Consider the following 128,549-nt stretch of genomic DNA (forward strand, 5'->3'; position numbering starts at 1 on the left):
TTACTCGGACGTTGTAGAATAAAATGCGGGGGAAATTTTACAGCTAACAAAAGTCACTGATGAATGATTTTCTTTTTCCTAGAAACGCAAAAAGGCGTTCAAAGAGTCACGACTTTCTACTAACAAAAGAAACTCTATTGAGTCTATCACCTGCCGAAACCCGGGATTGAACCAGGGACCTTCAGATCTTCAGTCTGACGCTCTCCCAACTGAGCTATTTCGGCATGAGGCCTCAAAGAAGACGTGCACTTGTTTTAAACAAACATTGATTTTACGCACAAGAAAGCAGACAGGCTCGAGGAAACGCGCTGGGAGTGCCAGGACACACAGAGGACTTTAGGAACACGAAAATGCGCGACACTTGGAATAGGTGGCGCAGACCCGCACGAGTTGGCTCCGTCGTCGCGGATGAACGACGATCCGGGCACTCTGCCGCCGGTGACGCATCCTGATATCAATGTTGATATGTCAATAACATGTTTGTTTCGCCTGTACACCGCCGAGGAGCTGAAATGTTACCGCAGTTGGGAGGCGCATAACCAGATGTTGTGGCTCAGGGAACTGTTATACGAGGACATTTGCATATGTGCCGTATTTCCATATTTTGAGGTTTCATTTTGAGCTTGTGTTCTATTTTAGTCCGTGCCTGACTGTTGTGTGTGTGTGTGAGTTATATCTTTTTAAGGGAACGTTCTGAAAACTGTGTGGGTTGGCATCATTAAATATGTTCGGATAAAAGTCCTGTGTATTCCTCTACTCTTCCACGGCAATACAATGCAAATTAACAGTGGTTTAGACGATACGTTTCCCCTTTTTTACTGAGCGAAACATGCGGATCCACAGTTCCGCTTCGCTGACCACAGGCGCCTCCTCGCTTCCGGCGACTTCTGGCTTCGTTCTCCTTGATTTGTCATCACTTTTGCAAGTCGATAAAATCCCAAATGTTTTTTCACGGCCGGAATGATTCGTACAGCCCAAAACACGACAGTAATTCACCACATTTTCCCGGAAATGCTTCAGAATCGCCTTCAGTACCGTTCTGTGTTGAGCAGTGAGCGTCACCAACATGGCGGCTTCCGGGTTCGATGACGCGCCGTGAAGACCCTCACGTGTCTCCTCCTCCCACTCCAGCGTATCCGGTTGAATGAAAGTACAAAAAAATGGCGATTAAAAAATAAAAGTAAAAAATCACTCGGATGGTTTAAAAAAATCGAAAGAACACATTCATTGTAATATTTATATTTTAACTTCATGTGTAGGGTAGTTAATAACATGAAGCGATTATGCATTTTAAAGGCAATATGATTGACATGTGGATGTTGAACTAACATCGAGCCTTGACTGTGTTACATCTGTGTCTTTGTTCCGTATTCCAGGCTTCAAAGACTTTCATCGGAAGTTATGATGCGGCAGTTTAACTCCATCTACCGTTGAGATCGGGAAGAGACCCGTTGATCCGAGGCAGGCAAGAGACGCGATACGTGTGAATCGATGTTGCCTTTCAAAAGGGGACTGCAGCCGATGCCGAAACCCGGGATTGAACCAGGGACCTTCAGATCTTCAGTCTGACGCTCTCCCAACTGAGCTATTTCGGCGCATGCTCAGTGCCTTCAGGCGACACGTTCAGATGTGCAGGTCTGATAGACTCGTTCCGCGCCTCGACTCTCTGCGCTCATTGTAACATCAACCTGGGCAGCGAAAACCTCGACACATCCAGCGCGAGTTCATCACTGTCGACGCTGGCTTCGGCCGACTTCACCAGTCTTGGCTTGCTGTCTGGCAGAGTGTCCGGCAGAGGGCAGCAGAATCCTCGCTGTGAATGTCAGCGGGACAGGGTGCATTGTGGTGGGCGCACGCGGATGCAAACGAGTAGGTTTTGTTGTCTTTCGCCGACATTTTTATACGGTAGCTATTTGCCTGAGTCTCACTTCCACCTCCTCTGAGTACATCCATAACACCGACCATGTCACATGTATTTTAGTATGCAAGAAAATGAATTTCATTTTTTTCCTTCAGTTTTGTTTCCCCCTGTCTTTTCATTCTCCCTTTTATGAGTATTTCTAGTTCTTAAAAATAGATAGGAAGAAAACACCAATAATATTTTATCAATAAATGAACATGTTTTGTCCATAGTTGTTTTACAATTCCTGTTTGAACAAAATGCATAATGTTCCTATCCTGCCAATGTTTATTTTCTTCACCTGTTCTTTCGTTTAAAGTCTCAGAATATTGGTGGAGATTGACTTTGTCGTCTTCATGTTGGAAATGGACTTGCCAACTCCAGAGGGTCTCATTGTCAGACGGACTTTGCTCTGCGTAGTTGAAATTAAACACGGGGAATTGATCAGGTTAGGCGTCGTTGTCATGTGAAGGACTGCAGGCTTTTGTATGATCTCAGTTTGAGTCACCAGATGAAGGCTGAAGGACGAGCAGGAAACGTTGAATTCAGTGGCCAATCGGCTCCAGCGCCTCTTATTTTTTGCTGCAGATTATGACGACAGCACTGGTTTATACATAGACATTACACAATAAAAGCTCCAGCCAGCCAATCGTCCTCATGTTTGTTTTTCCCCCATGAAGTTCTGCTGTGCCGTCCCTTTATTAGTCATACTGTACCGGTGCCAGCTCTCCATCTCTCTGCTCTAATTCTCTCCTCCTGACCACCTCTCTTTATCAGCCACTCCATTTATTTCTCTCTCACGTTTCTCTTCCCCTGTTATCCTGCAAGGTGACTTTACTTTCTTCCCAGACGCTGCAGTTGTTCCTCTTTGCACTTGATGGCTGTGGTTTGGATAAAAGACGAGAGGGATGTGGATGAGCGCGATGAAGGGAAGGAGAAGTGGAGATGAACGGAGAGACAAGGGGGCTGAGATGAGATAATCAAAGATGGAGGAGCGAATTGGCTCAGCCAAAGCAAGAAACATGATCACGGATGCAAACCAGGTGAACGTTTTAGTCATAAGTAGCGAGTGGCTGACAAAGTTTTTGCTTGACAGCTCTGGTCATGGAGCACCATTCACTGACCGAACAGCAGAAAATTCAATGGAACCAACTCAAGCTTGTTTTATTTCATTCCAATTTTGAACTTTTTGTTTTTACTTTGGGGAAGTTGCCATCTTAGTAGTTTTACCTAGGGCGTGTATACAGGTGAAATAATGACCTTTATGTTCCTAATATTAAAAATAACAATCCAATGATGGTGGAAAATGACTCAGAGTTAGTGACAATAAACCCACACTCTTAGATCAAGCATCAACAGAGTTTGTGCTGTTTACATAGTTGGCTTTTTTTATTAAGATTCTTATTCTATACAGTAACACATATATAAAGCTATGCCAATGCTAATATTTCTCTATTCACAGGCTCATTAATGTACAGTACAGTATACACACATACACAAATAGGATTACACATAACATGAACTCATTTTTCACCATGGTTGTTTGTCTGTCCGGCAGATGTAGTGAGAATAAATAAACTATTACACAGAGTAGATAAAAACAGAACCAAACGTTAATATATACATCCCTGAAAAATGCACACAAACACACAAGAAATATCGGCTTCTGTCTGGCTCACAAAGAGTGTAAAAGGGAGGAGGGCGAGGGGAGACCGCCTGAAGCCAAAAAAGCTCTCCAGTTATTTGTGTCGTACAAAATGCAAAGTGTATTGTAAATACTTTGTGATCAAATCTGAACCTAGCACAACATTTAGATTACAACAGTGGGCTGCTTTGTTGGTATAAGTACAGCACAATTTCAAATGAGACATCAGGCCCTGAGGAGATCAAGAGACGCGTGTGGAGTGCAATACGTCCAGGACTTGATTCAGACATTCAACGTCCAGCAGTGGTTAGTCTGTCCTCCACGGTTCGGTGAGGTGTTGTATGTCTGTGTGTTATATCCTCACTAGTATTTCTGAGGTGTAAGGTACTCATGGACACGTTTAGTGAGTACTTCTTTACAAAACATTGCCCTTCTTACTTATGTTGAAATAGGTGATGTGATGCAGCCAATATTATTTTACATATAGATACAAGTGCGTCTCCTCAGTTTAGCCCCAACCACCTCCAGCTGTCGGTCAAAGTCTCCCCTCCTTCAGAGTGAAGTTCAAATAGAAAAAGCCACAATTCTGTGTTCACATTCTCTTTGCTCACATCCTCGGGTCATTGCTCGAAAGTTATTGCACATATTTATAGTAACTTCACACACACGCACATGCACACTTGCCTCTCCTCAATCGGAAAAAAGAAAACAACTCACCAGCCTACACTTGCACACTAAAAGAACAATGGCGCTTGTATGAAATGAAAGAGCTTTACTTTGCAGTTTCCTGGTTAGTTTCACTTTGAAATGCTGTAAACTTGTTCTTACACAAATATTGCGTTGAACGACACCACGAAGATGTGCGTGGGCTTTCTGTCTAATGCTTGTGTAGACGTACAGCGGGACGTTCAGCACCATAAGAAGATATTACTGAATGAATTAAGGCAGTAAATGAACACAGAAAGGAAAGAAACTATTCAAAGATTTCACACTGAGAACATCTGTGCAGGTAGGTATCGATGTGCTTTCACAGAAAAGGACAATATGCGGGCCAGCGGTGCCTGTATGTGTCGTCTGTGCACGTGGACATGCACACGCGGCGATAAAGTGCTGGGGCTGCAGTGTTTACATCTGTTGGCTGACCTTTGACCCCACGCTGGACCAAAGGTTACAGACAAGGCAACCCTGCTTCACTGTTGCTGCCCAAAGGAGTTTGTCGGGACCATATGTTCTGTGTATATATATATCTATATAGTCTGTCAGGAAGTGGAGAAATGAGGGTCTTTGCACGTAGAGCGGCGCCGATTAGAGAACTCTGCCGTCATCACGTCTGCCTGGACCGAGGTTATTGGATTTGTACTGACATTTGTAAAGTGAGTAGTTTCTCGCTATTCCTACACAGTTCAGCAGTTCAGTTCCCCACGATCCATCAATGGCAATTTAGCAAAATGCACACCACGCCCCGACTCATGCACACACTCACACGTGGAGCGAAGAGCGCCTCACTCCCGCACCGCCTCCGTGAGACATCGATCGGTGCCGTCGCTCGCCTCCACGCGCTGCTTGCGACTCTTCCGTTTGCCTCCCCCGTCCACCCAGGAGTTGTGAATTACCGTCCCCCCACTGGGAGCCGGGTCCACCTGCAAGAGAGACACCACCCGCTTCTTCACGCGCGTCTTGAGCGCTCGCCGCAATTTCTGTCTCGTGAAAGCGTAGAGGAGAGGATGGAAAATCGTGGTCCCGTAGGCCATTGCCAAAAAGCACAGGCGGATCCGCACGAGGCCGTCACTCGGACCCAAACAAAGAATCAGTACGTTGACGGCAGATAACGGGGCCCAGCATCCCATGAAAGTGGATATGATGATTAGTGACATTTTCAAGACGCGGCGCTGACGTTCTCTTCGGTCCCTGTGACGTCGCACTGCCCGCCTCAGGGCAATGATGGCAGAGACCGAGGCTTGGACGCCCATCGAGGAGGCCGGCAGGGGCGAGGTGGCATGGGTCGGGTTGGACGTGGAGGCTGGGGTTGGAGAAGCTGGAGTGGCTGGCGTGGTGGCAATTGGGGTGGTGGCCGCGGTGCTGACCGTCGTGACCGTCGCGCCACTGTCAGACATGGTCTGGGGCATAGGGGAGAGGGCTGGCGGGGATGTTGGGGTTGGAGTAGGCGAGGGCATCAGGGGAGGGTGGCCCAAGTTCTGGTTTTGGTTGGAGGGAGCTATGTCTGTTGGTAGGCTAAGGTCCTTTCGCTTCCACCGTTTGCAGCGTATCCGGCATGTGGAGTCCTTTGTGCGTGAGCCTCTCATCATGTGGGAGCCGATGCGGATATTGAGAGCCTGCAGGATCTTGGAGTAGGTGAAGAGCATGACGACTACAGCGATGAAGAAGCATGGCACTTGCAGCAACAAGTGGTAGTACATAGCCAGGCCTGTGTAATAGCCCTGACCTCCAACGCAGAGCAGAGTCCGGTTCTGCCACACTGGCGGAAGGTTGTGGGATTCAGATGAAGGGGCTGCAGAAGGTAAAAAAGTGGGGGGCGAAGAAGAAAAGTAGGCTGTCACTCCAGCGGTGACCTCAGAGTCACGATCCGGGCCCTCTGGGTCGTCTTCCCGACTCTCCTCAGAGGTCGATGAAAAGAAGTCGCCCTCCAGAAAGGGCAGAAAGAAGACGGCCAGGGACACGGCCCACACGGCTGCTAGGAGCAGCGCTGCGCGCCGAGGGGTCAGGAGGCGACTGGCTGGGCGCACCGAGATGTCGTACCTGTCCAAACTGATGACCAGAACGTTGACTGCAGTAGCCACACTGGTGAAGGTGACGCAGGCCTCGTGGAAGCAGCACAGCGTAGCCAGGCTGCCGAGTCCGCTCCCATGAGCTGGCAACAGGATCACAGCCACCGTCAGAGGCAGGCAGAGGACGCAGACTAATATGTCCAGCACGTGGAGGTTGACTGTGACCAAGTTGCTGACCGAGTCCACCAAATTGGACTGGGCGCAGTAGAGCACCAGCACGGTCAGGTTGCTGCTGAAACCCAGCACCAGTTCCAGGATCAGCACAGTGGTCAAAGAGATCTGGAATCCCAGAGGGTACGGGGTGCTCCAGCCCTCCTCCGTCCCGCCCCCGCCCCCTCCGTCTGGCAGGCTTACCCCCTGACCATCACTGGTCTCCAGGAGGTCACGATAGCCTTCGGTCTCCATTGACACCGCAGGGCGCCTTCACACATAGCCACAGAGGCAGCGATGATGCACCATGCTCTGCCTTCTCCTGACTTCTGGACGTACAACACCTTTCGCGACCAGGATCTCTGAGGAACCAAACAGACAGGAGAGACTGTTAGCACAGGTTTAAACTGAGGAGGAAGCAACAGCAGAAGGGTAAGACACTTCAGGGTTTCCTTCCGTCGACACAGTGAGGGCGGCTGGCAATAACCTGGATTCATGAGCTGAGATTCAACCCTTCGCTGACCCCTGATGTCTCACTGGGCCGTGGCAGATAACACTGCTCGACATCCACATGATTCAGGCTCAAGTTTTCACGTATGTTTGAGGGCATGGTTGACTGAGTACATCAGGGTGAGGGCAACACCACAGGGGCGGACACAAGACGGCGAATCGTTCATCTGATGAATTACCTGCAAACCCTGTGTTGAGCTTGTTCTTATTGTGCCAGGTGTGCGACGGCGAAATCACTCCAGGAGCTATTTCAATGATACCTGTCAACTCATACGTGTTCCATACGTTTTTTTTACTATTTCAAATCATGTACGCCGTATAACGACTTTTGTACGGGGGAAAAATAAATTAGAACCAAACAAAATTCACGCCAGACCGATATCGACTCGCCAATTTCAGATCCAAAACAGATCGTCCTGTCTCGCCGGTGACTGGCGACGGTCGGCGCATCGTACTAGCAAAGCCTGCGCTTTTATTTGTCTCGCTGCTTTCAGCTTTGACGATAGGAGTGTTGTGTGCGCATGCGCGTTGCACTGCGGCTCACATCCGTTGCTTTGAATTGCCTTGCAAGAGGAATGATTCAGAGAAAAGTCATAGACGTAAACATGGAAGAATCCCATTCTTCATGCTGCACATGGTTTCATGTAACGCAAGAGCTCTTATATATGTTATCTTTGTTATCATTTCCCAGTACTTTGTCTGTCTTGCTGTGATGTCAATAGTAATAACAAAATATTAAAATGTGTTTCTTTTCAATTGATAAGGCGAATTGCACCGCTTTATAAGTTACGGGCAGAGGTTACAGGTATGACCCAGACCAATGGGGGAAGAGACCAAGTCTTGGTCCAAACTGTCTGTCAGTCATACAGACACACATATACATGACTTACTGGAAAAAGAAACGAGCAGCTTGTTCTGTATTCAGTTTGGTTTCAGTGTTGGTCTTGGTTGTAAAAAAGACTGGAAGTGTCGATATCTGTTGTGTGGTGAGATGTTTCTGACTGTGATCATTGGTGCTGCGCATGCAATGCTATGTTCCGTCCATGAAATAGCGAGACAGATACAGGTTTGGAAGTGATGTCTGAGGAGGCGGACACAGATATACACTGTCTTCCCCGTCGTCCCCTGCTGTAAAAACAATTAATTCCTCCACCGTCCCAGCAAATCCAATATAAAAATGAAGCGCTCTCGTTCAGCGCCCTGACAGCAGACGACATCAGTGGGCTGCTGGACGGACCGTGTGGTGAATGTCAACATGCACCCAACTGAGGGTGGCAGCAGTAAATAGTTCTCACTGGGAGACCTAATGAAGACGAATGGATCAATGATCCGCAGACAGTGGCACATAAACAATGCTATCAGAAACAGACCCGCTTCCCCGAGGCCCGTCCTCTCTTGTCTTCTTTGCTTCGTCCCTCTCATTGCAGCTCTTTCAGGTTCCGTGCATCCGGTTCGTGCTGCTTTGTCTGCTCCACTGAAACGTGTTAAAAACACGGCGGCAATGCTGTCAGCCACGCTGCACGTTCTCACCTTATCGTCCGCAGTTCCAGCCTTGGGTTTTTCATAAAGACCTCAGGCGTAACAGGACTCTTTGTGGAGCTGTGGTCTGCGGTCTTAATCCACTAATGGGTTTCATGGGGCTGGAGGTATAGCTGCAGCATTGATTTAAAGCATCATCTCCCTGCCAATCTGAGTAGCCCGCGGCAAGACCGCCAAGCCTCCTCATCATCACCCGCCGTCTCATTCTCAGCTCTCAGTATCGAACGAGAGCCGGGAAATGAATCAACACTCGCAAAGTAAAATGTCAAAATATTCAAAACATTTCCTCACAAATGGCAGAGAAAGTGTTTCATGTTTCAGTCCATAAAATATTGATTTTAAGCGGAATAGCTTCTCTTTTGTTTGTTTTTTGGTGATGTATTAGCAATATGAAGATTTAATCTTGACTCATGATCTGGGAACAAACCACAGTCAGTCAGTGTGAACTTTTGAAGTGTTAGAAAGTGCTTCAACGAAGGCGCTCAGTCTGTAGCCGGATAAACATTATGCAGCGTGTATGAATAAGTGACACGATTTGCCTGAGACACTTGTGTTGTTTCGGACGCTCAGTATTGGCCTGTCTCCTGGCCAGAGAAGGTGTCTCCTGGCCAGAGATGGTGTCTCCTGGCCAGAGAAGGTGTCTCCTGGCCAGAGATGGTGTCTCCTGGCCAGAGATGGTGTCTCCTGGTCAGAGAAGGTGTCTCCTGGGCAGAGAAGGCGTCTCTTGACCAGAGAAGGTGTCTCCAGGTCAGAGATGGTATCTCCTGGTCAGAGAAGGTGTCTCCAGGTCAGAGAAGGTGTCTCCTGGTCAGAGAAGGTGTCTCCTGGCCAGAGATGGTGTCTCCTGGTCTGAGAAGGTGTCTCCTGGTCAGAGATGGTGTCTCCTGGCCAGAGATGGTGTCTCCTGGTCTGAGAAGGTGTCTCCTGGTCAGAGATGGTGTCTCCTGGTCAGAGAAGGTGTCTCTTGACCAGAGAAGGTGTCTCTTGACCAGAGAAGGTGTCTCCTGGCCAGAGAAGGTGTCTCTTGACCAGAGAAGGTGTCTCTTGACCAGAGAAGGTGTCTCCAGGTCAGAGATGGTATCTCCTGGTCAGAGAAGGTGTCTCCAGGTCAGAGAAGGTGTCTCCTGGTCAGAGAAGGTGTCTCCTGGCCAGAGAAGGTGTCTCCTGGCCAGAGAAGGTGTCTCCAGGTCAGAGAAGGTGTCTCCTGGTCTGAGATGGTGTCTCCTGGCCAGAGAAGGTGTCTCCAGGTCAGAGAAGGTGTCTCCTGGTCAGAGAAGGTGTCTCCTGGTCAGAGAAGGTGTCTCCTGGTCTGAGATGGTGTCTCCTGGCCAGAGAAGGTGTCTCCAGGTCAGAGAAGGTGTCTCCTGGCCAGAGAAGGTGTCTCCTGGTCAGAGAAGGTGTCTCCTGGTCTGAGATGGTGTCTCCTGGTCAGAGAAGGTGTCTCCTGGCCAGAGAAGGTGTCTCCTGGTCTGAGATGGTGTCTCCTGGCCAGAGATTCATTTAGTTTCAGTTTTTCTTATTGGCTATTGAAACACATATCAGAAATGCTTGAGGACGAATCGATCCAGTTTGTGCCTGATGACAGAGGCCATTAATGGCCACAAGACCATCACCACGCTGCAGCTCTTCCTTTCATCATCAACTTAATCATCTACACGCTCAAAGTGGAACCAAATGACACCTGTCAGGTTGAGACTTTCATCCCACTTGCCGGATGTTTCATGAAACGGTGCCGCCCTTTGTTGCAAAACAACAATCAGATCGGATGATGGAACAACTTTATGGATCCTGCCGCCAGAGATATTTTTGGTCTTGGCTTATTGATGACAGGCTGTCAGCCAGTTTTAGGGAAAAAAACAAGACAACAGGCTCCACAGCAGATGCTGTTTTTAGATCTCGGCTCTTTGTTTACATGTCCATTGGCCCTCTGAGCCATAGAAACATGACTGCTCCTCCTCAGCAGCAACATGCAGGATTCAAGGAAATGATCCTTCAGTTCGATGAACCTCTTTCATTGGTATTTCTTACAGTTTTTGTTGCCGTTATTCATTTGAAAATGATTCATTTTTCTACATAATATTGGCTCAGATCTCATGAATTTGCTTCCACTTTTTAAACTACTTTGGTGTTTTTATGATTCTTTTGTTTATGAGAAACATTTATCTTTATGCTGTCAAATAACATTTGTTATCACAGCACATTTGATATATTTATTTACTGTATTAAATTTACATTTCAAAATCTTTTTTCCACTAATGAAAGTATACGAAAATCAAGTTTAATGCTCATGTTTTCAATCATTTGTGGGACAGATGTAGGGAAGGTAGGGACACTAGACATGTCTCCAGGGAGCGCAGTATTATAGTCACATTTCTCAATAGAACAGTAATACGGTCACATGAAAATGTGTGTTTTCGTGAACTGAGGTGCAGTCCTGTCTGTGATTTACGCTCTGGCCATGCTTGAGTGACTTTGCTTCCTTCCACTGTCCAAAAAAGTGGACCATCGTCTTGGCGGGATGGACTACATATGTGCGTAGGACGGGACAGACTCAAGCCTCCTCTGAGCAGGACGCTCAAGTGTTCTGACACATGTAGCTCCAGACCGTCGGACCTGTCTGCAGAGCAGGTGGGGAATGTGGCAGAACCATTTCATGAGAAGTGTGCACCAGTTGGTTCAGAGCTTGTCCAGACTCACCAAGGTGAGGAGGCTCCAACTCAGGGAGTCACAAGCTTTCTCTGTATGTGTGATGTTTTTAGGCTTATTGACAGTAGAGAAGCAAGTCATGATTTTATTGATGCTTTGCTTGTGTCCTCAAATATAAAGTGGAAGAAAATGAATATGCGTGGTATCATAAATACTCCACGTGATACAGTTTTTTACATGTCTCCATCAGTTTTCTCATTTTGTTTGTGTGGTGTTTATCATTTTTACAAGTAAGAAACACTCTTTTCCAGTTATTATGGTCTCATGAATGTGTCCAGTGGAGTTCATGTACAAAGACTGGATTCATATTCAAAGCAACTGTTTATCTCTCAGGGGATGGTACAGTGATCAGAGGTCTCTTCCCCTGGCCTTTCCAGTCGGATCTGAGGGTGCCAAGTGGGTGAAGATGATAAAAGGTCCACGGGCTTCTGCTGTATGTGCCCCGGAGCCATGCTGACGTGAAGCCCAGCAGCCGCACGTCAATGTTCTCCACGTAGAGGAGGACTGTGATGAAGAGTGAGCTCACCTAATCGCCAAGGTCACTGGCTAAAGGATTGTTTAAATTTGCCCACTTGTATCTCATTCCCTCTGTCAAGGCCCTGAGTTAGAGGAGGTTAGCAACAGAAGCAGATTGCCTTCTGGCACGGGCTCTTTCTCATTACAGCACACTATCGTTCTCATAAATCTCCACTTACTCCGCTGGAGATAAATCACGCAGCTAGCTACTTGTTCTGGACTTGCTATGTTGCGTGCATTGTCTTTGTTTGTACTGTAAAATCAATGAACGTGTGAGGTAACAGAACGTTGTGCATTGAAGAAGCACTAGTTTAATGCTCAACCAAGGCAGTGTCGGATCGGGTTCCCCTCTTATGAACCTCTCTGAGGCGAGCTGGAAAGAGCTGCAATCACTTATCTAACTAACAAAGTGTGGCCCAGGGGCCTCAGGCTGCCCTGTGACTGTATTTGTGTGACCCTCCAAAATCAGTGTAAAAGTGATCACTGACCATTTCATTTTTATTATGAGTGTTTATTATGAGTTCTGAAATGTCTGAGACACATGTGGAATGTACTTTCAATGAAATACAAACCAGCTCTTGCTTTATTTTACCAGACAAAATTTCATAATCGCACCTTAGTTTCCTCATCATATCAAGGATTTTTCTTCGTGGTTGCTCGATGGCACCTCACTACAGTCACAGTGTATGACGTGGCCCCTCAGGAAATGCAGTTGCCCACCGCTGCTTTAGACGGTATTCATGAGAATGATATCTCTGAATTAGGACTGGGGCTTTAACACGATCATATTGATGAATTAAAATTCAATTCCAGCAGCTCCTCTAGTTTGAATCTTAGCAACGCGGCGCTTCGTCCTTCAACTATCCAAAGACCGGTTAACTGTCCTGTCACAGCCGGGACAGGCCCCTGCCGCCCCGTGACCCTGACACAGTGAGTGTCAGAATAATAAATATGCAGTGTAACATGGGCTGTCTGCCTGTCTGCGCATGACACTCAGTAGTGTTGAATTCCGACTGTGTTTTCTCTACAAGTTTTTGTCATGATTGTCAGCTCGAGCGGTGACAGACTGTAACTCATACAGGCGCCTTTTGCATTTTAATGCCTCTTAGTGGAGGAAGAAAAGAAACCCGACTCGCTCTTATTGATGGATCCTTTCATGTCAAACTGTTTAAATGTCAAAATGTTTGGACAAGAAAGAAGCTGTCTTTAATAGCCTGACACGACAGGCCGATGCTGGCGGAAGAGAGGGATCATGGCATTTAGAAATGGAGGAGAGAAGAGCGAAAGGAAAGACAAAAAAGAGTGATGGGATCGCAGTACTCTGACTCACGGCTCCCCTTGCCGTTCCCATGTCCGCAGCAAGACAATCAATCAAGACATGGTTTTTCTCACTCAGCCACCAACGGTAAAGACGAGCAGGCGCGAGGTGAGCAAATGCTTCTGCTGGCAGCGGCCCAGCAAACATCGCCGCCGCGTCACGTGCCAGCCAGGTGTGTTTCTCATCTGATCCGCCACAAATAAACATTGTCCTGAGCAGCACGCGTCACGCTGCCTTGCAGACATGAAGAAACAAGAAGCTCATGACGTGCACACACCCACGCAGCAGCCCACCACCGTCGCTCCTCCAGTCCATATGCTCTCTGCTAATGCTCAGGCTGGATGGATGTGCGAGGCCAACCATGCACAGGAAGCTTCGGAATCCAAGGAGAATACGGCTTGAACACAGGAGGAATCTTGTCACGAGAGAGTGATGGCTGATGTAAGCTGGAGTGCTGAGTCCTGTCTCACAGGAGGGGAATGTTTACTCCGCGCCTACAACTATTATCCATCTCTTTTTCGAGCAGCCCTCCTTCCCATCCGTCTCACACCGGAGCACACCAGCTCTAATCCACAACTCCATCATGTGATTAGGAATCAAAAGCTGCCAATGATGCAACGGCGAGTCAGCAACCTGCTCAAGAGCACCTCCTCTGAAACACCTTCTTAAAAGCATCTCATGGATCATGGCTGTGGAGCCAGACCGCAGCAGGTGACTCATCACATCTAGTAACATGTATCATCTGCTGTGACAGAAAGAAGACCACAGTCCCAAGACACAGCCATGTTCCCTCTAATTTTCCATGAGTCTGAGCAAACAACACAAACCCTCTGAGTGGTCACCTGGACCTCCGTGAGCCGCCTGTCTTTGTCGGCTGTGGTAGTTTAGAAGCATTTAAAAGAAATACATATTAAGAAATATTGACAATCTGCACACAGTGAGGAATGGAATATGTGTGGAATGTAAAAATGAAAAAGGTAGAAATGAAAGCCTTTCAGCTGTCTTTGAATTGTACAGATTCTTTACTGTAATATATTAACAATATATATATCAAGAATCTTCCAGTACAATAAATAAACTAACTCTAGTCACTGAAGTCACATGACACCACTGAGGGCGCTGGATCTCTAAGAACTTAGAGCAACTTTTACAAACATTTATCCTTTCTCAAACTGATTGATATGGCTTATGAATCTGTCTGTTGTGAGAGTGAATTTGTCCACTCGAGGCCACCGTATTCTGTGACCGCTCCTCTTGGAACAGTGAGTCCATGTGGATCAGGCTAAAATGAAGAAGGAACATGTTTCACGGACTACACTGTTAATTTCCTCACCTGACTAGCGTGTACTCTCTGTGTATTGTAGTCTGCACTGCCGCCATTCTCTCTCCTCTGCGTAACTCTGCCGCCCCATTTGGCTCGGTGCACGCGCACATTTGAACCAACCACAAGCGACTTGAAGAGAAATCAGCTCTGTAACATCAGCCAGCTCCAATAGTTCACTTCAAATAGCAGCTCTTCTAGTTGCTGCTCATTCCATTGTGCGTGTGTAGCAGTGTCGGCAGGGAAGGATACACACGGTCGAACAGCGCAGCGAGCGCTTCATTTTATTGTTCTAGTGTCACAATCTTTATGTCTCGACGGCAAGAAGCGCAGTGGTCTGGAAAATGCAGTAACTGATAATCAATTCAGGTGAGATTTTTGTTGTGCCCTGTAGACGTTTTTGTGCGCTGAGATCATATCAGAAGTTCGCAATTGCACCCGGAACATTGGTCCACAGGGTGTGAGACGTCTTCACTGGCTGACAGCCCACTCAATGGGTTTCATTTAGCTTCACAGCTGACTGAAGACACTGCTGTGTCCTATATGCGGCAGTGAGTCCTCGCACACACACACACCTGCTTTCACACCCGGCCATCGGTAAGAACCAATCAGGTGGCATCGCAATCACGGCTGTTCATGAGAGACGGACATGAGTCCTCAGAGAGAGTGATTGTGTTCAAGGGAAGCCGAAAACGATGGCGATCATCGCTCATTATTACGTTGAGACAATGGTGAGCCTTAGAGCGCCATGCTTATGGAGTTCCCTCCAGTTATTGGTAATCAGGCTCCATATTGATCATCTGCATCCCAGCGATGCTCCTGCTCCTCTCAACAAATCTGCCATTGTGGGACGTTTCCCTGGGAAGAATACGCCATTAGGAACCAGTCTTTTTCTGACGATTGAGAGCCTCTTCTCGGCGGCTTTTATTCATCACGCCATTTCAGGCCCCCTCCACTATGGTTTACTTTCCAAAGACCTTCCTTTGATAAGCTCATTGTCCTCTCCACTTCTAATGCCGTGCAGATGAGCATGTGGTTGTCTTTAACAGGTGGAAAGTTCTGGCAAAGCTTCCACGAAAAAAGCGTTCCTCAACCTTGTGAGGATAAGGGTGAGGAAATGAGAGCCTCTCTCCCTGCCGTTACATATGGAATAACCAAAGCAACGAGAATCTATGGACTCAACAAAAATGCCCACAAATATGTGAGCTAACCCACTGTTTCTCAAAATAAGAGAGAAGAAGAGCTACTGCAGTGGCAAAGCGGAAAATAACGGCTGACTAGGAAAAAGGAAAAGTGATGCGGGATAATGCTGTATTTCTAACAGTATTCAAGACTTGAGCGGCATGTTGTCAGATCACGTACAGTCACAGCGTTTGGGGTATAATTCAGGACCGGACAGAAGACGTGACTCACCAAAAAGGAAATGTGCTCAATCATTTTCTCATGCCAAAGATTCTGAAATATTTTGGTGCCACGAACCACACGTGACATAATGACAATATATGACCATGTCTTTCATGTCTTTAAGCTAATATAATATCCCTCCACTCAAATCAATTCCCATAATGCACTGCAACAGCTCAAGCTATTACAATAGCAATGCGAATGACGACGTTCTTCTTTCTTCTATGCAGGTGTGTTTCCAGGATCTTGCTCTGCTCTTCATGGCTGTATAAAGTTCTTACAGGTTTGTTGTTCTATAGTCACTGACACTAAGGGGCAGAGCTTGCGCTTCCCTCACACTCCCTCGTCCGGCCGTGCACCTCGATCCATGACCCGCCTGAAACCTAACACCAGAAGGAAAACCTTTTTTTCAATTCAACAAAACACCTAAACGCATCAACATGCGGCATTGAATGCTGCCTTTGTCGTCACTATAAGACACAAAAGTCCACTTTCCCAACGTCAGTATATGACGCCATGGGAGGGAGGACGTTACCGACCAACGATATTTCCCCAGACTCATCCTGTTTCTATCACTGTGCTCAGGCGTCCGGCTACACCAGGGCAGCAGTGACAATCTTTTACAAGAGGATCTGTGATTTTATATTGTCTGAACAGCAAGAATGAGTTTTGTGAAGTGTTTCCTTCCGTCCTGATGACATGGCGATAAGACACTTCCTAAACCGCTGCAGGATCCTGAATAGAGCAGTGGAACGTTCAAGGCGAAATTTCAAAAATGGGCTTCAGTTTTTTATTAGGATAGAGAATTGAGGTAGAGTAAAAGTTAAACGCTGTGTTGTAGAGCTCAGCCGTGGCACACTTGGATCCGACCAGCTTAAGAAACATGTGTGAACCAAAGGAGCCGATTGTGTTGTTAAAATCCAGCAGAGATGCGGCATGTTTGGACAGGTCCTGCGCATTAGGACTCATTTTGTGCTCGACTAACCAACGGCAGCCTCGGCAGATGGCAGCGAACAGACTGGAACATCTTGCACTGCGCGTTACAGTGAACATGTTCCTGCTCCCACGAGCGCCTTCAAACGGGAGGAGAGCAGAAGATAAGATCAGCAACATATTTGGGAGCAGGAGATTAAGAGCAGGCCAGTGAGAAGGAGTGAGGCGCGACAGAACAAGAAAGATCATCTCTACCTGCTGAAACAATTAGGCTGTTCACTCTCTGCAAGGCAATTAGAGCTCAATTCATGCCGTTTATCTTCTGCACAAATGACATCGCTGCCCGAGAAGACAGCATGGCTGCCGGCGACAGGCCTCCAGATACACTCTTTTAATGAAGGAAAAAAAAATCTAAAAAAAGGACTGGAAAAAAGAACAGCATGTTTTTATTGAGTTCATGACAAATACAACGGCGATGATACCGTGAGAAGTATTTGTCCAATTTATTGTTGGTGCTTCATCACGTCATCCGACAACTGGATGTCATAAGCTGCAGCAGCCAGTTGGGAGAGCGACAGACTGAAGATCTGACGCTGCTTTCAGCACAGGCAGCCTGTCTTTTCAGTCCTAGCTCGTCCTGGATTTAATAAAGACATTCGGTCGGTCATATCTCAGTTTGGAGTGCTAACCCTTCTCACAGGTTTCACAACAAATAAAATGCTAAGTGGGTTAAGAATGATTATTAACCCATCATTTTACAATTTGAAAAAAGAAAAGACAGTTTTTTTTATGATGCAATGTCATTGGAAAGACCCATAAAAACACATTGTTCCTGTCAATATTTGTAACAATGCTTATTCAACCATCATTTTTGGTGTATCAATATACAGCCTCCACACAAGACATTCTAAAACCAAGATGAGAATGTAAGCTATTCATGAAATGTGGTGAAATATGTGGAAAATATGTGTCAAATTGACAAATAAAATTATACAGAATATTTTAAAGTTATTTTCTTTTTCAAAAACGAAGGATTTTTTTTCCAAATCCAAGAGAAACAGGAAAAAAGAGATGGTTTGTGGCTCTTGTTCAGATTAGTCTAATATTATTACTCCTGGTACTCGATGTGCTGAAAATAAGCTGCGGTCGGGATTTGGATGAAATTTTCAGGAAATGTGTGTCGATATGTGAGAGCGTCCCAGGAAGGTTTGCCGAACGTCCAGTGATATTTTCACATTAGACAGGAATAGAAATATACACCAATAATAAATTGTGTGTCGATTTATTGGCTGAAACCCATCATTTTATTTTTCAACATCATTCTAGGGTCCAGTCTCCACATTATCATGAAGAAACAAACCTAATAATGGTCGTTTGGATGGTGCTCCAGTCACTGGAATAATCCATATCATGGGTGAAGAAGCCATGCAGAAGGAATGAAGGATAATATACTGGGTGCAGCCCAACACAGAAGGTCGGGGTCTATCCAGTAGCTGGCTTCACCACAGTACCTCGCTGCTTTATGCTGAGCGTCTGCAGCCCGACAGCATGGTGTGAGTCCAGCTTGAGGCCACACTCCACGCCACCAACCAATCTGACTCCAGAAAACCTTCACTCCGGACTGACACACTGGAGGAACGTGCTTGCACAGACTCGGAAAGCATTTGATGAGTGTCAAAAGAGAGAAAAGTAGCGCTGCTCAGAAAATCCCTTGCATCCGTCCATCACCATCTCACCATCATCACCATCTATCAGACGTGTCCAACCTGAAGTCCCCGGCTCTGCCGCTCCTGAAAATAAAATATGACAACGTCCTCCCGGCGCGCGGCTGACAGTTAATTTTCACCCATAAACGGCTTCAAAGCTCCTCTATAAATACACTGGGGTGGAAGCGCACATGACCCACATGCATAGAGGCAACGGCGAGACTGGAACCAGCTACTGCTGTCTCTCCCATGTGGTCCTGAGAGCGACACAATGGGCTTGCGAGGAAGCTAATGCCACTTGAAGCGATAGGACCACAGTTTGGGGAAGAGAACTGACACAATGGATGCTGCCTCTAATGTTCACCTAAAGACTTCAATGATCTTCTGTGATGATCTGTTTCCATTACGTGTGTGAGTGTTAAGCATAAAATGGGATAAGACTTTATGATCTCATAGTATAACCACTGTAATACAGTAAACTCTTACAACAAAGCGCAGAAAGCCATACATTTTGGTCTGAAAAACACCTCTTCGAAGCACATTCTCTCCAGAGCAGGTCTTCCATACATGCGGTGGAGCTTTATTTGGCTTAGTTGAAGATAAGGACGTCCTGCTGCTGGTTCTGAACACTCACAGCTTCACACAAAGCACCGCATCCACTGATGTCATGATGGAAAAATAGCCTGAACAATGAGAGATATTTTGTCGTCAAAGAACTTTGGCCGGGACACAAATGTCTATCTGGATATTAAACCGGGTGTATTGTGATGTCGTGTGGCGCCACCATCTTTAGAATCTGTGCAAAAAGGTGTGTTCTATTGAGGTTGTTTATTAAAAAGCAGACACCCAGTCTTCATGAAATCTGATAAGCAAAGATTTAATAACACGTATACGTCTGGTGACATTGAGACGATGCATGACAATAGAAAACGTGCGCAATACAAAGGAATGCTGTGTAAGACGGCATTTTTAGAATTGGATCGGAGCGTTAAAAGAAGAAGGGCTAAAGTCGTCGCAGCACTCTATAGAATTCCTGCTCTGAAAATAGAACGCGATTAATGGAGCAGAAGTTTTATAGCCCATTTGATCTTTGATCTACTGCATAGTTTCATAGAGATTTGAGTGAGACTATTTCTCACACTAGTCCGTTCCTTACTCTGGTCCCTGGGATTCAATTATCGTCTTGTCAATAAATTGCTTTACACAACACTCAATAAACAGCGACAATAACTGATTTAAATGTTTTGGGTTTTTTTTCTTCTGCTCAAATGTCTCTTTTTGTGTCATGATCATTTATTGTTATATATATTTTATATATATTATTGTAATGTTTACATTGTTCCTCAAATATTTATCTATTTCCACATGACATTGTTTTAGTATTAAAAACCATTTTTCATAGCAGTGTGTATCAGCACACTCTTGTTTGTAACATGCTCATAGGGAGTCAAACTGAATCAACAGGCTCTGGTCAGTAGGGGGCGCTGGGGCACTCACCCCACCTCATCATTTAGCTATTTTCACTTAAGATGAATCATCATCGATCACTGAGTAAGGGAGCGTTCAGAGCGCATTACAACACGTCAGCCACAACGTTTGGCGTCCTCTTCATTGCCTACTGCTTGTGGGGCAGTGCCCCTTCAGCCCAGTTGCTCAGCCAATCATGGCACCAGAAATCCATCCAACCACCACACCATGAGCTGTTGCCAGTGTGTGTTCAGTAACAGCTCTTCTTCCAACAGTTGCTATAATTGTGACTGACACATCTTCTTGAATATTTTCGCCCAGACAGAAGCTTCTTGTAGACACTGATCGATGAGTGTTGTTATGTTGTCCAGTAGCTGAGGTGGGAGTGTACTTATGAACGCCAAGACCTGGGCTTAACATCTGGGAGGAGCCACAAACTTTTATGGTTGTATTTCTAATTGATATCTGGAGCTATTGCAGTTCCAAACTCACATTAAGAGCGTCGGAGTAATGTGAGAATAAAGCCGTGGACTCGTGGCATTGAGACGTGAGGATGAGAAAGTGGCAGAGCCCCGATCCCCCAGAAGCTCTTTCTCACCTGCAGCCAGTGCTGCGACGCTGTTCCCAGTGTGTTTACAACTCCTCCTCACCCTGGTGGACGGAGCTAGTTGTGAAGCTTGTCTGCACAGGAGTGAGGAGGGAAAGTGGCGGCTTGAGAAGACAAATCCATTCCTTGTTATGTTCACGCATCATTACGGTGAGAGCGACGCTGTCATCTTTGTCCTCCAACACACATCCACAAAGCAAAACGAGGGCTTTCATCGCACCGGAGAGAAGCCATTAATAATGGTCTGCGAGGTGATTGGCTGTCACAATACGCAGCACAAGTCAACCATGCAAAATGCAAACTATCTATTAAGATGTAAATGGGACGTTTCAGTGACAGAAGATTTCACTAAAAATGCTAATTCCTTGTGGAGCGCGGGGCAAACGGGGCGGCGAAATGCATGAGTTGCTGAACTCCATTATTGAAACGATCAAAGGGGTTAGACTCGTGTGTCGCACCCATGTGACAGCAGCACATCAACAACTATAGTGCTGGAGCAAGACCGGAAGAATGGGCTATTTTGGGATGGAATGAATTGTTACAGGGGTTCTATTGAGGACAGCTGAATGTCCATCATTATTTGTGAGGGTGGCCAGCAGCCCTTCCTTCCTTCCCAACCCCAGTACAGCATCCCGCACACATATTCATATTATTGACACACGGGCTATTTGCTGTGAAAGAGAGTGATGGAAGCATAAAGATCAACAAAAGTATAAAGGGACAGTGTCAAACTTACCAGTTGCCGAGCGGGAATTCCCTTTACATCCTACTGCAGGTGTGGGTGCTCTATCTGCTGCGGTGGACACAGATCCACTCCGGCGCTCCTCAGGACAGCCGGCTGTCAGCCCAAAAACGTGACCAGAATAATTTCCCTCCGCTTTTTTTTTTTCATAAATATTACAGCAGTGGTGGGGGCGGCGTGGTGGTGGTGCTGGTGAGGGTGTGGGGGGGGTGCACCCTAAAGGGCTGCAGAGGCAGAGTCGGCAGTCGGATCACAGGTAGTTGTTTTCATCTTCTCCTTAAGACAGCTCCACTTGTCTGCGCCCATGCAGCAGACTTGTACTGCATCCCACACACGGACCGGACGCGCAGCCGCTCCATCCCAGCCGCCAATACGCTGATCTGCAGAGGGGGGGAGGGAGGAAGCTGGGAGAGGTGCCTTTTTTTTTTCCTTTTTTTTGTGTGTGTGGGAAGGGGAGGAGACTGGGATGCGGGAGTGAGGGTGGGGGACGGGGATGGGGAAGCTCTCACAAGGACGACCTGAGATTCCTCAAGGGTGAACGCTGCTCTGTTGAAATTCAAGCCGTTTTGACAATCGCCAGCTTCTGCTCCTCCAAATATTTGGAGCGCTCCTCAACCGATCACACTCTGAAAGACAGATTTATCTCCTCAGAACAGGTGAGGAAGAGAGGCTTTCCACTCCCAGGCTCTTGTGAGAGAATTCTGGAGTCGCTTGGGTGTTAGCTGCCTAAATCTGCCTCGTATTGCACTGGCCCCTAAATACAAGACAACAATCTCAACGCTCAGATCACCCCGCTCAGGTACTGACCACTGCACGCCAGGGAGAGCCCACAGGCTGACGCATTAGCAGTAAAGCGTGACGGTATCGTTTCACAGTGGCAGCGCCACAAAACGTTTCATAGGTGCAGGAAAGTGGGACACAAAAATCTCTGATCAGTTGGGCTGTGAATAGATAAACGTGTGTTTCATTTGGGATAAGTCACAATTTAACTCTGTGTTAGTGTGATTAAACACGATTAAAACTTTTAATCTACTCATTAATAGGATGAAAAGTATTCTCGACTGAAAATGTTGGAAATGAGGAGCAGTATTTTGAAGTCCAGGTAACATCACCGTCTCAGGATCAGATGGCTGTCAGTGCCCTGTGTGGACGTCATGACGGCTTTAATGGCAAAATCTATACTGTAGCTAAAAATAGAAGCAAATACAAACAGCTCAAATCATGCTCCTGTCTGGTCCTCCTCACCGCTCACAAGAAGTGACCACCAGCAACAGGCAACAAGCTGAGAGCATTACCGGCGACTCGGATCAAATGGTTTTTTTGCTGAGCTATGCATAAAGTTTCAGGATGTTGAGCTTGTCAGAGAGTTTCTCTACCTGTTACTCAACAAACGCAACAGCATGCACCTCAAGTGCAGATCCTCTGGATGCTGCCCTCTCCTGCTTCGTGAACATGCAGAGTCCGACCTCTTTCATCCTTGTCAAAAGACATGCTGGCTTTACCCTGTGACTAGCTACAGTGCTATAATGCTGCTTTCATCTACAGATTCGACTTGTGCACAGAGAATATGCAGTCAAATAGTGTTGTTGATGAACCTGCGCAAGCGTGTCCTTGAGAGGCTCAAGCTCCAGCACCAAGGACAGCTCTAAAGCCACATTGTTGAACAGCGCTCGTGTCACCAAAACAGCAACACAAATTAAAAACAAACAAATAGTACCACACTGTGCAGCATTTCCTCTAACTCCATGACATTGCACATGTGATCTCAGCCATCCTCACTGTTGCTGACGTCTCTGCTCAAATGCTTGAGCGCCACACGCACCTCTGACTGTCAAGGAGAGAACGCACCAGTGTCGGGCAATGATGCACACAAACTGTCCAGATCTTCAGAGTGTGCTGAATAACTCTGTTCAAAAGACTCACAAGTCAGGGAGACAGCTGGAAATGTTTTCATTTAGAAGTAATAACGCTTGCAAAAACACAAGTTTACACTTTCCTGGTTGCTTGGTTTGTTTCTGTGTTCGTGCAGACGGGTGAAGAGGGCCAGGGTTATTTTGCTTTCAATTCCAATTCATTATTAAATGATTTCACTGGTTTCCATGAGGCCATTGACAGTTGGTTTAGAAAAGAGAAAGACACTCGAGGCATGTACAGGCGAGTGCAAGTCCCTGACCATGAACCACAAATCAATAACGCTGGGAAAAGTGTGGTGTTGTTGAAGAGGAAGGTCACAAGGTCTAGCGACCCAACTGAACGTCTCCAGATGAAAGCACACACATCGGCTGCCTGGAGAGCAACTCAGCTGATAAAGTGTCAGACATTTCCTGGGTCACTTGAGGTCAAAGAGGTCGCACATTTGATCCCTAATACCTCAAAGACTGACTGTCTTCCTCGAGCAAGTCTGACGCCAAAGTTGCCCCAGGAGCCCTCGTGGCAGCTTTGAATTTAATCTCCCCACTCCAGGATTAACACTTTGCCCCTCTTTTTCATTCTTTTCTATTTTCATGTTTACATCTTTAATTCACAGAATTATGTGACATGAAAAGAGAAGCCCACAGAGGCAACAATAAATGAACTGCCATTTGCATATAGAGTGTCATTTAATCCTTGTTTTCTTTTGAGTTCCTGAGGTTTGAAACCATATTTCAGCTGGCACCATCATCCCAAGGCAAAGAGCAGCCTCCTCGCCGCCCGTCCCTGTGTCATGATGAGCGGCGAGCGCGGCTGAAGGTCACCCATGATAAAACCTCTGACCTTGCTCAGAAATATGAGGGCATGTATGTCGCTGCTGTTGGTGCAGCTTGTTGTTTTAGCAGCGGCTGTAAATGACTTGTCCCAGAGAGATAAACGGTGGGCAGGGAGATTCAGATAAAAGGTGTGAAGAGAGCTTGTGATGCTGATGTCAGCTGCTCGGTCTTCAAAACCCCCGCTGCTTTAAATCTGGACTTTTCCAAAAATAATGTGGTAGCGAGGCAACAAAAGGCTCCACGTGATTATTTCCACCGTCTTCAGTGGGAGCGTGGCAGGCTTCCGTGTGCAGAAAGATATGCACCGTACATTCGCTGTCATGACTGATCAGGGAGCTGCTGCAGCTTGGTGTAAACCTTGTCTTGGAGACTGACTGGAGTCCATGACATTTGAGTTTGATGCTGCTTGTGTTTTTCACTTGCCCTGCTGTTGAATGGAGCAGATCCTTCTCCCCAAAACAAGATGAATTCTGCTCATAACACTTGCTTTTTTTGTTCGGTGAAAAACCAGACGCATGTCTCTGCAGTCAACAGGGATGCCCTGGACAAGAGCATCACAGGGCACGTGCTGGACAGGCAGGCAACTTCTGACAGCATGAATACATGATCAGTTGCATCAAAACGAGAATGGAACCCATGACCTCCGAGAGGTCAGACTGCAGCACAAACCACTAAACCCCAAATAAGTGATGTAATGCAGCATGTTATTGTTTTGTAAACAACTGGCTTGATGGTCTGTTCTGATGCTCTTGGTCTATTTTTTCTGTCTTTGATTTCCTTCCTTTATATTTGTGTTATATTTATATCCTACCTACATGTATCATTGATCATGATCATTGTCACACATGCTTATATATTCACCAAGTCATTGATGTCAAATTTTTGATTGTCATCTCAAAAATGTGTAATTTCTCCTAAGAGAGTGAGCAAAAATGTGCATTAGCCGACAGTCACCTGACGTGTATCTTTATAAATGAAACTCTTCACCTGACACTCGAGGTTGCAGCCGGCCCGACTCCTCAGTACACAGTATCACATAACAGCACCAGAGGCTTGAGCATGTGAAATGGAGTGTTGATCGTCCGGTTCTTTGTTCTCTATGAGGACCTCGGTGAGTGCAGGGGACATGAAAAAAAAAAAAGAAGACAGAAATAGCTGCCATAATCTTTAAGATAGAAGTAAGTGTGAGCCTCATGGAAGGGCACTTATCTTTATAGTGCTCCATCAAGAGCATCCTTCTCACTGAGGTGACTGCTTTTAGATATCATTATTTTCTCTATTGATTTCAACAGTGACCTGTTTTGACGGGGTTTTAAGAGTTTCATTTCTTAGACCTCTACAATAAGAATATTCAATCGTACTTCTATCATTATTATCTACTTCTTCTTTCCACTTCTTTTGTTCATTATTGCACAATGTACCAAAGCACTTGAAAGCAATAAAGCTGATGCGGAATCTGTATACATACATATACATATACATATATACTACACTATAATTAGTGGTGGAACTTTAATGAGTTATTTACAATTCATTAATTACAACCTTATTACAATTAATTAATTACAATAACAAAAATATTTACTTGAACAGTTTTCTCTCCAGTCAACAGGGACCCTTTGTCAGTGCAGGAGTTCCTGCTCCACTGATGCAGCTAGGATGAGAACAACAACAACAAACATGGAGGAATCCTCCCTGAACCAAAGCAAACAAAAGCATCTGTTTGCTTTGGTTCAGGGAGGTTTTTCACTACACAATGTCCAGGGTTTCCACCATTCTGAATGGACTTGAGATTCTTATCACATTGAAATTCTTACACAAATATTTTCAAGACATTAAAAGAGCTTTAGTTGTTATTGTGCTGTTGTCAAACTGATGCAAAATAAACAATATTTTCTATCTGTCTGTCTGTCTGTCTGTCTGTCTGTCTGTCTGTCTGTCTGTCTGTCTGTCTGTCTGTCTGTCTATCTATCTATCTATCTATCTATCTATCTATCTATCTATCTATCTATCTATCTATCTATCTATCTATCTATCTATCTATCTATCCATCTATCTATCTATCTATCATTTTCATTTTGTATGGAACAGTCCAGAGGAACACTGAACCTTTAAGACCACATCAGTCCACATGAAAGTGAAGTGGAGCGGGTGCTAACTGTTTGTTATAGAGCTTTCCCGACACGCTTCCTATGAGTCTCCACCTCCGCACTTCCTCGGTGCAACATATTCCACTCACATTTGCAGCACTCTGTTAATGAGCAGCCGACGCACTAACGAAAATACGTCCCACTCCCCTCGCCATTTGTGTGAAGATCTTGTGAAAACTGTCACTTGGATTGGGAACTCCAGCCAGCAATTAGGAGCAGCTGCCGACACCCACATCCCGTATGTCTGCACACGTTTGACAACATCAAGTCCATGCAGATGGAATAAAGATGAACCCGACAGATGCTTGCGCTTGGTTCGCCTATAGCTGAGATGGCTTCAATAGTAAGATGGAGGAAGTAAAAACCATGAAATGCAGAGATGAAATCATTGAGTTGTGTTGCTGTGTCGTACGCTAACCTGACCTGGATACGCGCTCCAACTCAACCTGCTCATAGCGAAGGTCAGGTGGAAGCCAGGATGGCCGGTAAATTGCCGTACCTGCCGTCTCACCTCCAGGGAGCCACTCTCATTTGAACAAGCGTACGTGAGGGGATCCAGCATCCAGCCACCAAACACCCCTGGCTCAACAAAATGAGATACTGTAGCAGTGGGAGCCGCTGTCTGGGATGCAACTACACCACTTCATCTTCATCCTGCTCTCAGGGAACAGGAGTCGTGGTCCTAACCTTCGGTTTCCCTCGGAGCAACAACAAGAGCCGGCAACCCACTGCAGCGGTTTGTAGAGATATTAAAATGCAGCACGTCCCCGGGGGGATTCCAAACTCCCTTTAATAAAACTGAATTTACCGGATGCAGGTTTTAAATGTCATGAAAAAAAAAAAACGCCAAGACGTCCAGCCACTGATTCGAAACCGACTTCTCCAATGCACAAAAAGGTTACAGCCAGAAATGGACAAGAGTGTGTTGCCAAAGATGGTGCATCATGGTGGTGTTCCTACAGGCGCGAAAGCATCTCTGCAAACAGTCTCTTGTCCTCGCTACACGCTGATCAATCCATCTGACGCCTAACACTTGGAGACAGATACTGTGTTCTCCTGCCTGTGTAGGTGGCTGATGGTGTCAGACAGCATCGCCAGTCCTGGGTCTGAGCCCCCACACTGACCCACCCCTGGAACAAAACCAGCAAGAGCAGATATATGTCCTTGGTCCTCAGTTTTTGGTTAGAAACATGACGTTAAACGCCGCTGAGCGAAAGTTTCTCCACTGCCTCCGTTGTTGTGATTTCACGATATAAACACTACATTCAAATACAATGCGTGTGACAGCTGCTCTTCAATTGAATGTAACAATTATTTAAAAAAAATGTTATTTTCTCATCTTTTATTGCCCAAAGGAGGTTATTTTAATGGCACATGCCACCAACTCTTCAAGCCTCGATAAATTCCAGGAGATTTTTCCACAAAAAAATCAAATTGGGTCTCTGTTGATCCGGTTCATGCACACTAGAAACCATTATGTAAATTCTGGAGCACTCCTCCCTCACCCCAGCTACAGTACAGGGTTGTCCTCCACCATGGACCCCACTTGCTCATAAAAGCTTCTGACACCCACCGCTGAAGCAAGGGAAGCAGCTGAATCTCACCCATCAAAACAGCAATTTCAATCGCACCACATCAAGTTTACCAAACGTGAAACACTCTGTTTACATAGGAGACTAGTCAACCTGTTGGTCAATAAAAACAAAGCTTTCTGACATGCCATCCTGGCGAGTGAAAGCATGTGATGTCAAGGTGATAGACCGCGTAAATGGATGCTGAAGTCTCCATATTTGTAAGTACTTGGACAAGGACGAACACTGTTCCGTCTGAATTTGCTGAAGTGACACTTCATCTTGCTGACACGCTTGATTCAAACATGCCACAGCATGATAAAGTGTTTGTGCTTTGAAGTTTATGCAAAAGCTAGTTGCTAGTTGTTCCACACATTGGTGGAATTTTTTTCACCAATCTCATTTTGTCTGCCATTATTTTCTCCTGCAAATGAGTGAAGGGAAGGGGATCATACGTCAGTCTTGGGGAAAAAAAACGAAAAAAATATGGTTGTGTTGCAAATGAACTGATACATTATCTAAAAACTAAACGAAAAAAGCCATCGTGCATACAACAAGATGATTCATGGGTGAGCTGCGGGGTTTGATGTTGCTAGTGTCAGATGCCAGTGTGTTCGGCAGGTGCCGGAGTCTTAAAACAAGTCACCTGTGCAGCTACGCCGCACTATGTATATGGACCTACGTAGATCAGCAGCGCTGTGTGAGACACAATCCCACGACCTTTAAGTGCAGCAGCAACAAAGTGTGTCGACATTCTTATCAGTGACCTTATTATATTCACCGGCGGAAAGACGTCTGCTCGCATGTCACGTATGAAAATGTCAGCACGTGGCACCGGCAACCAGCTGATGCAGCTAGTCAAATCTGAGAATGATGGTCGGCCAAGCTGCAGCCGCTGTTAGCGAAGAGCGCCCTGATCCACAGGGCGACAGCAGGTTGTGTAGGAGAGGAGGGCAATCCTTAAAAATGGACTCCCTCAGGCTGATATGGGCCGTGAGATGACGTGGGAAGAAGGCGATGGCAGAGCCAGGAGCACGGGCAGGCACTGTGGGTGAGGGTGAGCGTGAAAGACAAGCAGTAACAGGAGCTGAATAAGATGAGGGCTAAAAACACAGCCAGAGAGAACTGCCAGCGACGGGTCTCCAGCCGGCAACTGTCCACTCTCGCTGCTTAACCTTTGCGGGTGTTAAGAGCGGAGACGCTCCGGGGTGTTTTTGTGTAGGATTGTATTTGTGCAGCGGGCGATCGACTGCTCCACATTAGCCGAACGGCGAGGGGCCTCTGGACTAGTCTGGCGGCTTCCACGTTGACATTAGCGGATGTGGTGGCAGCTGTAATGCAGCGTGCCGACTGTGAGTCGACAGGGTGCTGTTTTTCAAACACGTCTAATGGTCTGTGAAATTACTTTTATCTCTTCTCTCTGTACGGCTGCCAAACAATGACAGCGGCACTGGAGAGCCGTGGCAAGAACTTGGAACGCACTGGATATTACCTATAATTCAATATTTAGGGTTGCTGTGATCTCCTCACTTGTGTAGAAGGGTGTGAGGATGACAGGCTTTTTTTCCTAGCATTCAAGAGCACGTCACACATAACTGACTCTTTGCTCCCTGGTTGCACCTGTAGCAGAGCTGAGTACGAGGTCCAAGAATAATTTGCCAAGTTCGGCGGCTTGTGCCGATTGTGCTGAAGGTTCACTGTAATTCTTTTGAGTATTTGAGCTGCTGAGATGAAGTTCGTATCGTGGAAAAGTAATATATGATGAATTGATATCAAAACACAAGCAACTTTTCATGCCTGGCAGCAGTTCACTGGGACTCTTTGTAATACCCAGCCTCACCCACTAAGAGAGAAAATAGATGTTGTTCCTCCATAAGCCTCAGCGGTTCATAAGCCACGGGTGCAGCGGTGCTGTCTGCACCGTAGTAAGGTCAGCGGTGCACCCGGCTTAAAAATGCATTCACATTAAAGCGCGTGACCAAGTTCCGACACCACAGCAGCAGCTGCGTCTTGTCTTTGGTCCTGCAGGAGATCGTCTCTGTGCCTGGAACAGTGCAACTTGAGCACAGTAACTTGCAGTAAAATGAGCTGAATTTCCTTTTTACTCCTTTATGAAATTTATCAGTTAACAAATAGTAGTTGATGGATTTATTTAAGTAGAACTTTGCTCCGATCACGGTGATGAGGACGATGAAGGCAGCACACTCTAAATCAGACCCTATCGATGGGCTGTTTTGGTTCTGGATAAGATGAGATGAGGAGGTCGGTGTGCGCTTATCTGCACCACTTCACCTGCGTGCTCCGGCAGCTAGGTTCAATCAGAAGCTTTCTAGTGGGACTGAACCACAAAGGGACTGTGTGACGGACGGATGAGGAGATGAGCACTGACCTGTCACTTCTGTGAGGTCGGGCTCCCGCTCTGAGCCTGGTTCCTCACGTTGCTGGTCCTGCCGTGCTGCCGCGCGGTGACAACATGATTTTATAAATCTCCCTGCTCTGTCCCGCTGGACTTCAAACTAATATCAGCATTTCCTTTTCTGCAGTGAAGCCTCAGGGTCCAGTTTGGTTGTGAGCGATGATATTACAGCTGGTCATGAATAAAGGAGGCTGTGAAGCCCAGTGATCTGACGCGCTCTCTCCCCCCCGCGCTCAGCAGAATCTGCCGGCATCTTTTGATGCACTGCGCGATTCTTGAGCTCATCTTTGCTTGTGTGTTTTTTGTGGCAGTTTTCATGGAGACATCGATAGCCAATCACTTAGTGTTGGCTACGTGAGGTCAGTGGCTTGGTGGAGCCGGGAAGGCGTTGAGGAAATGATCCCTTGGGTTTCAGTGGCTGTGATTAGATTGTCTGCTTGATCAGGTCGGCTTCACAGACGCTGGAGGACTCAGGTCGCCTGCCGTGTCTGGCATGATCTAGGCTTGGTGTCGACGGTATTTCATCCGTCTCTGGTGCAGAAAGAACAGAGGATGCCGAGGTCCACACAAGACAAGAATCCAGCGCTCATTTATTGAAACCTCACATGAAGAAACCACACATCAAGATAAACGTCGTCCAGCCTCAGTTCGAGGGTTAAAACAACAAAATAGCTGGGTTATTATAGTTGGGTTTAGTTGGGTTCAGAGTCAAGTTTGGCTTTAGCCATTTGTTTTAGATGGTTAGGAGGAGAGGCTGAGGAAAGCATGATGTTAATGTGCGTCCATGACGGTCCTGGCTAAGATAGGAAGACAAACAAGTGTGTGGAATTTAAGACACGTCATCCAAATTATGCTGAGAACAACACGGCGAAGGAGAGGTGTCAGAGCAGAGATGATCACTCCCTTAGTCAGCAGTGTAGCGCTGTTGTCTGCAGCTCACACACCACGTCCTCATTTATCACTCGCTTGTTACTATATGTGATCATGAGCTTCGTTTTTTGTGCTTCACCAACCTGTAAAGAAGCATGAAGAAGAGGTGTGAGGTTCATTACTCGCCAGTGTGAAATCATTGAGAAGATCAAGGAGGCGCGTCCACTGTGTGAGCAGGCTAGTGTTCAGTGAGAGCAAAATAAAACCATCGGATAGTCAAGACAGTTGGAAACAGTCCATAGGAAGACCCTATCACTATTTGCTCTTTCTGCAGGTTCTCAACATAATATAAATAATGCAATAGAAATAAATACAATAAAAATGCAAAAAAAAAAAAAAAACGAATTTATTAAAAGCAAAGGGAGCTGAGATGATTAGAGTTTGAATTTTGTTGAAAAAGGTGCAACACACTGCTAATTCTTACCCGTCCAAATGGGCTGATGAAGACTAATAATGGTAAATAAAATGTAAAAGTTCCACAAATGTAATCTGATAGCCTAGCATTGTTTGGAATTATTCTCTTTCCCTCTCTATTATTCACTTTGTTATTTATTTGTACATGGTTGTTTCTGGATAATTGTGAGTTCTTGTCGACAAAGAGCAAAACTCAAAGCGACAGTTCCCACTGAGGCCGTGGTCACTTACTCAGAATGGGCTCGCCGAGCCCCTGGTGATGATCTTTAAATAGCTTCGGCAACGGCTTTTCTTCCTTTGCATCACTTTTCATTTCCAATGCCGACAGGGAACGGACCAGTTTAACAACTCCCATGACATGACAGTATTCCCTTCTAAATACATGCATAAATAATTCTCCAGTTATGTTCAGTAGACATGGATCTTGTCTCTGAGAGTTTTAAAATGTTTCAATTTCAAACAGTGAGCAACACTACTTCTAACTTCTAAGTTGCAGTGCATGGTGTCAGAGAAATCTGTGCCGAAGGTCTGGTTTGGTTTGGTTAGCTGCGCTACATCTTGACAAAAACAGATTTTTATAGTTGAGTGAAATATGTGGAAGCCCTCTCTGGAGAGCAAAGGGTTAAACGGTGGTCTCTAGACACGGTGTTTGAACAGCTGACTGAGCGAATGACAGGAGTGACTGATGGCACACTGACAGAAATATTCATCTTAACAATAGTTAGTTTACAATCATCAATAAAAGGAATTATATTATAGTTTTACAATGCTGGTTTGAAAGGGAAGAAGCCTGAGCACTGATAATGTTCCTGTGCCAATGTCAGTTTTCATTCTGAGTTTGACAACCAAATCATTTGTTTTGCTGTTCGTGCCAGATCTTAATCCTAATTTCATGAAAGTACCTCAATCTCACTCATGTAGAAACAAGTTACCCACTCAAGCTGAATTCAAAATGGCGACGTGGTTGGTGTGATTCAGCCTCATCGTTGCCAAAACAAGTTGAAATGACAGGCCATATGCTTTAGCATAAGTCCTTTGAACGTCTGTCTTCATTTTGGGGATTATGATTCACAGGAGCTCCGGCAGGCAGCATCCTATCACGTCGCCATCAGCACTCTTTTCCAGCGAGCCGCAGCTTCCTCCTCAGCTGCACAATCACAGATAGCAGATTTGCGTGGCATGAGGACAGTGGGAAGTGGATCACTTGAGGGAAGGTTGGGGAAGTAAAGGCGACGGCAGACAGACGGGCAGAGAGCGATGGGGAGTCGGACAAACAGAAAAGAAGAAGTCCTGCGTTTGTTTTCCTGGGTGAGAGGATGCTGAAGGACAGCAGGCAAAGATGAGGACTGGCGTATTCTCATTTGAATTCTTGTGACTGAGGCATCCCAAGAGAGACCGTTCATGATGCTGAGGCGTCGTGAGACCCAGGTGGTCCGTGCTCATCATGGCAGTGATTAAGGAAATATGCTAATAGCTGACTCATCTGCAGGAGCAAGTGTTTTGTCTCCTACATAAGACAAGTGCTGCTCTCAGGGAGATGGAGATGGATCCACGAGGGTCTTGAAACCCGAGTCCAGTCAGGTGCGCGGCGGCTCTGTGATCCCAGCTCTTCTTCAGTGAGAGCAGCGGAGCGGAGAGGCTCACCTGAATGTTCGGATCAATCGGCTGGAGTGCTGAGACGGGCACAACTCCTGCTGTAGTGGGTGACCCAACTTCAGAAGAGACGCACCAAACAGATGATATCACGGCGGCTCAGCCAATCTGCCGGGGACAGCAGCACAACCATTTACAGTAAATCCCTTCTACCTCACCTGACACGCACACGCACTCACACGCCGCAAATGAAAGCATCCCACACACCCCACATATCATTATTGATGAGCGGCATCTGTGGGTGAGATGGATAGAAGTAAGCGAGCGGCATCATATGTTAATGTTGCTGAGAGGGGAAAAGTGAAGTCGAGCATGTTTCATTGCTATAGCAACAGCGTTTCTACATGTGCAGGAGAAGTGGGAGGCGGAATGAAAGAGGGACGCACATGACAGAGAGAGGCAGAGAGACTTGCTTTTCCTCTCGGCCTTAGTCAACACCTGCCAGCCAAAGACCCGACAGGGAAATGAACAATTGTCTGCTCCTATTGTGCTCAAGACACCATCTCCATCTGGAACGCTCAAGTGCGACCCAAAGCCATTTCAGAAACAGACACAGAAATACATGGCTCCATTCGCCACCAAGTGTTGAATTTGAACACCACGATCAGCTTCAGTGACAGGACAGTGACGCTGACATGATGGTTTCACTTGAGTCTCTGAAAACACTTCTATCGTCCGCACTTCAAACATCTCACTATCAGTTGAAAGGGGAGGAACCACTTCTTACCTTGCAGTTATTGTGGTTTTCTTCTGGGCTGTTACGTCCTTGCTAGGGGAAGCAGAAAGTAACAAGGCAGACAGTTTAATTAAGTTATTTAATAAATTAAGTTGTTTAATAAAGATAACAAAACATGAGTGTTTAGCACACCTTCACCTTCACCTTCGTCTGCCTCTTATCCGGGGTCGGGTCGCGGAGGCAGCATTCAGAGCAAGGAAACCCAAACTTCCTGATCCACTCAAACCTCCTCCAGCTCCTCCCGGGGGATCCCGAGGTGTTCCCAGGCCAGAGTGGAGACATCATCTCTCCAGCCAGTCCTGGGTCTTCCCCGGGGTCTCCTCCTGGTAGGACATGCCCGGAACACCTCCCCAGGGAGGCATCCAGGGAGCATCCGGATCAGATGCCCGAGCCACCTCAGCTGGTTCCTCTCCATGTGGAGGAGCAGCGGCTCCACCCCGAGCTCCTCCCGGATGACCCAACTCTGTCTCTAAGGGTGTGCCCAGCCACCCTGCGGAGGAAACTCATCTCAGCCACTTGTATCCGCGATCTCATCCTGTCGCGTTTAGCACAGTTGAACGAAACAAAGGCTAGTGATCAGAATATCAGTAACAAAGTTGTAAACAACTAAGCAGAAATAACAGTGATCAACAAACACGAACAACGGAATCAAAAGTATCTCTTGAAGTAAAGAGCAAGCTGTAACCACAAAGAAGCTGGAGACTGATGCCTCCTGAAACTGAGGGGGTGAGGGGGTGTTCACATGGGACTGGGCCGAGGTCATCACAATGCTGGTTTACTGGAGGCCTAATCCCTGCACCTGAGCCCCCGACCCAAACCATCTGTGGCAGTTTTAAATACTGCAAAACCTGTGGCTGTTTTGGCTCATTTTGCTGCCACTGGCTTTAAAAGAGGGGCATCAATTACCGCTGACGGAGGAGGCAGACCACCAAACTTTGGAAGTTCAGGCTCCACTGAATCAGGGCGTGGTTACCTCTGACCAGTCAGGTATGATGCTATACGAGTCTGTATATCGAGTCCTACTCCATTGTCACCCTCTTTTAACGCTGAGTTTGAGGGAATGAAAAAACATGAAAGTAATATTCCCTGTTGGTGTCTCTCTGAGGCCATGGTGGATTTATAAACTGGTGGAACTGATCACCAGAGTCAGCTCTGGCTCGGCCAGTCGGCTGTGGATATGAAATATTCGCTCCGATTCCTGGATGGAATCAGGCTCCTCCACTCTACTCTCCAGTCTTCGGCTGCTTCTCGGAGATGATTTGGATTCAGGGCAACACCTTTCAGTTTCATTCAAAGCCCTGCGATTCTCAGCCATATTAAATTCAGGGATAAACTTAGACGGCCGCGGTTGCGCTGAGATCGGTGGAGTTACATCAGCGCCGACGCAGATCAGGGCAAAAGTCCTGCACTTAGCTCAAATGAAATGACTTTGGGTTACACACATTAAGCAAGGACTGTGAAGGACAACCTTGAGTGGCAGAAGAAGCGGCGTGTGCCTGAGAGAGGAAGCCCTCAGAAGCCCCCGGAGGTAGCAGAGTGAATATCAAATTAGTTATGGCTATTACAGCGCTCCTTGTTGCATATGAAAGTACATTCACACACACACACACACACACACACACGAGGAGGCAGCGGAGCTCACACCCACAGCTCTATCCTCGAACGTCCTCTGACAGACTTAAGATGCGGCGCAGACTTGGTTAAGGCTGTCTGGTTACGGCTGCTGAAATCAGTGACGGCTGCTATATTTAGGCTTTTGAGAAACGCGGTCCAAATTCACCATATCCTGATGTGACTCGAACAAGAGAATCCAAAAGTCAACGCTGCTTTAGCTGCCAACGCTGGACCAGGTCAGGTGAAGAGTGAAGTCAGACTTTATTCTCGGCCAAACACATTCAGCAAAAGCAATAATGACCCAGAAAAGTGAAAATGAAATCTGGCTCAGTTATGACGTCGGTGACCTACATTACTTCAACAAGTCTCTCGTGGTCACTTTTGATAAGAAAATGATCAGCCGTTTCACTTCTTCTCATCATCACCATCATCGTCTGTCATTTTGCTATGTGGCTGCAGCACATGGATTTCAATGGAATTGTCTATTCTTATTTCCCATACTTCAGTCCATCTTCTTCTTTTTCTCAATTGCTTTTTGGTTTCCACCAATAGAGAGCCTCAACTGCATAGCAGCAGATTCTGGATGAAGGTTTCTATAGAATCAGTCGAGACTCATGGACGGACAGACATATGGGTGCAAGGCCGATTTGAGGCCCATATGTCTGCACGTTTGCACTCAGGCTGCCAATACAGAGCAAACAGAGCGGAGCCACCAGGAACCGTGGGAGACAGTGTTGCTGTTTCCACCTGGTATGTAGCTCGAATGAGACACGAAGAAGTGATAACATAAAGAAGTGATAACTTCATCCTTCAGTCCTTCCACAAGTCTTGTGTCTTCGTGTCTGTCTTTTGAACAAGAGGCACACTATCAATACATCTTCTCCATGTTGCTCGTTTGACTGTGGGCTCCAGAGGGATCTGTTAAGGTAGAGAGTGTATGGAAGTGTGATAAGGAGGCGTACGTTTTGGTTGGTAAAATGAGGGTAAGCAGGCCTTTGCATCCCCTGTGTGGTGGCTTCAGAGCTGCCAGCTGTGTTGAGGAGAGGACTCCAGACCCCGAGCTGACTGGAGGCAGATCAGTTGAGACGGGCCGTGGACCTAATCTGAAGAGTCCAGGAGGGGAGGAGCAATGTGGACTATGGCCAGAGGTTAGACGGGAAAAAGATCTGGTGGGTGACGGTGGAGCCAAGAAACAGTGTCTCACTGCTTTCCCTGTCGTGATGATGACCCGTGTCCAACAAGCAGAAAATCCACATTAATCAAATCTGCTTATTAAATTGAAACATCTTGATCAGTCTCCCTCCCCCTCTCTTTCTCCCCCTCACACACACACACATCTTTGTGGGGTTATTGACATGACCCTTTCCTCTGAACCAAACTTAGACCTAGTTATAATGACCTTGTTGTTTTGACATATATATATATATATTTTACATATATATACATGAATATTGAAGGGACAACAGTCCCTGCAGACCAGAGAAGTCACTATAGAACTGTTGAGTAACATTCTGTTTATTGCAAAATTTCCCCTCACATGACAGACAGACAAGCTTTAAACATTTGTATCAAATATTTAGCACCTTTTTTTTTCCTGCAGGTAAACAACAGAACTGGACAGTATTTAACAAAACAAAAGTATTGTACACCATGTTGACTCAACGGTTTCTTATGGGGTCAACAAAAGCAGTGGGTTTTACTGACACTCTTTGGTTCTCAAATAATTACAGTTTAATTCAACAGGAACTCACATGCAGGGTCGGATTAGACGGCAACGATTTAAAATACTGATATCAGTGTCACTTCTGAAAATATAAAAAAATAAAGTGAACATTTTAAAATATGATTCCTTTTGTCTTATCATCTGTTTTTTTTTCAGCTATATTTTCTTTGTTTCGACTGAAGCTCAGCTAAGTTACGTATCTAACAACGCTTCACTTTTTTTGTACTTATTAAAAATGATACTATATCCATAAATATTGATCAAACCTTTGCCACCAGTATGATACAGACGCTAGTCTAAGCACATCTTAGTTTTGTTATTTTACAATGGCTTATGGCACAAAGACAAATGAAAGCACAGATGGACCTTCCAAGATATTAAAGTGAAACATCAACATTGGTGCGTCTTCCCCTCAATGCAAATATTGTAGTCACAAACTAAGAAAAGCGTTTTGTTTTTCCATCCATTTCATAGAGCATGTTTAAGATCAGGTGGTGGGCGCAGCTGCTGAAGTAAAGAAGCCTGGACCTCTCCTCAGAGAGTTCCCAGGTCAACTGTGAGACATCACCTCTCCATCGTCTCTGCCTCCTACCAGTTGCCATGACGACCTCACTCTCTTCACATCATCTGGAAGAGAGACTCCAACCAGAGTAGAATACCCAGTTCAGCCACTTGCATCTGTGATCTTGAGTTACCAGCCAAGTCTGTGACCTCAGGAGATCAATGGTCACAACGTCCCCCATCAACTCAGCTCTCTCTTCACCACCTGATCTATCAAGCATCCTCCCTCCATCCCTTGACACCAGACCCAGGTCTTGAACTTAGAGGAGCTACTAAAGTAGTCGTAGGTATTAGGTATTTTTACGCCATATCAATGTAAATTCTATTGTTGGGAGTATTGCTGCCTTGTATCATGTACTTCAATGGCTAATTCCAATCGGCGTGTCAACACTCTGGTCTCTTGTCACGTCCACATTATTTGCATCAGGAACTCAGTGTCGCTGCCACACATAGATTCAAATGTTGTCCTACAAAGCTTCTTCTGTAATTATGGTGTAAATACTCCATGGATTTTAGCAGGCCGGTGTGTGTGTGTGTGTGTGTGTGTGTGTGTGTGTGTGAGAAGATGGAACGGTTTAGTTCAAAGAACAACATAAATAAACAAAATCAAAGACAACGCCACTTGAAACAGAGACGACACAAGAGGCTGAGTTTCAGTCTTGATCACAAGGTTGTCTTTGTCGATGTAGCACCTGAAACAAAACAAACACGAGATTCATACCATGAAGACGCTGGTTCCTGGTGTTGTTTACCTTCTGCCTTGCCCAGGCAGACTTCCTCACAGGCCTCCAGTTGCGGGAAGCGGTTGTCATTTCCTTCGCAGCCACTGTAGATGAAAGGCCGACAAGCGCGAGCCTGACTGTTGAAGTACCACTGCAGCGTGTAGCGCCCACAGCTGCCCTCCTCCATGGGCAGCAGGCAGACTTCTGCAGAGTTTAATGGGAGAGCTTGACAACACCGTCATTATGAGCAGGAATCAAGCTGAGGCTGACAGGTGAGCACAGAAGCGCAGGGAACTCAGCAGGCCTTAGGTGGGATCTGATCTGTGAGCAGAAGACCCAGACTGACTTCAGTTCAGATGAAAAGCACATTCACGATAACGTGCTCCAGCCGTCAGGTGAGGACGACTGTGGGAGTATTTTGAAGGCAGACTCACACCTGACTATAACTATGTCCTACATTCACTGCCAACCACCGTATCTTCAGTCTGCATGCCTCACACTACTATTCCTGCTCCAAATCTGCTGCGGTTTGACAAGCGCGGGCTGTTAGCTTCACACCAAGGAGCGCTGCAAACCTGAGGACATACCAGAAGTGATTACATGTTCGTGCTTTTGGCTGGCGCTAGTTCGTGACTCCATGTTTGTGTCAGGAACAGTGTTGAGCCGGCGAGAGAGCGCCGCTTCAATGATGCACTTCCGAACGTGTTGTAAAGTGAAAGTCATACATTTACTGTACGATTCATTACAACAAAAAGAAGTGTGAAAATTTAATTTAATTTAATTTAGACAGTTAAATAAAACAGTTTTCTCTCCAGTCAACAGGGAACCTTTGTCAGTGCAGGAGTTCCTGCTCCACTGATCCCACTGATGCAGCAGACACGTGGCAGCTAGGATGAGAACAACAACAACAAACATGGAGGAATCCTCCCTGAACCAAAGCAAACAAAAGCTTTGGTTCAGGGAGGTTTTTCACTCCACAATGTCCAGGGTTTCCACCACTCTGAATGGACTTGAGATTCTGATACAAATATTCCCAAGACACGAAAAGAGCTTCAGTTGAACTCAGGTGATATAAAGACTTGAATATAGCCACCATGGTGATTTATTGTGCTGTTGTCAGACTGATGCAGAATCAACAATATTCTGTTGTTGAAATGTCTGTATGGCTCCATCATTTGGTTCAGTCATATACCAAATTCATGTGGCTTCTTGTGTCAAATATTCTTATACCATTAAACTGCCATAAATTTAGATTAATTCATCACAAATTCTCTAATTAATTAGATTCATTTTTTAGTCGATTCCCACCCCTAATTATATATACAAACTGTATTGTGTTGTTATTATTATATGACTCTAATACAGCAGAGATGGAGGAGACAGAGTGACCACGTTATGAGCAGATCTCACTGGACACGTATCCATGTTCGGATCTCACACAAATTGAAGGAGTGAGAAAGCAGAAGAGAAGCAGCCAGCGCTGAAGACGTGTGAAAAGAGCACACCTTTTTGTTTACCTTCCAAGGCGATGCTTCTTTTCGACCGTATTGATTTGCCTGCTTTTTTAAGTGAAACTGTTTTCTGACCACCGACTTGTGCTGCTGTCAGTATTTCACCTCCGGTGGATCGATCCGGTTTAATACCGTCTCTTTTCTTTGGAACGTCACCAACAGTTTCACCTGTCAAAGCACACGCACACAGAGACAAGTGACCAGCTGGGATCACAGGGGCATCAACACAGGCAGGTGTGATTAAAAGGGTGAAGCTCAGAAATCCAAACTAGGGTGAAGGTGAGTTCACTAGCAGTTGAGACTACCACCTGAGCCGAGACAAACTCTGACTTTTCATTGCGGAACATTGTAATAGGTTCAGCGAGGCTAACAATTTGACCTGACAGTTGCCATCCCTGTTTTCATGTGTTAAACTCAAACAACCCAGCATCAGATAAATCCATGTCTATGACACGTTTTACTCCCCAAGCACTTCACTTAGACAAATAATTACAGGCAGTTGGGAAGAATTCTTGACGGAGAGGTGAGTGGGCTCTGTAAGGAACAATTTTGTGTCTTAAATGAGGCTTTCATCTTATTTTGGAGATGAACTCCCTGTATATTTAAAGGTCTCATATTATGCAAACCGTGTTCAAGTGTGCAGGTTGTTATTGTGAAGCCTCACTATGCTTCTGGCGAGATAAAAACTGTCTGGAGCGAGATATTGATATCATAGATATCAGGACAGCAGCCTGCAGGTAGTGGCCTCCAACATCATTGGCCAGAACCTTTGAATCGTCCCACCAAATTCAGCAGTAGACTGTAGTGGACTTTTGAATATTCACTGAGTTAAAGTGCAGTTCTTTGAGCGCCCTCTAGCCACAGCCATAAAGTGTGACTGTACTTAAATCAAAAAACAATCGACTCTTCAACCAGCGACATTTGTGTCATTTAAAGGGGCAAAGAGTGTGAGGACTTTGGCTGCAGTGAGTAGGAAATGCGGGACTTTTACATGGACTTGAGAATGTTCTGAGAGAAGAAGACGCACCTCTTGTAAAGAACATTACTCTACGAATACAGAAAGCGGTTTGTGTGCAATAACCAGGTGAAAGAACACCTTGTATCAGTTAAATTTAGAAGCCACATCGCTTCAGTGATTGCGAGCCTGCGTCATCACAGACCTCTGCTGAGACGCAGCAGAAGAAAACGCAGCTGGAGATCAATTAAATAACCAACATCCAACTCATTTCACCGCAGTACTAGGAGCCAGCACGACCTTCGATCACACTGACGGTGATAATCCAGCGTCTATGAGAGTCATGGGACAGGACTGGCTCTCTGCTGCCTGCCACCCAGAACAGCTACAGTTGGAAATAGAAGACTAGATAATTTGTTTGTGATTTCTGTATTTTTGTTAAATGTCAGAAAAGTTATCTAGATATTATTCTGTAAAAACAAACTAATATCTGACGGCGTAAACAAGCACTGCTTCGTACCTGAAATGGTAGCAGATTCAATCGTTTTTGCTGGCAGTCATTGCATGCGCTAGCTGTGTTAGCGTCAACCTAGCAAAAAGTTCTCGGAATCTGAAACTGATTGGCAGCATCTTTCTGAACCCATTTGTGATGCCCTCAACATACATCATCTAGACAGTGGGCTGTTGCTGCCAAGGCTATAAAGCACTGCAGGAAACCCTGAGAGGAAATGGTGCATGAAACAGTTCAGCTATCCTGTCGCACCATGAGCTATGAGCAGATGGAGAACTCTGGCTGGCTCTGGAGCGACTAGGAAAGTTCTTGCTAGTCTCATTTTTTGTGTTGTCGCCAGCGCTCTGCAGCTGCTACATGTGGAACCTCTCAGTCACGTTTCCCCAAAGAGGTGTGGGAGGACTTTGCCAATTGTCGCCTAGATTGGCAAAGATGTGTTCAGTTGGTGCCGCGTACCAAAACTTTTAGTCAAATTCAAAGTCACACCTGAAAACGTGAAACAAGGTAAATACACACGAGTCCCTGTCAAATTGCATTCGTTCACTAAAAAATGTTCCCACAACTAACAGCTCATTTGAAAGCCACATCACCGACGGCGATCCAGTTAACCCCCAGAACATGTTGGGCTTCCTATTTATTCCAGAATGTGTACCATTATTACTGTTATTATTTTATATGTTCCTTCAATCGGGAAAGAGTCTGCGATTGTTGTCATAGTGTGAGAAACGATTGATCCCAGTACCATCACTCTGGTTGGCAGAGGGAGTGAAGTACAGCAGCTCTTCCAGAGGTTCGTCGTAGGACTCAATGGAGTAGATGTGCTCATAGTCGGGGTCATTGGTGTTCATCACCACGCGCAGTTCGCGACCTGAAAGAGGAAGTGACATCACGGACGTCTGTGTTCATACCCAGTTGCTTCAAATGGAACAGTACAAACTCATTTCTAGGCGCTTCTTCAAGTGATTTACGTGGTAACATGACTCACACGTCCTCAGTGATGAGGAACAGTATCGGTGGAGGCCTCTGTTTTCTACGAGAGAAAACCACCCAGTGTGCAAAGGTCTCCAGCCCTTCATCTGTTCTTCTGAGGCAGACCAACAAGCAGAACGGCAGACAGACACACTCACCCGCCTCCTCCCTCAGGTCCAGTTGTGGCTTTGGTACAAGCTGAGCCCTTCCTATGGGTGGGCCTGAACCTGCGAGAGCCAGACAGGAGGAGGAGGAGGGGGGGACACCGAGGAAGCAAAGAGTCAGCAGCTAGAGTAACACTGGAGGAGGGGCTTGTGGGTTAAGTGGATTAAAAACATTCCGATGGTAAACTGGAAAACCAACAACCCAGAGGAACCATTCCACCACGGCCACACCAGATAAGAGGATTCGCCACCCGTTTGCAAGACTGGTCAACAATTTGATCAACACCAACACATCCCCAAAGAGTTGATGTGAACATGTTCAGCTCACAGATGGATGTGGGTGCAGGCAGATTGTTTTGGTGTGATTCCTGGAACTAGTTGAATCTGTTGACCGGCAGCAGAATCTCACAAAAACGGATGGCAATCCTTCCATGCCACGAGAGAAAGAAGGTGGTTGGATGTCTGAAGTGAATGTTACCAAGCCAACATTCTTCAGTGAGCGTGCACCACAAGTCCATGCCTCACAGTTGCTGTCATGACTCACTGACGAGTGAGTAAAGTAATGACTGAGAATCTTCCACACAGAATGTGAAGCAGGTCTTCCTGAGATTAGAATATTAGAAGTGGATGAAATGATATTGTGATACAATATGGGCTGATAAGAAATCAACCAAATAAAAAGTTCAACCTGATGTACCTGTTAAGTACCAAACATCTGGAACAGTGTGAGCTGGAGATCGTCTCTTTCTGTCATGTTTCTGGTGCTTTGGTTTAGTAGATTATTATTTTTATTTTTTATTTTTTTTGCACCAAACTCAGGTGATGAAATAATACATCACACATTTAGTTCCTTAATTCACAACAGAAATGGACAAGCGCCAGCTTTGTCATATGGACTGGAAACTCAGTATTTAGATTCAAGAGCAATAACGAGTGCAACAAAAAATCAATATAAAACTATTAAAACTAATATAACAACATTCTACTGATGAGTACAGGAGGAAATTATATGAACTGATCTTCACTGCGCTCCATCTATGAGATGAACTGTAGATGAATTGTGTCAGAAGCAACGTAATATAAGAAAGAAATGATTGTTATGCAAACAGCCAACGTAATTCCTATATGGGTTATGCATTCAACATGGCTGTGTGAGGAGTTCTGTCCAGCACCATGTCTTAAGAAACACACCTGGAAAGAACGTCTTCCTTGGTGTCTGCGTTTTGTGCTTACTCACTTTACAGCGAACCATCCTTCTGAGGTCACTAGGGCAAGCGTTATGAGTGTATTCACAAAAATACAAGCTAATTCATGACAAGCTGTGTGACTGATACAACTATATTGACGTCACTGAAGAGAAGAGAACTCATTTTAGCTTATCTTTTAATTGCAACACTAATATTGCTGTCTTTTTCTGTGCATTTCTGCCACTCAAATAAGTAGAGCTTGATTCTGATCCAATAGCATTTTATGTCTAAAACTGTCAAATGAAGTGATACTCAAAGTTATATTTAGAATATTTAATCCAATTGCAACAATGGATCAGGGGTGGCCACACTGCTCCTCCAAGCCAGCACACATTGCTTGACCTACCAGGTGTCTGAAGACTGTAGTCAGTTGTTTGGTTGGAACCAAAAATCTGCACCACCCCGACCACTTGAAGAGCAGTGAGGACACTCCTGTGATAGACGCTTGGTGCTCTTAACTAGGGGTCATAATCTCAGGGCGTTCACATGATCGACATGAGGCAGACTTCTCTTACGACCGGGGCTGCATCCATGGCATCAGATCTGCCATGACTCATGCTAGTTCACAGGCAGTCTGTCAAACCACGTCTCTTCCGCTGCAGCTGAACGGTTCACTCACCTCCACATGCTGCAGATCAGACAGATGGACCAGGCGGAAGCAGGGAAGGAGACAAAAATGAAGGTCAGTTCTATCACAGGAGCTCTTCACAAAAGTCTGCGTTGGAAGAGATAAAAGAGGCGACCCACCGCAGTGCTGATTCATCTCCGTGCGAACGTATTCTCTGATCTCCTCCTCCTGAATTTGGAATGAAGACATGATGCAGCGAGCACTTTTGTAAACACCCAGTGTAACTGGTGTCTCCACACTGAGACCTGGGGTCATTCATCAGCACTGACCGTCATGCCTGGCTCTCCTCTGTCTCCTTTGGCTCCATCTGGACCCAATTCTCCCTGGGAGATGAAAAGGTATTATGACACCCACCAGCAGCAGAGATGCTCGCAGCACATTAATAAGACAGAGCGATGAAGTGAGTCAAAAGAAGTTTAGGAGAGCAAAAGTTCCATCAGCGCCAATGTTCATCAAATACCAAATACACACAGAGACATATGCAAAAATATCCACTTGTTAAATTGAACTTGAGGCTTAATAGCAGTAGCTGATGAGCCTGCTGGTGCCTGCACATGGTTCCCTGGAGATTTAGATATTCTTGGCGGTGAAAGTAATTGGAGCGAGTATGTAGCAAAGAGAAAAGTTTTTTTTTTAGAATTTAAAGTCGTCTCTGGAGAATGTTTGGCAAGGAAAAATGTGTCACTCACCTGTTCTCCTCGCTCTCCTGGGATTCCTGGGACGCCACGTGGGCCGATCACCGCTGGCCCGATTGGGCCTCTCTCTCCCTGGACGATAAAGCAGTTATAGTTCAGCCAGCAGACACAGCTCAAGTGAAACTTTCAGTGTGCTTAATGTGACATGGTTAGTCTTCAATAAAGTGCTTCCACTCTGTAAGAACTTTTTGCATCTAGGAATAATTTTGCGGATAAAAAGGTTCTGGTAGATATTCACAGTTGGAACCAGGAACTACGGAGAAGGGTCTTTTCAGTAGTCGCTATATGCACCACCGTCTCACCAACACAGAGTGGTAGCTAACAGCGTAAGCGGAGAGTCTGCAGGACCTTGGTTCATGACCGAGATTGAGCCACACATCCATCCTGGAAAGCTGACTTTTGCATCCTATACTGACGACAAAGGCAGCCTTTAGTGTTGTAAGTTGACGCATTGGGTTTGAAACGCACGTTCCGCCTACAGTGGCAGTGCGACACGTAAAGAAAGGACGGAAGTTGAGTTTAGGTAAACCATTCGCTCCATTCAATCTATGTGTAACAATGTTTAAAGCCCGTCAAACGGCCGTGCTGAAAGTAACAAAGGAGGTGAGCCACATAAGGGGTTGTACATACGATTCAGTGGAGAGAGCTTCCGTACGTCCCCCTGTCCACCCTGCCCGGCCCCTTGCGCTCCACGGCATGTGATCCTCAGCCCTGCCTGACACGCTACATCTCCTTCTTCTCATGTGCACAATGCTCTTGCGCCCCCTGTCCCCCCGCATGACATGTGATCCACACACCAGCCTGAAACGCTACACAGGTAGGAAAAATCTTTTTAATCAATTGAAATGCCTACTGGATGCGTCAACATGCAACACAGAAGTTTGGTCGTCAGTAAAGGACACAAAGGTCAGCTTTCCCAATGTTGATTCTTTTGTTGTTTAAATTCATCCCTCAGTTCATGCGAGTAAATCTGTCCTATCTTTTCCAGCAGCAGCTCAAGCACAATATTTGGCGAAACACGTTCAATGTTTTAGAAGAATTAATGATGAAAAGTGATGCGGATTTGGAGCATTTCATAAATGTAAACATACAACATATTAGAAAGGGGAATACAAATAAACACCCAAATACAACGCCAAGTAAAACTAGGGAAGCGTCCCTCTGCAACGCAAGAATACAGTCACAGTGACTAAGAGGGTTGCCAGAACTTTGTGTCAATTAAGCAGATGATACATAAGGTTGGGGGGGGGCGAGCCACCAGAGGACCATAAACAGCTGTTTGTTCCACATTTCACCTTCTGGTGGAATTGTCGTGTTTTCCAGAGGCACTGGGGTGCCAACCGAGTTTTTGTTTTTTTCTGAGCTCAGCATCTGCTCCGAGTGACTCCGTGATTAGTTTATTCCAAAAACCCTGGTTCTTTGATCAGACGGCTCTCTGACCTCAGGTGACAACCGGGAGGTAGAGATATGTGAAGTAAATGTATTCATGTTTGGTATGAAAGTCTTGTTGCTAATTCAGATGGATGCCAAGTCTGGTGCACCAAGTTAGATGTCAAACGTGTCAGAGCAGGCGCATGGGTCGAGCTTCACACCTGGCATCCACATTAGCAACACGGAGGAAGCAATACACATTCAGAATGTTCGCTTTGTTGTAAAGAGAAAATGGGACTGGAATAATTTTCCGTATAAAAAGAACACAGGTAAACAGTCTGACCTCTCTATCGAGGTTTTTTCATACCTTGAATGTACTGGTGCCAAATGAAAGGCATGAAGCAGCGCAGGAGCAATGTGAATGAATATCGGTCACAATACTCTGTACCACACCGCAGTACTCAAATGATCTCTCCAAGGATTTCATTGAAATGAAACCAGTAACTATTCTTTGTTGATCAGCCATATGACTAAAGGTGAGTCACATATATCACATGGTAAGCTGTATTTTCCAGAGATGGAGACCCCTATCAGTGACTTGGGACTGGAAAGACACAAGACTCGTGAAAAATGTTCCACAACATTAGCACTAGCATGTGTGAACGGGACATCAAGCACGTTACATTCATTGTGACAAACAGAAAGTGAATTAGCAGTTGTTTGCTTGCTCACCACGAAGTGCTCACCCAACAATCCTCCTGCTACATCAGAGACATGACAATGTAATTGCATTCCATGCTAAAAGTGACAGCTAGTACAATGTTATGTCATCATCAAAACTAGCTCTATTCAGGAAGTGCTTCTCCATTTCCCCCCTGTAGTTCTTCTGAAATGCTGCACACGTACATGTGCCGTTAGGACTGGAACATTATGTCGTTGACGTTTGATAAATAAAGCAATAGAATAGATCATATTGAAAGTAGGACTCTAGACTCCAGAGTTGACAGCACCCCTCTGTCAGCACTTGTGAATAAGCACATACAGCACAAAGGCCCAATATAGACTCATGTGTCACTGAGCGGAAGAATGAATCACCTTCTGTCCCTGGAGCCCCTCTGGGCCTTTAGCGCCAATTGGTCCCTGAGGGCCTGTGAGTCCAGGCGGTCCGTCCGCTCCCCGTGGCCCTGGTGGACCCGGTAACCCAGACTGGCCCTACATAAGCACCAGACATCTATCACATGCTGAATATTTGGCATTATACAACCAATCAAGAGACAATGTGCATTTGCATGTTGATAAGGTCACAAACGTACCCGTTCACCTTTCTCTCCCTGAGCTCCCTTTGGTCCTGCGATGCCGTCCAAGCCACGCTCTCCCTGCACATACAAAAACGGACAGCTAATTTAAATCTTATCTTCAATACTGGACATTCAACAAGACTGGCTCACCTTTGGGCCCATCAGACCCTCCTTTCCAGGACTCCCTATCACTCCAGGTGGCCCGTTTTCTCCCTGAAGAACGTCGTGATCATGAGCAGAATCAACCATTTACGGGACAAAAAAACCTCCATTCAAAACCTTCCATACCTGTTCCCCTTTCCGCCCTGGAAGTCCGGAGCGTCCATTGGTGCCAGCATCACCCTGTCCAATTCATTTTCAAGCATCAACTCAGGTGTGTCGATGACATACCACAGAGTCACTCACTCTTCCCCCTGAACATTAACCACTGCTGAGGCTGCTATAATCTCATCTGGCCTTACCTTTTCTCCTCTAGGTCCATCGCTTCCACATGCTCCCTTGGGTCCTCGGTCACCCTGGAATCATACATTTTTCATGGCAAGTGTCACGTGAAATAGTGTGTCAATCACCGAGGAACAGGATGCACCAAAGCAGAGCTAAATGACACTGTCAGGCAGAATGAACTCATCTTCCTCCACAAACCCGCAGTGATAGGGAAAACTGTAATCTGGCAGCAACAATTTCATCACCAACTTTTCAAGACATATTTTGTCTGCCAGCAGAATTTTGGGGAGGACAGAATATTCGCTTGTTTCACTGGTGAATTACTACTATTCAGAGATTTGAACAATATATTCATGTCATGTGCGTGTTCAGTGCTTTCATTTTGTTGTTCCTCGGCTGTTGTTTTCCTGTTTCCTGCTTGTCACCCCTCCTCCAGCTTTGTAGGCACACAGCTGGGACCAATTCCACAATCAAGCCTTCCTGATTTCTACACCTTTGTTCCAGACTGTTGTGCCAGATGGTTGCTTCGCGTCTTCGGGTAAAGTTCTCCCTCCCGCATAGTAGGGATGGGCGATCATTTATTGTACATGATATACCGCCAAACACAATCTCCACGATGCCAATTCTGCATCTCATGATAAATTTGATAAGCACGCGTCTCACTCGTTGCATTAGACTTGCACACATGAACATGACAAAGACCGCAACCAGTTGCGCAGCGTTTGACAGCTGACACCAATGTGTGCCTTGGTTCACATCAACACATGCAGGTCTCCCGCTGTTGTGGTGCCGCGGCAAGACACCGTGGTGAAAATAGTTCGATATTAGACGGAGCTCCGCTCCGGTATTGGCGTCCTCTTCCGCGTCCCCATTAGGGTTCACTGATCGCGGACACACTCTCTCAGGCAGTGCTAATGCTACGACCCTTCATCTTCAATAAGGCAATGAAAAACAACCATTTTAGGAGAGAGAATTGTGAAAATGTTTTTCATCACACAAGACAAAGGACTGACAGTTTGTATCATGATTTGGAGAATAGAATATGACCAAATGTATATATGTATGTATTCACATGATTTCCAATATTTCTTCAGGAACATCTAGGAACTGTGTCCAGACTGCTCCATAGTTCAAGTCAACTGTTCAGAGACATGAGATACAGCAGACAGACGGCTCCATTTAACCCCTAAATAAAGCCGGCAGACAGGAGCAGGTTCTACCAGAGACGTGAAACATTGAGTTTCTCATCTCTGCACTGAGTTCACTGTTCTATTGAGACATCAACAAACCATGATGTTGGAGACAAACTCCACTCCTGAGTTCCATCATGAAACAGTTTCAAGAGAGACTGTAGTGTCCGACACATGGAGAAGTAACATGGATTTATCGTGAGAAATCATTTTGCGAGTGCGTTTTTGTTCTCCCCGTTTTTAGTCTTGACTTTGATACACCTATTTTCGGTATTTTTTTCCAGTCCCTGCGTGTTTGTCTTCTTGCTCCGGGTTTTGGTGACGACGTCTTTGATTATTGTTTGTGTTTGAGTTTGTGTTTGTTGTTCATTAAATTATTGTTGGTCCGCGTTTCCTGTAGACCATGACAACAACTTCAACACTTGGGACTGGTCCCCTGAGCCACCACGACAGATCAGACATATGGACAGTAAAATGAACCGCACTTAATAATAACAATAATAGATAAACGCATAGAAAAGCCTGAAATGGTTTTTCATATTTTGATCGAGATCTGACATTTCCTGAATAAATCTGCACTCGAACGTCCCCACCGTGGAACTAATAAAGTCCATCCAAACTAGTCAACATGCTCAAATATCAAAAGAAAGAAGCTGTAGGGGAAAGCCGTGCAGCAACGTCATCGGGCGAAGAGGAACCAAACCGTTCCCCTCCACGCCACACCACCTCTGACTGTCGCAGTACCAGTGTGACACTGATCACCAGTGTGATCAGTGTCAATCACTGATCTCACACTGATCAGTGTGAGATCAGTGATTGTGATTTAATTACAGTCCTAATCAATGACGATTATACAGCTGGTAATTACCAGGCTCAACATGCGAGTCTGTGCGTCAATCATGGGAAAAAGTGCTTGTTTTGTTTGATGTGTTAACATGACCTTGAGCTGATCCATTCATTATCAAGTTTTAAGAATTAGCCCTCAACTATTTCAGAAAAGTTTGGTGACAAGAGTCCCATACGCTGAGTCCCCCCACCGCCCCCCACAAACCGACACACACACACGCGCACACACACGCGGCTGAAAATACCTTGATGCCTCTCATTCCCACGACGCCGATCTCGCCCTTATCCCCTTTGTGCCCTGGCAGCCCTTCTCTTCCTGCTAAACCCTGGAGAGAAAAAACTGAATTATTCATGTCGTGTCGGTGAGATAGTCTGTCAATACTGAAGACACAGACCGATTCACCGGGAACGCCAGGCTGACCTGCTTCTCCCTGCAGGATTATGTTAATGAGAGGGAGAAATTATGACTCGCACCCTTCTCTGATTGGGTTACCTTCAAAGCAAAATGACTCATTAGAATTATTGTTGGAAACAGCTGCTTGCCTTCTGTCCTCCAGGGCCGCGGGCACCAGGGAATCCAGTGGAGCCATTTTCACCTGGCTCCCCTCTCAGACCCTGACAAACCATTGTGAGGGCTTATTTGGACTTGAAAGATTGATTTATTTCACTTTCAAAAAATGCTGGCTACCTGCTCTCCTGGTGGGCCCTCTTGACCTTTCACCCCCTTTTCTCCCTGAATACCTTTTGGACCCCGATCACCCTGAGAGAAACAGACAATAATGAGCCAGAAGAACTTAAATGGTCATGAGGCTTGGGGAAGATTCCTGCATTTACTGACCTGTTCTCCTTTGTTGCCCTTTTCTCCAGGAGGTCCTCCCACCAAAACTGTATCCCCCTGCGAGGACAGTTACAACCAGAGGGTTACGGTGAACCATGTTCTGTCTCCACTGACACTACAGCTGCCTGCTGACCATTTTCAGCTGTTGAGCAGTCAGTCGACCTTAACCTTTTCAGATTCTGACAACACATGGGCCTGACCTCAAAGTAGTTCTTATTAAGAATGGTTCATCAACTATTTGCCTCAAAAAGTTTACTTTCTGGGTTGACTTTTACTGAGCTGAATTGGACAGCTGAAGTTTCTCAATCAATTTCAAGCGACTCCATGTCTAAAGACACTTTCAATGTGAAAGCTTTTGGGCTTCATCCCCTTCAGTTAAGCTTGTTTTGTGTACTATCTCACTGATCACTATTCTTACAGGTTCTGAAGCAACTGGACCTTTAAAAACTTCTCACCATCTTCAGTGAAAGTCTTATGGTGGGGTGACTGAATGTGTACAATGACACCAGAAAGATATTGTTTGGAAAATCCCAGATGCTGTCAGCTTGACAGAAAATATTGGAAGTAATGAAACACAACTGTTGCGTTTCCCACCTTAAGGCTGAACAGGCAGTTTGAGTTGAGAATAGAATTTTACACCTCACTGCAGGTTATTAAAATCTACATAATTGAAAAGAATGAAAGGCTATTTCAGTCAAACGGTCGTCCTATTCTGAAAGCACCACATTCTTTGCGGCTTTTTTTCCTCATTATTTCTGTTCATTTAAGTCGTGAAATCGCAAAAAGAAGAAGGCTTGAAGTGGACTGTGTTCTGGTATTAAAATGCACCTTGTCTCCTTTGTCCCCTTGCAGCCCGGCGTCTCCCTGTTGAGGTAAATAATGAGAGTAAAGCATTCTTATTCATGGACGTCAACCTAATTTGCCACATTGCTGCAGAAGAATGATCAAAAGGTGCAGCATGATGACACACAACCGTGAGAGACTGGCCATTAGTATTCACCTTTTCTCCTCGCGTCCCGCGAGCACCTGGAGGGCCCTGACAGACACACATGGACATGTCAACACAGACACACAATTTTGCAGGGTTCCACAATTCAAGAGGGAAAGCTTCGCATTGAATGTCCATTACAGAGAATATTATGTGACAACTTTGGTTTTTCCTAGCGTCTCTGCATCCATTAGCATTAGCATTATTTGGATAAAAAATGCTGTTTATGATCTTACTGTCGGCCCTCTTTCCCCATCCAGGCCGGGACGACCCTCCTCACCCTGAAGATAAAAACATGTTTAATATGAGCAGATGTCAAACTCCAGCAAACAAGGCAAAATGAATCAACTGCAAGTGGAATTATTGAAAAGATTCAGTCTTCAAATGGTGGCGTTTCAGTGCTTTTCTTTAATAATTAAATTAATGATATGACTATATACAATTCTACTGTATGATGATTATACAAATTGCATTATTTAAATAATAAATTAGAAATGTAAGTCATTAATTTATTAAAAACAGCACAAATAGAGTCAGGTGGTCTCACCCTGATGCCTGGCTCTCCTCTCTCTCCTCGGGCACCAGGGACGCCAACACCAACTTCACCCTGCACTCAGAAATGAATTAGAAAATTCATTTCCAAAAAAAACACAAACCACAAATTCAATAAGACAAATCCAAGTCAGCCACCTTGTCGCCTCTGATCCCATTCACACCGGGGGAGCCCTGGAAAACATCATGCAAGATGTCAAATGCAAGCTGGAATCAAGTCATATTCTTCAGTCGCTGACAGCGCCACATTTCATGAATTTACACACACATTTCTATCTTTTTCACTTACAATTGGACCCTGTGGACCTGGAGGACCGGGAGGTCCCGGAGTGCCTATTTGCCCTGCAAAGCCCGGTGGACCCTAAACTCAAAAATACTGACATTTTATCTTTGTTTCATTGTTCGTTCAAGAACATTACAGCTGTATTTCCGACCTTCTGTCCTATAAGTCCAGGTGGTCCTGGTTGCCCATTTTCACCTCTTATTCCCGGAGGGCCAATGGTACCTGGTTTTCCTTGAGGTCCTGGAGGACCAGATGGTCCAGGAAGACCTGGATCTCCCTGGAATCAAGTTCAATTAAATTGAAATGTTGGTGCATAGTTTCACAATGCTTGAAGTTAAGCAGCATAACTGACCTTCAGACCCGCAGGTCCCTCCCGACCTGGAGGTCCAGCTATTCCAATGCCTTTATCCCCCTGCAGGACAGCTTTTGTCAAGGCTTTGTCACACTCCAGTGTTGAATTTGATATTGTATCAGAGACAATACATGTTCAGAAAAAATGACAGAGTTCACCTTATCACCTTTGGGCCCGGCAGGTCCCTGCTCCCCCTGAGGAAGAAAAAAAAATCATCAATTCATTTCACACATAAGATGACCGCAGCTGGTTTGTAGGTGGAAACATCATAATGCATGTACGAGTATTAAACTAATACCATATGGAGGTGATATCTTAACCAATATTAATATGGAACTGATGAAGAGTGATCATGTGAATTGCAAAAAACACTTCCACTGCATTTCATTCCTGCCACAGAGGGTGCAGCTGACATCAAGTCACACACTCACGCAGGTGAGAGCGTGGTGAGGACTTTGTCCTGCTGATAGAGTTGGAACTGGAGGCCTTAAAAGAGGGTGGTGATTGAAATCACTATTCGTCCTCTGTTGGTTACCAGCAAGGAAACAGGTGCAGCCATTATTGCCTTGTACGGAAAGGGCTTCACAGGCACCAGGATTACATCAAAATCAGCCGAATCGTCAAGAACTTCAAGGAGAGCGGTTCAATTGCTGTTAAGAAGGCTTCAAGAACGTCCAGCAAACGCTGGGACCGTCCCCTAAAGTTGATTGAGCTGAGGGATCCAGGCACCACCAGTGCAGGACTTGCTGTGAAAAGGCAGCAGGCAGGTGTGAGAGCAACTACACACACGGTGAGGAAGACTTCTGGGGAAAGGATTGGTGTCAAGAAGGGCAGCAATGGAGCCACTTGTCTCCAGGAAAAACATTAGGGACAGACTCGTATTCTGAAGAAAAGTACAGGGATTGGACTGCTGAGGTTGGGGCTTCTGGAAAAAGCATCCTGAGGGCATGAATGTGTGGGGGAGCTTTTCAGCCAAGGGACTGGGCACTCTCACAATTTTGCTAAAGAACACAGCTACAAAAAAAGAATGGTACCAAAACATCCTCGGAGAGCAACTTCTCCTCACCATCCAAGAACAGTTCAGTGACAAACGATGCCTCTTCCAATATGATGGTATGAGTCCATGGGCAGGAAACATATTCCACTGAGAACTGGTGGTCAATCCTCAAGAGGCGGGTAAACCAACCAAAACCCACAAATTCTGACAAACACCGGGCATTGGTCATGATGGGGTCAGGATGTAGTCCTGAAGTCAACTGACAGCATGCCAGGGCCAGTTGCAGAGGTCTTGAAAAAGAAGGGTCAACATTGCAAATGCTGACTCTTGGCATATAAAGTGTGTTTGGAGATGCAGTCGCTTGAAATTGACTGAGAAACTTCAGCTCTCCAATTCAGCTCAGTAAAAATCAACTGCAATTGTCAACAAAAGCCTTAGATGCCCATGAAATGAATACAGTTCAGTATATTATAGTAACATGTGACAAACACTGAAGCACAGACCTTAGTAAAAATGAGTGTAATTCTCTACTATTTCGGCCGTGACTGAAGTCCAGACAAACATTACAGGCCTCAGTTACTCACGCTCTCTCCTGGCCGGCCGTCTTGACCAGGTGCGCCCTGATGATGACAGTTAAACAGGGTTACTATCAGCAGGGCGACCAGTCAAACCTGCAGTTCCATCTCACTCACACGCTCTCCTTTTCCGCCTGAAGCACCTTTATCTCCCCTGGAGCCCTGAATAACAGCATTTTTTTTTCTTCAAAGAACATTTTAAAGGCACATTTTGTTCATCTTTCAGATAATATTAGGTGCAGCTTACCTTCTCTCCAGGAAGCCCTTGTTCTCCTGCTGTGCCTGGCAGAGTTGGACCTGGAAGTCCCTGTGAGCATCAATAATGGAGAGATAAAAAAAATCAATAGTACACAATAATAGTTCAGTGAACACATGAAGTATATGCACCGTACATAAATACATCTTTGGTCAAAATGGTTATGAAATGAATGTCAACGTCAACTTAACAGCGATTTAAAGAAAAAGCACTGTCAGCATAAAATGCTGTATAAATTTTTGAAAATGATCAGCAAGAGTCTACAGAGGAAACACAGTGGTAATATAGAGTCACCCTCTACGGCACTGAACCTGTTCACCTTTGACTCACAGATACAAAGTTCTCAACGACTCTCTAATGACTGACATTCATTTTCCATTTGAAAAAGAAAAAAGAAATTGCTAAAAGGCCAAATTGCTTTTACAGAACAGTAATCTACAGTCAAAACTGTTACTGTCCCTGGAAGGTTTAAGTGAAGACTTAAGTGTGTGATTCAACTGCCAAGACGGAAGCAACGCTGTGTGAGTGCTTGACTCACCTTTTCTCCTCTGGGTCCAGGTGGTCCAGCTACAGACTGCAGAGGATAAAAATAGGAGAAAATAACAACTTATTATCGCCAGTCCAGAGTGTATGGCTTTCATTTAAAACCCTCTGCAAGGACAGGTGAAGAGCACACGGGGGGGAAACTGCGAGGCATTTCTATACCGTCCAGCCAGTCGACTGGAGAATTAGAGTCTTCAGACTACACTCGACAAGGCAGATTTCTGCAATATTTTTGTCTCCTAGAATACAGGTTTTGGATTGATTTAGACTATAGCAACGAAGGTGTCGCCTCACAACAGCGAGAGCAGGAGAGATGGAATTATTTTTAGTAAAGCAACACGTGTATGACCATAAGCACCGAATGCTTTACTGTTTACACGTATCAACAACAGCTAGTGTTCAGAAGACGCACTGGCAGTGCTGGGTTATTTGTCTGGCCCAACCACAGCACGTCACCGGGGCTAACTCTGAATATTAAACAGCAGCAAATAATCCTTTGTTGTTGTTGTTTTTTGTGCAGAGTTGAACTCCTCGTCACCCAACGCTAACGCTTGGCTTTGTACTTGCTGGCGAGAATACATTTTCATAAAGTCATCACGCATGCTCTCAGAGATGAAACAGATGGGAACTTTTCTGCCTTCATTGCTGTGTGCCTTTGTTTCGCTGGAACTTCTGGAATATGCTTGAAATATTGACCTGAGCAGTGACCATTATCGAGCATCGAGATTCGTCTGGTTGCCACACACTTGAATGCTTTCAGAATGCTTTTTAAAAGTCACAAACAAGAGACATAGAAGCCGAGGGACTATCTAAAACCTCTGTCCGCTGGATCAAAGAAGGTAAAAGTGTAGATGTTGCGGGCACAAATCCTAATGGGCTCCAAGTTAAGAAGACCAGCAAAAACAGGGGAGCTTTTCTCCATGGTGTAGCTGCATGACATCAGCTCCGCTCAAAGCACAGACCATCTCCAGGCCATATCTATAATTATATATGAGACTGTAACCAGGAGCAACTGGTGGAAAGTGAGCGTCAGTGGCCCAATTATTTTCAGCGGTGGCACTTCTCAAGTCCAATCACAGATGAAGGGGGAGAAGTTCATAAAACCTATGGAGCCGTTAAACCCAGAGAAAACTAACTCCAACGTGAACAGATTACAATGACAGATGGATGAAAACAGGGGTGAATGTCCCTTCCATGATCTGTTAACTGATTCATTGTTCCCTCATGAATTACAATTATGACAAATACACAATGTACTCAGCTTTAGGGTTTCGTCAACTGAAACCCAAAAGCTGTGGCCAATAAATAAAGATTTAACAGGATTTCAGAGGCTTTTTTTTCCAAGTAATGGTTGGCTCAGTTGCTATTTTTAGCTTCAGCAGAAGCCTCTGTCTCTTGGGGATCCCCCTCTATTATTCTTCAGGAAAACTCCAGGGCTCTTTGCAACAGATAATGGACTTGTGAAAATAGTTTCATCATTGCAAAAAGCGATTCAATAGTGCAGTTTCAGACATGCTAAAACACATTTGATCCCGTCGGCAAGTGGCAAATCAATTCAACTCAATTAAATAAAATGTATGTGTTTGAATAAAATAAAGCAGCATTTATAAAAGACCGAAAAGCCTAAGAATGAGAGGGTTTTTCTTCTTCTGAAAAGACACCACCTGTAAACTAGAAATACGCATAAATGTTGCAATAATGTTCAGACATTAGACATTCAGACATTATTAGTTTATATATATATATATATTTTTTTTAATGGCTTATTTATTATGTGTTATATTTATACACATAACATTTTTATTTTAACCTATAGAACAATGCACAAAACCGGAGAGAGAAATGCATGGCTCTGTAGGTGAATCAATAAGGCATAAAGAGCAGCCCAGAGACCTTGGGTCCATGTTGTCTCCTACCCCCCATTGATAAATGAATTATGTGCAGCTGTAAAGTACAGCAGTCTGACCGCAGCCCCCAGAGGAAGACCACCTAGTGTTATCCATCAGATGAAAACACAGCAGGGGAAGGAGGGGAAATATTTTTATATTCCTGCAAGACCAAACATCTGTAATGCTTTTAGCGGACAAAATACAAGCCTGCATGAGCAAAGTTGTTAGTTTTAGCCTTTTAGTCTTGGGTGTAACACAAACTCACCTTCCCCGGAGGACCGCTGTCTCCCTGTTCACCCTTTAAACCCAGCTGGCCTGGAGGTCCAACAATACCCTGCACAACAAATGATGTTGATTTGCTGTAAAGAGAAATGCAGTAAAGAACAGCCATGTTCTGCTTCTGATAACGCACCTGCTTCCCTGGTAATCCAGGTGTTCCTTCTTTGCCGGGAATCCCATCTCTGCCAGGCACCCCAGGTTTACCTGCTTCACCCTAAAGAGGCGCATTACAGTGAGCTGCAGAACGTCTTTTGAATATATTATGCAATAAAGTGCTAATATTGAGCCATATCTGAATTGCATGGCTAAAAGCCAGAGAACCAATCAGATTTCAATATGATAGAATTGCAGATTTACAGTAATTTCTGGACTATAGAGCGCATTGGAATAATATCTGCACCCACCAAATTTAAGATGGAAAACAGCTCTTGTTCATCCATAAGCAGCAGCGGCCTATAAGCCGCGGGTGCAGCAGTGCTGTCTGCACTTTGGAAAGCTGAGTGGTGCACACGGCTTAAAAATGCATCTCTGAACTAGTTTTGAAAAGGAATGAAACAACCTGGACAATGTTCTGAACTTGAAAGTTCCGACACCACAGTCGGTCTCAGATGCCGCTTCTCATCTCCGGTTCTCTACAAGATTGGTTCTGCACAGCACATTTGAGATTGATGTGTCGAGGCGCAATATTTTAGCTATACATAGCTGCGTTGTTGCAGGGTATGATTTGAAGAGAAAATTGAGGAGCTCCTTTGTGTGTTGCCAATTATGGAAAGGATGTTGTCTAAGTGACTTGTGGTGTCACTTACCACTTGCCCTGGAAGTCCTGGAGGTCCCTGTGGACCCTGCAGAAATTAAAAAAGGACCATGTCCACTCAACCATAAAAGGCCAGCTGATCTTTATTTGATGAAAAACAGCCAAAAAAGACTCACTACTGCCCCCGGGGGACCTGGTGGTCCGGGTAAACCGGTGCTTCCTTGGGCACCAGGAAGACCCTGAGAGGAGACAATGGTAGTTCACTCTTGTGAATGTCAATGAATGTATGAAAAGTACAGAAAATAGCATTGTTTACCTGAATACCAATCCCTGGCTCTCCTTGATTCCCCTGTAAACAAATGCTTATGTCAGACTCTTACATGAGCACAGTCAACTTTCAATGACTTTTTAAACGCTGACCTTCACCCCTGCTGGACCAGGAAGACCAGTGGGACCCATGGGACCCTGGTTAGCACATGCATTGTGAAGGAAATGATTAAAGGAGTCAGTTTTGCTGTGAAGGCATCCAGCCTGGTTTAAATAGTTGCCATCGGTCACTTGGGCAACACAATTGTTCGAAAATATTTACAGCAATTGTAAGAATCTTAAGTTTCATTTTAGTTCTAAAGATGAGCACAAATCATCTGTAGATCAACATACAAATACAGCCGATTTCATTTATAAACATCTGAAAGTCAGACTCACAGTTGGCCCTCTGGTGCCAGGATCGCCAGTATTTCCCTGTAGAACAGAGCAGCACATACCTCAGCATCTTAAACGGCACCTGTGCTGCTGCCCCTCAGAGGTCACGAACAATGGTTTACATAATAGCAGCGAGGGGGAAAGAATACTTCCATATGTGTTGACGAGTGTAAATAGAGGCATTAAGAAAGAGGATCAAAGTGGTTCAACCACGCTGAAACGCATTACCAAGAGCAGAGAGTCAGGTCATTCGACAAACGTAACATGTGAATTCAAAAACATAAACTGAGGAGCTGCAGTGTTTCAAGCACAGCAGTCCTCATTCAAACAGAACAAATATAACCTGATTTTATCATTTGTAAATTATAATTTTCTAATACTTCAAGAGAGTATAAATCTAACTTGTATTTGAAGATATAACTTAACATTTTGGTGTCCAAATCTGTGCTTACTGGGCAATGATTTTGTTCAAGGCTCACTGCTCCATGGCTGCAGTTGATGACATTGGAATGACTCATGATGAAATGCAGGTGGAGCAAGACAAACACAGAGAGAGAACAAAACCAACAAGCATAGAGCTCTGAAAGGTATCAGTGATTTATGAGAGAAAACAGACTGTGATGCTGCTGCATGCGTCAGTGGAAGCAAGTAGATTTGGAACCTTTCCGATCAATCCCCATCATGCACTGAGTAAAGTGAATTTCCATCAGAGTTGGCTCCCTTTTATCATACTGTTTACATGAATGAGTGAATACTTGAGTTTGACCAAAGCTTTTTACCAGAAAGAAAACAGAATTGTGACGCAAATGAATCGTTTTTGCCCTAGAGGTGCATGTGTGCTCCCAGACGATCAACTCTTCCTGTCTCCTGTGTGGATTACAACCTATTTGTGGCCCAGCTTTGATCATCACTCTCCCTTCCCCAGTTGTATCTGACTACACAAAACCAATCCAACAGATTCAAAGCAGAAACCCTACCGGTCTGCCGAGCACTCCGGGGAACCCAGGCTGGCCCTAGAGAGGATCAGAAATGACACAATAGTTGAGGATAAAACAAAGAATATATCACACAGGGAAGGAAACTCATAGTGTGGGGGCAAAAACATGTCCCCTATCTTGGTGTGCGTTTGCACAGCGCTTTTCACATGACACAAAGCTCTTTGCAGGAACCACTGTTCCTTCATAGGACATGTTAGCAACATCTGGAGCCACAGCTGCCCTGGGCCAGACGGGTGCCAATGGCCACTCAGACCCTTCACAAGATGGCCGGTCTGACAGGTGCAAGACCGGTGCAAGTGCAGTTGTCGCAAAATACACTGCATTAATAGGCAGGTTTATGGCCCACACTCTGCTGACTTACTGGCACCAACCGATGTTTGCTGGCATTATATTGAGCCCTGTATATGCTTGTTAATGTACCAGATTAGGAGGCTCCAGTGTGAGGTGTGAAAGGTTCATACGTTGGACCGTCAATGGAAGGGGGATGGAAGTGTATGCTGCCACGGAAATCTAGGCTATAGTTTAGTTTCATTTCTCATGTTCATGTAATATGATTGAATCATTTTTGATCAGTGATCACAGACATGAAAAATGAATTTCGTACAAACATTTCACGCTGGCAGGTAGGAACTAAAGTTGAAACAATGTAATGACAGATGCATTTGTTATAACACCCCCAAATGAGATAAAACTGCTCTCAATACAGTCATTGACCCATTCCTGTGAAACCTGTATCGTCATGTATAAAGTGAACAATAAAGCCTTTATTTTCAGTCAGGTTTGTCTGGTTAAATGTACAGGCGAGACTGACCTGCTTCCCGTCTGGTCCTTGTTTGCCAGGCTCCCCAGATACTCCCTGCCACATAAGGACACATCAAGTGTTTAATGTCACTTTATAGCAATGAGCTGAGAGTAGTCAGTGATGTCATTATTTCAGTCATATAGAACCAACCGGTGACCCATCACGTCCTTTCTCTCCAGCTTCTCCCCGCTCTCCTTTGGGACCTCGAGGTCCAGTGAAGCCCTGGAACACAAGCAGCAAAAGTAATACGATGCCACGTGAGTGGAACATTCGATGAATACTAATATTGTACCTGGTCTCCTTTAGAGCCCGCTGGTCCAGGAAAACCTGCTTCACCCTTTTGTCCTGAAAGTCCAGGTGGACCTCTGACACCGGGTGTCACCGTCAGGTCCCGTTCAATACACTCACCCTAAAGAGTGTTAAAATAAACTGTGAGATCTGTGTCTTCTTTTCCTTGTAGGTGAATGGCAAAAATAACCTCACCTTTTCACCGGGTGAACCAGCTGATCCCTTAGGTCCTGGTTTACCCTTTCATTCAAAAGTAAAGTTTACAAACTCGCAGACGCATGACATCAAACAAATACAAGAACACAGAGTCATTCTCTACATTATGAATAAGCAGTTTGAATAAACCAAGTGTTAAGTCTGGTATTCACTCACATCTTGTCCCCTGTCTCCCTTTTCTCCTCTCTCACCCTTGAACACAAAACCAAAAAGCAGATTTAGTGTCACAAATATTGTTTTACGTATTATTCCTCTAAGTTCCTCCATACCTGTTCTCCTGGGTTCCCTGCCTCGCCGGTTTCCCCTGGTCTTCCAGGTACGCCAGGTCTTCCAGCTTTTCCTGGACCTCCAGGAGGCCCAGGTGGTCCCTCAGATCCCTGCTCCACAGTAGCTCTTCCCGGAGGCCCCGGTGTTCCTGCAGAACCTTTATCTCCTTGGTCCCCCTTCGCGCCTTTCTCCCCTGCAGGACCACGGGCACCCTGGCACACAGGAACAGAAGATTCAGCTGCAGCACTGTAGAGTCAGTGTGAACACAGTTCTACTCACATCTTGACCAGGGATTCCATTGAACCCAGGTTCTCCTTTGCTTCCCTTAGGGAACAATCCTGATGGGAAGCTCCCACCTTTCCCGAAGTCTTGCCCAGGCTTAGGTTCTCTTAGTGGATCCTTCACATCAGTTAAAAGGAAAAAAAGAGACATGGCATTAGCCAAAGCTCTGACACATTGTAGTAGTCTTCATTAAGACCAAACGTATTGCAGCGCAACCTTCTTAGCTGAGACCTCCTACCTTTGGTTGGTCGATATTGAATTTTTCTATTGCCCGCCTTATATCCTGGCGAGAGACAAAAAAGAGAAAGGAATTATTGGAGCAGCAAGTCACACCTGCGGCAACTGATGTGGTGTTTTACTTCTTGAGACACTGGTGGGCACGGCTTGCCATTGCTCCCTGGCTCTCCCTGAAGATAGACAGGCGTCACTCAACACATCAACAATCGCTTTAAACCAAACCAGGACTGACTTACCGTGTCGCCCTTGAGTCCCGGCGAACCTCTTTCTCCCTGTTAAAGAAAGGAAAGTGGGTGGAAAAAGGGCAGATTATCTGTGAAATAAACACGCAAAAGCATGACTTACATTTGGTCCTCTTGGTCCAGGAACCCCTGGATTACCCTGCAGGGCAGAAGAAGGGCAAAGATAAAAATATCAATCGACAAGATTGTGGCAGAGGCGGACAAAGATAAACATCGGCATTGTGGCAGCTACGATTTATGCAGATCACATAGGCCCGCAGGCGCTGGAACACAAGAGGGAAATCACAACTCTCACGCTCTTAGAATTTCCACATTTCAATATGCACAGCACAGCAGCTACTTCAATTGTAGAGGGAAAAAGTCTTAAGAACTCTGCATGTATGTCGAATTTATTTTAATTCACATTCTTCAGGTAAGTCTTTAAACGGCTGTTGGTAAATACACAAACCCTAAATGAAAAATGATCTGACCACAGCGCTCAGTGGATCTTAATGGTTTCAACTCTATCACACATACGCAGCACCTGTAAAGCCTGATGACAAGTTTGTTTTCATTGTATCTGGGGGAACAGTGTCATATACTGCTATTTCAGAACTACTGTAGTTTTGATCACAATGTTCTGGCTCACTCATTCATGACAACCCAACGCCCAATAGTCATTTTGGAACATATAAATCTGAACATTAATTTATCCAATAAGCATGGCAAAAACATTTGAACTGATCAAACAGAAGTTGGCTTGATCAGAGTCACAAACCATCGTTCTCTAATGCATTTCTATACCTGCATTGACCGGTGAAAAGCAGCTGACTTCACAGGTTCATTTAACATTTAAGCATCATTTTGACCAATCAAAATCCTCTAAACTTACAGGAATTCCTGGTGTACCTGGTGGACCTGGAATTGGTGGCAGTTCAACTCCTTTCACATACACAACCTGAAAGAATAGAGGGTGTCCACATAAGTTTTCACGGCAGTAAGAAAACCGCCCGTATTTGTTATCACACCTGGCCAGGTGGACCGATGTTGCCAGGTACTCCCGGCTGACCTGGAGGACCAGTCGGCCCTCGCGGCCCATCAACACCCTGGTCTCCCTTTTGACCCTCACGGCCCTGGAAAAGAAAAAGAGAGAAGAAAAAAAATGAAAAGGCGAAAGCATCCTGGTTTTGGCAGCACTCACCCCCTCCTTCAGAGTGAACTATCAAATCAAAGCAGGTGGCCGCTCTAGCCTTCCACTGATGTTGGCTAGATAATTAATTTGAATTTGCACATGAAAACAGAACTCTGACATTTGGCACCCCTCTGGATTCCTCTCAGAAGAACCCGGCTCTTAAAGGATAAGCTTGATGATTAGAGTTGGCGATAAATATAGCGTCGCCCTCACTCCATTCAGAGAGAGTGTGACGGCAAAGTCAATGTCAGTGCAGCCCACGCTGACAAACAAGCCTTCGTGGAGCAGCAATAAAGAAAGTCATACAATGAACACACAGTGTACTGAATATAGAGCAGAAAATAAAAATGACTTGGACACCTGGTGAAAAACTTACATCTTTTCCAGGGGGTCCACCCTCTCCTCTGTCACCCTGTAGATAAGAGACACTTTCAAGACACAACAACAGCTCATACTGTATTTCACCTAACACGATAAACGTTCCATGTCTGGCTGCTTAACTTAACATTTTAGGTGGCAGACTTTTTTCCAGGAAGTATTCTCCTTTGATATCACTATTTCACTAGGCTGTAGCTTGAAAACACATTAAGGTTTACTGTAGAACAGAAGGTTCTTCAGTGAGTTTGAGATGGAAGTAAAATATAATGTCACCAGTCGGCGGACCTAGTGAATTACATAACTTTTATACATGGGGAAACTCTTGCCCACCTCTCAGCCAGTGATGGTTGGCTGGGCATCACTGTCATTTACAACGGTACCATGAACGCCACTGCTGTCTCCACTGTTATTCACACTGCATTTTTCCCAGTTTTCTACTGCTATTTCCGTATTTTTACCGTACCTAGAAATGGTGAAGCACCAGTGTGTGCTGCCTGTGGACTCAGTCTCACTATACGCGTACCTTCTGTCTGACTGTATGATCTTCAGCTCTGAATATTCCACATCAGAAGAGAGTCACTCTGCACTCTGTTAGGCTTAAAGCCTCTCGCCTCCTTGACCAGGAGCAGTTTTCAAACTGTATTTAAAGTTAGACAGAACAGAAATGTTGCTCATATTGAAGTTACACGTATCTGCCATCTGGATGTGTAAAGTAGTAAATACATCAAGCGCTGTATGTGCAGCCTGGCTTGTTAAAATGCCTCCAATTTGCGATGACGGTATCTAAAGGGTTAAAATTTAAAAGTAGTTGAAATCACAAAAAAGTTTGAATTTTACTGAAGTGCTTGCCACAACTTTAAGCTTTAAGTTGTAAAAATCTTTTCAATTCTGGTCACCACAGTGAGTAACTGGGTGAAAAAAGAGAATGACCAGGATTCTAAGTGCATATTATTCTACCTAACTTGGGTCGATCACAATTGGTGATCTGACGATACATCAAACCAGAGCAGATATAGGTTGGTGTGCGTGAGTATTTTCTGTTTTTACGATACTGATTAAAATCCCTGTTCCACACCAATTTCCACCAGTTAATGAAATGCTGTCTGAGTCTTCCTCCTCTCCTATTTCTATTCACGTCATCTCCAAAGATGCCTTAGCCTGACTTCTGTGATCTATAATGCATACACCAGCTACATTTCACAGCCCATTGAAAATCAATTCATGGGCCATCGCCACACAACAGACCACTGGGTGGGATTGTTAATGGTCGCTGATGACAAACCTTCCTCCCATCTTCCCCTGGCACACCTTCCTCCCCCTGCAAACATGGCAACATATTCAGCACTGGTTGAACATTAACACAAAAATGAATTGTTTCCTCAAAAATACGCACCATTTTACCAGGTGTTCCGGGTTTACCATCTTCACCTGCTCTGCCCTTTATGAAAACAAAAAGAAAATATATCATTTTTGCTTGTTGTTGTCTCTTTTTTATATATACTGGAGTGTACTCACAGGCGTCCCTGCGGCACCGGGTGGTCCAATGGCACCAGGTGGACCCTGCGGTCCTCTTAATCCTGCCAGACCCTGGATGAGTAGCACATGTCAATATGATTACCGAAATTAAAAATAACAATTAAAATTGAAAGAAAATCTGGAGTATGGTTGGCAGTGTCACTGAGCAAAGGCATCCCTGTTGAAAAATAAAGCCAGTCATATTTCTCCAGTCAGATTTTTTTTTCAATTCAGCTAATCTAGCAATGGCATTGAGCCCGACTGAGCACACAAGTATGTGTCTGCACCAAACTCTCTATGGTTTGAAAGGTTCACATTAGAAAGTGTGCATAAGAACTGGCCAGTGAAAATGCTTTGTGTCGCAACAGCTGAAATCTTGTTCTCCCTGGCCACGCCCACTCTGCTGTGCTAGGTCTAGAGGAAACAATCCGTCCGTCTCCGCTGCTGTCAAACAGTAGCGTCTCACCGCTCTCTTAAACGTCCACACTCGGAAGTTGAAATCACTTGCAGCCAAAGCCTCATTTCCGCGTGAGTCTAAACCAGCTGGTGTGCATCATCCTGTCTGCACGCTTGGTTGTTTAGAGATTTAAAAAAAATAGGCGCAGCTCTTTCTTTGACGAACCGGAGAATCGTGGCATTACTGGAGCGTCTCGGGAATGAAAGTGAACTTATAACCATGAGCGAGGGAAGGACACTGCGGTGCTGATGATGGGGTCTGACTCTCAAAACAAAAAAGACCACTTTTGGCTAAATTACTGAGTGTTTGTTTGTCTCTGTTTGTCTCTCACTCACACTTCCACTTCCGATCTGCGTATCAGAGATGCGTTGCGCATGCACACACACTAGATTAGACCTGGGCAAAAACTATCAACCTTTTTCTATCGTTTTTTAATCCTGTTTCCGTTTTCGCCAGTAATTTTTGTTTTTGTTGTCATTTTAAGATTTTCCTCAAAATATGAAATATTTTTGAAATAAATTTCCTTTTCATATTCGATGTTTGGTCCATACTTTTATTACGATTTCTAAAATGCATGTAAAATGATTTTTTTATCGGGTTTGTGGCACATTTACACTTTACACGCTTCCATTGGACCATTTATGGTTCATTTCCTCCATGTTACGTACTCTTTGATTGATTTTTTTATTTTTTTCCATCACGTTTCGTAGTCATCGCCACCGTTCTTTTGGCATGATGGCCCCACACAGCAGTTACAGTTTATAATGTGGCTGCTTAGGAAAATGTAACTGCCCACCTCGGCGCTAGATCATAACAATGCAAAACGTTGAGCAAACTAGCTTGAATCAACATCTCTGATGTGCAGCAAAGCAGAAACATCTCGGCCTCACACGGGGTGGGCAGAATCATCACGACGGGGGGACTTACTGCATCATGGAGAGGAGCACTTCAACATTTGGAACACATGAATGAGTCAGTAAAGTTGGATTTGGTTGTTAGTTGTTAGTAATAACTATTTCCTCTCATTGCTATGACCCTGTTATGGCAAGAGAGGACTGGCTGATAGCAGCAATAGAGACACTCTTAAGGACAATGAAGTCGCAATCCAACTCACATCTCTTCCTGGATCTCCTTGTTTCCCAGGATCCCCCTTAAAGAAAAATTCACAAAGTAACAAACATATTCATGGAGTTCCAGAGACCTGTTTTTCATGAGGTACCCTGAGGCCTGCTGCTCCTGGAGGCCCTGGTTTTCCATCCGTGCCAGGGCGCCCGTCTACTCCAGGAATGCCTCTGTCTCCCTGAACAGTTTCAGTTTTAATAATATTAAAGCAGCATGAAGATTAGTGAAAAAAGTTCATTATTTACTCCACATGAACATGATCACTTGTCAAGTTTACACTGAGGTACTGGGAATTCAGGCCTCTTGGCCATACATTGTGGTTAGGCAGGGACACTGATAACAAAATTACATTTTAGTATGTATTAAGCAGATCTACAGTTCATGTTGTGCCGGCCACGTTTTTGTCGAAAATACACTGAGGTCATGCCCATGAAATATCAGGGAAAAGAGGCGCCACATAATGGTCAGCTGTTCATAGTAACAGACTGACCTAATGCAGGCCAGGTGAACTCAGAAATAGGGTTCTGCCAAGGTCAGGTTTGACAAATTTAAATACTTTCCTCCAAATATCAAATTTGGATTCTGGCACCTTTTACATGCTTCAGTGTCTCATGTTTATGAGTCTGTTGTGCTTTGGTTTTGCCAGATTTTATATTTGGAATGCACTTTGAAAATGTGCCAAAACAAATCCACATAATCCATAACGACTTTTTCCAATCCACTCTCATCATACAAGCTATGAAAATGTAACTTTTATTCCACCTCAAAAAAGCACAGTTGAGTGTAATAAGATCGCAACATTCAACGAGGACGTGAATAAACTTTCAGACTACATGAGCTGTTTTCTACCTGTGAGTCATAATTCATGAGTTTTTTCTTGTTTGAACATGGATTTGTCATGTAGTGTTATTCAAACCTTCTCTCCAGGGGATCCTCTCTCTCCACTGTCACCCTATAAAAGCCAGTAAATCTGATGTAAGAATGCCACAGTGAGGATTGAAACATTCATGGTCACAATTAAGCAAACTTCAGCTCAGAAGCGAGGACAGGAAAGAAACGTACTCTTGCGCCTGGCGGCCCACGCTGTCCCTCTGGACCCTGCATAGACACAGCAGAGGAAGAACAAGAAGTCTCAGAGGTATTTCAGTCACGCAGCCCAACAGGGAAGTGGGGTCATGGCGCACAATGATGCATACATGATGCCCTAGCTGATGCTCATGGAAGGATTTTTACGCAGCATGAAACTCACTCGTGAGCCAGGGGTGCCAGGAGTCCCTGCGTCGCCTTTCAGACCTCTGCTGCCAATTGCTCCTGGGTCGCCTGCATCACCCTGGGCACAAAATGGGGTCACAGAGTTGCTTTTTTTTCATCCATTTTTAAGCTTCATTTCTGAACAATCTTGATCGTTTGGATTGCACAAACCTTATCTCCTCTATCTCCTTTCAATTGCCCTTGTGCGTCAGTCTAAGGATTGAAAACAGACGACACGGCGATCGTGTTTCATGCAGACCATTTCTTTATTTTCCATTGGCTCACCACTTTTCCAGGTGGTCCGGAGGGCCCTTGGGGACCCTTAAAACAGACAGATGGGACTATTAACTCTAAAGATGGGACTACTAAACACTAAAACTAAATAATTTAGACCGGCAACCTGAACAACAAACCTGCTCTCCTGGCTCTCCTCTCGGTCCGGCGGGTCCAGGGTTGCCCTGTGATAACGCATAGATCAATAAACATGCGAGCCTCGATCATGTTGCTTCTGCCAAGGGCCCAGAGGGAGCATGCAGAAATATATCGGAAATCTGTCAACACAATGCCTCACGTTTCTGCCATGCTCTCCTGGATCTCCCAGGTCTCCTTTCTCTCCCGCTCGTCCCGGTTGACCTGGAAGTCCCTATGGAAAATATGAAGTGAAATCTTTCACCATTAACTTTGTTAATCACTCATGGAAGTGCATGGTGTCCTACCCTGTGTCCTCTTTCACCTTGCTTCCCTGGAGTTCCTGGCTCCCCCTTAGAGAAAGGCAGTTGTCAGATTGCCCACTTTCACATCAAATATTAAAGACATTGCTATTTTTTATTTCATCTGCTGTCTGCTTTAAAGGGTGAATGTCTATAAGAGTACAGCTAACAGAACTTGCTGTGCACACTACAACTTAATCATGACCAGAGAGTGAAGCCCCCTCAGGGGGGGTTTTCGTGCGTTTTAGGAATGATGATCAGTAAAATAGCTACTTTCAGTTCTCAGATTCAAAAATAATCTCAGCATTTCTATTACTGAAATGTAAAAATCAGACCTTTATTTTCTTAAAACTTCCACTGTTATTTTATTTCTACGTATATTTCTTGCTGCGTTATGAGCAGAACTTCAGGTATCAGGTTTAAATGCTCCTCGTGGCTTTGGTCAGGCTGAGCTGCCCAGTCATGGAAGAGAAATGGTCAGCAGCCTGCTCTGTGTGGTTAATAAATCATGAGCAGGTGGTAGGAGATTCAGGCGAGTGCGCCACGTTTTATAAATATATCATTCTATTTGCTTGCACTTGAACGCTCCCTTTGGTTCATCGTCTACCAACAAGCTAATGGAAAACGTAAACAGGGTAAACTGTGCAGTTAAAACCTCAAATTACAATTGTTCAACCGTTCCAGTTACAAAACATGAAACAAGTCGTCAAACTCACAGGGGCACCGTCATCACCTTTCTCCCCGCTTTCTCCCTGTAACAATGAGACCTCAGGTGAAAAGGACACATCATATAAAAGCAATAGGCAGAAAATCGAAAGCATTTTTTAATAATAATAATTTAAAATGATGTTAATTTTACCTCCGATGTTGTCCTAATAGTCGGGTGCATGTCAGAGAGAATAAAAAAGGCTTTTTGGTTTTTTTTGCTGGTGAAATCTGTCTTTTGACATAATAACGTGAAGTTATAAACCAATGACATTTTCAGGAAACGCCGGGACAGGGGATGGATAATAAACATAGAAAATATAGTCTCATAAAACTGCACAATGAAGCAATAAAAACTAATTCCTCGTGGCTGCGGTGCCAAAATCAATTGTTGTCATTCACTATGGAGTGTTGAGTGTTGCTGTGTACAATCCCATTGGAGACCAACAGCCAATCCAGATTGACCTTTAAATAACCTGTAGTACATTCCTAGTTTTGATGTGGCAGCTAGTATGTACAGCAATACATACTATACTTTTTAAATGTTTCATTGGTCTCAAATTAATTCCATTAATTACTTATGATGTACTTCCAATACAATCTTGATCAGAGCTTTTACTACGACGGTTTAATTTCCCTACTTAAAGTAACTAACAGAGAAACATAGCCTAGAATATTTTAGTACAAGTAGTACAATACTTAATGAAATAAATGAATGGTTGGCCATGTATCAGAATATCATTGGACCTGTTTCCCAGGCAGACCCATCTTCCCAGGCAGCCCAGGCCGACCATCCTCCCCTCTCTCGCCCGACTCTCCGGTGTCTCCCTGTGAAATTTCATTAGTAAGAAATCTGCGCAAGTAATTGAATGAAGCACGTCTCTGGCTTGCACCTCACCTTTGTGCCAGGCTTTCCACTGATACCTGGAGCCCCCTTCATAAGAGGAACATTACGGAAAAATGTAATTTCATGGAATTACCACTTCCTACATGATCATGGTTATTAGAGAATTTCACCTCAAACCTTTACTTACTCTGTCACCTGGATCCCCTTTAGGTCCCGGTGAACCAGACCCTCCGAATGCTGGTGAACCCTGTCATGATTCCATCAGCATGTCACTGTGAGTCCCCTCAGTTAAACAATGAAATTGCTTTAGTAGCATCTGTTACTTCTGTCTGGTCAGCTGTCACTCACTTTCTCTCCTCTTATTCCTGGCTCCCCCTTCTGACCACGTGGGCCTTCAAGTCCAGGCCGGCCCGCGTCACCCTGGTAGGAGCAGCACGCAGGAGGAAAGCCATCAGAGTGAAAGATGGTTCTGTCACTGTGCAGTGGCAATAACTGATCGCTTACCTGCTCCCCTTTCTTCCCTGGAAAGCCTGGGGCCTGTAGTTTTGAAATAACAGGGCAAAGGTAAAGACTGTTATGGATGTTAGGCACATTTTTAAAAGAAACATGAATGGATGAATTTCAAGCAAAAGACATGACTTATGTGCCTTTTTCTTTTTTCATCTGATAACTCACACTTCTGCCTGGTTCCCCTCGATCACCTTCATTCCCCTGAAAAAGACAGCTCATCATATCATGTCAGCACTAACTTGGAAACGGTGAATCCCATTAAGAGATGATACAGTATGTGATGGAATGCTGCCATTGACCCGCTGCTGCAGAGGCGATCGATCATAGGGAAACCTCTCACCTTCTCCCCAGGTGCCCCGCTGGCTCCTGGCAAACCCTGGTGAAAACCGAGAGACTCATTGAGGAGGAGATCAAACGGAAACATGTCAGTGTGTTGGAAAGTCAATTACTCTGGAGCCAGGTGATCCAGGTGGTCCAGGTTTCCCAGTTTCCCCCTGGAGAAAAATAAATTATTTCCAATTTGGAATGAAGTCACTATTGAAGACGCAAATTTGCTTTTGTTTGTTCCTCTCACCCTTTCTCCTCTTTCACCAGCTGGTCCTTGAGATCCCTGGCAGCAGGCAAAGCCACGTGGAATGAAAAAGGATAGCAGTGAATTGAACCAAGCGAATTGAACTTCAGCTGGAATTGTCCACCGAGTCAGCGCACTGACTGCTGATTTGGAATGGCGTGCACAAAGTGCACAATAATTTGTGTGTACTACTTGTCAACATAACACTGTCCTGAGTCTGTCACATGGCTGCGCGCCATGAAATAATTATTATCAGTCAAACTCATTGGGTGTTTAGATCATCAAAATGGACCTGTTAAATTTGATGAATTCAATACAGAAAACAAGAAAAGAAAAACAATTTAGTCACTAGGAAATTTTCTGTGCACAACATGATAAAATACAATGTCATCATTTGGTACATTGTGCAATAATAATTGTGAGTAGAAGTCAAACTGCAAAATGAACGAAGTGCTTCCAGTAAAGCAGGGATTGTGGGGGATACAGGAAGATAACTTCAATATTATTCAGGGCATCATATCCAGTGAATTGCCACATTTGGTTGATGATGCTCTGTTAAGGTGCTGTAGCTGTTAGTCCTGCAGCCTTGCAACAAGAAAGTCGTATGTTCGACTCCAGCTTGAGGCAACACTGTTCTCAGCATCCTCATCGTGTGGAGGCGGGAAGCTGTGCCTGTTCGTGTTTTCTGTGGGCACTCCAGTTTCCTCCCACGATCCAAAGGCACATTGCCTGCACTTCGCCTGCCTCTTCCCCAAGTAGCTGGGATGAGCACCTGCCCTTCGCAACTCCACGGGGAACAAGTGAGCGATTTGTGACGATTTTATCAATGTGTATGACTGCAACATCTGTTCCCACTTATCTGGATATACCCATGTACTTCCACCCAGGGATGGGAATGCAAGTCTGTAAATGACTAGAGACTCGACCTTTGTTTTGTTTTGTATGTCTGCTGTCATGATTGGCTTTTATTTTGGTTTCTGTAATTCCCGTTTTGTGTTCGGTGTCCCGTCTGTCTCAAGTCTCTCCCAGAAAGTTGTCATGTTATGTTGTTCATCATCATCCTCATGTTATATTGAGCAGGTCATAACATGGGACTCACGGTGTCTCCCTGGGATCCTGGCTCTCCTGACTGTCCTCGGTCACCCTGTTGCAAAGAAAATGAATGAATGAATAATGATCCTTCTCCAAATCTTCCTGTCTTTCCTTGAGCTTACCTTGGTACCAGGCTGTCCTGGAGGCCCACGGGCACCCTGGAATCATGACCACACCACTTTACACTCCAGGCCTTCAATACATTTCACATGTACATCCTGCTAATAATTCTTATAAAAGTCCACCTACCTTTTGCCTTACAGTGTGGGTCACTTATTATTCTAAATACAGGTCAAGTCTTCAAGATGTGCTGAGAGAAATCACTATCTATGGTAAGTGTGTCTGTGCTGATGTTAGATTTAAAGCTGTACAAATACATGTTTATATTGAAATGGAATTTGTTCATGCCATGGATTTAAATAACAATTCAAATATGTAGAAAATGAGTCCCAGCAAGTGCAATTTCTGAGACAAAAGCTTGAGTTCACATGGTCTTCATTTGAATGAAATGACTCTTTGCTAAGACAGGCCAAACCGAAAGCCTCCCTACAACCTCTCTATTAAAAGTCGGTGGAGTTGTCTTTGTGTGAACTTGTGTGTCAGACCTACCCTGTCGCCAGGTTCTCCCTGGCTCCCTGGTGGCCCAGGAGGTCCATCAGCACCTTCTCCCTGGAAAAAAAACAGACATGAAATACACACAAGATGTTTGACAATTTATTTGCATTACTCTTTCTCCTTTGGCTCCCGGAGATCCTGGCGACCCATCGCGACCTTGAGCGCCGGGTGGTCCTGGAAGCCCCTGATAGAAGAGTGTAATTAATTCATGCAAAGCAGCAGCCCTCCAATGGCCACAGATCCCATCCTTTAGCTTGAGTGTCAGCAGAATGTCAGTGATTGACTGAGCTTACTGGGGAGCCCCTCTCGCCCTTAGCTGCTACCCCGGTGCCAAATCCTGGAGGTCCCTGTCAGCGAAAAAGGATAAGAGCCGCACATCATTATGCATGAGTCTTTCTCTGGACATTTCAGCAGCAAGAGGACACTCGGGTGGTGGTGGGACTCACCCGCTCTCCCTGGCTGCCCTTGTCTCCCTGCAACAAGAGGAGGTGAGACAGGTTTAGTGCCAGTTTACCTGACACACAAACATGCATATTTGTGTAGCATTGTTAATCCCACAAGTCAAAGGAGAAGACAGGCAGCGATTTCAGTTTTTGTAGCTTATGAACTGAAATTTATTCTAAAGTGTCTGTTGACACCTAGTGGTAGATATGCAGGTTGACACATTCAGCCCGTTGAACTTTATCCCAACGGCTGCTTTGTTGATATTTATGAATAAAATATTGAACGACATTTAGAAAGTAACTTTTTAAATATGTATATCTTTCCAGATAGAATGGCAATTGTTATTCTGTTGATGTTTTGAGCATTTAATGAAGCAGGGGGAAATGAATGGAATGTTCATTTTGCAGGAAGTAAAGTTTCTGTAAAGTGACAATATCAGACGTGAGGGAGTCACTAATGTTGGGCTTGAAGGCACTTTTTGCCCAGCAGCCAAATGTGAATTTTGAGTGCAATTAGTCTACAGAGAATTGACCAGAGTTTCAGATAAACAACAATAACACAATAGACAAAGTACCACAACTTGCAAGGAAGAAGAAAGCGCTACACAATTGCAAATGACAAAAAACAGTGCAGATGGGTTCATCAGCTTCACCAGTTGCTGTTTGAGACAAAGGCTCTCTGCGTGACGTCATCGGTGGTTTACACAGGTTCAGTTTTAACTCTGACAGCTTCAGCTAGTCTGCAGAAGCCCGTGTTGAGGGCGACTGGAGCCAAACTTCATCTGAGCGGGCCCATTGGTCGACCCAGAATATTGGCATGGTCACCTTTCATCTACCCACCTCCACAGTTCTCAGCCAGTTCATCCATACTATAGGTATTTGGTTTCACTGCTCCCTCAGTGGCGCAGTAGCGGAGCACATCACACTTCAGTTACTGACCTTGCATCCAACACATTAGACGCTAATGAAGCCTGAACTGAATTTGTGAGTGGGTTTGACACTATTTTTATGCTCTTCCAAAGCAGCAAGACATTCAGTACAGTACATTAATGTGATATTGCAGAACCACTTCAGTGACTAAACGGATTGGGCACCTTAATAGAAAGTCCTGGTGTCCCTGGGATACCTGGACGGCCATCAGAACCAGGAAGACCGGCGAGTCCTTGGCTGCCTTTTGCTCCATCGCTTCCGGGCCGACCGGGATTTCCCTTCACATACAGTCAAGTCACAGATAAGAAAGAATCTGGAATGATGAGGAAATAAATAACCTTCAACAGAAAGGTGCGTTCCCTCTCACCGGTATGCCTGCAAATCCTGGTTCACCCTTCCTCCCTGGAAGACCTCCTCCCATTACAGAGGAACCTGGCTCGCCCTGATCAGAGAAAGAAGATGGTCAGACCCATTTTGTTTTGACCAATGCCAAATATTTCCTCTCACGCACTCGCTCTCCTTTGTCACCCTTCAGTCCTGGCGCCCCTGAAACACCCGATTCCCCCTGGAAGAATCGTGAAGTCACTGTTTAAGTTCCAACCTTGTAATGTGACCTTGAGGACCATAAAGAAGCTCACTAACTGGGTCTCCTCTGATGCCCGGCACACCCTGTGATCCCTGCAAAACGGCATTGGTTTACACACTCCAAATCTCCATGAATAAAATGATCTTCATCGTTCCAATACTCACCGGAACGCCTGTACCTCCAGGAGACCCTGGCCGCCCCGGCAACCCAGGATTCCCATCAATGCCGGGAAAGCCCTTCAGTGGGTTTTTAGTTATAGGTCCATTCAAACAGCAAAGTGTTCAAACAGCAAAAATCTTTTTTTTTTTAATACTCACCCGTTCTCCCTTTGAACCCTTGACTGCCTGTGAAGGGTCGATAGGGATCGATAAGCCTGGAGGACCGGGACGTCCTTCAGGACCTCTTGGGCCCTCCCTTCCTGGTAAACCATCCCGACCCTGCAACAAACAAAATGAGTCAGTCGGTCTTATTAGAACATGATTCCAGGTTTATATTTATATATAATTTTTTCAAATTCACATTCTGGAATGCCAGACTATTAAGTCGAGAGGACGACGATCGAATGACTTAAGGTTCTCAGTCAGTAGACAAGTCTGTAGACAAGATGGGAAGGGACGACCCTTTAGCAAACGTCTACGCCCACAGACCTGTACTGAGTATCACTTGCACTGTTGTGTATTTATCTAATCCATCTAGAAGAACTCTCTCTGTCCTCATCTTGCCATTTCCCCCTTCTGTTTTTCTTCCGTTTTATAGTGAAGTCTTGAAAATCCGACAAGTAAAAACTGACTCACAGGCTCTCCCTTGTGTCCAGGCAACCCGTCCCTGCCTCGTTCGCCCTAAAAAAAAATCAATATAAAGACAATGAACACTAACACATTTAAACCATGTGCACAGTTTTTTTTTTTAATCATACCGGGACACCACGTTCTCCTCTCTCCCCCTGCAAAGAGAAAAGTCAGGAACAACAACAATTATTGAATTGAAGCAAGTAGACAGGACGGGTCTCAGTGACTCACCTGAGGACACTGAACAGTGCACTGTCCTGGTCCACCTGGACCGACCTACAGCAAAACACACGCTTATTTACTTCCCCTGCGAATCATGTCTCCCAGAGAGACATGCAATACCAATACAATGTAAACACAAGAATGACATATGTGCATATTTTGATTTAGAACTTCATGTGACCACTGAAATTGAATCTTACCACTGATGATCTGCCAATGCCACAAAGCAAGCCTGCCAGGTCAGAGTGCAGTGAGTCCAGCTGTGCGGCATCACGGATGAACAGAATGTTCTGTGGATTGTTGTCGGTCACAGCTTTTCGAAGCTCTTCAGTATCTGCCTGCTCTATGCCGACGGCCAATACTGTCACACCTGGTCCAAACACATGCATTGCAGATATATGGAATGTATAATAAGTGACTATTTTAAGATCTCCAGGCTCAGATTCGATCCTACCGGTTGCTTTGAGAATCCTCGCGGCTTCTGTGAGATTGTCAGCAGATCGTCTGTCTGCAATGATGACCACAACACCAGGGACCCCCAGCCTCCGTCCAGCTGAGTTCAGAAGGTACTGCCGGGCGAATGTTACCGCCTCGCCTGTGGAGGCAGAGAATTGTTTACACTTCAGCGAGGAACACCAATGACAGGAATACAATTAACTCAACCAGTCCACCTATGTTGTTGCCAGGGATCTCATCAAAGGGTGGCACCAGGACCTCTTGAAGCAACGCCTCATATATGTCATGTCGATTCAGCTGGAACCATACTTTGGGTCTGTAACCATACACCACAGCTCCCATCTTTAAAAAAAAATGAGAAGGACACATCTTATGAATGACAACTGAACATTGTCATATTTATTTTGGTTTTTTTTTTTTTTTTTCACTGAGCGTCTTTCGGCCATGGTAAAATTGTTTCATGTTTCATCCGGGAGTTCCAGTGGTATCCAAACTGTTTTTAGCCACATTCATTCAGCCATCATGTCTGACATATATTGAACCACGTTAAAAGCAAATACATTTTTGGGGCATAAAATGTGTGGAAAACAGTTTTATTTCAATATATCTAGGCCATCATTTACCTAGAGTTATTTAAACAAACTTAACTTTAACCAAAAAAAAGAGTAGATTAAAACGATTGGCCAATACAAAAATGTAAAATCAATTAATGGGCAAAACAGCAAAATGATGACTGTATTTTGCCATCGTGCAATGAGTTCTATCGAACAGCAGGTGGCAGTAATAGCGCTATTATCGCACACGCACTGAGACCCAGAAGAAGAGACAGCACCTCCCCTGTAGTTCATTCAGGTGAGAAGAAAACATTCTAAACGTGGTGCTCATTTTGTCACCATAGTCGCATAAAAGTTGGTTTGTTTGTTAAAGTGTATAATTAGGTCAAGTTTTCCGGCTTGTACTCGTTCTTTAACCGGAGCCAGTACAAATGAATGGGCAACTGATAACGCCCATACTTCAAGTGAAGCTGCAGAACAATGACTATTTTGTTTACGAATGAACAAGTAGAGACAGAACATGAGCACAGAGCCCTAAATCTGCCCTATTTTTTTAACTTTGTGATGCTGCTGGCCAGTGTTAGGTGTACCTGTGAGCCGGTGGCTTGAATAGACTCAAAAGATCCGGCTGCACTTGTGAGTAGAGCTTGTAGCGGCTGTGCAAGGTTGTATCGATCCGTTGATGCCGGCACCAGGAACACCACGTCAAGTCGACCACCCACACACACTATGGAACAGAGAAAACCCAAGAGTCAAATCGGGCCATAGTTTTTAGGGGAACAGGTGTTACCTGTGCGCTCATAGACACTGTCTTCAGTTCCTGGTCCATTTTCAAAGACTGTTTGGACTGTAAATTGGTAACGGCGGCCAAGGCGAAGTCCGCTGACCAGATATGAGCTGGATGACGGTGGGAGCGTATATGTAATCCCACCACCTGGGTCTAAGAGACATACATTCATGCACATGAATTAGCAGAAGAATAAATATGGTCAGTATGAAAATTCATCTGGTTTTACCTGTCACATCTCTCCAGTGTACGATGTATCCTGAGGCGCCAGGTGTTGGGGTCCAGACCAGACGAACAGAGTTTTCACTCATGTCATAGACCTTTAACGTCCTTGTGGAGGGGGTGGTAACAGCCGCTGAAAGAGGTTGGTTCCAAGAATAAAAACAGTATCTGACGCCACATGAAGCACATCACTTCATTGGTTTCAGGATGGATTATCACAAAATGCGTTTTTATATCCAAAACCTCCAATCGCCCTGAATTAACTTACGTGTGGACACTCTGACTGACACTGGTGCTCCTTGGCGGTTCTGAACGATGGCTGTGACCTTCACCTCATATTGAGCTCCAGGGTCAAGGCCGTCTAAATCCACTGCCGTTACATCTCTTCCCACCAGCCGTGTCCTTTCAACACCACCTGGATCAGAGGAAATGCTTTGTAAAGCGCATAGGTTGAGCATGAACTAATGAAGAACAGTGTTCATGCAAAGGTGACTGAAACATGTTTTTACAGGTCAATACTGTAGTTGTAAGTATTTACATATATAACAGGCCAGTGCAAGGAGCTGCAGGCAGTCTAATATCTGAACCCTGACACAGAGGCCATGGTCTCTTAGTTCATTCTGTGTTGCGTCATCATACGTCAACATGCCTACACCAGACCCACCGTCAGTTCTCCTCCAAGTCACACGATAAGCTGTTGCTCCCTGCACGCCAATCCACGTGACCCGGACCGCCTCTCCTCTGGATTCTTGGATTTGCAATGACGTCACTGTGTCAACACCACCTCCGTCTGATTCTACGGAGTAACCAAAGTAGTCACCAATCGATGTAGACAGGAGCTATCGAATGATCGTGATACCTGTTCTGATCTTCAGAGTGGCAGGGCTTCCCTCTCGTGAGCCAATCAGAGAAGACACGTAAAGGTTGTAAGCGGAATCTGCCTGAAGTCCATCGATGGTATAAGAAGACACATCAGCAGGAACGTTCCGAACCGTTTCCACACCTAGGAGAATCACACTGTGAACATATTATATGCGCGCAAATAAGGAAGCCTTTACATTCCATAGCACAAGCTGCTGACCGTCATCGCTGCGCCAGATAATCTTATAGCCAGTTGCCCTTGAAGAGGCCGTCCAGGCGATGCGCACTCTTTGGGATGTTGTGTCAACAACACGGAGGCCTGACACCGATGCACCGTGGGGGTTAGTCCGGGAGGACAGTGTTGCGGCCTCCCCAGTGCGTTGGTCAATCACCGCTGCCACCCCAATAACCAGTTCCTCATCTGGTTGCAAGCCATCAATGGTGTAGTAAACGGTCTCCGCCCCCAAAAGTCTGGACTGCTCTGCATCTGCCACGCAAATTGAACGATTAGAAATGAAGGGTTCTCCTCTCGGAAATGGTTTCAGAGCTCCGGGTACTCACTAGTGCCTTGTCTCCATATCACCTTGTAGCCTGTCGCTCCAGGTACTCTGGCCCAGGCTATTCGAAGCCTCCGACTGTTTACGTTTATAACTCGGAGGTTTGTCACTTTACCAACAGTTTGCTCTGAAATTAAAGGTCAACATTTTGGTCTCAGATATGAGGAACTTCACTGTTACACAACAAATAAGGTTATACTGCATATCTTTTTGTACCGATTTTCAGATGCTGTCCACGTATATGTATACGAGTCGTGCTGCGAGAGCACGTTTACCTGGTGTGATGTAGACAGTGACTGGGTCTCCCTCGCTGTTTCCCACCCGTGCAGTAACACTCACAGCGTAGGACACGCCTGCGATCAAGTCTCTCAGATCAAAGGTGGTCTGGTTACCAGAAGTCACCTGTACCTGCTCCGGGCCAGCTGGAGTCCATCAAAATCAAACACAACAGTTTTATTTACGTGCCGAATTTGACTTCATTATATTTGTACTGTATTGTATTTTTTTTAATAAACTGAAATAGTCCTAGTAACATTTTGCTATTGAATTGCGTATATATACGGTATATCACTGTTACCAAGGATGTACACTACCCATTATGCTAATACAGGTGGTGAATAAAGGTGAGGGTACAGAGACACTTCCAGTGGGTGAGGGGTTGAAGTTTGCTTTGTGATGAACATGAAGCTTTGATAATGATGACTGTAACTGATGTGTTCCAAATCTGCACGCTAAATGCACAGTCTTAGTGAGCATCTGTGTTGTGGAGCTGCACACATGTCGTGTCGTCATGCCAGGATTAGGTCGGATGAAAACATAATACCAAGCGTCGTTTCTTCTTCGTCTCCTCTTTTTCACTCCCAGATATGTATTTTATTGCCCTTTTAATTTTGCTGCAGAATGACATTTAACTTACTCAACGCATTATTTTGGGGACAGTGAGTTCAGTTAAGCTGGAGAAACTTAGGCGGTAACAAAACGAGTGAGGGTTTTAGTGAGAGACACAAGCTCTTTCATGAGCAGCAACCCCTACTTTTTTTTATGTACGTGTACTGCAATGCAATATCTACACAATGCTTTGCTTTTAATAACCAAACCAGCGAGCAAGAAGTGGGAAAGAGGCCATACCTTCCCTGTTCAGGATAGTGATGCGGTACTGTGTTGCACCTGCGACCCCGGTCCAACCCAGTCTGACGGTGCTGCCCAACGTCTCCACTACTCTCAGGTTTGAGACGCTCCCGATGGGTTGGGATTCTGAAACACGATATGACATTAAATGTCCCTGACGTCAACACATTCAGAGGAACGCGTTTCAAAAAGAACGTTTGAAAGTATGCGGCGCTCATAAATCAATCCGAAGTTAACAGTGCCCCCTGGCTGCGTGGCTGACCTTTCGGAATGGTGGAAACTGGTGTCGCTTCCTCGCGACCTTCGTATAAGGTGTACAGCGTGATGTCGTACAGTGTCCCTGGCTTGAGACCCGTTAGCTCGTGGTTGCTCGTGTTTGTCGGGAAGGAAAGAGCCTGCACCGGTCCTCCTGCAGACACAACAGCGGTCCGGTTACACGGTGTTTGAGCTCCTTGAATTCCGTCCACTTGTATTGTCCCGGCACAATTGATGCAAGTGAACATTGTCTAAAATCAATTGCAATGCAACATTTGGGCATAAATCCAACTTCTGACCGTCTGCTTGTCTCCATTCCAAACGGTAGCCTTGCGAGGACCTGATGATATTCCAAGTGAGGCGCACAGTCGTGGGCGTTGTACCAACTTCTCTGAGGACCTGCTGCTCCTGGCGCTCTGTGGAGGGCAGTGGCACCAAGTCAGGCTTTCAAATCATTCATTCACCTTAGAAATCTAATCTAAAATCAACTGTCTTCACATCCCTGAGTGGGAAACAAACTGACATGGAGAACTCAAAGGCAAATTTAGGAGTTTTTCTCGGGGAAAAAACACTTTCCCCCTCATCGTCCTGTATAAAGTTCATTTTTATTCAAAAGTCATTAAGTGAACTCAAATCTGCATTTTAGAATCTTAGAATAATAATGGCTTCTTTTAAACTGCCATGGAATTAAACCTTGAAACAAGATTTTGGGACTCAACTGACAGGTACTTTCATGTGTTTCATTTGTCATATAAATATGATTATGTTTAAGTCAAAATATTTCTCAAAACTGTATCATGTAACCCAGAGGTGGGCAGCTAAATTTCCTAAAGGGCCACTTTATAAACTGTGACTGTGACTGTTCCAAGGGGGCCGTCACGCCAAAAGAAAGGCGGTGATGACGACGAAGCGTGACAGAAAAATATCTTAAGTAACATGGACAAAATGAACCATTAAATATTCTATGGAAGCAAGGTTATTAAGAAGTGTAAAAATGTTATGAAACTTATAAAAAAAATGTTTTACATGCAACTTATTTGAGTACTAAAACTATGGACATCTAAGATAAAATGAAAATTTATTTCAAAATATATTTTTAATTTTCTCCCATCGAATTCTGTGGAAAATACAAATTGATAAATGAAAAGAAGAAAAAAAAGTAATGTCTTGTATTTACTGTTGAACCAGTAATGGCTAAAACGGAAACAGAATTTAAAAAATGACAGAAAAATTACAACTTATCAGTTGTATATTTTTTTGGTCTGACCTCATGAGGGCCACAAAAACAAAGGCAAAGGGCCGCATATGGCCCCCATGCCGCACTTTCCCTAGGTCTGGTGTAACCTAAGTTTCTGTTTAGTTATTTAGCAAATAGTCTGAGTTGTAAAAATTCATTCTCTTGTCAAAACTTCATGACCTCATTTGACTGACAGGCGACCTGTGACTCATTCAGCACTATTTTTCCAACCTCTGATGCAGTGACAGCTCACGTAAGTCAGAATTCCAACTTTGTGTGAAGAGCCACAGAAGACGGCACCCAAAACATCTTGTTTTGTTACATTCATTGGTTGTTAAGTTGATGATTGTCACATTTAGACAGTCCCAAATAGTTCTTTGTTAATGTGCCCGGTCCCGTGGCAAGTATGAAAAGGTCGGCCTTGAGGTAAAACAGCTGCTTCACAGTAGGTCAACCTTTATTTACTCAATAAATCAATCCCTCATGGATTTTTCTGTAAGAATGCCTTGGCGTGCATTGAAGTTCTGTTTCCAACAGGAAAGCAAACATTTCAAGCAGCCCATTTTGGCCTGTGTTTGGAGAGTGCTTCCACATTTCGGAACTGTAGACGCAGAGAATTAACAACTGTGTTCCGACCAACCTAGCTTGAACCTCTTGGTGACGACGGGGCCCTCTATGTTGCCTTCATATAGTGGTATGACTGTGAGGAGGTACTCTGTGTTTGACTTCAGTGCCGATAAGAAGTAATACTCCTGGTCCCCAGGGACTTCTGCTGTGTCCACATCTTGACCTAGGAGAGACAAAAAGCAACCATCACAAAGAGAAACCCCGTGGAGGTGTCTTCATCACAGACCTTGAAACGGTCCCCAGACAAGACGATATGCCTGAGCCCCACTGACGCCTCTCCATCGCACGCCAACTCTGCCCTCTGACTCGCTTTCCACTGATAACTGCTGTATGGCCTCCAGGCGCACTGACACATGCAGGAACATGAGCAAAGACACATGTAGACATCAGAAAAATAAATTACTGCTTATTCTTAAATGGCGCCTTCCGTTGACCACCAGGACGTGTGTCATCTTTCCACACTTAGAGAATAAGCCATCACAGTCATTAAAAGGGCCTGAAGGACACTCACATGTCCGGGCGTTCAGGACGGATGAGGAGGCGGAGTCTGTGGAGGCCAAGTTTCCCAGATACAGAGGGTAAAGGCTGATGACATACTCTGTGTCAGGCTCAAGCGATTCCATGGTGAATGATGTGGAGTCAGCAGCCAAAGACTGCTCCAGCAGCAGGGACGCTGGCTGACCTGAAGGTCCAGATTGGATAAACAAAACAGCAGTCAGGTCCGTTCCTTTCATCACGTCAATTGTTGTCCAAGTTGACAAATAACACAGTGCTTTTTTAGCTCTGAGTGGATTTCAGTAGACTGCCTTTATTCTGGAGGAATTTGGGCGAATCAAAAGTCATTTACAGGCTCTCATGTTTTTCCATGTCCATAGTTATTGTTGACAAGATGAAACATCCTTGTGTGAAAGAGCAACGTTCATGCATTTTGGAGACGTTTAAAAACAAGCCAACAGAAGGTGCGTCGTTTTATCCACAGGTTTCCAAACATCAGGAAGATGGAGTGCTTATGTGCAGAATTGTGTCAGATCGATGATGCACCTCCATAGCTCCAATTCTATCACAATGTGTGATTCCATCTTCCTCCAATGTCACTATAGTGAATGGCATGATTTTCACAAATAAACTGCTTTTTGAGTGAATGAAAATGTGAACTTTCTGTCGTCCACAGCAAGAACGAGGATAAACGGTGAGGGTGAGAAGATCTCTGCAGAAACACTGTTTCTTTTTTCTACTGTTTTGTCGGTTTCATTCAACTTGCTCTAATTGCTTTGGTGATGGATTTTTTGATCATTTGAACCTGTAACAGAGTCGTTACAAATTTTCGGAAATTCACCTGGATGATGAATCATACATTTTTGTTGCGCTTGTCCCATTTTTTCCCCGTAAGTTGTATCTAAACTTTAACTGATCAAAACTAGATAAATAGACATTTTAAAATCCTATTTTGATGTGAAACAGTGGTTACAGGCCTGTGACATGGACAGCTGAGCGAGCTCCCGCTAAATGCTTCTAGTCGTGTGTGTCCATAGATGGCACATTCAATTTTAATTTGTCCTAGAAATAGGACTATTTTTGAGTCAAAAATATTTCTCAAAAATGTATCATGTAACCAGAGGTAGGCAGTTAAATTTCCTAAAGGGCCACTTTGTAAACTGTGACTGTTCCAAGGGGGCCATCATGCCAAAAGAAAGACGGTGATGACGATGAAACGTGACAGAAAAATATCTTAAGCAACGTGGACGAAATGAACCATTAAATATTCTATGGAAGCAAGGATATTAATAAGTGTGAAAATGGTATGAAACCTATAAAAAATGTTTTACATGCAACTTATTTGAATATAAATCATGATAAAACTACTCACTTGTAGGTGTAAGATAAAAAGGCAATTTATTTCAGATTTAAATTTTCTTTCATGGAATTATTTCATGGAAAATACAAATTGATAAACAGAAAGAAGATTTTTTTTTTTTAGATTTTAGTAATGAATGTGTTATATTTACTGTTGAACCAGGACTGGCTAAAACAGAAACAGGATAAAAAAAAAGACAGAAAAATGACAACTTATCAGTTTATTTTTTTTATTCTGACCTCATGAGGGCCACATAAACACAGGGCCACATATGGCCCCGTGCCGCGCTTTGCCTAGGTCTGGTGTAACCAAATGCTCCTAAAGTTGCTGTTTCGTTATCGTCCCATGTTTTCCCCACAAGGTATGTGTAAAGTTTAACGGAGAACTTGAACAAAGATTTTAAAATCATATTTTGATGTGCCCCAGTTGTTACAGGCGTGTGACATGGAGCTTCTACGTAGTCGTGCGTGTCCATAGATAACACATTCAATTTTAATATTATGACGGAAGGGTAGCACTTCATTAGCCAGTGTGAGAGAACATGTCACGCAGTCAGATCTAACGGGTGGTTGGATTTCGACCGTGAAATCAAAGGACCATATTAGATCCCTTGAGGGAAATTACAGTGGAACTGCCAAGATGGCACCGGGAGAATTCCGCGGCTCAGAACCTTGATCACAGGCAGCGCAACATGACCATGCAGGAAGGAGCCATCGGCTTGCTCTCTTTGCAGGCGCACAACACTGAGCTACGAGATTCTAATGACAACAGTATCGCACCTAGGCTGTCCACGCGTGACGCCCCGCTGGCCTGTAAGATCACGCGTCTTTGATCGTAACAATAATGATAAATGGATTGAATCTGCTTCTCCCGGGTGGAAAGTGTTTGTTTGTAATGTAAGTTCTATAGTATGTTGTTTGGCTAACACAAACGTGGCTCTACTCTCTTCACGATACGCCTATCACGATTTATTCTATTTCAGAAATGAGCGATAACCTGGAAAGTGTCTTCCTAATGTGTCCAATCTGTCGTGTTTGAGGAAGAGCTCCATGAGAGACTGGCACTCCTCAAAGGTTCAAACGTGCCCTGAGGGGACGTCTTTCTTTACTGCAACAGAGCACCCAGGCACGTAAAACTGTTATGCTCCGGACACGCCCTACACCTATACTGAAATGACTTTTTCTCCTTTTTTTTCATTGTTTTTGTATTAATTTCCTCTTTAATAAATTGAGGAATGTGATGGATAAAAAAAAACCTCTCTATCTTTGGGGTAGAAAATCCGTTTCCTGTCATTCCTGTCATTTAAGAGACGTGTTAAGCTGCTCCTCTGTACATTCCAAACATCTTTGAACTTGCCACCAGCGTTAAAATGTTAATGATGACAGTTTCTACTTAAACATCTTAAGTTTAACATCAATCCTTCACGCCACTCTGACAAGCGCTTTCGCTTCCATCTGTGCTGTCCGATGCCGTAGGTTCTCACTTGAAGGTGTTCTGTCTGAGTTTTTTAATTAACTGCTCATATTGAGTTTAATCTGAGGCTGAAGCACCAGGTGAGGGAAAGGGTGCGAAGGTGTGTGTGTGTGTGCATGTTACCAAGAAGTCCATAAGTAAGTCTGTATCCCTGGAGAGGAGAGGAAGGACGCTCCCATCCCACAGTGAGAGAGAAGTAGCCCGCCTGGACGAGACGGAGAGTTGAAAAGGATGGCTGTGTTCCTGAATGGGACACAAACAACATTGCTTATAAATCGTCTTTCAATTCTCTAACACAGCAACTGAGTTTGTTCTCGAGGTTTTCAAGATGTGACTTGCCCCCTGCTTGTCAATTCAAGTTTATTTTGTTTGTTATTCATTATCATTTAATGTGTATATTTTAAAGCTCCATTTATTTGCATTTCTGCGTCACATTTTCCTTGCACTTTTTTTCACTTTCCAGACTCTAAGGGTAGGAGTGCAATAATTGGGAAATAATCAATGGAAAATAACAGGAAGTTAAAGCGGGAATACATAAGGAAAACAGAAATACATGTGGAAATATGAATGTGAACATGTCTGAATGGAAATAATCATTTCATTTGTATTCTATTTTTTCACACTGCTGTTGAAATGTGACATTTAATCGTACAATATCTATAAATAATGCTTTTTTTTAACTTGAAAAAAATCTCAATTGTGGTGATTCTATTAAAGATAATGTCATTATTAACTTGGATTCATAGCTTAGCTTGACTAATTGACATATTTATCTTTTGACATTTTCATACCACTCATGTTGAGAAACAATTTCCATCATTGCTCATGTAAAACCTACGAGTTGCTTGCTTGGCTGAGACGGCCTCCCCCTCACTGTTGGGATACTGGGGAATGACGGTCACCAGGTAGTCAGTTCCTGACCTCAGCTGTCGAGCAGTGAACGCCCTCTGAGTGGCAGCTACAGTCTCCTGCAGGTTGAGGCAGACGTCAGTTTACCCCACAGTCAAGCCTCACAGGTATGGGCAACCCCAAGACATGATACATCTTGATCAGCATTGGCATCAAATGTAAGTGAAGAATGTTGAATGATCTTCCTCATTGTAAACACCCTTGACAGGTTAGTATGTGGCGTGTTGATGCACTCATGCAAATACTGCGCTACCAGAGGTTGAAAGCCTTCAGAATCCAGTGGTACTCACTTGCCGCAGCTCAGCGGTGATGGGTTGGCCCAAACCAGAGAGGGGCACGTACTTGACCACATAGCTGCTGACTGGACCCACCGCAGGTTCCCAACGAAAGCGCAGCGACTCAGATGTCTGGCTGGTGAACTGAAGGTTTGAGACACCAGAGTATGCCTCTAAGAGAAGGAGCAAGTTTAGCAAACTCGTCTCCCCGCGGTTTGTTTCGTTTAGCCCCCTGACATACCATCACTAGCGTAGACGCCGCCCACTTTGGTGCACAGGTGAGGACTGACAAGTGGAAGAAGCGTGTTCATCAGTTTGAATTCTCCGATGAAGAACGTGTAGTCACTGCTGGGTTGGGAGGAGATCTCTTTCAGTTCGCTCCGGTCCGCGCTCTTTATGCCTAAACGGGGATATTGGCATCATCATGGCGGGGCAGAACAGGTCACCGTTTGTGTGCAGGCTTACCAACTGCAAACACGTAGACTCCCTGGCTGCGCAGCTTCTCTGCAGGCTCTCGCACGCTGTCCTGCGACTTGCCGTCTGTTATCAGGATGGTGATCTGAGGTGAAGGTTTGAGTGTTTGGTGAGTTCGGTCAAAGTCTGCCCTTTGTCAGCACAGACCTCTGCGTTACCTTGGGTACATTTCGACTGGATGAAGGATTGAAGAAATTGTCCCTGACAAATTTTAGACCTGCGCCAGTGCGTGTGTTTCCACCTTTGTAGTTCAGATTCTGCAGCGCCGTGACCACCTGGCTGCTCTGCTCATAGGTGTTGAAAGTGAACTCCACCCTGGCAGGAGAGAAGTCTGTGAATTCACTTCCAGCTTCAGAATCAGAGAAGAGTGGCGTATAATCTCACCTGGAGGTGTCGCTGTACTGTATGACGGCAAACCGTATTCCCGACTCACTAACTAAGTTTCCGAATTGTTTCACGATTCCAGCCATGAAGCGTTTGACCTGCATGAAGTTTGATTTTCCAATGCTGGAAGACCCGTCCACCAGGAAAATGATGTCTGCTGCCTGCACATTGGTACACCTGCCTGCACGACGGAGAGCACTTCTCTCAACACAGGTACTGCAAATACAGGCAGAGATGAAACAGCTGATAGTGCTCATCTTTACCCTGCGCTTCGCTCCATTCCATGGAACACAGTAGAAAGATAACGGTGTATTTCAAGGAACCCATCTTCGCAACCTGGTGGCAAAGAAAAAAAAGTATGTTCAATTCATGAAACTCAAGTTTGTCCTGACAACTTTGACTTGTTGTGTCCTGTTGGGCATAGTCCGAGTGTACATGCACCACCCTTCAATTTACTGTTTGCCTCAAGACTTAGTTGGAACTTTAATTAGAAAATTTCATTGCAAAGGGTGATTCAATAAATGGACACTGCTGAGAGGTGTTTCCGTTCACACCGCTGCGGTCAGTGGAAGAACTGGCTAGTTTTGTGAACATGACCAGAAAAAGGAGTGGTAAGTGTTTGCAGAGAATATTTTCAATGTCACTCCGCTCCGTCAAAGCTGTTTGGACAGTTGTGGCGGTGAACTGACACTTCACTCCACTTGTATTCCGCTGCGCAGCAGTGCATCAACAGTTGGAATGGCATGCTTGAGTTGACACACTGGCGGTGGCCTGCTACTGATGGACACACTTCTCCCACTGCAAAATGTGACAGCTCCAAATTTGTGCTGCCGAATCTCTTCAGTGCAGACCTTGATTTGTACGCTGTAGATCACTGAGCAAGTGCCAGTTGGGCCGAGTGATGAAACACTGATCTGTTTCCAGTGTAATACGATCTCAGTGTTTCTCATCACTTAATCATTTTTAAGAGTGACACTGGTTATTTACCTCGAGGGCCCGCTGTTTACTTGGAAGTGGGATGGCGGACGACTCGAGACACCACAGTCTAACAGGCTATGGTCTTCACTGTATGAAACAGGTAAAGCTGAAGCAGCCAATTGTGTCCCAGCATTACCCCCATGTTATCATCTTTGAGACGGGGTTCCTTTAGTGTACTTTTTTTTACTGGGATTTGCAAAGCCTTTGAAAAGTAGGAAATGTTTCCACTCAAAAGGTTTCCAATTTTAGTTCTGCAAACTAAATATCTGGTTTTTACTCGGTTTCGCCGGATAGATTTTTGTGCTCTGGTGCTTTTGCTGGTCATTTAAATTGATATTGGATCATAGTGGAACACTGTCAGACCTCTTCATTTCACCTCTTCTCCGGACAGCCTTGTCAGAGTAGCAGAGCAATTACCTAGGTAAAAAAACACCCTTTTAGTGACTTAAATGTGATGTGCCTACTTATTATATTAGTTGATGGGGATTTGTTTTTCAATTTTACTGCCACTCACTGCATTTTATTCTCCTTTTTCTCATGTCTGTTTTTATCTGTGTTGTGTGCAGTTTTTACTGTAGTGTCACACATGACTGCGTTTGTCGTGTTTAGTCTGTTGTGTTTTTATGTAAAGAACATTATGACCGTAGAATGTCTCCAAGGTGCTATCAATGAAGAACTATTATTATTTAGAGATTCAAATATTCAAACCATAAGAAAAGGCTGCTTGACCTGCTGCAGATCTGTGTTCTGTTGCTACAGTGAAAGCTCGGCTGTTCGAAATAAATGAATTAGAGTAAAAAATGTATGGTATTTATTCATCAAAAGACCTGTGATATGGAGTAGAGCATGGTTCAAGAATCTCTGCAGAATCCCAACGACACATGTAAATCCTTAAGTTGTCACATACCCAGACACGTTACGTCTGCTGTTGTTTAAGGAACTGAAAACACAAATGTGTACGTACACCAGCGTCGTCGCTTATGTTTCATCAGCAAGCCTCTCACTCAGGTGTTCTGCTCACCTTTTTCTTTACGTGCCGCTAATTCAAACCAGAGAGCTTCTGCCGATCGCTCGCAGATGTCGACCTCATGAGGGCAACCTTTAATCTTCTCTGTAGTTCACCCAAACTAAACACTCGGGCACATGACAAACCACTGGAGTTTACAAGGCTGATTACATGAGAGAAATCAGTGGAGTCAGAATGTGATCTTCTTACTTTGTATAGGAATGTAAAGAACATAAACATCATGTGAAACTAGATGGGTTGTATGGTCTGTGTGTCGGCGTGAGCCCACATGAAAGACAGCTGCAGCTAAGACTGGATTGAAACCATTCAACACAGACTTGAACATGAGGTCCTGTCACAAGAATCTCTCTATTGAAATGGTATTTTCAAATGTTGTGCTTTCATTTTTTCACTTGAAATGTTTCCACAGTGTATTGATTTCTGCTATAAACAAATACTGGCAAATACTGGAGATTTGGTTTGGCTAAAATGAGGTCTTTAGAGGTGAATGAAAAGGTGTGTAATAAGTCATATTTCCTGCACTTTTGAAGACTTCATCATATGTGTTAGTTACAGTGATGGACACACGGATGATCAACACATTGTGTAGGAGGTTTGATGGGGATCACTAGAGTTCTGCTGGTCTTCGGTTTTATGTGATATTCAGATGATAAAAGCTGGCGTGCATGAATAAAGAGGTTGATCAGAAGATCAGACCTGCACTCCAACAGATCCTCAACTCAAAAATAACTCCTCTGCATGTCATCTGGCATTTGGCAAGACGTTCTTATAAATCCGGACAAACCACATCAACATGTTCACCCCACTAAAGCTTTCCTGTTTCCTGAGTTTCTCCTGAGTTTATTTCTAGGTTTATTAGCAGGTGTTGAGGCCAATGTCGGGACCCACAGTGATCTATTTTTAGATGACTGTAATCTCTTAAACTTCCCGAATGTCGTCATAATTGCTGGGGGCATTAATGATTCCAGAACAGTAAAAGCAACTTGCTGCCTATAAAAGAGTCTTCCTGTTCCTGCCAGTCCTTGACACACCCCAAACCCAAATGTTATGTTTTGGAGTCTGAGGGTGTATAAACCCCTCACAGAGACAAACTGATTTAAACAGGTATGAAACACGCAGGAGAAGAGCAAAGTGCCACACAGGTTTCTCTCCTCGGCACCTGGAGGCTCCAGGAGGATTTAAGTAGCCGTGGGGTAAAAGAACACTCCCTTTTCAGACCACCTGGATATTAGAATCAAAGAGGACTTCTGTGAGGTCAAAGCTACGGTAACACTGCTCTAATCCCAACCACACCAAGCAAGACTGGGAGTTGAGACTGAGCAGGGAAATGCTCTATTCACCTTGGTTCGCTGCAGGAATGAAGAGACGTGGATCAAACGGCTTACATCAAGTCCAACATATTAAACAGTGTGTTTGTGGAATACACAAAAACATTAAACCATCACTCCACACCACCCCCTTTTTTTTTGCCTGACATTAGCTTCTGAAAAAATGTACAATCATTTAATTTGTTTTGCCCCCAGTCCTGAACATCAAGTATGTTCTGTGGTGGACGGTTGTGTGCCAAAGAGGCTCCAGCTGATTTCAACACTTTATTGGCTGGAAAAGTTCACTCATTTCCATACTTCCAATTTCTCTGTGGCCATCTGTGGCCAGTCTCCAGAGTGGAGATGGATTCAACTGGTCCTGCTAACCCCCAACCTCAGTGACACCAGCCTCCCCCAACAGCTTCTTCCAGAAACCTTTCCTGCATCCAGGAATCACCTTTGGACTGGATTGTAATTCTATCCAGCACCAGTAAATTTTGCCCTTGAACCTGAGCAATTTGGTGCCTCAGTAATGGGTGCACTTAAACTGTTTTCGTTACCTCAGGTTTTGCTTACTTTCCCTCTGAGTCCAACCACTTTATTTACCTTGATGTCATATAACTGGCGATGTGTTATGTCAGTTTTGCTTTGTTGACATGCGAAAAGACGATAAGCTAGAGAACAGTTATGTTTACTGACATTTTATATTCACGGGTCAAATGAACAGTCACTGAAGTGGCGTTTAAGTGGCACATGAATGAAAGTAGAAACATGCAAATTTGTGACCATTTGAAGCTCAAAACCTCATTTAAAACCAATAAGTGGCTATGAGCAGTCAACCAGTCTGCAACCACTACTGCAATACAGAATTTAATTTGGTGTTACTCCTCCTGTATTAATGTTTAAGGACAGGGTTGAACAATGATGGGTTATTTCCATCTGCACTTAACAATTTCCGCATTTTTGTTTATAGTGGTTTGGGATGGAAGAATGGCACTGTGGTGCCTTTAACTCTTTGTTTTCTGCTTTGTTTGCATCAACATGCTCTGAACACTGAAACACACAGCGTAAAACAGCACGTATAGTAAATTTGAAACCATAATAAATTAAATTTCTTCCAGTTGTAGGTTTGTTGTAAAATATGTGAAACGTGACCTATATATGAACAAGCTGTCCTTTGATGTTTTTCTAAAGATAAAATAGGTTTTGACTCGTGCTGGTAGACATTGGTAGGTGCAAAGTGCATTCCATAGTTCAAAGCCAAACACACTAGAGGAGGTTTCAGGAAGAATTGTGGACGCCTGGAGTCCGATGATTGTTTTGTGGCCATTGGGTGTGGATTGTTGAAAATCAAAGGAATGATTTGCATAAAACGACTGAGATGGTACTGGCAACTCGATCTCAACTGAAGCAGCGGTGACGCTCACGATCCTGCTTTTTGGGTTGAGGCTCCAGTGGACCTGAACCTTTGCTTGATGGACGACGTGTCATATACGTGATTTGTTGGTTTAGCTAACTCACTTAAGGGGGAAAAATGTACTTCGCTGCATACTTGGGTTTGTTGGGTCATGGGCAGTACAGGAAGATGTGCTTTTCATCCTTTATCGTCAAAACAGAAGCAGCAACCTGGGCATTAGTAAGCCTTTGTTCAGGTACAATATCAGCTGGTAATAGCAGTGTTATTACTTCATTACTTAAATGCACTTTACCATTTTATGCAACGCTCATTGTTTATAGTCAGTTGTGGCTCAGAAGAGATGCCATTCTCCCTGGGGGGGCAGTCATGTAAGGGCATTTGCAATGTGACAGATTTGGGATTATGCAAGATCTGGGCTCCCACCGAACAGGATCAGTTTTTGGAACAAAACGACACGAGTGGACGGTCAGCGGAGTTCAGAGGGTGTCACTGTAAATTACTCCAGTCTCTTTCAAATATCCTTCCACATCAGAAGGTTCTTAAACTCACGAGCAGCTCAAGCTAGCAAGAGGACACGTGCTTTGTATGGAAGAACTTCAAATGGTGGAATAATGAGAAGAACAATGTTCAATTTCTGCTGTGTATAATTGGTGCGTTCACTCGAGCTTGTCATTGCTCACAAAAGCCAGTTGATTTAAGAATGGATTTTTCCTTTTCATTGGATCTTTTCATTCATGTTGTGTCACAAATATTGTTTAACAACACTCATTCCACTGAGAAAGCTATTCTGGGGCGTTCTAAAGGTGCAGTGAAGCCTCACAGACTAAACAGCAGTAATCCACCGCAGGCCTGCCAAGATGACACACTTGAGATCACTCCAGTGTCGCGCTGAAGATCAGCCAGTCCTAACACATGAAAGGCTGACATTGAGTCAATAAAAGGGGCAGTGAAGATGATTGATTTGTTTTTTGACACATCATCTGGGGACGAGGAGCTTTAGAGCGCTGCGTTTATGTTAGTTCAAAGATACTAGTGCCACTAATTATGAAAGCCGATGCAGGCACAAACACTGGAGGAAGCGTGACTTCTGTTCTGCGCCATCTGGATCTCAGCAGCGACAGAAATGCTCCAGTCGGATTCACATCTCTCAGTCAAGCTTTGTCGACGCAATAGCCGCGCACAGGGATTTCCCTTCACCTAGCGCTGACAGGACTCGCGCTGCTCAACAAGCCTTTTTAAAAGCACCAGAAACATTTTACAAAATGGTTAATAGTTGTCAATAACACAATCGATATGTATAATTTCACTAGCAACAATCACTGGCGTATAGAGCCTGTGCTTGTATCATGCTATAACGGAGTTATAATCGCTCTGCTTGTCCGCTGGTGAGACCGGCTCACATTAGAATATATGAGTACAAGGTCTGCTTGTCAAGCATCCATTTGTTCCCTGGATCCAAATTTAGAGCTTCATCCATGTCCATTCATGTTTGGATGCAAAATGATCCAGTGAAAGTTGGTGGGTCGCCAGCGGGTCTGTAGCGTTTGTGAAAGGGAGCAACCGGGGTAAGAATGTTTATCGATGCCAGACATGACGGTGACATTTTCACATATCTAAAATGTCATTGGAGCTATGATGTATATGTGTTTAACTTCTGTGCTGCCGAGAATTGAGAAGTGTTTTGGGGTGCCAGATTCAGAGTTAAATGTGACCTACAGCCACAGAAAGTGGGTTTATTCCGTGCAATTTCAAAACTAAAAAAAAGGTTTCGAGCTGCTCTGTCTTGTTCAAAGTCAATACGCTCCCTCAGGGTTTGGGTATCCTGAGCTCTGAGTCTGTAGAACCAGGCTGAACTCAAATGAACTGTCACCCTCCTGACCCTGCACAGCTGTGTTAAGATATCCTTACTGTAAACGAGTCTTTATCCAAGCTCACGTGTGTCCGTCAGCGTACCTCAGGGTCTGAAGCACGAACACCGGTCCTCAGTCTGCTGTTCTGCTTCTGTCCACCTGTGGCATGTCCAGCGCTGGTCCTCCACCCAGGGGTTAGTCTCTCAGCCACACGGTCCCAGTGTGTCACAGCTTCAAACCGCAGCAGACATCTCCAGTGTAGATCAAGGCTTGAGAGTTACTGCATCCCTGCAGCGGACGATCGGGTCTGTGAGGCGAGTTTCTGGTTACCTGCAGCTTTGCTTCGCCTGGACTGAGAGCACAGAACAGTCCAGACTTGTTCAGATGCCTAAAGGGAAACTAACTCTCTCTGCTGCTCTCTGTCTGTCTCTCACTCTGCCCCTTTCTCTCTCCAAAAGGCACCTCCTTGCTCATGCCTTGATTCGCCTCACTTTGCCCAGTGCAACTGAATTTTCCTCAGGAAGGTGTAACATTGACTGATGTATAATGATTTTTTTAGGGACTAAATGTGACCGTTGTCATGATTCTTCAGTGTGAGCAGTCACCTTGTGGCGTCTCGCCGTGTTCATCTTCTATTGCTAATCCCGTCTGTCAAAGTGCTGCTGATCCTGGCAAGAGCTGCGTCTGGCAGAGGTCCACTCTCTCACCTGCGCCGCTGAGCTTTGCACACTTTTACTGAGCCAAGCGGGTCAGTCACAGGTGGATCAAGTGAGCAGCATAGGCTTGTACATGCTGGGTGCTTTTTCATGGATAGACAATGGTCTGAAATGATTTTGTTGCCACAGACCATTATACCACTGCAGGACAGACATAGCTAGTCGAGCAAGGTGAGCAACAGGTGACATGTCGACGGTGCGACCCAAACTAGGCCCAAAAAAACATGTTTTTGCTAAAAATCTTTAAGTGAGACAAAAGTCTATGATCAGATAAAGTAGAATTTAAACCAGCATTATCATGCGAAACGTCCTTAATATTCTCCAAGCTCATAACATTGAGCTTTAAAGTCAGCACTGGAATCCCCTGCTTTTCTTTTCTTTACATTAAAGGGTGTCTCTCCTGATCTGATCGGATTGGTTTATTCATCTTATCAACGCTGGCGTGTTGAGCAACTGCAGATGCTACAGAGGGCACAGAGGGCGATGTGAAATTGAGAGTGAAGGCTGTGAAGATCAGAGGCACGATTCTTGTGTCTTCATCAAATGTGTTCTGTGGACTCTGAATGTGTTTTCGTTTGCCCAGGAATGTCACACATAATATCAGTGGCATCAGGGAAGTACAGGCTCTGAATTTCATTCTTGGACAGAAGCAGACTGAGTTAGTTCTGTGCTCAGGTGTGTGCATCTCAGGGTTTGGTGTCCTTTGAAATGCTGCGCTGGATGTTGGTTTTTTCCCTGCTCTCTTAATCTCAGTGTGAAAGGAAATGAGTGGGTGTGTCTCCATCTGCAACCCAGGATGCGCTTGGCCATGACTAGAGACTGGAACCCTGAAAGGGGGTTTGTCCTCGCCGGACAAGTGGGAGTGGTTAGAACCCTAATTGGCTTGTTGAGTTGTTGTTGGCGATTCACAAAGTACAGTTCCACATTGAAATTCTAATCCTGTGATTCATAGTTTTAAGATGTTTTTAGTATCAATACAGACACCAGCGTTGTGAAATCACAGTCAGGATAAGTGATGAAAACCGGAGTTAAAGGAAATGTTCCCAAGTGTCGTGTCGTGTCGTGTTGTGTCATATTTCTTGATAGACCAAAAACAAACGCATTTTACCGATGGTTCTTTCGTTTCTTGAAACAGAAAAGGGTTAGAAGTCAGACGTAAAGCTTGTGGCACTCCACGTAAACTAATCCAGCAGATGTGCCACATCAACTCAAACTCTCCTCAATCATCCCTCTTCTGACGCCAAACGCAAAATGTAATGAAGAAATGTTCCTGAAAAGGTACAAGTCAAGTGTTCCTGCACCCAAACACACAAGACCGTGTTGGCTGAAGTGGCCCTTTGCTTGCATCGATGTGGCCCTTGTGAGGTCAGAGCAAAAGCACAATTTAAATTATTCTTGATAGACATTTACATTCTTCTGAAGATTATGGCCCCATGCACTAGTCAGAGGACAGGATGATTCTGTCCAATACGAGACAAAATGTCGAGTTTTTCACTCTTCTGGCAGCAAAGTGCAGCTTCGTGTTTCAGCTACAGCCAAGAGTATTGTGTGCACCAACGTGCCGTAGCATGATTTCCATAATGATGCTAGAGAGATATATATATATTAAGACTATCCCTTACTCAATGTTTTCTTGGCTTGGTTTGGTTGTGAGAGACAGGGCTTTTCTTTGAATTCTCATTTACACTGACGCTTACGTAAGGTTCCTTCGCTGCCAAGAAAGCTTCATACGCATCAATGTTTCTGTCAGGGAAAAAGAAAAAAGTTTTAAAAATATGTATCACACCATGGTTACTTGTCTAAGTTTACACATCCTGTTTTCTCCTTCCAAAAGGAGAAGGGGAGAGTCTGAAGTAAATCAGAACAAAGGCCGAGCCTTCAGGAAAGCTGTGCGGTGCAGATGTGATTTTTGTAGCTCCAAATGCAAAACACAACTGGCTGCCTTGCGATGCTACATTCCAGCTCCAGAATATTTTCACCTAACTCTGTGTTTACAATCCTGCTAATATGGCAGACAATAGAGTCAGTCGTGCTGGATGCTCGGCAGAAATGTACGGAAATGCTCCCCCTATTAATGGGTTGTAATAAAATGACACTGTGAAAGGAAATAAAAGAGTAGAGAAGAAAGGATGTTCTGAAGTTGGGACAAACCGTTTCACTTGCTTTTTTTAAAAAAAAGGTTCTTTGTAGATTATTCGCCAAGTTGGTGCTTTCTGGGTTAATGACTTAAATTATGCAACACATATGCTTCAGATCAAACAACATCCTAATGGCAGACGTTTGTTCTCACTGAAGGCTTCAGCAGAACTTTGTGTCCCTGGCAAGAGCCTCCTTGTGAGCACGGCAGCACGTTACCATCCATTCATTCACTATTACTACCACTGTTACTGTTACTAAAAGCCAAAAATGCACAGGAAACAGGCCACTTTATTTTGCTACACACACAGAGATGCACGTCATGTGCAGTGGTCTGTTGTTTTTCAGTGGTCACAAGGGAAAACGGTGGGAAACGTCCGCATGCAAATGGATGAGGAAATGCCTTGCTAGTTGCTCATCCACGTTTGAGGCCACAACCAGTCGCCATTCTCTCACCTGGAGGCATCATTCACAAAGCAAAGTGCGGACACTGCAGTTGACTCTTCACAATTCAAAACAGCTTGTCAGTATCTCTGTGTCTACAGTGTCACCAGAGGTATTGTCCCAGTTCAGGACAGGTTTGTGTTCATTGGCAGTGATTGCTTTGGGAGGCAGTGGAGAGATTGGTTCATTCCTTCAGGTGATGGACAAGGAAGTTTTGTGTCAAAACGTAAAAAGCTTGCCAGATGTTTGTGTGTGGTCTCAGCCGATGAAGCCTGTTTTTGACGATGCTCACAAGAATCTGCTGTTTTGGCACCATTGAACCCCGAATTTCCACCGAGTAAGTAATAAATAGTTTCCAGTTTGTCGACTTCCACTGACTGCTGGCGCTGCGACTTCTCTACTTTTTCTCTATAGTGTTTAATTTTCATCATTTATTGACTTATATTACGTCATAACCCGCGACTGACATGACCAACATCAGCTGCTTTCGTGACAACATGGATCTCCGGGGGCTTGATGAGTCTCACATGACCGAGTGGATCACAACCACTGGGCTCCGCACCACTCTGCTCTGCCTCCTCGTTCTCAGTGGAAATTGAAAACTTCGCTAGCTGGTGGAAATCCGAGGTTTTAGACAAGGCGACTTTTCGGAATGGTATCGAAAGGACTCCCAAAGGTGTTCTTTTTCCAACCGTCGTAGCTGCATCTGTCCATCAGACAGGCAGCTGGTTGTTGGGAGAGTGCTCAGTCAGTCACCTTCCATTCCTCAGAACTGGGTCCAGTCCAGTCCAGTGACTGTGATGCCATACCTTGATGTAGAGATATGATTTGACCCCTGACCTTTAGTGGAGACAGTAACCTTTTGGCCTTCAAAAAACAAAAACAAAGTTTCAATATGGTTACCACCTGATTTTGCCATTTGGGAGTATGAAATGAAAATAACTGAGTTTCTGAACAGTGAAAACTGCTGTACATGTAGCTGTCATTGAGGATACTGCTGTTTTCATGAATGAGCTCCACTGTTGTGTGGGAGGGTTTTTAACCCTCTAAATAGGCGTGTAAACATGAACGTTGGAAAAAAAGCTGAAAGACAAATCCACATAAATCCATGCTGTCAGAGAGAGTGCAGTGATAAGATTAGTTCTCGTCAATGAAGAGGAAGTGGTGCACCGAGACAAAAGGTACGCAGCTATTGCTAGAATTATTTACAGAAATGCAGTGGGGTTTTTTTTGGTTTGGACCTTGTTTTATCAAGTAGAAGAAGTTGAGCTATTTTCTAATTGCTTTGAGGTCACAACCAAGGTCAGGTGCAGAATGTGCGGGTGTCATCAGACTAGTGACTGAAACCCTCACTGAACTCCTCAGGGGTCAAAGTTCGCCGGATCTTTTATCTTTTTTTTTTCCAATAACAGACTCAACACTGGCATGTGACGACCGTCGAGGTGATTTAGCGCAGCCACTTTCTCTTGCTTTCTCTGCAGCCGTATCAACTTGTTATGTCACTTCTGTGACATGAGTCCAACTGCAGGGATCTGGCATGAAAGTGATGTTGGACATGATATCATGAGAAAAAAAAAAGACGGGAGAGAGACAAGCGTGTGGGTGTTATTGTCTTTGTGTGAAAGCTGTGATCGGTTCTGTGTTGCCTGGATGCTGGATATCTGAACCCTCAAGGGGAGTTTTGATTTAGTCTTGAGTCATTCACATGTCTGCATTCAAATTACTGGCATTAAAACGGACGATTTCTCTTGGATAAAGGGCCCCCAACAACTAACACCATGTACAAAAGTACTGAAACAGTCAAATGTTTGATGGATTTTAAAGCCAGTATAATCAAGTTTTTTCTTTCAAGTATTTGACAGTTTGTACTGGAGCTGGAGTTGGCAAAGGATAAACCCAGGAAGTCAACAGAAATATCCATCTGTGCTTCACTTTATGACAGTTAGAATACTCAAAAGTGTAAAGATCAGGAGCAACATTAGAACAGTGGAATAAGAATCTGTATTTTCTGTGGGTGGTCGATGTATCAAGTCATCATTCAAAAACTCTTCAATAGAATTGAATGTTTTGAGAAAGCCAGCCGTTTTGTTTTGTTTTATCTTAACAAACAAAACAAAACAAAAAAAGTGTGGGGGGTGGAGGAGGGAGATTTGTCGGCCCGGCCTAGTTATTGGCCATCATCTGCCAGTTTTTGCGATAAAGAAGATAAGTCAGAGTCCAGAGACTCTTCCACACACTGTCGTATGAGTTTGGGTTTCTGATGTGAGATCATTTATTCTCTCATCACATCATCAATCACTCTAACCGCCGGCCCCGACACCTCTAAATGTTAGGTGCGCACATGTACAGGCAGCCCCTCACACGCACTTACATACATGACAACCCACATCAGCGCCTGCAGTTGCTGTCAGCCCAGTGAAAGTTCTTGAAATTGGTTCGGCCAGGTTCCATTGTTCTCACTGAGATGTGCACCTCACACCAATCTCATTCTGTCTAATCACAGACTGGCAACGTGTCTGAACACACTGTCAGACAGTGCTTCTCTCTTTGATGATTCACCACCTTGGCTGGCCGACTTCCTCTGTCACAGCGCGGGGAGCAGCCTTGGCTGGATGATTCTGTGTTGGTGCCGAGGCTCTGCAGACTCCAGATACTGACCTATCCAAGATCCTTTACAGTTTCCTGTCTGGTCGACACACTTTGCAATGGAAAGTGAAAATGATCCGTTCCCACAGGTTTTGGGTGTGGCGCGCTTTTACCTGTGATTTAGCTTTTTTAAACACTAGTTTTGTTTTCCACTCGTCCCAGTAACAACAGGGTTCGGAGCGTTTGAATCAGGGGTTACTTCACTCACACACCTACTTGACTGACAGCTATATTACTTTTCCTCTGAAGGCAGCAGGTATGTCAAGGAGTAAGAATGTGTGTGTGTGTGTTTGAAAGTAAAATAAGGACAGCAAGAGCAGCATTATCATTTGGCCTCTATAAGCCTACAGTGCAAAGTCATATAGCTGCCACTGGACAGTGTTTTTGAGAAATGTACACCCTTGAAAGGGGAATTATCAATGAAAGTACAGCTATTTAAATAATGGCTGGCTGCTCTTGCCAGTTGAAAGTGTGTTTCATACATTGATAGTGTCGCCCGCCTCATGCTTGATGCACTTGTGGTGTTAATATGTTGGAAAGATGATCAGAAATCATAATCATATTTGTTCATTTCAGTGTTCTTAAAATGTAGTGTAGACGTATATGAAATTTACACACCGGGCTGAAAGGACAGCACGACATTTAGACGTGGAACACCACTCAAACTGACTCACCTGCCATCCAACAAGAGAGACAGGAAAACTCTCACCTCCTTGACTATTTTTTTTTCTATCAGACACCCTGTCATTGAAAACAACAACATATGCCACTGTAATACTTCAAGTATCTAGTACTACTGGTGATGCTTATCTTGCCAGCCAAGGAAGCTCTGTCTTTTCTTGGGGTTTGTCTGTCAACCTGTCACGAATGACTCCTATGACAGATTAAGGTGAGATTTTCAGCAAGTGTTGGAAAGCAAAAGGAACTTTCATGCGTTGAGGTGTGCTGACCTGTTATGTAGCTGGGCATTGATATTTAAAAAAAAAAGTCATTTTATAGACAAAAATATTGGGTAATAACAGTCAGTGGAAAATGACCATGTGGGTGTAAGTGAGCTGCTTGGCAGAGGTCTGCACCCTGAATGGTTTTCTGCTTTGACTGCTTCATACTTTAGACCACAGAGATCAAACAGAATCCCAAAAGGGCTGTGTGGACGCAGGTTTTTGGTCCCACACTACAACCAATCACCAGCTGTTTTTGTCAGCTCACACCAGATTGGTCAATTTGTGCTTGCAGGGTTGGAAAAAAAAAGCCTGCACTCGCACGGTGGTCTCGTTTTGACACCTCTAATTCAGACCCCGCTTCCCAAGATTCTGTCGATGAGAGCGAGCTCTCGTCTTGAGGAGCAGATTAGCCAACAGCATTATATTGCTTCAGCCTTCCGTCCATTTAGCTCCTGTGCCAGTGATGCTGTCTTTTCAGGGTCACTTAAAGGTCGTTGTATGTGCTGTTTATTGGCAGTTCCATGTGAGCTAGTGCCATGTATCTGGGTGTAAGGAGCTGTTGCCAGTACATGTGACTCTGGGATTTATGATCTTCTTGATCTGATCTTCAGGTTCATGTATGTCCAGGCTGGTCCAGACCCCAGTGATGGTGCTCAAGCACCCAGGGAACTGGGAATGCAGCTGCGGCACATAACTTCAGACTCTGGCGTCTGGTGCCGTTTCATGACTGGAACTGTTGACTCAGATTCTGTTGTAGTTTTGTTAATTAGTAACATCAGACGGCGTGTGTTTACACGCAGTATTGACAAAATACACTCTTAATTCCTGACCTTGGTTTTGAAATTAAAGCAACAAATTCATTCAAAGTTTTAGCATTTGTGCAGCACATGTCCGGTCAATGCACAATAATAAGGTTAAATGCCTGCAGACACGCTTTACTGAGGCCTCAATGGTGATGGTCACCGGGCTTTGCTCTTCAGACGTGCGGCTGCTTCTGAAGGATTTACCCTGAGCCCAGGTGACTAACCCTCTGTTTGATTCACTTCTGAACTATCTATGGCAAGTGACTAAGGAGTTCCACAGGATCACCCACTCACTAACAGATGTAGACGTTACATCTGCGAGTCAGAGATGTTCACGGACGCTTCGGTGCTCTGGCGACCTCTAGTGTTTGATGTGACTCCTCCAAGTGTGTGTGTTTTTAGTGCTTTAGTAGCGCATGTTAATGTTAAAGAGTCATTTGTTGCCCTCTACTGGGTGCAGTTGGACGGATCATAAAATATCAATGGAAAAGTTTTTGTTGGGAACATAAGTGGTTTTATCAGAATCAGAAAAACTTTATTAATCCCACGGGAAATTGTGTTCGTAACATGCTCTGTACACAACATATTACAATAAATAACAAAGAAATAATATTGTAAAGAGTCATACAAAAGATCTTAGAAAAATAATGTGAACCCTTCATTGTATTTTTTTCAGGGGTGAATTCTATGTTTTTATTGCCACAGGAAGAAAGGAGCTCCTGTGGCGCTCGGTCTTTGAGTTGGGCAGTCTCAGTCTATTGGTCCATGTGCTACTGTATTGGACCAGGAGCTCATGGAGGTGGTGGGTGATGTTGTCCAGGATGCTCCTTAGTTTCAGGAGCATCCTTCTCATCCCCTTTCACCCCCACCACATCACCAGCAGCCCTGTACTCAGTCTCCTCACCCTTGCTGATACATCCGACTATGGCAGAGTCATCAGGGAACTTCTGAAGGTGGCAAGTCTCTGACTGGTAGCTGAAGTCTGTGGTGTAAATGGTGAAGATGAATGGAGAGAGAACAGTTCCCTGTGGTGCCCCAGTATTACTAACTACTATGTCCGACACACAGTCCTGCAGCCGCACGAACTGCGGTCTGCCCATCAGGTAGTCCATAATCCAGGATTTGTCAGCTTCACTCCCAGCAGAGCTGGCCTGATGGTATCAAAGGCACAGGAGAAATCAGAGAACATGATTCTCACCAAACCGGCAGGTTGGCCCAGGTGAGTGTAGACCCGGTTCAGCAGGTAGATGATGGCATCTTCTGCTCCCAGGTGGGGCTGCTAGGCGAACTGGAGGGGGTCCAGAGATGCTGTGGGGGCCATGGGCCGGAGCTGACTGAGGATCTCCAGGGTCTCCATGACGTCTGATGTCAGAGCCACCGGTTGATAGTCCTCATTTCCCCTGGGATGGGACGTCTTCAGAACTGGGACCAGGCATGATGTCTTCCACATTGTTACGGATAATAAAGTACCGGCGAGCATTATGAGTAAAGCAAGCACTTCCTCATCTAAAGCAGTAGATCACAGTTATCCTGATCTCTATTCTCACATCCTACTCCATGTTACAATGCTATCAAACTATGTGTCAGGCTTGTGGTAGCAGCCATCGGGTTTCTCCAAAAGTCAAAGACAAAGATTTGAATTTTAATGGCGAATTGAAGTAGGTTGCTCTCGGACCAATCGTAAGGTGCCGCCAGTGCCAATACTTTCAGTACATTCACCTGGGTGTCACCTGGGTGACACGCGTCACACCAACATGTGGTGAAATACAAAGCGCCAGCAGTAGAGGGAGCCACATCTCCACATCAGTTCGACTAAAGCTTCTGCAGGCGCCACCTGCTTCTTGTCATGGAGACCAGTTCCCATCTGACATGGATGTTTGTTTACAGTCAGTCAGTAAATATTAAACTCACGCAAGGTTTTTGCATTGACACTAATCGTCTGTAATGTTTAAAAAACAAAAAAGAAAAAATAATACGTTTTTCAATTGATGGGATAAAACACTTGAATTATAGACCGATGATCGACGCTTTAAAAACTGTGGCTCAGTGGTAAATAGGGTTAGTCGAAGGCCACAAGTTGAAAAGTCGCTGAGTAAAAGTCAAAGTTCAGCTTATTCAGAGAGGATTTAGGGATTTAGAGGAGAGTGACACATTTTCCATCAACAGCAAAACCAAATCCCATGACCTTTTGTTCAAAACAGGCAGCAAGTGTTTTAGCCGCCGAAGATGGTTGTGTTGTTCCTGTTGTTCTTCTTTTTCCTTTTCTTTTTTCTTAAGACTATACACACAGTAGCACACAACATTTCTCATAGACTTTATTGGTGTTTTGATTTGCCCCACTCTGGTGAGTCACTTCTCACCTTCAAGCCCGGACCTGTCTACTTTCGCCAGAAAAAGAAGTGGGAATTAATAGGCAAGGTGTGGATTGGACCTGCTGCCCATCCCATAATGATTTCAGTCAAATCCAGTCTGGCTTTGAATGACTTTTGATGCATCATTATGGAGCATGTTCACAGTCTACAGCTGGTTACCATACAATTGCAGGGCTTTTATTGGTCATGAATAGAAGTTCATACAGTGCCTCTCTCTCGCGCGCACACACACACACACACACACACACACACCCCTCCCTTAAGCTGCGCTCATTCATTCACAGGATGATAAGCGAGTGCTGTAGTAAATTCAGCAGCGTGCTCCATGAGAATAGACTAAAAGGTTTTTCCTCATCACGTCTGAGAGCTCTTCTCTGTCCTCAAGGACTGGCTGAATGAACTCCAGCCTGGCCCTCGCTGTACTCCATCACACTTTTAGTCCAGTTGGACTCATGCACTCTGTCTGACAGACAAACAACCAGCTGCCTCTCTGCGTGGTAGTGTCTGTTCATTTACTTGGTAGTCACTTTTTGTAATGTTGAAACTCATGGAAGCAAGGTGTTAGATCTGCAGTATGATCTGTCTGTAGGAAAGGAAAGTCAGTGACGTCTAATATAATCATGAAGAGAAGCCAAGACAGTTTCTCAGGTGACACATCGCAGGTGAGCATGATGCTCACTGCACTGGAGTAAACCAGGAGGAGCGACTCGGTGCGTCACAGTTTCTGTGTGTGTGTGTGTCTGAGCTTGTTGAAATTATTTTGAATCCACTCAGTGGATTCCCTTTTTTTCCTCACTTCCTCTTTCCCTTTCAAAGTCTTTCCTGCAGGTTTGTTTGCCAAGCCGCTCTGCTTTCTGGACAAACATTCTCTGTTTTCCTGAGTGAGACTTTGTCACTTTGTCAGAGCTTCCGTCCTCCTCCAGTCATTGGTGTTTCAGGCTTTAAATTAGATCTTTTTTAGTAACCAAGACATGTAAAACTATACTGACTAAATAAACGCTTTGATTTCCCATCACTTGTAGTGATGTTTACCAGGTTACTGGAGAAACAGCTTCATTCCCAGCTCCGTTCAAAGTCTTGCCCATTGGCCTCTTGTCCTCTTCCAGACTGGAATGATTGAATCCTCCAAATGGACTCGATGCATAGACGCAGTGTTGCTCCTCTGAGGGTCTGCTGGATCTTCATAGTCCTGAAATTTGATATGAAATTTGGGGTTTTTTTCCCACCATTTTCTTCACTACAGTGCAATTTAGTCAGACCCCCAGCTGTTTTGTTGAGTGATCCAAGACTTGCACATCATAAAATGTCGTTTTGAAACTAAAAATATTTGAATGTTAATCACACACAGAAAAGTGTCAGGTGTGATGTGTGACAAAAGGATGAGAGGGAAGGTGTCCAAAAGGCTGGTGAGGCCAGCAACGTTGTATGGTCTGGAAACAGTGGCACTGAGGAGAAGACAGGAGGCAGAGCTGGAGGTAGCAGAGATGAAGATGCTGAGCTTCTCTCTGGGAGTGAGAGCAGGATGATGATAGGATCAGAGGGACAGCACATGTGCTCAGGTGTTTAGGAGACCAAGTCAGAGAGGCTGGATGGAGATGGTTTGGACATGGACAGAGGAGAGAGAGAGAGACAGTACATTGGTAGATGAAGATGTTGAGATGTTGGAACTGCCAGGCAGAAGGTGGAGAGGAAGGCCACAGAGGAGATTGATGGAGGTGGTGAAGGAGGACATGAGGTTTGTTGGTTTGAGAGAAGAGGAGGCAGAGGACAGGGGGAGATGGAGGAAGATGATCCACTGTGGCCACCACTGAAGGGAGAAGCCAAAATTGCATGGTTACTATTCTGTGCTGGACTTCAGTCATTGCTGTCGACTAAAATGTGCATAATGAGTTCATGGATTAGACATAGTCAGGAAGACATATTAGCCATCAAGGAAGTACTTATACATTTGTTTATTAGCAGCATTTTAGGCTGTTATTAACCATTATCATGAATCATTGTTCACTCTGAACAACACTGTTATAGCTAATTCACACATATCAGAGCTTAATTATACTAAATATAAAAGTTTGGCTCTTTTCTAAACCAGGAAAAGTTCCACAATCCACATGTTCGGGTCCTGACCCACCGTTTGACAGTCACTGGTCGACAGCAATGCAGCCCTTTTAGAACATCAATGAGAGTTCCATTTGTGATGCAGTGGAGTCTTAATGTCGTTTTATATCATGTAATAGTCGGCCAGCATGAAGGCAACTCTCCTAAAGACTCCTCTTCTAAATCCTCCTGCCCGCTGGGATGCTCCGTGAAAGTGAGGAAGCTTGTGAAGCTGACCCAATGTGTACACCCTCCGTCTGGCCAAGAGTTTTCCGACGACTCTCGAGTGTGTGCTGTCTCTGTGTCGGGGAGGACTCGGGCCTGGCACCCATCACACACAGGAAACAGGCTCTGGCCCTGAGCTGCACATTAAACACACACGCACACACACAGGAAATGGTGCCTCAAGTCCTCGTGCTGCACTCGCTCACTCCTCCGTCCTCCTGTAAATCCAAGAGGAGGGCGACTGCCAAAATCCCTGCTGCTCACTCTGCTGACAACCTGTCTCCCTTTGTGTACAGTCCCCTGCCCCCGGGCTTCTCTGTGTGTCTCCTGCCCCGGACCCCCCACAGTTCATACGTATGGCCAGTGTGTAGCAGCAGCTTTTGCCTCCTATTTAGCTATTTGTCCTTCATGTTTCTTTAGAGACATCGGGTGTTGGAATAACAGAAGTGGTAGGAAGTCTGTTATTCAAAATACAAAGCACAATGTGTTCACTGGATCAGAGGGATGGATGGACTCTACTGTTTGTCCATCCGAAGTTGACTGGCATTTCCCCCTGGTTAAAGCAGCATCATCCATTTTTACAGAGGGCACAGTTCAGCGGCAACATCATGTCCACATGTCGACCTTGCCTTCGGGTCTGACAGCAGTCGGCTTAACTGTTGCCCCTGTTTCCTGTATTTATAGTTTGGTGTCTGCGCCTCTGCAGTCTGTGTCACGCATGAAGCTGTGTGCTCACGGCGATACTGTATGTTTGGTATGAGCGCCATCACATGGAGGTGGGAGGTGAAGAGTTCATTTCCTGCTGTAAACCAAGAGTAATGCATTTCTCTTGTGATCAAATGATTTGGGATGTGAACTCTGGAGGTCAAATTGGTCAGAGTGGTCAGACAGTGAAATGCGCACCAGCGTCTCGAGGAGATAAAGTGTGATGGATGAGAGAAAGTGAGAGTGATGCTCAGAACCATGTTTGATAGCAAGCTCTTCGGTTCCTTTGAGCTTCAGATGCAAAGATTGATGACGCGTGAGTTCCATCTGCAGCAGGGCCGCTGGACCCTCCATATTTCCTGGTGACACTTTGAGCTGCGGCTTAATTGAAAACCGACCCTGGGACTTGCAAGCCTTTCGGGGGCCGCCATGCACCCCTGCCTGGGGAGAGGTGACCCCTCTGTTCAACCTTTGGTGACCTTCGGCTGGAACCCGAACATCGGCATGAGTGATGGTCACCTGGTTCGCATTACTTGTCAATCAACACAGCTTTGACATCAGCCGCCTTCGACTTGACACAAGATTCAGACGTAGATTTGGGGACAAAATATGTGTTGATATAGTTGAATGAGTCTTCACTGAGAGTGGTGAAGACTGCTGGGGCTCCAAAAAGCTTACAGAAATGACGGCTAAGGATTTTATGAAGCATCATTGTTCAATAGACACTAGTACCTATATTATATAATACGTGTTTTTGGTTTTATTCTATTTATGTCTACATTTTTAGCAGTGCAAGGTTGGTTGTTATTTTCATGAGGTTTATGGCTGCCAACTGAAATGTTTGGACCATGTGCTACACCAAAGTGCTTCACTTAAGACCAAAACCACAGGCTCATAATCGAGGTGCTGCATATACTCAGGATGTCAGCGAATGTGTCATTTGATTTTAGCACTCAGTAATAATCCAGAGTGCAGGTCCAGCGAGGTTTCATCCAACCACTCTTCTGCTTGAATGTGGATATGAGTTTTCTACGTGACCTGGTGGAAGAGATGTGGGAGCCTCCATGAGGTGGGTTGTGTGTGTGCAGTGGAGAAAGTCTGATAAAAGTCAGCTTTGCTTGGTTCATCTGCTGCTGTATTGTGTTACTGGCTTGAGTCGTACCTGACATGTGTTCCCAGCGCAGGACCCAGATGGAAGCCTCGGATTCCTCTTACACACACACACACACACACACAGACACACACAAAGGCGCACGTGAACATGCATATGCATCTCTGCACGGAGCGTCAGCTCTGTTGGGGAAAGTATCCGTGAACTCTTATTACTGCATCTGCGTGTGGAACGTGATTCTGATTGAGGGCTCAGATTGCGTTTTCCAGCACGTCCATGTAAATCCGACCAGTGGAGCAGTGACACTGGCCCCAGTCCAAATGAGTTTATCAACGCCACATTTCTCCCCACACTGCCGTTTCCCTTGCTTCTACAAGTGTGGCACAAGTGTAATGGTCCCTGGAGAAAGGACTGGCAGGGTCATTACACGCTAACACAACTCTCCCTTTACACCTAGCTCTTGTTACTCCTCTTAAAATCACTCATCCAAGTACAGTCAACAATGACCCTGGACTCGCCGTGAATTCACATGCTGGTTTGGGAGGAGAGGCACTGACCTCACGGTGTGAGCTGCAGCTTTTATCACGGTGCTATCACACACAAACGGCAGGGCTGAGCAGCACATGAGTTGAAAGGTGTCATAGCTTACTGTGACAATCAGCAGCTCTATTTTACCTCATGACATAGTTTAGTCACTCAACAACAGCAAGCATTTCAACTGCTATTCTGTTATTATTCATTCTTAAATGTGTCCCGCTCATCATGATCGCTATTGTCCAGGTCTGTCATTCCAATGCTCACGTGAATTTGGGGTACAGGCCAAGAACCTCGCAATGACAGACAAATGGCAAGTTCACTCCGGACCTTCTTCCTGTGAAGCTCTGTTTATTACCAAATAAAAAGGAAATTCTGAAGCTTTTTTCTTTCGTACCCAGCAATGTCTACCTCCCTGCTGAGCAAATATAGACCAAACATGACTCCGGGAACTGTCTCAAACTCCCTGTTTTCATTAACAAGCGCGGCCTCACACTGAACAGAGCATCAGTGAGTGAACACAATTCAATCAGCAGTCAGATGACAGCAGGTCATGTCAGTCCTCTGGGGCCTGTCCTCCAGACTAACTGCTCTGAAGAGTGCTGCGAGTCATTTAACACAAAAGAAAAGCACCATTGCTGAAGTGCTTCTCTTGTCGGGGGGGTGGGGGGTAGGTGGGGGGAGAGACCGCTGTTTGATGAATCTGTTGGAACATTGAGTCACACTCCTGTCTGCAGCTCGCTGTAGGAGAAACCCTCACATACATGACAACTACCTAGAGTAGAGAGGAGCTCTGCAGTCACAAATGTTCGCCATGTTGTGCGCTTCATTCTCCACCCCGATTCTGGCGCTGAAACCGGACGATGTAGGAGCAACTCAGCTGATTTCAAAAGCAGAGGAAGCATCCTCGGAGGCTGAACCCGCAGCCGGGAGTCAGTTGAGGTATGTGGTGGGAGCGATGACAGCTGCTCCCCGGGGATGGATTCTGTTTCACTGCTGGTTTCCAGATCAGAAGTCGGGACAGTCTGCTTCTTTCTGGATCGACGGCTCTGTCTGAGCTTTAAAGAGCCGGCTTATGTCACTCAGGGAATATAATACAGGACATGAGGAGCGCTAATATATCCCACCTCCTCCTCCTCCTCCTTTAAGAGGGTCGTTTTATCGAGTGATACCTGAGATGTTTCCACACGGGAAGAGTGTTTTATCTGCTTAATGAATTGAAACACGCTTCTAACATTTCAGTTGGAGTCTACAATAGAGGAATCAATTTGTAAGGAGAGCCGTGCGTTGGGTTGTGTCGCCTCCCACCTAAGTGATGTAGCAGACTCCTGAGTCGGGGGAATGTGCAGTAGCTTCGCTCTGACTCTTCACAGAGCGGCTCTGTGCATCCAGCCATTTCCTGTCGACACAGGAAGCACTGCGATTGGAAACAGATTTGCCCTGACGGATGAAAGTGCTCTCAGCTGCTGCAGACGCTCGACGCAGAGAGGGACCAGCTTTGAAACTCACGCCCCCCCCCCCGCACCCCATCCTTACTGGGTGTGTGGTATTTCCTCCATTATTTCTCTTTCTTTTTCCACTCGCATATGTTTTCTCCCACTCTCGTGCAGAGCTCCAGTTTCACTGCTGTTTGGTTTGCAAATGTCAACAGAGGGGAGACGACTGCCTGCTGGAGGAGTGAGTCCAAGCTCAGCCGTTTGGAGTCTCAGTCCAAGCAGACGGAGCAGCAGAGGCCCAAACATAAATACGGCGAGGAACGTGCCGGCGCTGTGAGCTCTCAGCATGTTAAACAGAGGAACGTCCAGTCGTCGCGTGAGTGCAGACAAATGTCAGGAGGAACTCTCACGACCCGGGACTCAACCCAAACACTCTCCTTAACAGTACATGTGGAAAATCTCACCAGTCGCTCGCGAATTGTATGTACTGTTTGGGGTGGAAACAAACAACAAGACAGCAACAGACATTCGTCCCCACCATGCCTGAGACACAGACCAATCTCAAGTCCCACAAAACGCAAACGTTTTTGGTTTTTTTGGAATTGCACTGTGGCTATTCACAAAATAATAATGACCACTACACTACACATGAAAGGTCTCAAAACAGTCCTGTATTTTTCTGTCTCTTATGGGGTTCATATCCACCTATTCTTATTCCATTTGACTCCAGTTGTGAAAATCAACATGAAGGGAAACACTATAAATTAGCAAAAAACGGATTTGTCTGTGCATCAACTCTATACTGACTCAACACTGTGTGTTGTTTTCTTTTGTGGCAGAGAGATAATCAATAATCACAAAATAATAACAAATGAAAACAGGCTGAAAGTTGCATTTTCACTAAATTCTCTAAACACTTCAAAGATTCACACTATTAAACCTGACTATTGACACTAATGTGTTGATTGAATATAAGAAAAAACCTTGTCAAAGCACGATCATTGTTGTCTCTCTTAATCAGTTACTCAGTAAAGTGAACACCTGAAATGTTCCACTGACTTCACTGGTCAGTACTGACTGGCCCTCTGTGAGCGGAACAGACCAGACCAGCTGGAGAGCAGGTATCACCCAGTAGCCACCAGCATCGCTCCTCAAGGGTGCTGTAGCAGGGGTTACCATGGCGATGACCTTGAGGTCAAGGGAAGTGTGCCGGCTGCAGGACCCCCCACTGAGCAAGCGGGGTCCCAGTGGGCCCTGGAATTCTTACCTCTGGAACGACTATTGTTGACGTCTTGCTCAGCTCAATTGAGAAAATGGACCATAAAAGTCGCGCCGTGTTTTCCTTTTCACCTCAGGGCCTCCTGTCACAAGCTTTTAAGAGCCGCAGTGTTCCCATATCAGCGTCATGGATCTCTTATCCAACAATTCTGACCTGATTTTAAGGCGGCATGAAATAAATTCGCTGCGCAAACAAGATGTGGGTGGAAATGACCAGCTGTGATTCTAGTTTATTGAAAAAATTATGCCATTTATGCAAAAGAAATGAATAAACGATAGATAAATTATTATTCAATGAGCAGATCATTGTGCACCTTTCTCATTTGTCATGTAACTGTTTTTCTCTTCCAATGGAAAAGTCACACCACAAAAATGCACAACAAAATTAAATACACACAAGTTTATTTCTTAAGTAAATAAAGATGATTCAGTGGTGTAATGTACTTATATTTGACTTTTTTTTGTTAAATAGAATTTGTTAAGTTGATTTGAAATGTTGAGCTCCTAAAAATCCCATTTCCAGTCCTCTTTTGTCGTGTTGTCACCATCGGTTTGGTTGGGTTCATATTCTGAGGATAGTCTGTCCATCCTGAGTCTGAGTCAAACTGAAACCTGGTTTCTTGCTGAGAATTATTTTTGCTCGCCATAACATTGTCTTGTACATTGTCGTCTTCATTTATCTCATGATGAAAACACCTGCCATGGTGATGCGGTTTTGAGTTTCTAGATGTTATTTGTTAGCTACTTTATTGACTCTTGTGCGACTAGAGTGAGGTACACCACATCATTGAGGATATAAAAAAGTGCCTTGGTGTTTACAGAAATAATGTTGACTCTAATCCAATAAGCCCTGAGTTGAAAGCCCACATTATCCATTTAGGTCTCAAGATGTTGCAGCTCATTTCTGATTTCCTCCATGATCCTCCCGGTGTCGTGTTTCCTGATCTCCTAATCCTCAACTCGAGTGAGTTCCGTCCACATCTCCCCTGCAGGGCGCTGATCTGAACTTCATGGGGTCCTCTCTGAGCCCACCGTCTTAGTGGTCCTGCCATTGACTCACCTCCCAGGTGTTCTCTTAGCGGCTGGTATCTTAGCAACTAAAGGGGTGCAGCAGCAGCGGACAGATGGAAGTCCACAGTCAACGAAGAGCATCAGCCTGCTGCTGTGACTGTTTTCATTTTTCTGCCGCGAGGAATTCATGTTATTTGTGCTTCTCCACTGGGGTCTATTTTGGGCCTGAGAACGTCTGGATGTGTTGCTTTCTTGGCGTGGCCTTGTGATTACGTCCAGGGACAGAGCCGCAGCGAGCATCTCACCGGCTCTGAGGTCACTACAGCCAAGCCTCTCCCTCCCCTGATCAAACCAGTGAAGCAGGCGGAGGCAGAGGAAAATGGACAAGCTGGTGCTGCGTCCTTTACATCAGTCGTCATTACCGTTTTTGTTGGCCTATTTTACTGGAATGAGCTTGGTGTTTAGGTTCAGTTAAAAGGCCTATACTTGGTGTGAAACATCACTCACAACTAACAACTTGTGGTTGATAAAAAAAATATCTCGTTAATTCGAGAATTTTAGTGGTTTAATGATATAAGAATATTTGCCACAAGAAGCCACATTTTTCAATGTGAATGAATTTGGTATATGACTGAACCAAATGATGGAGCCATACATACATCTAAACACCAGAATATTGTTGATTCTGCATCAGTCTGACAACAGCACAATAAATCACCATGGTGTCTATAGTCAAGTCTTTATATCACCTGAGTTCAACTGAAGCTCTTTTCGTGTCTTAGAAATATTATATATATATATATATATATATATATATATATATATATATATATATATATATATATATATATATATATATATATATATATATATTTTTTTTTTTTTTTTTTTTTTTTTTTTATATTTATTTATTTTTATTTTTTTTCTTTTTGAAAATATATGTCAAGAGTTTCAATGTTATAAGAATTCCATTCAGAGTAGTGGAAGCCCTGGTCATTGTGTAGAGAAAAACCTCCCTGAACAAAAACAAACAGATGCTTTTGTTTGCTTTTGTTCAGGGAGGATTCCTCCATGTTTGTTGTTGTTGTTCTCATCCTAGCTGCCACGTGTCTGCTGCATCAGTGGAGCAGGAACTCCTGGGTTCCCTGTTGTCTGGAGAGCACACTGTTCAATTAAATTATCTACCTATCTATCTGTCTGTCTGTCTGTCTGTCTGTCTGTCTGTCTGTCTGTCTGTCTGTCTGTCTGTCTGTCCGTCTGTCCGTCTATCTATCTATCTATCTATCTATCTATCTATCTATCTATCTATCTATCTATCTATCTATCTATCTATCTACCTATCTATCTATCTATCTATCTATCTACCTGTCTGTCTGTCTGTCTGTCTGTCTGTCCATCTATCTATCTATCTATCCATCTATCTAGTGCCAAAGCACTGCATCATGACGTCCTGATCACCTTTCTCCATCGTGCTATCACCTTATCCTGTCCAGGCCTGTCACGCAGGTGTGAAAAGCTGAGATTTTATCCCCCTGTTGCATTCAAACACTCTTCACACCTCCATGTCAGGAGAGGGTGAGGGGGTTGGGGGGTGGGGGAGGTCCAAAACAGCTGTACTCAACTGGGATGAAGAGCCACTTATGTGTAGTTAATATGGAACTTGAATGGCTGTGGTAATATAAGGCAGGTGGGTTTCACTGAATTTGTGATTATGATGATATTATCTTTTTATTCTGTTCATTTTTTCAGCCAAACTCTATAATTCACTAGTTTAAACATGCACCGTCAATATAGTTTTTGCTTCACTCTTTTCTTCCTTTCATCATTTAATATACAAATCTATTATATTGTCACGTACAAATCTATATTTTTAATTTACTGCACATAAGGTAAAGGGGATAAAGTGCTCCGAACACGACCTAATCTGACTTTGATTCCAGAGTATTTTTACAGCCTCCACCAATAAACAGGTTCCCATATGAGAGTGCGGAAAGCCTCCCCCCTCCTCTCCCCCTCTTTTGTACTCAGCAGTCTGGTGCCAATTATCCTGATGGGACCGGTCCCGCTGTGATTACATCCCAGCCCTGAATCCACGCAGCATCAGGTGTGGGACCACAGGAAGAAGGTGAAACCAGAGCTGAGAGCCTGTGTGGAGCAGTGGCCATTCACTCAGGCCGTGCTAAATTGGAATGTAATTCCCGCCTCAGCGCCACAACAGTGCTGGCGAAGAGCTCTCGTTTCCTCGATGGCTGGCCCTGACCGCAGGAAGCCAAGTGTGTTGGAGTGTTTCTGCGGACATGTATGAGGGCAGGAGGTAAAGCTGTGTCAGCCTCCACTTTCAGGGGTAAAAGGAAGGAAGTTAAATGGGTCTCATCATGGATAGGTTTAAAAAGCAAACACACTCTCTCTCCAGAGAACGTGCCCCAAAATCCCCATAAAACTGTCACTTTCATCCAAATATGGTTGTGGTCACCTCTGGAGAAACTTTTTTGTTTTGACAAGGCGCAGTAAACGTCTGCTCGGAGGGAGGTCCTGTCCAAACTCACGGCTGTGTTTAAAAGTGGCTCTCCTTATATAGACTGAGATCATCCTTGTTCCGTTCCTCTGTCCTCCAGAGTGGTGAGGAGGGAACCCTGCTGGAGGCTCAACCCCGGGGATCAACAAGGTCATCGGCTCCAGGACAGAAGGACTGACACCCTTTTGTCTTTGTGAGAAGCCCATCCGTCCTTTGAAGGCCGCCACACTTGGTCTGTTGTGTGGCAAAATGCAGAAGGACACGTCGAGGTTTGTCACTGCCGACCTTATTGATCTTGCGCTGACCGCCGTGACATCTGCTGGACGCTAATGAGGGCAGTTTTATGTGCACAACTGTCGGCTAGTGGAGTGTCAGAGAGCTGTAAAGCTAATTGTCACAAGCCTGTCAGAGGTGACTGCAGAAAGAGCTTAACAAAGCAGCGCTTAGCATTTCTGTGAGCAGCTCCCACCACATTAAAGTTGGTCACCGACACTGGATGGGTGCAGTTTGACTGTAGCTCTGTCTCACCTGGGCTCCAGCCTGCGAGATGCTCCAGCTGTGCATCAGCCCTGACCTCCTGAGACATGCTCCTCTCGCGTATGGACACACTTTTCACTGGGAGGAAGCCGGATTACCACAGTTAGAAAACAGGGCGCATCATTATGCTCAACATTGCATACGAATCCGGAAAACTTCTGTCCGCGCTCTGCCTTCATTTCCACAAATGCATAAGCTTTGTGGTAATCCACAAGAGACAGAGAAGTCCCACTGGAAACCATGTTGTGCAGTGTTGCTGTTACCACACGATGCACAAAACCTTTTAACTCTGGGCTGCTCCCCCAGTGGACATACTGGTGAACAGCAATACCGACGTAAAGAACGCATGGGAGTATGTGATCAGTGACGGTAACACCATTTAAAACGCACAGGTACAATTTTGTAGATTAAGAGAGCATAAATGGGATTTACATTTGTCAAAAGTCTTACAACTGCACACAACTATTCATAACATTTGACATTAAAATTCAAATTTTGAACTCAGTTGTTTTTCACAATTGAATGTTGAAAACAAAAAATAAGAAAGCGTCTCGACTCAGATGATGGTGACGTAACGTTTATGTGTCAAAGGATGGAAACAATGATGGATGCCGGTAAGTATGGTAAGATGAGACTTGCTGGTAAGATGAGACTTCTGAAGTAAAAAAGTAGATCAAGGAAGTATGTGGCTGCATGTTGAAGAAACTCTCACGCCTGGAAAAGCAGGAGAAAAAAAACATAGATAGCAAAAGACATTGATTCAGCGTCGGATAGATGCTTGAATTTCAACATTAGAAAAACGTGCATTGACTCAACGTTGAATTACGTTGCATTATGGTCAGAATTGGTTGAAATTTCAATGTTGATTCAACATTGACAAGACTGCTCTGATGTGACTTCACAGTTGGTTCAGTGTCTTCTTGTTATCTGGGAAGTGAAGGAAAACCACTGATCCTCACTGGACAAAATGAAGATCTTGATGGAGGCAGGTAGCTTTCAATTTTTCGTGAAGAATCTGATGACATATATTCTGTTCCAGAGGGAAATGGAAACCTCTGTTCTCGTGACTTGAGGGGCGTCAAACATCTGACACCTAACTGTAGCATTACCCACTGACTCCTCTGAGAAAACAGGCAAGATCATCACATTTATTTGAGTATTTTTTCCCCGATTCATGGCTCTCAATTGGAGATTCGCCGCGTGTATCTTTTGACAATTCAGCCACATCTTTGTAAGATTGACTTCCACAAACCCACATCCACTGTTTTGAGTTTTGTCTTGCCTGGACCTGGACATTTTTCTTGTTTTGCGCTCGATCTTGGGCTTATGTCTGCCTCAGAACGACCCATCCGTGAGATCACTCTAGGACAAAAAACAAGTCCTGTATACATCGTAGATCTCAGGCTGGAGGGCTCACGCCACCTCAGGGTTCAGGGGTCAAGAGGAGCCACACTTCCTGTTGCCTTTGCCGTGGAACCCCTGCTGACTGCTTTACTGCGCTCTCATTGTTCAGATTTATCATTGCTGCCATTGATGTGGCCTCTCACTGAGACCATTAAAGACCAAAGAGCATCACCCCAAACCAGATGTTGGGTCCAGCCGTCTGCCACTACACAGGCAACTGTTGAGCTCGTGAAGACGGCCGAGCTCTCGGCGCCGTCATGAAACGCTTCGGCAGACCAGAGGTACTGTACATGTACACTGCATTCCACAGGCGGCTTTGATGAGAAGAGCGTGTCCCTTCAGGAAGCTCCTGTCTAACGTCACAGAGGTGGATGATGATGATGATGATGATGGGGCTCAGCATGAGACTCCATCACGTCCAAAACAGTTCACAAATGTTGCTCACATACTCCACTCAAGGCCACCTTGTTACTGGAAAGCACTTTTCCCTTAGAACGAACCTTATATATTGAGTCTCATTTTCACAACAGCGCACTGTGGGACACGTTCATAACCATCCAAAAGTCTCTGTCTGTGTTTACCGTTCTTTTGTTGGACATTAGGATCCAGCACCTACTGCGTCCTGAGGAGAAGAACAGCTTGACTTAAAAGTCACATTGAAAAGCCACGGTGACATAGTTCTGCTGGATGCTGGTTCGGTTGAATTCAGTCACGAACCAGGCTCTTGCTGGACCATGGTGGACCATGCTGAGGCTTTCTTTGGTTGACTTGACTCTAATCATCCTCAGCACTGCACAGACTGGCTGTACCGATGGTGGACTTGATCATGACTACACACCCGGACACTGGAGCTCACCTGGGGTGTGTGACCGTGGGCTGAGTGCCAAGTCATGAGGTGCAAAGGTGACAAGAGAGCGTCCGCTCAGGGTCAACACAGATCTTTCTCACTGCCGTTTCTATTCAAGTGACAACTTTCCGAGTCACTTTCTCATGGAAAGTGATCGCCTCAAGATTCCGCTGATTTTCTCTTTCTATTTTGAATGCCAGCATTTTCTGGGTCACAAGCCACTTAGGAATGGCTCCAGGGTTATTGACTGGAAGTCAAACAGATCAGTCTTCTCACATCGAGTCATTTGAGACCCGACTGTGACGTGACATTTAGATGAACAGGCATCATCTGACTATTCAAAAGCAGAGACTTTGTGGCACCTTTGATGGTCATAACGAGAGCACAGGTCGAAGAAAGTGCTCCTTATCTCAGCACCACGGTTTTTACACAACGTTACTTTGCTTTTTCACCCGACCCCCACCATTTTCGATTTCCATGGATCCTCACCGTCAGGCGTCATCAGGTGCCACAAAAATGTGCGTGAAATGGCCGATTCCGGAGCGTCTTTAGAAATGTGACATTTATGCTCCGCATGAGCAGCTTTGACAGCAGAGCCATTGTTCTGCCTCAACTCTCATCCGGTCCCAAGTCACCTTGAGTCACAGCCGAGGAGCTGTGTGGGTTCACTGGCGACATGAAATCTCCATCTCTGTTCCCTCCTCGGAACGTGTTTGGGACAGAGAGCCCACCACAACACTCGAGTACAAAGGATTCTTCGATCGCTCCAAACAGCTGGACTCTGTTCTTTGTGATCTGTTTCTCCAGAAATAGCTTGATGTGGAGCGGGGCAGCGGTGGAGCTGGTGGTGAGTCTGCTGCATGACATCAGCCCATCCCATGATGAATACCCGCTTCACCCCAGGCCTTTTCCCTCCGCTGCCTTCTGATGTCCGCAAACCAGTGAGACCACAACAGTCCACACGCTGCCAGAGCTTCAAAACAGCTATAATCATCAACGTCGTCCCGACTCTGACATGTGTAGGAGCGGCTCCTGCTGCTGGGGTCCTCGGGCGGCTCTCGATGATGCCCAGCATCATGACTGAGGTCGACCTATTTCACTTGGAAGTGGACAGTTTTTGGGCCAAAACCTGAATTAATTCCTTCAGCTATTTGGGCTTTGAACATGTGGGAAGTCAAATCCGCAGTGACGCAGTACTCAGTGAGCCATGAGATTGTTGGACACTTATCAGTTTCAGCATCTTGTTTCGAGGCGATCCCACCCTGCAGTGCATTTCTATTTGTATTGTTCTTCTATGAAAGCTGCTTTCCAGGAATTGATGCAGGCAATTGGCAGAGAGTCTGCCCCTCATCCTCCTTAACCCTTCAAACTGGACGGTTTTGTGGCTGGAATGATGCCGACCACTGGCCTTTAACCTCCCTCTAGCAGTCGTCTGCTTCAACAGTGAAATGCAGAACAGTGTCGTCGACCTTTGTGGGCGACAGCGTATTCGGTGGAAATGTGACTGAGCTACCTGCTGCTGACTGTCACCTAGTGCTGGAGTCAAGACCAGAGCAGAGACTGAGAACAGTGATGAAGGCCAAGACCAAACTGAGAACAATTTTACTAGTTTGTTCCCATGGCATCTTTTCAGTTGCAGAAAGAAGTAAATGTGCGTTTCTACACGACTAATAGACTTGTGCCTCTGCATCCTGCTGGATCTTGGTCTCTGCGTCCGCGCCACACAGTCGTGGATCAACACGATCATTACCTACCATTACCATTACATTAGTGCAATTTTTTAATTCGCAACATACTTTTATCTTAATTCTGATATTACAAACTGGGTGTCGCGCGCAAACAACCACTCCGGTTTGCATGTATCGCTGGAGGGTTTGGATTCACTTCAGCGTCATCTAAATGTATTTATTTGGAGGTTTGGGTGAAGCGTTATGAAATGTGAAAACAGGAAAACCTCAAAGTTTCAACTGAATTCAAGCCTTGGAGTAAATAGCTCACTCATGAAGACAAAAACCAAACAACAAATATAACGTTTACACGTTGGTCCGCGGAGCTGCGTCTGTGCTGATGTCACTAAATGGGAGAAGAAGACCAGTCCAGTCAGTGTCGAGTCACTTGTTCTATTGAATCGGTGTTGACAGACAGCTACTATGATAGTTCTAGATCATGTTTCTGCCCTTGTACATGCGTTGTTTGTAGACATCGAAGCTATGCCTGTTTGGCAGCATCACAGGAAAGGCAGTGAGCAAAGTGATGAACGTTCTTGGTAAACTGTGTGACCTGTGCTCCACACGTTTCGTTGAAACCGTGGGGCTTAGTGTCTTAAATAACGGCCGTCTCCATCCTCCATATTCTTTCCGTCAGTGTCAGGTTTATTGAGTTTTGGTCAAATAGTTTATTTTTGTCATGATCTTGTTGCTCTATGGACAAGTTGACTGTGTCTTTGACACTGAGTGTTGAAGTTGTGGATGGGTCCTTTGGTCAGTACAGCTAAAATGGTGGCTCTGTGAGCTTGGTGTGGCAGGAGAACCTGCCCTGGTGCATCAGCACGTTAAAAAAAAACACAACAAAGTGAGAGTGAATAATCGCTGTGCGCTGAATCCGCAGGGTTTATAGCATGGAATCCTGAAATAGCAGCCCAGATGTGTGTAAAGAGCCACAGCAGAATTGTGTGGGACCACAAACACAATTGAAGCCCAGATGGGGCCCTTCTGGTGGTTTTTGTCACTTGAAGAGGCTTTATTTTGCTGAAGACAGTGTAACGTGCTTACAGGGCTCATGAATGTGTCAAATCCAGCACTGCAGACTGGTCCATCTGCGTCGGCCTTTTCACGCTTGTGTGTGAAGCGGGATCGAACAGGTGACCTTCACATCCTGATCAGGTGATGCACGTGTGACCTGAGAAGGAGATGCCGAAACAAGTCCTAAAAGATCTGCTGGTTTTACCAACTTGGATTCATCGGGATCCTTCTTCCGTTTCCCTCCTTGGCGGCGGCTGCACGGTGGTGCAGTGGGTGGTGACATGTCACAAGGAGTCACAGGGGCAGCAGTGGAGGTGTCAGGGCTGAGCAGCACAGAGGCTCGTGTGTTGTTGGGATGTGGAGCCCTGCAGCAGCGCACGGCGCTCAGCTGGTCGCCTGTATGCCGCTCCACATCAAAGAGATCATGCTTGGGTCATTTATCACGGCAGAGCTGGCCAACGTCTCTTGTATCCCGAGGGACGGTGAAAGTTCATTCATTTGAACCTTCATAGCAAGCAAAACAAAAATGTACCTTATTTATTAATACCCTGTTTTGGTTGGCATTGATCCGCATGTTACATGGCAGATTCATAGTTTTATTTTACTTTACATTCAGCTGCTCATTTCAGGATTTGCAACAGGATCCAAATGTTTTTTTTTACATTATTAATGACACTTCACCTAAATATGTTTACTGTGTCCCAGCCCCTCCGTTCAATCACTTTTTTAATTTTGACTTTTTTTTAAATTGATCTTTGCACATCATAGAGTTGAGGAGAGGAAAGCAGTCTCTCAGGACAAAACAATTCTGCCGGCTTCATGAAGGTTAAAATGCACAGAGAGCATGTCTCGTGAAAGACGAGCAAAGTCTGAGGTTATTGAGAGAATCTTATATGTTATAACTCTAGGCATCAGACTTGAATGGGAAAAACATTCAGTACAAGAAGCACAGTGTGCAAGAAGGCAAATCACTGACGTGAGAAAAGCGTGAACAGAGCAGACCTTTTATTGGAAACTAAATCATGGTGAGCAGGAAACATTCATCTGTGTCATGTGACCAACAGTTATGGGATGGAGGAGCTTAATTGAATTTGTCTGCTGCAGTCAGATGAGACCCAGCAACTCAACAAATGACATCCTGGAGCCTTGGGTTCAGCTCAGATTTGGGAGGCGGGAGGCGGAATTTCATGGGCGCTGGAGTTAGTGGGATTTATTCAACTGTTACATCAGCATGTCAGGCCTGGCCAGCGTGACTCATGGGACTTTTCACGTCATGTGACTCAACCGGTTTGGCTCTCCTGTGGACCGTTGGACCTGTGAAAGAGTACGAATCTGGAAATTCTAGTTGGGATGTTGGCGGTTGTCAAACGAAAGTGGCGACAAATGACAAAAGGAGCCTTTCCCTGTGTTCATGTATTCATGCATTGGTCGACCACCGCGATACAATTTAAACATTTCACCATGTTCAAACACATTCTTTCTGGGATTTGAGGGTTGTGTGATTTACCAAGACTGTGTGCAACACAATATAGAGCAGCAGCAGAGACACACTTGTTTAAACCGGAGATCGTGAGCTCTCTGGGATTCTTGAGTTTGGATCCACAAAGTCGAATTAAACCTTTTCAGCACCTCAACCGTTATGACCACTGGCTGCTGCTGAAAAGACCCATTGAGTGAAACATGTAGACTTTATCACTTATCTATTATTGTACTTTATGCATGGTGGAGTTATTCGGATTATAGCAGTTAATGCACACACAATGTCTGCACCTCCATTTGAAACATTTGAAACGTTTTCTACTAGTGTATTATAAATTGTTTTGGTAAATCATCTTGTGTACACTAAATAAATACTTTATTTCCTCCTCTGTGAAGAGTTTCTCCATGAGAAAACGTCCCAAATTTCAACTGAAAGTCAACTTTATTGTCATGAAAACTGGATGCAGGACATCTGGTCCAGATGAAAGTGCAGTCCTCCCAGCACACAGTTAATAGTAAACTAGAATAAGCTATGATAGAATAGATAGACTCCACTGCAGCAGTGTGCTGTTGTCATCGTCTGCTTCTTTGTTAAGGCCCTTCTCGTCATCAATTTCCCCACTGTGGGACTGATAATGGGACCAGGAATAGTCATCTGTCCTGCAACTACAGCCGAGTTTTCCAACCCTCTTTGACAGTAGCATCTTTGAATAGGTGTTCATGGATCGTAGGTTTGTATGTCGCGTGGCTAGACACCCTCTGAGGTGGGAAGGAAAGTCAGCTGACCGGTGACAAGATGGCGGCTCGACATTTCAAGTCAATGCTTGACTCAGTCATGTGTTCTGCGCTGGACTGTCAACGGTGTTTAAAGTCAACACTAATCCAGGTGCTGCAGACGGACATCTGCTGCGGCGGTGGTCCATGTTGACGCAGCGGGGGGGGAGTGTGCGGGTCAGCAACTGAACCCTGAAGCGCTGCATTTTTACAGGTTCTGTTTTGTGTGTATTCCATTCATTCATTTGGGTGTCTCAATGATCACGTGCATGAAGCTCCCATGCCTGCCTGGCTCTCCTCCGCCGTGCGCCACGCGATCACCGTGCTGAGCTTTAGGAAACTCCGTCTCTCAGGGTCAGGACGGCGTTTCAAAATTGGGAGGTTAATCATTAGCTGGTGAGCATCTGTTTTTCATGTAGATAACTGGAGGGATCCCGGCCGCTTGCGATCAGCTCCAGCGTATTTGGAATAAATCTCTGGAGACGTAAACAAACAAGCGGAGGCGGAACGTCGGGGTTATGATTGGTGTGCAGCCGCCGCGTCTCTGGGGACCGTTGGGCTCATTTTTCTCAACTGTCTTATTTACACTGGGCTGCCTGCTCTGGCACGCATCAAGACCAGAGGTCACTAACTCGTTCCTAACAAATGATCCATAAGGCCATGAGAGACATGTGGGAAATATGGTCGGCCTCCGCAGGGAAGGACGAGCGGCCCCTTATCCTTCTGACAAGGATTCTGAGGTCGCTATTCTGGGCTGTTGAATCCAAATGCAAATGGCCACTGCATTTCTATAGCTGTCAACAGAGCGAGCATGAGACGACGGAGGAGGAGAGATGGGGGGCGTCAGCAGGAAGTCAAATGTCAGGGAAGACCAGGGAGGCAGGAAGCAGGAGACTGAGGATCTTTGAGAACACACTGTCTGTTTTGTGTCTGAGAGCAGAGAAGGATGCCATTGTGCCCATGCGAGAGTTTCTGCGCGCAACTTATCAAGCCCACCTCTCTTGACCCCGGCTTCCTGTCCACCAGTATGATCTGTGCATCATTTATCTTCTGCACGACGCCGGCCCGCTCGGATGCGTCCGGCTGTGAGAGTGGGCTTCTGTAGTACTCTGTACGCAGTAAGATAGAATGTTGGCAGGAGAAGCCGAAGCCTGTCCTGTTGGAGTCCTGATCATAAAGTTTATTCTGTCCAAAGAAGAGTGTTTGTTCGACTGAAGTGAGTTGTCAGACACGGCATCTCGTGTTTGTGTGTCACAATCACTTGTGGACACTTCAACTGCAGAGGCATGAAGGAATGTGAGCTTGTCTTCGTCGCCATGTGTGGCTTTGGCTTCTTGTGTTGGGGACAAATCTCTGTGGTGTTCTGTCTGCTCTTGTCATTTTCAAACTCCACAGGCGACAGTTGCTCTCTATTTTAGCTGTGAAAGCAAAAGCAGCGCCTGCTTCATTGTCTCCAGCGGCTGCTGCTGCGTCCGAGCGCGGCCTCGATCTGGTTTCAACCAAAGGAAACGGGACTTTTATGAGTCTGTTGGAACTGCAAAAATAGAAAAGCTTTAATTGTCTCCAGAGGAACTATTGTTTTTGGCTACCGTGGCTCCCTCTGACCTCCTCTGCTCTTCATGATGCGGGAGGCTCTGCGGGGACTCATGGCTGAGATCAGTCATTATTTAGTGTCTTTCTAACTGTTGGACTGGGTGACTTGTGAACTGTAGCAGCTCATTCAAAAGCACCTGAAATGGAACTGCATGGGGTCACGATTTCAGTTTGACTGATATTATTGCCATGGTCAGTGGGGGTCCCACCAACTAGGAAAGTGCTTCGGAATAAAGTGTTGTCAATTAAATTAAATTAAATTAAATTAAATTAAATTAAATTAAATTAAATTAAATTAAATTAAATTAAATTAAATAATACAATTTTCACGACGTTTTTTTTCTGCTTCTGGTCACCTCTGTGGGTGTCTTCCTTCCTTCCTGGCTTCCTTCTCCAAAGTCGTCTCCTTGTCTCCCCTCTCTGCTTGTCTGAACCACCCGAGTCTGGCCTCACTACCTTCTCTCCACGAGCCGTCCCTCTGATAAACTCCTTTCCAATCTGGTCCTACTGAGAAGAACCTGAGCATCTTCAACTCTGACACTTCTTTTAAGTTACTAAACGAACAGTTTGCATTTGTGCATTAACACTTTGAGATAAATCGAACAAAATTCCAGATTGTTTGTCTGCTGCTGGTGTCAGTCAGCAGTCCTGACTCCACCACTGAACTGGAACAGAGTCCCGCACACTCACAGCACTACGATCGGGAAACACCGGAGAAAACGTGAACCCTTGGCAATGACAGAGCAGAGAACAACAACAAGGATGTGCAACTTAAAAACATCAGCTGAGATTAAAGTTGAAGGTGAGATGAGGTTAAAGTTGGACTGCACTCAATGCAGAAACAGTTTACCTCTCTGTAATGAAGGAAAAGAGAAGGATGTGTTTAAAAGAGAATATTATCAAGATCTGATTTACAGCACGGAACTGAGGGCTGGCTTGTTGGTGTAGCTGATGGATTGGACTGAGGAAAGAAGAGTTTCAGCAAAGGGGCCCCGTTTGGCCATGAGAAATGAAACACCGTCTCCTGGGATGTTTTCTTCAGTGTCCTTTGGTTTTGTTTTGTTTCCCATGAACCCAGTGGTCCAGGCAGAGGTCAGCCGGAAACAGCCTGCTGGATCCCCCCAAAACTGAAGAAGAGTTGGAGATAACTTTCTCAAGTCCTGCCTGTCGATACTTTGGGCCACAAGCTTAAGCTTAAAAATAAGATAAAATGATAAATGAATGAGTTTTGTGAGCCTTTTGTGTTGGACGAAAAGCGCAGCTGCAAAGTCAGATTGATTCTCATTGCACTTGAAAGATGCCGATAAAGATCTCCAATCCTTTTAAACCTGATCTTACTCTCTCTCGAGGAAATGTGTCTCCTAACACACTTCAGTAGCTTGTTGACTGTCACTTTACTGCTCAGTCCATCAATATTTATTTGCTCTGTTAGCAATAAAATGTGAGGTGGATTAGTTTTGTGAACAGCAGAAACATTCACCAGATTGGAAGTGATTTTGGCAGAGAGATCTTGAGGCCGTGCGCTGCTCGGCCGGATCATTATGAAGATGCAGTCACAACACTGACTTTGGTCTGAAGACATGAAGCTGCAGTCGCTTGAATCATGGATGAGTTCACACCTCTAAACACGTAGCTTTGTTTCTTAAATCATCTCGCTGTAGTTTCAGCAGGTTCAAACTAGCCACATTCCATCAAGTGGTCTCCAGGCCAATCCAGCCTTTTTTAATTCTATCGTTTTATATTCTGTTCCTTCCAGCTGGTGTCATGGCACGGACCGGAGGAGTTTCCCACAAAACAAAAGCTCACTCCATTATCGGAGGAATTTTCAATATGGGTTCACGCACTGTTAGAGGCAGACTTGCATCATCATGCTCAGGTGATCCTTCTTTTCCTCAGAATCACCGCACTTCCTGGTGTGGGAGCGTCAGATGCCAGTTCCCCATAATGACCACATTCGTCACGGAAACCAAGAGTCACTCTGAATGATAGGCGCATCTCCCAGGAAATAAAGCTCATGAGCGATGAGCTGGAGTAAAACAGGTCTGCTCAGGTTTGTTTGAGGGTTTCCTGTGGACTCGTAGGTCCCTCTCCTGAGACCGTATTTCCAGGTGAAGACCTGCTCCAAGGCCCTCCAGACTCACACACACCCAGAGCGGAGGACCTGTGTCAGTTGCTCTGTGGAGGTTGCACGAGAGATGAAAAGGTCTGTGATATCAGAGGGGTCAACATCCATCAGTTGCTGTGAAAACAAACACTGCTATCCATTCTACAGCCACTTGTGTAAGTCCAAGGCAGTTCTCAATAAATGCCGAGCTTCTTCCTGGAAGAGGAGCGTCATCAGTCTCAGGGTTCTAATCTCAACTTAGATGTCTATTCTTTCACTCATTGGTGCTCCAGCAAGAGGCACGAGACTCTGGATGGGTGATTCAAGCAGGCTCAAGTAACTGGAGGATGACTGTAGGATAATTCTATCGTGTGAAGTTGGGATGGAACCAAGAGTTTAGTGGAGTTATTTTACATGTTTAACGCACGACATGATCGGAGTCACCATGGTGGCCTTGTTGAAGCTTCTTCACATGAAGCTTTCATGGAAAAAAACAATCAAATCTCCAGTAACCATGAGATGATAGGTTGAAGTCTGGTGTGGAGGGTTGGTCCGCCATTTTCCTTCTCCCTCACATGCAGTCTTCCCTTGATTTGTAACAGAAGACGAGGCCTTCAGAACGTTACCAATGATTCAGAGACAATGTCCTGACTCAGCTTTTTTGTCAATGAGAAAACACAACTCAGTATGTCAGCAGCTTCCAGGTGAAGGTGGCAGCTGTAAATGTCATTATTTTTCGCTCTTCGGAGCCTCAACTGAGCAGGAAGACAGAGGTTCTGAGAGGCGGTCACTGTTGCTCGTCGGCAGCGCCTCACCTCGACACCCGTCTGAGCGCTGCAGTCAGAAACACCAGCTTGTTAGAGGACTTCTGTGGGGCGGCTCATGTCTGCTTGCCGGC

At 45.0% G+C, this 128,549-nt stretch overlaps 3 protein-coding genes and 2 non-coding genes across 9 annotated transcripts; all 5 read right to left on the reverse strand.

Moving 5' to 3' along the window:
- Positions 1-151: 151 nt before the first annotated feature.
- trnaf-gaa (transfer RNA phenylalanine (anticodon GAA)) lies at positions 152-224 on the reverse strand. Its single transcript has one exon. It is a non-coding gene; the product is annotated as a tRNA-Phe (tRNA).
- A 1,298-nt stretch (positions 225-1,522) lies between these two features.
- On the reverse strand, positions 1,523-1,595 carry trnaf-gaa (transfer RNA phenylalanine (anticodon GAA)). The gene has a single exon. It is a non-coding gene; the product is annotated as a tRNA-Phe (tRNA).
- A 1,675-nt stretch (positions 1,596-3,270) lies between these two features.
- On the reverse strand, positions 3,271-30,252 carry LOC128761209 (G-protein coupled receptor 22-like). Of its 2 annotated transcripts, none has more exons than XM_053869275.1 (2): positions 30,108-30,252; positions 3,271-6,843 (listed from the first exon to the last, which is right to left on the reverse strand). In XM_053869275.1, exon 2 carries the CDS (start codon positions 6,734-6,736, stop codon positions 5,048-5,050), a length of 1,689 nt encoding a protein of 562 aa, XP_053725250.1. In that variant the 5' UTR covers positions 6,737-6,843; positions 30,108-30,252; the 3' UTR covers positions 3,271-5,047. The 2 variants fall into 2 exon arrangements, with proteins under 2 accessions (XP_053725250.1, XP_053725249.1); XM_053869274.1 differs by lacking the exon at positions 30,108-30,252 and adding an exon at positions 21,245-21,616.
- Positions 30,253-37,000: 6,748 nt separating this feature from the next.
- Positions 37,001-42,560, reverse strand: LOC128760325 (kappaPI-actitoxin-Ael3a-like). Of its 3 annotated transcripts, none has more exons than XM_053867636.1 (4): positions 42,207-42,557; positions 39,993-40,166; positions 38,518-38,691; positions 37,001-38,457 (listed from the first exon to the last, which is right to left on the reverse strand). In XM_053867636.1, the coding sequence occupies exons 1-4, from the start codon at positions 42,349-42,351 to the stop codon at positions 38,429-38,431; spliced, it is 522 nt and encodes a 173-aa protein (XP_053723611.1). In that variant the 5' UTR covers positions 42,352-42,557; the 3' UTR covers positions 37,001-38,428. The 3 variants fall into 3 exon arrangements, with proteins under 3 accessions (XP_053723611.1, XP_053723612.1, XP_053723613.1); XM_053867637.1 differs by having other exon boundaries at positions 40,005-40,166; positions 42,207-42,555; XM_053867638.1 differs by lacking the exon at positions 39,993-40,166 and having other exon boundaries at positions 42,207-42,560.
- On the reverse strand, positions 38,678-95,737 carry col7a1 (collagen, type VII, alpha 1). Of its 2 annotated transcripts, XM_053867634.1 has the most exons (116): positions 95,306-95,734; positions 88,887-88,959; positions 88,624-88,804; positions 88,398-88,554; positions 88,231-88,324; positions 88,007-88,165; positions 87,781-87,938; positions 87,420-87,549; positions 86,705-86,824; positions 83,765-83,935; positions 83,480-83,599; positions 83,267-83,416; positions 81,689-81,805; positions 81,397-81,543; positions 81,135-81,260; positions 80,282-80,428; positions 80,011-80,133; positions 79,670-79,936; positions 79,448-79,591; positions 79,253-79,384; positions 78,857-79,003; positions 78,596-78,721; positions 78,370-78,519; positions 78,170-78,306; positions 77,241-77,367; positions 77,024-77,164; positions 76,770-76,939; positions 76,579-76,623; positions 76,476-76,502; positions 76,354-76,398; positions 75,877-75,996; positions 75,724-75,795; positions 75,616-75,651; positions 75,485-75,538; positions 75,341-75,415; positions 75,138-75,251; positions 74,047-74,073; positions 73,894-73,947; positions 73,713-73,784; positions 73,595-73,654; positions 73,108-73,143; positions 72,993-73,037; positions 71,897-71,932; positions 71,772-71,816; positions 71,663-71,698; positions 71,488-71,523; positions 71,317-71,349; positions 71,161-71,232; positions 71,000-71,059; positions 70,864-70,899; positions 70,713-70,793; positions 69,977-70,012; positions 69,267-69,311; positions 69,122-69,193; positions 68,964-69,008; positions 68,836-68,871; positions 68,722-68,763; positions 68,549-68,629; positions 68,362-68,397; positions 68,216-68,251; positions 67,397-67,477; positions 67,292-67,327; positions 65,721-65,792; positions 65,599-65,643; positions 65,488-65,523; positions 64,204-64,239; positions 63,664-63,768; positions 63,528-63,593; positions 62,760-62,795; positions 62,651-62,686; positions 62,537-62,584; positions 62,416-62,460; positions 62,175-62,294; positions 61,898-62,107; positions 61,785-61,820; positions 61,608-61,652; positions 61,417-61,533; positions 61,275-61,346; positions 61,134-61,178; positions 60,302-60,337; positions 59,328-59,363; positions 59,043-59,087; positions 58,939-58,971; positions 58,799-58,861; positions 58,675-58,710; positions 58,002-58,082; positions 57,855-57,923; positions 55,696-55,731; positions 55,149-55,208; positions 55,019-55,063; positions 54,911-54,946; positions 53,488-53,523; positions 53,330-53,389; positions 53,129-53,254; positions 52,984-53,055; positions 52,833-52,868; positions 52,690-52,749; positions 52,379-52,423; positions 52,155-52,190; positions 51,983-52,018; positions 51,155-51,211; positions 51,005-51,076; positions 50,860-50,931; positions 50,712-50,747; positions 50,562-50,642; positions 48,298-48,351; positions 48,125-48,178; positions 47,987-48,049; positions 47,852-47,914; positions 47,634-47,750; positions 45,162-45,239; positions 44,742-44,795; positions 44,592-44,640; positions 42,592-44,472; positions 38,924-42,332; positions 38,678-38,808 (listed from the first exon to the last, which is right to left on the reverse strand). In XM_053867634.1, exons 2-114 carry the CDS (start codon positions 88,948-88,950, stop codon positions 44,456-44,458), a joined length of 8,688 nt encoding a protein of 2,895 aa, XP_053723609.1. In that variant the 5' UTR covers positions 88,951-88,959; positions 95,306-95,734; the 3' UTR covers positions 38,678-38,808; positions 38,924-42,332; positions 42,592-44,455. The 2 variants fall into 2 exon arrangements, with proteins under 2 accessions (XP_053723609.1, XP_053723610.1); XM_053867635.1 differs by lacking the exons at positions 38,678-38,808; positions 38,924-42,332; positions 42,592-44,472; ... (17 more) ...; positions 52,833-52,868; positions 52,984-53,055 and having other exon boundaries at positions 53,168-53,254; positions 55,021-55,063; positions 95,306-95,737.
- Between the last annotated feature and the right edge of the window lie 32,812 nt (positions 95,738-128,549).

This window comes from Synchiropus splendidus, chromosome 6, assembly GCF_027744825.2.
Source record: "Synchiropus splendidus isolate RoL2022-P1 chromosome 6, RoL_Sspl_1.0, whole genome shotgun sequence".
Lineage (NCBI taxonomy): Eukaryota > Metazoa > Chordata > Actinopteri > Syngnathiformes > Callionymidae > Synchiropus > Synchiropus splendidus.

Excerpts from the sequence above, each read along its gene's own strand:
- col7a1 (XM_053867634.1), bottom strand. The coding sequence starts at position 88,950 with ATGGGTTCCTTGAAATACACCGTTATCTTTCTACTGTGTTCCATGGAA. Across the intron at positions 87,550-87,780 it reads TCACCGCTGAGCTGCGGCAA|GAGACTGTAGCTGCCACTCA; the intron begins GTGAGTACCACT and ends CTCAACCTGCAG. Across the intron at positions 73,948-74,046 it reads AGGGCAGCCAGGGAGAGCGG|GGACCTCCAGGATTTGGCAC; the intron begins GTGAGTCCCACC and ends TTTCGCTGACAG.
- LOC128760325 (XM_053867636.1), bottom strand. The coding sequence starts at position 42,351 with ATGTCACTTCCTCTTTCAGGTCGCGAACTGCGCGTGGTGATGAACACC. Across the intron at positions 40,167-42,206 it reads CTCTGCCAACCAGAGTGATG|GTGAAACTGTTGGTGACGTT; the intron begins GTACTGGGATCA and ends GTGCTTTGACAG. Across the intron at positions 38,458-38,517 it reads CTGCCTGGGCAAGGCAGAAG|GTGCTACATCGACAAAGACA; the intron begins GTAAACAACACC and ends GTTTTGTTTCAG.
- LOC128761209 (XM_053869275.1), bottom strand. The coding sequence starts at position 6,736 with ATGGAGACCGAAGGCTATCGTGACCTCCTGGAGACCAGTGATGGTCAG.